The sequence below is a fragment of the Suncus etruscus genome, chromosome 5 (assembly GCF_024139225.1).
Source record: "Suncus etruscus isolate mSunEtr1 chromosome 5, mSunEtr1.pri.cur, whole genome shotgun sequence".
NCBI lineage: Eukaryota > Metazoa > Chordata > Mammalia > Eulipotyphla > Soricidae > Suncus > Suncus etruscus.
Genome location: NC_064852.1, coordinates 91,465,744 through 91,609,922, shown reverse-complemented (window position 1 = coordinate 91,609,922; position 144,179 = coordinate 91,465,744). Strand labels below are relative to the sequence as shown.

The window sequence follows — 144,179 nt, the reverse complement described above, 5'->3', positions numbered from 1 at the left end:
TCTCCAGCTCTCTAGCTTGGCAGTCTCAGGCTCTCTAGCAAGAGGATTGGGGTGGGGGGAGGGGAGTTTGCAAAGTTGGGGGGAAGGGCAGTCAAGCCCATGTCTCAATAACTGCTTAAGGAATCTTTCCCCAATGCTCTACTTAAATGGCACCAAGTCTCAGCTCTGCTGTTGGTTAATGATATAGTAATGCTTGCAGGCTTATAGAATAGTCATATTTTAAAAACTATTATTAAAGGGCTGGTGTGAATCCTACGTTCAATTCCTGATACTTAATGTTTCTCCAAGTACCACCAGATAAGTAACCTCCTCAAAAAGAGTTCTGATGGAGAGATATGTGCTATATTTAGATATTTTTCTTTTCTTTTCTTTTTTCTGGATCATACCTGGCAGTGCTCAGGGGTTACTCCTGGTTCTGCACTCAGAAATCACTCCTGACAGGCTGGTGAGGACCATATGCAATGCTGGGATTCAAACCACCGTCCATCCTGGGTCAGCTGTGTACAAGGCAAATGCCCTACTGCTATGCTATCTCTCCATTTCCTAGACATTTTTCTGATGAGAGAAAGATAAAATACTTGAAAGAAATGACAGAAAAATGTTCCTTGAGTGAAGTCTGTTTAAAATGATAAGCATTTAAAATTTATACAATCTAATGAAGTCAGAGAGATAGCACAGGAGGGAGGGTGCTTGCCTTGCAAACAATCCATCCAAATTCAATCCCCAGCATCCCATATGGGCCCCCCCAGCTAACACCAGAAATAATTCTGAGAATCAGGGGTAAAACCCTGAACATTGCCAGGTGTGGCCCCAAAACCAAAAAGAAAAAAATTTGTTTTAAATATACAACCTCCCTCATTTGTTTTAATAAAACATCTCAGAGTATACTACTTCACTAGTGTCATCAGTGATATTTTTTCTTATTGGAGAGTTTTGTAAGCAATTAGTTACAAAATAAGTACCATCACTATTTAGTTGTCTTGTGACAATATGACAGATCATTTCTATAGCAGTTCTCTTAAGACATGCGAATCTCTTTACAGTAAGACACTGAAAAATAAATTGTGAAGTCGCTGAAAAGCTTCTTGGCATTAACAATGGATTCTCGGATGCATGTAATTTAGAAAATAAGCCTGAAACATATAGATCATAAGCATTTAAACATAGATGTCACTTCAATGTATATTACCATTCTGTCCACTTTAAAATCTTAACATAATTTTGGAAGTACTTGATGGTATTTACTATTAAAATTTGTTGCATTTTAATTTTCTAAAAAGATGAAATGCAGCTACAATAAATCTTGCTATCTCAGAGAGAGAAGGAAAAATGACTAAACACAAGTGGGCAGGGGAGAGGTGGGTGGGAGGGCAAGGGGGGAGTGTGGGAGAGAAACTGGAGACACTGGTGTGGGAAATGTACAGTGGTGAAGGGTAGTGTACACTGAAAATCATAAACAACTTTGTAACTGTGAATGTCATGGTGATTCAATTAAAGAATTTACTTATAGGGCTAGAGTAATAGCACAGTGGGTAGGGTGTTTGCCTGGCATGTGGCTGACCCGGGTTCAATCCCCAGCAACCCATATGGTACTTTGAGGCTGCCAGGAGTGGTTTCTTGAGCACAGAGCAAGGAGTAATCTCTGAGCAACACAGGTGTGACCCAAAAACAAAAACAAAACAAAAAGCAGTTTATTTATAAAAAATAAAATAAAGTTTAAAACATAAAAAAGGAAATATTCTTGTTCTCTCAACCTAGGACTTATTTGTTAAATGCATTTTAATATATTTATTTTAAAAACTATAAATTTGAAAATAAAAGATAAATACACATGACAAGTTTTCAAAGTTGACAGAAAAAAAGGGGAATTGTTTTTAAATGTATATTTATGATAACCAAGTAGTAGAGAAAAATAATATTGTTTACAATAAAAAATACTCTTTTGATCTATTTTACTGCAGCTGAAATACATAATGAACAACATACTTGAATTACATATTTCTTCTAAATGCAACCTGACTAAAATTACCTTGGGACAGATCTCTAGCAAATTACCTAATATTAAGAACATTTAACATGCTACATTTTTTCTTTCTCCTACTAACAAAAAACATTCCATGACCTAAAAATGTGGATATTCTCTGTTGATAGTTTTATCAGCTTTCAATTAAATAAAAATTATTTCCAAAACAGCAACATTTTTTTTTTGGTTTTTGCGTCACACCCAGTGGCGCTCAGGGGCTACTCCGGGCTCTATGCTCAGAAATCGCCCTGGCAGGCTTGGGGAACCATAATGGATGCCAGGATTTGAACCACCATTCTTCTGCATGCAAGGTGAACACCTTACCTCCATGTTATCTCTCCAGCCTTCTTTTTTCATTTTTAAATGTCTCTGTATTCCCTGAAATCAGCTGTGATACTTGACAAACAAGATAAAGGGCCAGAAGGATGGTACAAGGTTTAAGGCAATTGCCTTGTATGGCCATCTAAGATCTATCTCTGGCTCCTGGGGCATATGTAAGAAGTCCTTACTCCTTCCCCAGCAGAAAAGGAGGGAAAGTAAATGAGAGAGGGAGGGGAGGAGAAAGGTAGGAGAGGACAGAAGAGAGAAGGAGGTGGGGTGGGGTATAGGAAGATGGAAGATGGAGAGGAGATAGATGGGGTGCAAGGAGATTGCATGTGTACAAATGAGATTCTCAGTTTGGAGAGACCTAAGAGCAAAGGACTGGAAGGTTTTGGAGGTACAAGAAAGAGGTCTGTGCCTGCCTCTCTCCAGAGATAGGCAGAGCCATCTGTCTGAAAAGCTCAGCAAAGCAAGCTTCTAAGCCCTCCGCATTCTCCTTCTGGGATAGTGTCCTCTTTTTTTTTTTTAATGCTGCATTATTAATCCATCTTGTTTCTTGTTCTTTTGAAATTTTTGTTCTTTTTAACTTAAATTAAAAGAATAAAATGACAAGCCTGGGATCCTTTTTATTCAAGGACTGTAAAATCTATTATTAAAGCAGTCCAAAGAAATTTAGAGTTGAATTCAGTACTAAGAAACCTGTTTGGCTTGAGAATGTCACCCTTACCTTTTCCTGAAGGTTATGAGGAGGGAAATCTTTGTCAGAAACCCTTATTCACAGATATACTGGAAGTGTATCTCAGGGAACTCAGGCCACGAGGGAACTTGCTGATCACTCCAGCCCACCAATCTGGAGCACATCTTCCTATAAAGGTGTTTCCTGGTTCTCTTTTCCTACAAAATTGATTTTTGTGACCGTGTAGGCAGGAAGGCTGCTTTGAGGACACAAGTCTATGATCTTCCAATCTGCCAATTTGATGTCAATAAGGCTCTTTCTCAACTCATCAACCTGCCCCGCCCCCCACTCCCCTTTGATCAGCTTTCTAGTGCTGCTGAACTGAATGAAACTTTCTCAGTTTGAATTGAGGAGATGGTGTAAGTCATCTCGGCATGCAGAAGACATAGTCAGTCATGGGGGCTCACCCTACTTGTTGAGGTGCTGCACATCTTTAATGCAAAGTGGCACACACTTCTGCTGCAGTGTTCGCTCAGACTTGTCTGTGGTGTACCAGAGACTTGTCTGTGGTGTACCAAACAGTCTGTTGCAGGGGTCCCAAACAGCATATCCACTGGGACCATACTCAGTGTATATGGGTGTCATGAGGGACCCAATTCATAACTTCAAGCACTGTGGTGTAAGAATCATTGTATTCGGACCAGAGAGATAGCACAGTGGCGTTTGCATTGCAAGCAGCCGTCCCAGGACCAAAGGTGGTTGGTTCAAATCCCCGTGTCCCATATGGTCCCCCGTGCCTGCCAGGAGCTATTTCTGAGCACATGGCCAGGAGTAATCCCTGAGCACTGTCGGGTGTGGCCCAAAAACCAAAAAAAAAAAAGAATCATTGTATTCACTTAGCAAATATTTTTGAGCACCTATGGCACTTGGTGCTAAACACTGACTATAAGGAATATGGTAATGATAATAAAAGAATCTTATGGAAGTTAACAGCCTTGAAAAAAACATTACAAAGGGGCCTGAGAGACAGCACAGTGGTAGGGCCTTTGCCTTGCATGCTGATGACCCGGGATGGACCCAGGTTCTATTCCTGGCATCCCATGTGGTCCCCCGAGCATGCCAGGAGCGATTTCTGAGTGCAGAGCCTGGAGTAACCCCTGTGTGGCCCAACCCCCCCAACAGAAAGGAAGGAAGGAAGGAAGGAAGGAAGGAAGGAAGGAAGGAAGGAAGGAAGGAAGGAAGGAAGGAAGGAAGGAAGGAAGGAAGGAAGGAAGGAAGGAAGGAAGGAAGGAAGAAAGATTACAAAGATACACAACTGCTAAGAAAGGTACACACACTGATCAATGTCACAGGGGACATATGAAGCTACAGAATAGAGAAAATACAAAGATTTCTTTTGCGTTACAGAGCAGGGAAGGAGCATAGCACTGAAAGCAGGGAAGGTAGAGTAGGAGTTGGAATGGTTCGCTATTCCAACAGATATCTATTTTGGAGGATGAAATAGATATGACTACAAAGATTGATCTGTAAGAGTGTGCAAGAAATAAAGGAAGAGAAAATGGAAGGATAGCTGATGACTTGGGGCTGGAGACCTGTAGAGTCTGATGTGCCTGTAGGAAATTCCAAGGCAGATTTTGAAAGAATGAGAAGGGCATGAAAACCCATGTTCTCAGCTGAAGCCTACAGTCTACCCAGAGGGAAAGCCTTATCTGCCAGCCTTACTTCATCAACAAGGCACTTCCAGTCCAACTGCAGCAGTATGGGAGGAAATGGCTCTGACAACAGGTGCTCCTTGGTCAAATGTTACCCCAGCTCCTTGAAATTTCTTTTCCTCTCTCTATTCAGCCTTGCCCCATTCCACACCACCTCCAGCCTGGCTGAGCTGGCTTCACAGTTTTCACAAGAGTCCTCTACATCAGTTCATGAAGAACATGCCCATAAATACACATATGATCCCTCTCAATAGCTAACTCATAATTCCTTCTGCTTGATACTGTATTTCTCCAGCTGGTCCTCACAAGAATCTGGATTTGAAAATTGACACCACATGTCTTTGGAACAATAGTACAGCAGGTGGGGGCAAATGCCATATAGGCAGCCAAACTAAACTTGATCCCTGGCATCCCATCCCTTATGGTCCTCTGAGCACCACCAGGAGTGATTTCCAAGTGCTGAGTCAAAAGGAAGCCCTGAGCACCACCAAGTGTGGCCCACCAAGAGAGAGAGAGAGAGAGAGAGAGAGAGACAGAGACAGAGACAGAGACAGAGACAGAGACAGAGAGACAGAGACAGAGACAGACAGAGACAGAGAAAGAGACAGAGGCAGAGAGATAGAGACAGAGACAGAGAGACACAGAGAGACAGAGACAGGCAGACAGACAGAGAAACTGAGACCCAAAATGGAGTCACTGGTGCTAAATTCATGTTACCACACTGAGGCATAACCTGATTACAGCCTCAGCCTCTTCCAGGAATAAGAATATTAAACTAGATCTAGTAGTACCTGGTCAATACTAGATTCCTACCAACCCCCGAAGGAAAGAGATCATACCTGAAACAATCCATTCTTACTAGTAAGTTTTTCCTTCCCTTTTTTCCTCCCCCTCTGCCTACAAAAGTCTTTAAGCAACACAACTCTTCAGAGACACAATCAGCTGGGAACAAGAATATGCTGCCTGATTAACAAAGAACTTTGTATTTTAATACCTTTTAGATCAGTTTAACAAAGCCCTTAATGTCTCCTAATAATGTTCTACCCACTGAAACCCACTATGACCTTCTCTCAGGATCTAACCTTCCACTTGTTATCTGGCAACTCTGGCAAAGAGTCTTTTCTGTTGTAATAGTGTTGACATCTGGTACCAGTCACATCAGGGAACTTCTGAAACACTGTGCATTTATTTCACTAGAGATCAAGGCATTTCTCAACACCTCATAAGCCCAGTTGACCAGAAGAGAAGATTGTACACAGACTAGTGTTTTTCAAGGTGGATAATAATACCAGTTTCCACTCCAGTAGTGCTGAAGTGACCCAGATGGGTCAGTCAGTAGTAGACCTACAGAGATACTAAATGATTTTTTTCATGAAAAGAAAATTTTGGCAGGCAAAATCAGTTTAGACCCTCTGGTGTGGGTACTCAGAAGAGGGGATGAGAAGAATGCTGATAATGCAGGGAGGGGCAGGAGAAAACTCCAACTGATGAGAACTTCCTCATAGGGGCTGGGAAAGCATGGCCTCGACCCCTGGCAAACGACCTCCTTCCACCCTACAGGAAGGACCCCTATTCTTTTTTTTTTTTTTTTTTTTTTTTTTTGGTTTTTGGGTCACATCCGGCAGTGCTCAGGGGTTACTCCTGGCGGTCTGCTCAGAAATAGCTCCTGGCAGGCATGGGGGACCATATGGGACACCGGGATTCGAACCAACTACCTTTGGTCCTGCTTGCAAGGCAAATGCCGCTGTGCTATCTCTCTGGGCCCAGGACCCCTATTCTAATTCTATGACTAGGGACCCAGAACATCCTACTTTATCTCTGGGGCTGGTCTGGGGGTGGCTGAATGAAGATGGACTGAGTATGACTTCGTTGGCTACCCAGGTAGATGAAGACCTAACCGACATCCAGAAGTCAGTGGACACAATATAGAATCAAAATGATTCCTTGGCTGAGGTTGCAATTCAAGGCCTATTGATCTGGACCTACTAAATGCACTACAGAGAGGAACCTGTGTCTTCTCAATTGAGGGATGCTGATATCAAGCCAACACTCAGACATACTGAATGCCACTTTGAACTAAAGGGATTAGAGACTGGCTGTGAACTGTGAAGCTAGCCAGGCCTAGCTCTGGAGCCAGATCCTGTCATGGTCCCCATGGTTTATCCCACTCCTGAGACCTTTCACTGGAGTGCTAGGGCTCCTCACAGTAGGGCCATACTTAATTACTGATGCATAAAAGTTCATCATTGCCTGTCTCCAACAGATTAAGCTGCAGCTCCTAGTTCCTCAATACTATTCACAACAAGATAGGCTGACTTAGGCTTGCAAATGTTTCATATGAAAAATCTAAAGAGGGGGGAATATAGTGGGAAAATGAGAAGCAGAAATGGGTAACCAGAGATAGACCTTCTGAGGGACACATTCTAGGAGCTGGACAAAGATTAATTGATTATAAATTATAAAATTATGACAAGAACAAAGAAGAAACAGATCAATCTAGTTGTTTGAGTAGGAACAGATCAAGGCCACAAAAATCTATGTCTCACCATGGAATTGCAAAGCAGTCAGCTTCCAGTTACTTGCTTCTGCTCCTAATTTCCCCCACTACAGAGGCAAAGAAGACATAGGACAGAGAGATCATCAGATAAGACAGAGGAAAATCAATTCCCTGGCAATTGCTTCAGTCCTCTTATACTGAATCTTTTTTATAAGCTATCTAAAATTCTTTCCTGAACAATGATAGGTACTGGTAAATGGCATCTTTCTTTTAGCCACTTAAAAATATCAATGTCTAAACTGTTATTTATATCTGTTCTTCAAATAAACCCATAAAGACTAACAGAAATGTTTGTGCAGCAAACAATTTATTATTATACAAAATAATAATAATGTTTTTGTTTTTAGACCTCTACAAGGTTAATCTAGTCATTTTCAAACTAAATTTCTATTCACTTCTATTATATCTTACTGTGAGGGAAAAACAGGAATAAACCAGCTAATTCCTATGTATTGTTGAAATGAAAATGAACAATAGTTAATGAAGTTAAATTTGTTATCTAATTATGCCAAATAATTTAGAAACATCTGCTGTTGGTTAGTAATACGATGGCTAAGCCTCAAAGAGATTTCCATTTTATTCAAATCTTTGTGGATTTCTGCTGACAAATCCATTTAGAGTATGCAATCCACTGGATACAAAGGCATACTTACAAAAAAAGATAAAATATAGAAATAAATGAACAGAAATAATATAAAATACTGCAAACTAGAGGACATTCTATGGATTGGAGCCTTAAAGTTAACTGACAAATTTGTGATCTGCAGTAAATTACTGGCTGTCCAATATTCATTCATTGATCTGCACTAAGCAGCTGGGATCAAACAGAGGCTGTAGCAGCTGAGAACACAGGGAAGAAAGTCATCGTTCCTTCAAGGGGAGAACAGAGGTGTGCAGGTCATTATGGATGCTGAACAGAACCTCCCCACGGCTTCCCACCTCACCTTTGATGAGCGCTTGACTTCACTAGGCTCCAACATCGTGGTGCTTTTTTATTTCTTGCCCTTGCCCAGCACCTCTCTGCCTCAAACCACTTCCAGGAAGAGATTCCTAAATCTATGATGACTCATTCCCTCACATCCTTCTGGTCTACTTAAGTTCCCCTTGCCCTCTATACCTTTTTGGGTCAATGGATCACAGAGCTAGCCCCAACCCATTTCCCTTTCCCTCATAGCATTGGCAATGCCACACTGTTACTGCCAGTCTCCTGCAAACTAAATACCCTAAGGTCAAAAACAAATATGGCCAATACTCACCTAACCGAGAAGTAAATACACTATAAATAACATCCCAACTCCACAGAAAAGTGATGAAATAGTAGATTTCTGAATTCTGCTGCCCACTCTCTTTAGCCAGCATCCACCCACCCCTTCCACCTAAGCTGAGTATAACTATACTTTTTTTCCTCTTCCACCATCTCAGGTCCTAATAACCCAAGTCATGGTCTCCGAACTTCCTCAAAAAATAAGGTCTTCAGTCCAAAATTTCAAAAATCATACTTGCCTGCTACTTGAAGGTAAGCATCGACAGTTAGCATGCTATTCCTCACAGGTAACCATGATAAAGGTCATGCTTTAATTTTTATTCAAAGGCCTAACCAAGCACCAGGAATGCATGCAGAGATTTATTTTGGTCAGGCAGATATCTATAGATTCCTCAAAAGAATATCCACCCATGTACCTGTCATCTGTCTTACCTAGCATAAGCTACTTCAAATCCTAAAATCTATTCAAACAACATAATTTTACAGTCATTGTGGGGCTAAAAAAAAAAAAAAAAAAAAAAACAGAGGTTCTATATAAAATATAAATAGTGCAAGATACAATATGCTGTAAGAGCTAAAAATATATGCTAATGGCAGAGATATATGCTAATGGAGTTTAAAGAAAGGCACTCATAGAGTTTCTAAAATGACAATTTTACAGTCATCAAAATCTATTCAAGCAGAAATGTGTTTCTTGTATTACATCCTTTTTCTCCTTGCTTCACACTACAAAATACAAAACATGGTCCAATGAAATGCAAAGGTAAAAGGAGTGGGAAGGGAAAGGAACAACTGTCTATGCAGCTGGGCAAAACACAATGAAGTGGCTGCATGCCACGCCACCAAGCAGCTGTGTGACAAGAGGCCTAACCTGACTCATCTTCCGTCTCCCATGAATCACCAGACTGTCAGCATTAACTCTTTCCGGGAAGCACCTATTTGTCTAAGTGACACGGGAGCATTTTTAACTCATCAATTTCTGGTTTGTTTTTTTCTTCTAAGGCAGGAAAAGAAAATCATTTCAAAATGTAGAAATCTAGAAGATTTCTAGATAGAAAAGTTTTTTTAATATTATTTTCTTTAGAGTGCAAGTAAACCTCCTTTTAGTCAATCTGTTTCCTGCATTCCAAAGATATTTTTTATTAATAACAGCTTTATTAAAAAAATAATTCACATACTAGAAAATTCACCCTTTTTTTTTTTTTTGGTTTTTGGGCCACACCCGGCGTTGCTCAGGGTTACTCCTGGCTCAGAAATAGCTCCTGGCAGGCACAGGGGACCATATGGAACACCGGGATTCGAACCAACCACCTTAGGTCCTGGATCGGCTGCTTGCAAGGCAAACACCGCTATGCTATCTTTCCGGGCCCGAAAATTCACCCTTTTAAAGTATGTTTGCAGTGGCTTTTAATATAGTCACAAAGCATTCACTGTTTATTAATAAGAAGCCAAAGTAGAAATATGACTTTTTTTCTTTTCTTTAAATTTTGGGCCACACCCGGTAATGCTCAGGAGCCACTCCAGGCTATGCGCTCAGAAATTGTTCCTGGCTTGGGGGGGAACATAGGGGATGCCAGGGAATGGAACAGAGGTCCGTCCCAGATCAGCCACGTGCAAGGCAAATGCCCTACCACTGCACCATCGCTCTGGACCCCAATGTGACTTTTCAATGTAAAATATGTTCATATACAGCTTGTTTTCTCAATTTATTTCTGAAAAAGTTTCTTTTGTTTATTTTTTAAAGAGAGTAGAATTATCTTAGATAACAAATATGAATATGAATGACCAATATACTTACAAATGTAATTTGTGTAAAAGCTAGACTCAAGAAATTGTCTTGAGTTTCAGTAATTTCCACTTGTTTTATACAGTACAGATAATTAATAAAAATTATTTCCATGTGCTTTTACTGATATCTCATACAATTTAGAAAATATCAATTACCCATCTCAAATAATAACTTTACTAGACAAATTTTGAGAAAAGCTATACTCATTCCACCCTGCAAAAAACGTCGTTGTGGCTGCTCTCAGAACAGTGCAAATTGTTATTTCTTAGGTTAAATCTGATGAAAAATGTAGTTTTGACATTTTTCTATTACATTTTCTATTGATGATGCATCTTCAGAACTCATTCAGAACCTTTATATGATATACAAAGGTATGAATAAATTGTATTTTTCTGTCTTACTAATTAGATTAAGCTTTAGAGTCATTTAAACATCATTTAAACATCTCAAAGGAATAATACCATGAACAAAAGAGACAAAATTGGCTTTTTTTTTTTTTTTTTGGTTTTTGGGCCACACCCAGTAACGCTCAGGGGTTACTCCTGGCTATGTGCTCAGAAGTTGCTCCTGGCTTGGGGGACCATATGGGACACCGGGGGATCGAACCGCGGTCCGTCCAAGGCTAGCGCAGGCAAGGCAGGCACCTTACCTTTAGCGCCACCGCCTGGCCCCAAAATTGGCTTTTGAGGGTCAAAAACATGTTGTCTTTTTATACATGAAACCTATCGGTTAAATATACAATGCATTTCTCAAAGCAAAGGTCTATGGAGAGAACGATTAAAAACAATGTCTACACAGTCTTATAAAGAATAATAATTTTTTGTTTTGTTTTGGGGCCACACCCGGTGCTGCTCAGGGATTACTCCTGACTATGCTTCAGAAATCGCTCCTGGCTTGGGATTCCATATAGGACGCCAGGGGATCGAACTTCGGTCTGTCCTAGGATAGCGTGGGCAAGGCAGACGCCTTACTGCTTGCACCACCACTCTGGCCCCAATAATGATAATTTTTTAAAAGAAAAATCGAGATATTCTGATCTAAAGAATAAGCTAAAATTTGTGACAAATTGCTAATAATTACATATAATGAATTTTCTGTCCCCAAAGATCACATTAATTATAGCAACAGATGTGACTCAAAAGTCTATATTAGCAATATTCTTTTTATGCTAGCAACTCCACACCTTTTATGTCTTACAGTATCAAATAATCTTCACACTAAAAAAAAAGAAAGCCTTGAAACTGAAATACTAAGTTTTTACAATAGGAAAGAAGAGAATGTAATAAATCTTTTAGTAAAGATGGTGGGTTTAAGCAGGGATCTCAAACTCAATTTACCTGGGGCCGCAGGAGGCAAAGTCGGAGGCAAAGTCGGGGTGATCCTTGAATGCAAAGTCAGTAGTAAGCCTTGAACATTGGGGGGTGTGACCCAAACAACTAAAACAAAACAAAACAAAAAAGATTCCTCTAGGGCAGGGCCATAAAATGTTGTATGGAGGCCGCAAACAGCCAGCAGGCCGGGAGTTTGAGACCCCTGGTTTAATGACACCTGAGAAGGCAAATCTCTGAGAAGCACTGGCTTCCCATGTGATTTAGTTAATTCCCTCTTACATGAACCCATTTCTTTTGTTTAGTTTTTGCACCACACCTGGCAGTGCTCAGAACTTACTCCTGGCTCTGTGATCAGGAATCACTCCTAGGGGGGCTCAGGGATCAAATCCAAGTTGTCCACATGCAAGGCAAGCATCCTGCCTACTGTATTATCTCTCCAGACCCATTAATGAAAAACATCTAACAAAATTAAAATCTGAGGGGGCATCTCCTGTAAAATTAGCTTTTAGACAGATAAATCAAATTGGAAACATGTAGTTTGTCTGTCTGAAGCAAATTATAATGTCTAGCCTGTCATGGGCAGTCAGAAAATTGCCTAACTCCACCTCAAAAGAATACATCACTACCATGTAACTGCTCTGAAAGATCGCTACAAAGATACCCATAAAAAAAGTGTGTTGGGGTATAAGAGATACAAAATACAAAAGAGAAATGAAATGGTAGCAAAAGAGGCTGTGAAAGAAGGGAAGACACTGCTGTGTAGTACTATGCATTAGGAGATGAATGGGGGACAGAAGGATATATAACACCAGGCAGAATACTTGTCTAGCACATGATGGACCTGGGTTCAATACCCAGCAACCTATATGGTCCCTTGAGCTCCACCAGGCATGATCTCTGTGTAGAGAGCCAGAAGTAATCCCTGAGCTACAAATGTGGCCTGACAACAAAAGAAACATGGTATGTGGCAGTGATGGCAGCAACTCAGTAGTAATGAAAGGAAAGAAAAAAAAAAAAAGAGGGGGTAGTGCCAGGGCTAACACTGGCCAGTCCTACCCAGAACGAGGAGAGTTGCTCAAAGGTCAACCCACCTGACTGGACTCCCCCCAGGACTTCTGTCTCCTGAACTTCTCTCATCTCTAAACCAAGCCTATCAGCTATAGAAGATGGAGATTCCAAAGAGCTAGCTTGGTTGAAAGTTTTTAGTAAAAACCAATCAGAACACTGTCAGGTAGACAGGCCACTAAAGAGTTCTAAGTCAGATGGTCTGAAACTTTTCTTCTAACCCAGCCAATAGAAGCACACATTCCTATTGGGGCATTTCCAAGTTGCCTCTCTGGTGTTAGGTAGGCAGGTTCAGACTATGGGTCAGGAGGGGAAGCTCTAAGAAGACAGGGTAATACTGACAGCCTGAGGATGTTGGTGGGACAGACAAGGAAGCAAAGGATCTGCATAGTCAGATGATATTTAGGTCATTGTCAGAATTAAGGTATTATTTGTATCAATGTCTGGTTAACCGAATAATCTAAAAGGTGAAAAAATTGCTTACAGAATTCCCTAACTTTCTTTTTCTTTCTTTTTTTTTTTTTTTGGTTTTTGGTTTTTGGTTTTTGGATCACACCCGGCAGCACTCAGGGGTTACTCCTGGCTCTATAATCAGAAATCGCCCCTGGCAGGCACAGGGGACCATATGGGATGCTGGGATTCGAACCACCATCCTTCTGCATGCAAGGCAAATGCCCTACACCTCCATGCTATCTCTCCGGCCCCAGAATTCCTAAACTTTCAAAAATGCACATCTCAAAGCTCCCAAGAGACTGGTAAATCAGGAAGGATTGGGTTGTGGCTCTTCCATATAGATTACAACAGAAATCAGAATCAGACACTCACTCAAGAAGTCACTAAATTTACTTACACATGGGTGGAAATGGAGAGTATTATGTTGAGCAAAATGTGTCAGAGAGAGGGACAGACAAAGAATGATTGTACTCACTTGTGGGATATGAAAAAAAAAAGGCATGATAATAATATCCAGCGACAACAGAGACAAGGACCAGAAGGACCAGTCCACAGAAGGAAGCTTGCCACAAATAGTGGGAGAATGCAGTTGGGGCAGAGAAGGGACCACCAGGACAATGATAGTTGGAAATTATCACTCTGGACAAGAACTGGTTGCTGAAAAGAGATAAAGTGATATGCATGATTCACCTTCAGTGACAATATTGCAAATCACAGTGTCTAAAGAGGGTGAGGAAGGAAAAGAGAGAAAGAAAAATGTCTGCCACAGAATTAGGGAGAGTGCCAGAGGGAAACTGGTGACATTGGTGGCAAAAATGTGCACTGATGAAGTTTGTTGTACAGCTGAAACTCAATCATAAACAACTTTGTAACTGTGGAAAAGAAAAAGAAATGTGATCTCACACACATAAAAATAAAAAATGTTTTGGAAGCAAAAAAGGAAATTTAACATTTGCAAGTTACCATTGTTGTGTTATATTTGTTGTTGCCTATACTTTAATGAATATAGCCTTGGAATATGTTCTGAACATATTCTTGGAATAAATGGCAGAACTTCCAGGAAATATAAAGTAAAATAAAAGTTGGACATGTTTAAAATAAAACACCTATTCAAGGAGCAAGAGTGAAAACAGATATTTGAGTTTATACTCTTCAGTTTAATTTGACAAGTATTTTACTGATTTCCTAAAATATAAATAAGTTTTTGTTGTTGTTGTTTTTGGGTCATACCCGGCGGCACTCGGGTTACTCCTGACTCTGAGTTCAGAAATCACACCGGGTTGGCTCGGGGGACCATATGGAATGCTGGGGTTTGAACCACCTTCCATCCTGGATTGACTGCATGTGCCCTACCGCTGTGCTATCTCTCTGGCCCCTGTAAATAAGTGCCTTTTTTTAATTACATATACATAAAGGGAAAAATGTGTTAGGTATATAGGAACTCCTTTTTAAAACTGAAGCTAGTATTCACTGACTTTATAAGAAAGAACATTCTCTGATCAAGGACACAGCTCAATGGACTGGAGCACATACTATGATTGCAGTGGGTCCAGCACAATATGATGTCCTAAGCACCCCCACAGTGACCTCAACACACATATACATACATACAACAACACCAAGGTGGAGTAGCCTCTGAGTACCACTGGGTGTAACCAAAAGACTAATGACAAAATAACATTCCTTAGTACTAAAAGAAAACACATGTAAAATACAAAGTAAACCAACTTTCTTGCTGGCTACCTAATGGGAAAGTATCCCTCACAAATTTCTGGGTTAAAATCCCAACTGGATGATGCTAGGAGATGAGGCCTGTGGGGAAAATGATTTGCATGACAACATATATCATGAAGATGGAGTCCTCAAAATTGATGGTGCCCTGTGAGACCAGACCATCTATCTCCCTCTCTCTCCACCTCATGGAGACAGCAGCAAAGAGACAGAAGACTAAAGTGGACCAGTAAAGATCTACCCAACCTCAAAAACTGGTATGTTGGGGTTTTTGTTTATTTGTTTGTTTGGTTGGTTGGTTTTGGGGTCACACCCAAGGATGCTCAGGGCTTATCCCTGACTCTGCTCCCAAGAAATCACTTCTGACGAGCTTGGGGACCTTATGGGATGATGGGGATCAAAGCCGGATGGGCCACCCTACCTGCCCCCAGTCTCCAAAACAGTGAAAGACAAATACCTACTGTGTAAAATAGGTCAAAAGGAAAAAAATAAGGGCAGGAACAATAGCACAGCCGTAGGGCATTTGCCTTGCACACGCCAATCCTGGACAAATCCCAGTTTGATTCCCAGCAAACCGTATAGTCCCCGAGCCTGCAAGGAACGACTTCGGAGAGCAGAGTCAGGAGAAAACCTCTGAGCACCACTGGGTGTGACCCAAAAACAAAAAAAAGAAGAAAGAAAAAAGAAAAAGAAAATAAACATCGTAGGCTCTCGCCTATAAAGGCAATAAATATAAAAGAATAAGTATATAAAGAAATAAATATAAAGGAATAAAGCAAGGACCAAACAAACAAAAACAACCAAAAGAACACTGAGATTCTGGCAACAGAGAGATGGCTGGGGGGGGGGGGGGGTGGTGCCAAAAAATAAAAAGAAGGATGGTTGGTTATATGGGGAAAAGGAAGGAGGATGGAGAAACATGCTAGAAGGGCATTACTGGATATTGGTGGGAGGTTGTCAGAACTTCCATGGTGGTTAGCATAGTATCATCTTTAAAGAGGTGTGAAGTTACACAAAGAAATAAATGTGTATGAGTCATGCTATTTAAGGTATTTCATGATAGCAGATCAAGCTGACTTAAGACACTACCAGGCAGAAGAGGAGAAACATGTCAAGATAGCACAAAGGGCTGGAACACATGTTCTGAATACCGCAGTTCTGGTTCAATTCCTAGTACCCAAAGTCCTTCAAGGAGTATCCCCCAAACACTGATCCAAGAATGTCCCCCAAATATTGCTAGGCGTAACCAAAGAAGCATGAGAAAGAATAAAAGGGCCAGAGAAATAGCTCAAAGGGGTAGAGCACATGCCTGGAATGCTCATGTCTACATCCTCATCCTCCCCCCACACCCATGGATCCCTGGAAACAAGTATGGCACTAGAGGCCCCACTCTGGCAGGCCAAGCAGAACCATAGCATCAGGCCAGAGCCCCAAATTGTGAGGCCATCACATCACCAGGGAAGCCCCCATCTTTCTACATATACAGGATAGCACTAGCTCTCCAACTAACAGACATAAATTGGGGAAGCTAAGGAAAAAGCTTGTTGGGCTTTGCCTCTGATGAATGAAAAGCTTCTAAGACACAGAAGTAACATGTAAAGCAAAAATCCACTTGTGAGAATCTTGGGTGACTGCTGTTCACAGAAAAACAGCACAAAGCTATCATGTATTTAACCAAGTGTAAGCCGAAAGCTTAGTTATGACATTAATACAGGCGTCTCAAACTTCACTGTGCATAAAAGTCCATTTTGAAGGTACCTCATCCCCAAAATGCAGATTCCATAAGTCTCTGGGCAAAAGCACCAATCTTTGATAGCTGACTAGATATCTGAGGACAATGGTCTGTCTGCACATGCAGGTGGTGAGCAGCTGCTACTGTTACTGCTGGAGGAACAGCTCTGTACAGAGACGATTTTCATTTTATAACTGAGAACTGTTCCTAAAAACTATAACCAAATTGGATTTTCTAAGCTATGTTCTATTTTCCCACAAGTTGACTCTATATTTTAAAGAGTCCTAAGAGGTGACTCAAATGACACAGAATAAGCATGAGACCCCAGATTCATGTGTGGCCTCCAAACACCACCTGACTAAAGATCATAACTAGTGAGTCTGGGGGCAAGAGTGATAGTACAGTAGATAGGGTGCTTGCCTCGCATGCAGCTGACCTGGATTCCTACCACCCATAGCACCCCATATGACCAACTCAAACTCCATCAGAAGTGATTCCTGAGTGGAGAGCCCACCAGACGTGATCCCTGAGTCAGCTGTATGCACTAACACACTAGATGTGGCCCAAAAAACAAAAAACAAAAGAAATAAAAAGAAAAATATTTAGAAGTGCAATACTAAAAAATGTACTCCAGGAAGTCTTACTTTATATATATCTAACTACCACATAAAAATACTATGTATTAGGAACAGTGTAAGTCAATTCTTTCTTCAAAAGAAAATATTAATTACAAATACGTAAATCCGACATTTTCAACTTTTGTACCAAAAATAACCACACTTAGAGAAAATTGCTTCTACTATACAAGTATTGCCTACTTTTTGAAGATTGTGTTATGGTAGGTAGCTTTTATAAAAGACATTTGGTATGTATCTGTCTTCACTAATGGAAAAAATCCAAAGATGATTTACTTTTCCTTGGAAAAGCAAAAACAGCTTTGGCTTTAGGCCATTCCTTTTTGAAAGCTTCATAGTGAAAGCTCCCCTTTCCAGGGCCAGGGATACCCTCAATGCAGATGAGATACAAAGAACTGGAAAACAGAACTGTAGTTGATTATTTCTTTCAAAGAATGAAAACATTTTTAAGCGCTTCTATGAACCTATATCAAACAGAAAACACCATGCATGCTTCATGTACGTGGTTATTTGGACAGAGTAAATATCTCCCCAGGCTGCTGACAGACAAAGTAGGTTCTGGTCAACAGTGTTTCCACACATACACAAGGAAAAAAGACCTGGAGAAAAAAGACCTCTGGAGTCTAAATTTAATCTAATTTTCTATATGGAGATCATTAAAAAAAAAGAAGTCGGGCCCAGAGAGATAGCACAGCGGTGTTTGCCTTGCAAGCAGCCGATCCAGGACCAAAGGTGGTTGGTTCAAATCCCGGTGTCCCATATGGTCCCCCGTGCCTGCCAGGAGCTATTTCTGAGCAGACAGCCAGGAGTAAACCCTGAGCACCGCTGGGTGTGGCCCAAAAACCAAAAAAAAAAAAAAAAGAAGTCACTCATTACTTGTAGCAAATTCACTTTCAAGTATTTCCATCAAAAAAACATTTGTGTGTGTTATGGCTATTAGAAGCCCGATAAATGCCATGATTAAAAGTATGTGGAAACTTGATGCAGTGAATAACTGACTGTCCCTGCAGAAATCAGTTCCCTATTGCCCTTTGCTTCTTGGATAAACTGAATTCTTTGAACATTTCAGTTGTAAAAGTGAGATAACCATGTACTATATATAGATTTGGGGGGCTTGGGCTCTGTTTTAGTTTTGATACAGTTTGGAGGTTACTTGTTGTTTTTTTTTATTATTTTGTTTTTGGTAAATGGAAAAGAATCATCTTTTCGATCTTTTCGATCTTTCCCACCCTTTCTCACTGCAGAACAGGAAAAACAAAACAAAACAAAAACAATCTTTAAGTCCCAGCCACTGAAACAATAGTGCTGAAGAAATCACATCACAGAAATAACATTTTCTTTCCTAAAACACCCAAGGAAGATTCTCCTGAGCTTACTCGCAGTATTCAACTTTCTTCTGTTTCCTCTCATACTCCTGGCTTAAAACATTTTCAATGGAAACAAATACTGAGCCCATCCGTGAGTCCTAGACACCCCACCCCACCCCACCCTTAACCCAACACGCATCAATACACAGATGCATTTGGCAATTCCAAGGGACTGCCCAGACAGACACATGGTTAAGTCTCAAATAAATAAACTTTTGCAGCTTCTTTCTATACCGAGTGGAGAAACGTGGGTTTGCAAACCAGCAGCTAACTTCGCTCTCAAGTTAGCATCTTTGAGAACCCCCACATTGGACATTGGGAACCCCCCAGATCGGAGACTCCCACCCAGCTCGGGGAGAACTGGCCCGGGGAGCACACGCCCATCTAATCTGGCCTGGCCTGGAGAGAGAGGAAACAATGGGAGAGCCTGGAGGGAGGGAGCGAGCCCGGCACCCCCGGGCACCCCAACTCTGAGCTGCCGCCGGCCTGCGCGCCGCATCTCTCCCGGGGTTCGAGACCCCGCACCCCGACTCCTGAGCCTTGGGGTGGGGGGAATGGGGCCTCACCTGCGGCTGCACTTACCGAACAGGGTCAGGGCCATGGTGGAGGCGCTCGCCGGCCACTCGCCGCTGCTTAATTGAACACGCAGGATCGCCGCCCCGGCCGCGCGCGCTCACACTTGGGGGTGAGGAGCTGGGGGAGCCCGGAGGGGCGTGGTGCTGCTGGTGCTCCCCGCGGGAGGCTGCAGTAAAGCCGGGCCCGCCGCTGGGGGGCGCTGCAAGGAGGAAAAAAACACAAAGTTATTCCCGCGTGCTAACGTTATTGTCAAGGCGCATCCCGGGACCGGCGAGCCGACACTTGTCGCAGCCAGCCGGGTGTGCACGCCGCGGAGCGCGCGCTCGCCGGCGCCGGCCGTACGCTACCTGCGCTCACTCCGCAGCCCGCGGCCCCGCCGACGCCATCTTGCCCACTGGCTGGGCCCCAGTCCCCCCCCCTCCACCCATCCCCGGGCGGCCGAGCGGAGCGGAGCGCGTTGCCGTGGCAACGGGCGCGCGCGGGGAGGGGGTCGCGGAAGGGAGACGCGGGGACGCGCGCGCGGGCGTGTGGACCCGAGAGCGCGCGCCCTGCCGACCCGGCGGCGACACGGCCCTGAGCATCCCTGGAGGCGGCGGCGGCGGTGGCGGTGGCTGCGGCGGCGGCGGGGTTGGGGACCGACGTGCATCTCTCTCCGCGGAAATTCCCGGTTTTTTCCTTCAGTGGGAGTCGGGGGCACACCGGGGAGGGAGACTCCAAGCTGTTCCTCCAAAGACGGAGACGATGCCGAGCGATGCAATCCCCCAGCCTAAGCCACCTACCTGGCTCCCTCCTGAGCCCTCGGGGGTTAAAGACAGGCACGAATCTGTGGCCTGAAGCTGCAGGACTGGGAAACTGGATTCGAACCCGGGTCCCCAACGATGTGCCAGCCTAGCACGACGCTTGCTCTTGGCTTCTGTTATCACACTAGCTGATTCCCTCCTTCAGTGAGAGATCTATTCCGCTAGACTGAAGCACTTGGGCTCGCTCTCTCCTAAAAGAATCTGACTTCAAGGGGCCCTGCGTACACTGATTTTTTTCTTCTTTTATTTGACGCCTCTTGGATTCTGTCTCAGGGGAGGGGGGGAAATCAGCGTTTCTCACTCCTTGGCATTTCTTTCCCACAAAAGATTGCTCCCCTGAGCTTCTTGTCTGTATCTGATCATTTCCGCCAACATCCTTCTCTTCTTTTCCCTGGTCCCCTCTTGTTTTTGCCTTAATTAAACAGCAGCTAGATAGCGCCTTGGGATAATTGGCCCAAACATGTTCTTGAAAAGCCAGGCTATGATTATTTTTTTTCTTGGTCTTTTTCTTTTAATTTAATTATTCTGGTTTCCCTCGTTGTTATATTTGTTCCCTGTTTTTAAGTCCCCCGTTCTCCCCCCTCCCCCTTTACCATGTTTCTTTGCTTAAGCTTTTAATGTATTTTCGTTATCTAATCACATTGATTTTTTTCTCTTTGGTGCTCAGTTTTCCTCACATTTTATCTCTCCCCTTTTGAGTCTCCTCGGATTCCCAAGTGTCATTTTCATCTTCTCTTTAATTTTCGATTCATTTTTCAAAATATGATATGCACATATATCTTCTATTGAAGATATCTTGAAGATCAAAAATGAAAATGACAGCTTCAGATAAAGCCACAGTTAATTTATCATCATTTCACAGCGCACCCAAGCGTGGAAAAGAAAAGAGAAGAAAAGCAGGTTGGGAGGAGGAGCTAAGCCTTTTGTTTCATGTCAGTTAACACAATAAAAAAAAATGTTAAAATAATTTACAAGGAATGACCACAGTTTAGATGCCATTTTCTGATGAACTATAACAGTTCTTTACCTGCAGGTATCAGATAAATCTATAAACTCACCGCTTTTTAAATCTTTATATTTTTTATTTCATCCTTTCCTTCCCCTTCCTTCATTGCTGTTAATGTACTGTATGCACTCCTATCTGTGATGCTCATACTTCCTGAGCTGTGGTGCTCCCAGAAATGGCACAACAGGTTTCAGTGCTCACACACAGCAGTGGTGCTCACTGAGGTTTTCAAAACCCTTGTTTGTGCTTGCACACGCACACGCCAGAGATTGCACTCTTAGCTGAGGTTGTGCTACTCACACACTCATTCTTTGAAGAAACTGATTTAAAGCCATGGAGGGAGCTCAGAGGCCTGAAGCATGTGGTTCGCATCTAGAAGCCTTGGATTCATCCCCAGAACTGCCTGGTTTCCTGAGCACTGAGCAGAGAATAATCCCTGAGCACAGTTGAGTATAGCCCAAAAATAGAAAGAAGGAAAAAGGGTGAGGAATTGAGGGTTGCCAATGTGTTACAGTGGTAGGGTACCTGCCCTTTGTGGCTAAGGATCTGGATTAGATTCTCTGTGGTGTAGTAAAAATAAAAACAAGCAAAAAAAACCTCTATACCAGATCAGTGGGTAGAGCTCTTGCTATGCACGTGATAAACTCTTGTTTAATCCCCTATGGTTCCCTGAGCCCTACTAGAAGTGATCCCTGAGCTCAGAAACAGTAGTGAGCACAGCAAAGAGGAGGACTTCGATTTAGGTGACTCTTTGCTTTTGTTATTTCTTTTGACTAGCCATACCTGTTTGTGCCAGGGCCTTATTCCAAGCTCTACACTCAGTGATCAGTGCTGGAGGGGCTCAGGGAACCATATGCAGTGTCGGGGATTAAACCTGTGTGCAAACACATAACTCATAGAGGTAAACAGATTCAAGAAAGCTTTTTCATAACCATGTAAAGATGGCTGATGATCTGCTCAATCAGAAATCAAAGACATGATTTGCTGACTCAACTTCTCATCTCCAGTCTTTAAGGTCCTAATTTCTCTTTGAGAAACTAATGAAAATTTTGGGCCCTACTGGGGTGGGGAGGGGAAATGCTTATATGCATACATCACTCATCCGAAACTTTTGGAAGCTTCAGTTAGGTTATAAACAACAGGACCCTATGTATTCCTTTTTTGTTTGTTTTGTTTTTGTTTGGGGATTCCTTCTGTTTCTACACACAGAAATTACTCCTGGCAGATTTGGGGGATCATATAGAATGCCAGCAATCGAACCCCCTTATGTGTTCTTTAGAACCTCACAACATTTTTGCTTATATGTGTGTTTGTGTGTGTGCACAGGGATCCAACCTAGAGCTTCACATGTGCAAGACACTGTTTAGACCAATCTCATGGACTTTTGAATAGGATGTAACCAAACTTTCCCAATTTACAAATAAGGAAACTGAAGACCCAGTGGTCCAAAGATTTTTCCTAAATGAATGCACCTACTAAGTGGCAGAATTAACAGGAAAATAGACTTCTCTCTCTCTCTCTCTCTCTCTCTCTCTCTCTCTCTCTCTGTCTCTCTCTGTCTCTCTCTCTCTCTCTCTCTCTCTCTCTTCCTAAATACTCCCAACTCCCCCACTAATTTGAAGGAAAATATATATATTTGTGTATAGTTGGGGTTTTTTTGTTTGTTTGTTTTTGGGTCACATCTGGCAGCACTCAGGGATTACTCCTGGCTCTATGCTCAGAAATCGCTCCTGGCAGGCTCAGGAGACAATATGCAATGCCAGGATTCGAACCACCGACCTTCTGCATGCAAGGCAAACCTCCATGCTATCTCTCCGGTCCTAGTTGGGATTTTTTTTTGGGGGGGCCACACCCGGCAGTGCTCAGGGGTTACTCCTGGCTCTATGATCAGAAATAGATCCTGGCAGGCACCGGGGACCATATGGGACACTGGGATTCGAACCAACCACCTTTGATCCTGGATCGGCTGCTTGCAAGGCAAATGCCACTGTGCTATCTCTCCGGGCCCCCTAGTTGGGATTTTTAAAGAGAAATATGTTCAGTGCTAGAAATCAAGAGGAAAGAGGCATATTTGAGGTTAGGTCTGTTGGCTTGTTTGAAGTTTGGGATGTTGACTTTTTGTCCCTAGGAGTATTTCTTTACATTCTTCTACTCAGAACCATGTACTAAATCAGACAATTAAAAGTACTTTTTACTACAGTATCTTTTGGGGGGAGTCACATCCCACGGTGCTCAGGGGTTACTTTGGGCTCTGCACTCAGAAGTCGCCCCTGGCAGGCACAAGGGACCATATGGGATGCCAGGATTCGAACCACCATCTGTCCTGAATTGGCTGCCTGCATGACAAACGCCCTACCACTGTGCTATCTCTCCAGCCCCTGTAACAGTATCTCAAAGTCTGCCAAAGAGGTATCAAAGCAGCAAGGTATTGATACTGCAGCTCATTTTACTGGTGCATCTGACTGTTCTTTGAGGAACTGTCAGGGGGAAGCTAACAGCTATGTGATCAGATACTCTTCCAACATTATGCTCAGCTTTGGTTACTAGGCGAGTTTCTCATAAACTAGTTGTGGTCCAACATTAACTATTATTTGTTAAATCCTAGTGATAAACCAGTTTAGACACAACCTGGGATCCCATCACAAATAAGAATTGACACAATGTGGGACCCCATCACAATAATAATTGCTTTTAGGGTGATTGGAAACAATCATCCCTGAGCATTTCTGTGTTTCTCTAAGGATCTTGAACTCTATAAGTGATTCCATAAGCTTCCTAATGGTTCAATAGTAGGGCAAAGGCTTTCTAGTATTGATCAAATTGCTCTGTCTGGGGGAGAAATGAAATTCATTTAGAAAGAATGTACCATTTAGTGAAAAGTAGTGTGTTTCTTATCTCACTTAACTGGAAATAAAGTAATAGCCTTCCGGTTAGAGATTCAATGCAAGGAAGGGTGTTAACCACTTGAGGGGTGATTATTATGGGTGGTGCCTTTGATTGTTCATTTAAAGGAGGGGGAAAGAATAAACGAACTGGCTTTTCAAAACATTTGGGTTTTTTTATTCATAGATTTAAGTTTTTACTTAACACCTAAATGGCCAGATATTTGTTTGCTCTGTTTCTAACTTTGTTAGACCATTAGACATATTTATAAAATGAAGGGGTTGAAATTATGTTAAACATTTTAGAGGCAGTAGTCAGTCTATGGCTTTTCTTTTCTTTTTCTTTTTTTTTTATTTTTGGGCCACACCTGCAGTATAGCTCAGGTGACTCTGCACTCAGAAATCACTCTTCTCGGGGCCGAAGAGATAGCACAGCGTTTGTTTGCCTTGCAAGCAGCTGACCCAGGACCAAGGTTGGTTCGAATTCTGGCATCCTATATGGTCCCCTGTGCCTGCCAGGAGCGATTTTTGAGCGCATAGCCAGGAGTAATCCCTGAGCACTGCCAGGTGTGGCCCCCCAAAAAAAAGAAAAGAAAAGAATAAAGGGAAGGGAAGGGAAGGGAAGGGAAGGGAAGGGAAGGGAAGGGAAGGGAAGGAAAAGAGAAAAAAGAAATCACTCCTCTCAGGCTCTGGAAACCATATGGACCTAGAGATTAAACCCAGCTCCACTGTGTACAAGGCAAATGCCCTACCAGCTGTGCTATAGCTCTGGTTTGGTCTATAACATTTTTTCTTTTATTTTTTTTAATTTTTATTGAAACCAATAGGAATTACAAGTCTTTCACAGTTGGTTTATAACATTTTTAAACAAATATTTACCTGAATTATGGATAAAACTGAGACTTTTTATTTTAATATTCAATATGTTTAAAGTGATTGTATATCCAGTGAGCCTGAGTCAACCTTAGAGTAAAATCATATTTTATTTTTGTGGATATCATATTTATTGTGGATACTGTGATTCCCACATAATATGTTATATTAGTGTTTTATATATATAGTATATATATATATAGTATATTTACTGCCTAGAGTCAGTCATCCTAGGGGATGTAAGAAGATTAAAGTTAGCAGTGTTATATTGAGCAGAGAACACAAAGGCTTGGAATATGTGTATTTGCATGCTAGATCCTAGATTCCATCTTGCATACTGGCAACACCAACAGGTGTGGGTCCCCAAACAAAAAATTAAAGTGTGCACTGAACAACCTATTACAATCCATTTCAAACTTATTGAAATGGTTTTTCATTCTTGTCTTGTATTTTAATTTACTTAACCATGTAAAACTTAGATCTTTAAAAAAAAAAAAAACCTTTGTCTACACATCTTTAAGGCCTTTTTGGAATCAAAGCAGAATTTCCCTCCCTTTCTGCTAAGTCCCAACAGCCATCATGCCTGACCTTCACCATATCAACAGCCCAGCTTCACATCAGCAGAATGACATGGCCACCTGATAGTGCTATTCATCAAATCTCACACTGCCCACAATTATATTTCCTCTTACTAGGTGAGGATAAACAGAGGTGAAAGAGCAACTAATTCTCAGCTTACTCCCTTAGAGACTCCAGAAGGACTACTACAAAGATTCACTATCAGCACAATAGGAACACTGAAAACCCAAGTGGGGTAGATGCATAGAACCCCACCAAGTGGGGAGTGAAACAGTAACACAAAAGTAACCAGCTAGTAACAGTACCCAACCAGCTCTGTAGAGTTTTAGAGAATGATCATAATGACACCATGGTGAGAATATTTAATGTACTCAAAGGAACAATAGTCATCAAGCACAAGAAATTATGAAAGTCAAAATGAGAAAACTACAATCAGAAATGACAGACATGAAGAGAATGGTAGGTGATTTTAAAAAATTTCAAAAGAAATTCTGAGCAGCAGAATAATAGCAGCTGAGAAAAAGATCAAGAAATTCCAAGATTAAAAAATAAAAATAAAATAGAAAAAAAATAAACAGAAGATAGAAAAAAGTTTGAAAACAAATTTGGGTCCATGTACATGCAAAGCATGTATAAATAACAGGAGCTTTCTTTGCAGTCCCTCAAGACACTTCTTTAAGAATGTAAAAGCATGACATATTGTATATTCATTATATTTTACATAATACTATCGAATAAATCACTCTTATAATCTTAATAAAAAATTAAAACTTTTGTTTATAGTCTAAACTGATGACTTATTGCTATGTTTGGGGCTTTCTTTCTGTTACTCATTTAGCTTCATTCTCATTGGTAAACACTGATTTGTTCCTCCAGTTTGAATGAAGCAGAAATAATGAGGTGATTTCTGACTTACACTAACAAGTTAAAATTATAGCACTTTATCATGTCAACACAGCTTTAAACACTAAGAATACCAATGCTATTAACACAGTTCTGAAATAGTGCAGTTTACTCTTGAAGAAAAAGGATTACAAAGCATAGTTCTGCTAAAGTGAGTGAGAAAAACCCTTTATATTCTTAAGCTATACTGGTTAAGCTTTTAAGTTATTTATATAGAACATCTATAAAATGTGACATTCTTTACTCTTTTATTATATTAACAATCAAAGAACTTTTTCCCGTAGTGTTAACTTATTTAAAGTGGATTTGGTCTTTTTTGTGATGTTTTCCTTGTACATTTATTTAATCCTGATGGGTTTCCACAACCCTCTCTTTCATCTAAGATTTTCTTAAAATTATCTCATCTCTTATTTTCATGAAATATATGTAACAAAGACATCATTTTCCTTGAACATAAAAATTTAGGTCACGAAACTTTAGGAAAATATATATGTCATAGAGACTGTAAAATTCATCTTTAAATTTATGTAATTTAGTGTTCAGGAGCATTCATTGTGTTGTATTGACCACCAGAGGGTGCCTAAATTATAGAATGAAAAGTTTTCTTGGCTTAGAAATGAAGTAAATTTTGAAAAACACACAAGAATCATGAAGAACTGAAAACTCAAGCTCCCTTACATTGTATGGTAGCAGAAGATAACTCCACCAAAAATTATGTGAAAGGGAGAAAGGGAGAGATATCTATATCTGATTAGGCACAGATTTGGAATTACATACAATTGAGCAGTGTTTACTTATTATGTCACTTTAAATATAATGTAACTGTAAAAGTGTGTGTGTCTTGTATATATGTATTGGAGAGGGAGATGAAGGAAAGAAAAATTGGAATTCTGAAACAGAATTTAAAGGTTTTCTATCTTTGACCCAGAAAAATCTTTTTTGTTGTTGTTGTTGCTCAGCTTGAAGGAGAAATGGTATTGGAACCTCAGGCATTACTTCATGAGCTTGAAGATAGACTCTTCTAAATAAAAAATAATCTATTTTTTAAAGGTTGTGATAGAATTGATTTTGATGGGTGAAAATGACCACAGGCTTGGAGTAGCAAGAAAAATAGAAAGAATAACAAAGGTTTGTTTCAAAATATGTATTTCTGTTTTGAACACTGTTTTAAAGAATATTTATTTCTAGAAAATACTATAACAGATCTTTCAGAGGATTTTAATAGGGCTAAAGTTAAAAAGATTTCCAAATAAGCAGTAAAGTACAGAGATTGTGGCTTCTTTCAAGTACAGGTTTTTGTCCTGAGCAACAATTATTATAGTGCTTTAAGCCAGCATTTCCATTTGTATGTATTTTTGTGAGGTCAATAGGCATATCTAATCAGAGTGTGGCTAAATGTCTAGTTGAGTTGAGCAGTTGGAATTTTGCCAGATTTTTTTTCAAACGAGTAAAAGGAAAATTGGCTGCAAATCAAATCTCCCTAAACATGACCATGGTTTTTCTGGTTAATGTGGGTGTCCACAATAAGATGACTTATTCAAGCTGATTACATTGTGAGCTATATAAATCAATAAAATGCCAGGAATTCTGGATGAGGACAATACCATCCCTGATTAGTTTACAGGTCAGAAAAAGAAAGAAGTATATTTTCATGATTATAATCAAAATTGTGGGCCAGTGAAATAACTCAGGGCTAGAATGCCTGCCTTACATGTATAAAGCACTTGGTACTATAGAAAAAGGTCTTCCAAACTTATAATTTTACTTTAGATATTCCCCTCAACCACTACATTAAAAATATTAAGTTAGGGGTCAGAGACTTAGTATAACAGATTAGGGATTTGCCTTGCACACAGCCAATCTGGATTTCATCTCCATCATCCCAGTGGCCCCCCGTAACACCACCAGGAGTAACTTTTTGTTTTATTTTTGGGGGCCAACTAGTGGTATTCAGGGGTTGTTCCTGGATATGAAGTCAGGAATCACTCCTGGTGGGCTCAGAGGACCATATAGGATGCTTGGGAGCCATTCCAGGTCAGCCTATGCAAGGCAAGTGCTCTACTCATTATCCTATTGCTCCAGAACCAAGGAGTAATTTTTGAGTGCAGAGCCAGGGGTAATCCCTGAGCATTTCTGGGTGTAGCCCAAAACCATATATATATATATATATGTGTGTGTGTATATATATATATATGTATGTGTGTATATATATATGTATGTATGTGTATATATATGTATACACATACATACACATATTGTATATATACACATACATACACATATTGTATGTATGTATATAAATCAGGGTAATCAATTTGTATTTTTAATTAAATATTTTTATATTATTTAGAGTTTTCTTTAAATAATAAAAGTTTAACATATAAAATAAGTAGGGCCTAACTGATAGTAAATAGGTTGGAAATTTGTCTTTCACAAAGCCAACTTGGTTTGATCTCTTGCACCCTATATAATCCTTATGCCCCACCAGGAGTGAAACCTGAGTGCAGAACCATGGAGGTAAGCACTGAGCACCACTGGGTGTGGCCTCCAAGACATAAATTAATTAATTAATTAATAATAAAATCAGTGGTCAAGATTTGTCTGAAGTAGAAGAGCATATGTCTTGCATATACACAGCCATGAGTTTAATTCTAAGCACCACACAGTCCTCTGAGCTATGTGAGCACTACTAGGTATAAACTGACCCTTGAGCACCACTGGACCCAAGAATTATTGGGATTAGCAAAAAAGGGAGTGAAGGAAGAACAGGAAGAGAGGGAGAGGTTAGGAAATTAAGAGGGAGGGAGGAGAGAGGAAGGAAGGAAGAAAGGAGAAAAGGAGAGAGGAAGGGAAAAAAGAAGGGGAGGAAGAAAGGAGGGAAGGAAAGAAGGAAGGAGGCAGGGAGGGAAGGAGGGAAGAAGGAAGGAAGAGGGAGGGATGGAAAGAAGGAAGGAGGGAAGGAGAGAGGGAAGGAGGAAAGGAAGGAGAAGGAGGGAGGAAAGGAGGGAGGGAAAGAGGAAGGAAGGAAAGAGGGAAGCAGGAGGGAGGGAGGGAAGGAAGAAAAGAGGGGAGGGAGGGAAGGAAGGAAAGGAGGGGGGAAGGAAGGAGGGAGGAAAGGAAGGAAGGAAGGAAGGAAAGGAAGGAAGGAAGGAAGGAAGGAAGGAAGGAAGGAAGGAAGGAAGGAAGGAAGGAAGGAAGGAAGGAAGGAAGGAAGGAAGGAAGGAAGAGTACATACAATCTGGTTTCAAAAAATTGAATATTCCTGTGATGGGTTTTTCTTTTTCTTTTTTTTTTTTTTTTTTTTTTTTTGGTTTTTGGGCCACACCCAGTAACGCTCAGGGGTTACTCCTGGCTATGTGCTCAGAAGTTGCTCCTGGCTTGGGGGACCATATGGGACACCGGGGGATCGAACTGCGGTCCGTCCAAGCTAGCGCAGGCAAGGCAGGCACCTTACCTTTAGCACCACCGCCCGGCCCCTGTGATGGGTTTTTCATAAATCTCCTTTGTTGTGGAAAAGGACTTGATTGGTCATTTAGGACAGCATCAACAAAGTGAAGTGGGAATTTATAAGTTATAATATCATATTTTAGCAAAAGAAGAAATGATGAATCAAACATGTATCCAGATCTTTAATAAATTCTGTCTTCTCTGCTACTGAGCTCCCAAAGAAAATGATGGCCAGTGACTCTTCCCAGGTAGATTAGACTGGTTTCATAACTCTGTGGCTTTCTTAGAATGGGGTCGAGCAAATTCCTCTCTTTACATGAAGGCACAGCACCCTGCAGTCACATCTGACAACTTCCAACAGAAATGAACCAGCTCTGCAACTTTACCTTATCAAACTGCCAAGCCACCAATTTTGATCCATGGCTGCATTTGATCCAGGATCTATAGATCACAAAGTTTCATAGCAGTTTCACCCCACTAGGATGGCAGCAAATCTGATAGGAATGTTACCTACAAGACCACCCAGCTCAATGAGCCTAAATTGTAATACAGAAGGCTCAGCTCTCTCCAAATAGATCCAGGAAATCCTTAAACAAAGACTTTAGTACACCATTCAGAAATATAACAACTATTAAAAACTGACCCTTATGGGGCCAGAGCTATAGCACAGCGGGTACGGTGTTTGCCTTGCATGTGGCCAATCCAGGTTTGATTCCAGCATCTCTTTTTTTTTTTAATTTTTTTATTTTGAATTATGAGAACAAAGATGCAAAGAAAGAGGACAAGGTAAAGTTACAGTGGAAGGACAATCACCCATAACATAATTCTCAGAAGAAGTCCCCTTGCTGATATCTTAACTTTGAACTTTCAGCCAAAGAACGTTAAGATAAATAAAACAGAATCCATGTACAATTACTTTGTCCCTCAAGTTCCCAGATTGTAACACATTATAATATTTCTTAATAGCACACAAGGCAATCTAAAGCCATAAAACTTACATAGCTCCTTAAACATTAGAGGCATAGTATTTTTTACATTTCCATGTACATACATATTAACTTAAGTTAACCTCAAATTTTAAGTGGGTGCATTTTAAGGATTAGAGTCAAAGGAGCACAGTAAAAATGGTGTTAGAGTGGCAATTGTTGTTTGCATAGGCCCACCAAAATATGAGAGGCATGGAAGGAATAACCTTGGCCTATATACAAAGAGATCCTACCCCTGAAGTTTCCTGGCATAAGACCAACTCTAGGCTCCAGGCAAGCTAGTTTGTCCAATCCAAGACATTGTCTGTAGTGCCAACACAGTCTCTGTTGTTGGTATCATGTTTCTGTATTAAAGATCCTGGAATCTGCATATCCTAAATTGAAGTCATGATGTGGAGCGTCTTCTCGTTTCACCTCACCTTTAAAGGGCAATGCAGGAAGCCCTGTCCTGTAAGCAGGTCGTTGTTGTTAAGTCTTCTCAGTGTTAAGGGAAGTCTCTTTTGAGCAGGTCGATGTCTGAGCAGTGGTAGGGTCTTCGGTGGTAGAGGATTGCTTCCAGGTGATGTTATAGTCAAACCTGGATGTTTCATGGATGGCTTCCCTGGTTCAGGGGTGAATGGAAAATGCCCTTTCTTCTGAGGCCTGTGCCAGGTCATTATGTCAATGTTCAGGCTGTAAGGTCCCTTTGCACTACAAGATTTGTGTATTCCAATCTCTATTAGATAGGATCTTATTTGTATGTATAGTATTTTCTCATTTTAATGTGCCTATGCAAAAAAGGAGCAATGCCACGTGGCGTAATTGGTGCATATGGGGGACATAAGAACAAGTCCAATAATCCCCATGACATGGTTCAATCATAAGCATTAAACTGGGGGACACTTTCACCAAAATTCCTTGTTGAACAGCTCATAAAGAGAAGATAAAAAGTGGTTAGAATCGTCATTGTATAAGAGAATATTTAGTAAGACTTATAGTTGTCAGGGAAAAACAAAATATTCTAAAGACTACATGTCCATTTTATGTCTTTTGAAACAGTTCAGGGTTGTTACACACAATGCACGGCTTAGGTCTGTGATTAGGATTGTGCAGTATTGCTTCAGTATTGAAGTTAAAAACAGTAATGTGGGTCAGTGATGTTTGGGTGAGAGAGTTAAGGAATAAAAATGAGCTTTGAAGGGGTGTGGAAAAGGGCAGAATACAAAATGGACATTCTGGATACTCAAAACATAACATAAAGATAAGGAATACTCTTAATACAAGCAGAGCACGCGGGGGCCCCCCCGTGCGGTTTTTCCATATGCAGAGTGGTCAGAAATTGGCAGTGACAGACGTAGCACAACCGAGCAAATCTCAGCACACCCCAAGATAGGACCAACCATTTCTGGCTGCCTGGGCTGCCACCCCAGAAGGCCTAGAGGCCGGGGGCAGAAGAGGGAAAGGCTGGGAGCCTATCAAGGCTCCCAGCACACCCAAGTTAGGGAGAAGGCCTTCCACATGGGGTCTCCCCCAACCCCAAGCCGGCTAGAGCTAGCTTCCAGCTCAAGAGAGGATGAGAGAGAGCCGGAAGCCAGGATCTGCCCGCCCTACACCCTGTGCCCTTCCCTTCCTAGAGCTGAGGGAAGGGCGGGGAAAGCTTGGGACCCCATCCAGGAGAAACCCCCGACACCCACCTTGTCTGGCCGCCTGGGCTGCCACCGCAGAAGGCCTGGAGGCTGGGGGCAGAAGAGGGGAAGGCTGGGAGCCTATCAAGGTTCCCAGCGCACCCAAATTAGGGAGAAGGCCTTCCACATGGGGTCTCCCCCAGCCCCATGCCAGCTAGAGCTAGCCTCCAGCTCAAGAGAGATTCCAGCATCTCTTATGGTTCTATTGAGCCTGCCAGGAGTGACCCCTGAGCACCGCTGGGTGTGGTCAAAAAACCAAAAACAAAACAAATTGATCCTTATGAATCTAAGTTTTCACTTGTCTTTATGCTGTAACAGACAATCTGAAGTAAATTTGTTTATGCCTGCAAGGACGCAGGTTGAGGTGGGAGAGAAAATAGGGACAATGGCGGAGGTCACATTAGTAGTGGGATTGGTGTTGAAACATTTTGGGTTTTTTTGTATTTGGGGCCACTTCAGTGATACACAGGGGTTACTCCTAGTTCTGCACTCAGGAGTCACTCCTGTCTGTGATCATGTATTTTAGGGCCATAAAGGATGCCAGGGTTCAAACCTGTACTATGAAGATGTTAGTAAATTATGGTATTATAATAAAAATTTTAATTCATAGTCTTTGGACACATGACTTATAAGTGGAACAATGACAAGTGTCACAAGAAACATTAAATATTATGAGATAGTTTAGTCAGAAATATCTGACTCAAATCTTGGCTTGATTTGGAATAAGTTTAAATTTTTTTGGACTTTCATCTTCTCTTCTGTAAAATAGAGATACTCTAGATCTGTTGGTATGCAACATTTAGTTGCAAATAACACAAAACTCAAAAATGTCATAAACAAACGAAGACATTTACTGGCTCTGACATGGAAAAATCTGGAGTCAGAAAAGCTGATCCTGGAGCTGGAGAGATAGGTAGGCCATTTGCCTTACAAGCAGCTGGTCCAGGATGGACAGTGGTTCGAATCCTGACATCCCATATGGTTCCCCAAGCCTGCCAAGAGCGATTTCTGAGCGAAGAGCCAGGAGTAACTCTTGAGCACCGCTGGGTGTGATCCAAAAACAAAATAAAAAGAAAGGAAGGAGTGAAGGAAGGAAGGAAGGAAGGAAGGAAGGAAGGAAGGAAGGAAGGAAGGAAGGAAGGAAGGGAAGGAGGGAGGGAGGGAGGGAGGGAGGGAGAGAACGAGAGAAAGAAAGAAAGAAAGAAAGAAAGAAAGAAAGAAAGAAAGAAAGAAAGAAAGAAAGAAAGAAAGAAAGAAAGAAAGAAAGAAAGAAAGAAAGAAAGAAAGAAAGAAAGAAAGAAAGAAAGAAAGAAAGAAAGAAAGAAGGAAGGATGGAAAAAAGGAAAGGAAGGAAGGAAAGAAAGGAAGGGAGGGAGGGAGGGAGAGAGAGAGAAAGAAAGGAAAGAAGGAAGGAAGGAAGGAAGGAAGGAAGGAAGGAAGGAAAGAAAAGGAAGGAAGGAAAGAAAGGAAAGGAAGGAAGGAAAGGAAGGAAGGAAGAAAGAAAGAGAGAGAGAGAGAAAGAAAGGAAGGAAGGAAGGAAGGAAGGAAGGAAGGAAGGAAGGAAGGAAGGAAGGAAGGAAGGAAGGAAGGAAGGAAGGAAGGAAGGAAGAAAGGAAAGAAAGAAGAAAGGAAGAAAGAAAGAGAAAGAAAGAAAGAAAGAAAGAAAGAAAGAAAGGGGAGAAAGAAAGAAAGAAAGAAAGAAAGAAAGAAAGAAAGAAAGAAAGAAAGAAAGAAAGAAAGAAGAAAGGAAGGAAGGAAGGAAGGAAGGAAGAAAGAAGAAAGGAAGGAAGGAAGAGAGAAAGAAAGAAAGAAAGAAAAAGAAAGAAAGAAAGAAAGAAAGAAAGAAAGAAAAAGAAAGAAAGAAAGAAAGAAAGAAAGAAAGAAAGAAAGAAAGAAAGAAAGAAAGAAAGAAAGAGGAAGAGGAAGGAAGGAAGGAAGGAAGGAAGGAAGGAAGGAAAGAAAGGAAAGAAAGAAAGAAAGAAAGGACAGAAAGAAAGAAAGAAAGAAAGAAAGAAAGAAAGAAAGAAAGAAAGAAAGAAAGAAAGAAAGAAAGAAAGAAAGAAAGAAAGAAAGAAAGAAAGAAAGAAAGAAAGAAAGAAAGAAAGAAAGAAAGAAAGAAAGAAAGAAAGAAAGAAAGAAAAGGAAAGCTGATCTAGCAGTACAGAAGAAAGTCTTCTGGGCATGTTTCCATTTCTCCAGTCATTGCCTTCCTCACGCCCCTCTCCCCTCCCAGCATCTGTGGATGTGAAATCACCCCTTGAGGTTGCAAACTGGCTTCAGAGGTTGAAAATGTCACAAGACATAACTCTCCATTAAAAGATAGAGCATCCTGTATAGTCCTGACTTCACTCTTCTGAATTGGCTGAATTAGAAGCTGTCCCATCTATGAATCATGCCAATGACCCAGGAAAGGGGATCGGAGCAGACTAATCACAGGCTACCATGCCCACATGAATTCATCTTTTCAAATCTAGTAATTGAGGTGAAGTTCCCCAAGGGGAATAAAAACTACAATATGGAAAAGAGCAAAATGACTTGGCAGAAAAATCCCACAAAATGTGGACATTATGAGCATTGAATAAAGCACAGAATATGCGTATTCAACAGATTTCATACTTTTTTCCTCTTGCCATAAGAGTTATCTTTCTTGGTTTTCAATAAATCATGGTTTCTTCTAAATAACTCAAGTTTCGTGTCAACAAGTCTCTCCTTACTAAATAATCTCCTCTTCAATGAAACAGCAATGTCCTCCTCTTTTAATTTCATACATAGTTGCTTCCCAGACTATATACAGATATTGTGGCATTACCAACCCAACCTGTAGGCACCAAAAGTGTATTGTCTACTGTGCAATGCCAACCAAAGAGGTAGGTTCCCCCCATTAAGTTTGTAATTTGTCTTATCCTATCTTTGAGTTTTAAAATAAATCATATCTTCTTCCAAAAATAGAATTATTTATGTTTTAGAATTTTCCATTGACATTCAATGGAATTTAAGCACTGGTCATAGATACTATAGGAGCATTCTTATATTATTAATATTGAGGAGGTGGTTAGGACACTGATTAACTAATAAAAATGGGTCTCAGAGAACCTTGAACAAGCCTGTCTTTGTGTCATCAATAATACCAGAATAACTCCAAATTACAGATAATAGGTTTTTCAATATCCAGAAACATGAATGAATTTAATTTTACTGGGACATGAATGAAATGAATTCTACTAGAAAGTGAAAAAAATTTTTTTGTTTGTTTTTGGGCCACACCCGGTGACTCTCAGGAGTTACTCCTGGCTATGCGCTCAGAAATTACTCCTGGCTTGGGGGACCATACGGGACATCCAGGATTGAACCTAGGTCCATCTTGGGTCAGCTGCATGCAAGGCAAACGCCATATGGCTACACTATCACTCTGGCCCCTAGAAAGTGAAATTTTAAAATATTAACCGGAGATAAAACTTCAAACAACTTCTTATTGTTTGTTGTTCCCATAGGGTCACACTAATAATTCTAAGCTTGGGTTGGTCTGATTCCTAAATTTTAAAAGTATTTGAGCTGCTGAGGACCTCTTGAGTTGTGAAGGGAAACTAGCTGTCTTGCAGTACTTAGGGTATTCCTATGTTTCCTGAGCTTCCTCTGAGGAACAATGCAAGTTAAAGAATGATAAGCTCTAGGGACAGGGTGAAGTATAGTACCAGTCTTCTCCAGATGAAGGGAAGCTTCAGAATGAAAAATGGTCCCCACATCTGGTCTTCACCCTGCATAGCGATACTTGTATTCTCCATCTTTTTATAGTTACATTAATTCTGTTATATTTGTCCCTTCAAATCAGAGTTCCATCTACTTTCAGCTCAAACAGTAATTTCTCCTGCCCCCCTTACCAGTCCCAACTACGATGGGAAACTTTGGGTTTTCTCCTATACACTCTGCATTCTTTTTTTTTTTTTTTTTTTTTTTTTTTTTTGGTTTTTGGGCCACACCCGGCGATGCTCAGGGGTTACTCCTGGCTGTCTGCTCAGAAATAGCTCCTGGCAGGCACTGGGGACCATATGGGACACTGGGATTCGAACCAACCACCTTTGGTCCTGGATCGGCTGCTTGCAAGGCAAACGCCGCTGTGCTATCTCTCCGGGCCCGCATTCTTATTTCTTTCATGAGATGATTAATTCATTTTTCAGTCCCTTCTGTTCCCTCTTCTTCATCCTCTTCCTGTACAATGTTCAGGAGTAAACTGGTTGGTTTGTCTTTTTTTTTTTTTTTTTTTTTTTTTGTTTTGTTTTTTTTTGTTTTTGGGTCACACCTGGCAGTGCTCAGGGATTACTCCTGGCTCTACGCTCAGAAATCGCTCCTGGCAGGCTTAGGGGACCATATGGGATGCCGGGATTCGAACCACTGACCTTCTGCATGAGAGGCAAACGCCTTACCTCCATGCTATATCTCCGACCCCTGGTTGGTTTGTCTTACATCAATCAGCATCAGACCAGTCCTGTCAGCGAGGGAGGTCATTATTATCACTATCCACCTCAGTCCTTCCCACTGTCCCTAAAACTCAGCCCTTCTTTTCTTTTCTTTTTTTGTTTTTGTTTTTGGGCCACACCCGTTGACGCTCAGGAGTTACTTCTGTCTACGTGCTCAGAAATCGCTCCTGGCTTGGAGGGACCATATGACGACAGGGGGTCAAACCATGGTCCGTCCTAGGCTAGCGCTGGCAAGGCAGACACCTGACCTCTAGCGCCACCGCTCAGGCCCCGAGCCCTTCTTTTCTTCTCTGGAAGTTGGGAGGAGTTTTGTTTTTTGGATGTTTGTTCTCTAGCATGTCTAGAGAAATGCTAATATAGATGCTTAGTTAAAGCAAAATAGGTTAGAGTGATAGTACTATGGGTAGTACTACCTGTAAAGTTGAAATTGCAGTTGTTTGTTGTTTTGTTTTCTTTGGGGGTAGACCACACTTGGCAGTGCTCTGGACTTATTCCTGGCTCTGTGCTCAGGGATTATTCCTGGCAGGGTGATCTGCATAGCTCCTGGGATTATCCTAGTATATTAAAATTGAACTAAGGTTGGCTGCTTGCAAGGCAAATATCCTTCCTGCTGCACTATTTCTTTGACCCCCTAAATTGCAGTTTTTCTTTCCCATCTGTGAACTTCCTTACATCTAAAAACTTCTTTTGACTTAAGAAGTACCTTATCTTGGTGTATTATTTTAGTAATGAGAAAGTTCAAAACTAAGCAGGTAGCCAAGGAGGTAACTAGAAGTGAAACCCCTGAGTGACCCATTCTGGGAATTGGGCACAGATGAATAGGTTTTAAATCATTAAGCTGAACAGCACAGGAGAGCCAGACTGACCTGGTTAACTTACACTCAGGGGTCTAAGGGTATGTGTGTAGGGAGTCATGCCACAGAAATAATAATAGATGACTAGACTGCATACAACTTAAACAGAATGTACTATAAACAAAGATTCCTAGGTAATGGGGCTGGCTACTAGTGCCATGATTTGTTTCCCTTCTTGTCATATTGTCATAAAGGAGTTAGCAACAAACTCTAATTTTCTGCTCTTTTCTGTGTTCCACAAGTGTACTATCCTGCAAGGAATCTTCCTTTATAACACTTTCTATACCCCTGGATGGTGGTTCGAATCTTGGCATCCCATATGGTCCTCCGAGCCTGCTGATAGTGATTTTTGAGTGCAGAGCCAGGAGTAACGCCTGAGTGCCACCAGGCGTAACCCAAAAAACAAATGTATATATGTATATATCTACATATATATGGTGATGTGTATATATGTATGTATATATATATATATATATATATATAGTGATTGAGGTAGTCCATCTAGATGCTAGACCAGGAAAAGGTACAACAAGGATCATTGATAATAGTTTGTTTAATGGTTGACATTATCCTTCTCCATACTACATTTTGTCAAAAGTAAAGTGGAAGGTTTTGTTCAAAATTTGTACCTATTGCCTGGGCACATGAGACAGGATGCATTTTTTATGACTTCTTAGCACCAGGCTATTAAACCGTTTCTTATACTGGGAAAGTATTTGGCTTTTCTATGTTTAGTTTGTTTTCCCTTCAGTGGAAAGCTTTTTTCTTTTTTTCTTTTGGTCACACCCAGCAGCACTCAGGGGTTACTCCTGGCTCTACACTCAGAAATTGCTGCTGGCAGACTCAGGGGACCATATGGGATCCCAGATTCAAACCACCATCCTTCAACATGGAAGGCAAATGCCTTACCTCCATACTATCTCTCTGGCCCCTTTAGTTTTATAAAATCAAATAAAATAACTTTTCAATGCTAGATCCCAGAAAAACCTTATTTACATGAATAAGCTTTATTCCCTATATCTAACAAGCAGCAAGTAGTTACTCTTTTGTTTTTTAAAAATTATTTCTAACAACAAAAATATTATTAGTTGGCATATTATATCTGTGCACCACTGTTCATGACACTGTCTCCAAATGGTCATTATTAATATTTTAGTTTATATTGAGTTTCTTTTCTGACCCTATAAAAACCAGCACCTGTAGCATGAATGTGTCCCTTGTCTGCTCTGCCTGTCCTACTAGTTCTGTGTTAGTGCCTTGTGTGGCCTAATCCTCCACCTTTGTGCTTTCATAGGTCCCAGCCAGACACTCACCTGAGCAAACGAGTATTTTAAGTGAGGAGCTGTAGAGACCACCTTTGAGTCCTGTGGAACAAGAAACTGAGAAACCAGTTGAGTGAAAAATGCATGCAGAAAAATAATAAACAAGGGCACAGAGAGCACCCCTACTGGCACCCATGTGTTCCAGTTATTCTAAGGGGTAGCCTGAATGTTAATCTCTGAGGGAAGGAAGTGTCCATTGTACAGGGTGCCACCAGCACCCCTGGATCCATTACCTCATGCAGGGAATGTTTAAGTCACTTCCCAGAACTTCACTTGGACTCGGGAACAGCATGAGTCATGATAACACATTTTCTCCACGGACAGCCTCCATCTAATCACTGAGAACAATATGGGTAGAAAACCCATGTGGGACCACTGCAGAACTCTCCCAGACTGATGATGACTTTTGTGACAATTGTCTGAGCTCCACTGCTTCCTCATTTCTTTCTGGGATGCCCGTTCCACTTTCTCCCAGAAAATCTCCTATTCTCTGGGTCCCAGAAAACCCTGGGGGTAGCAGCAAGGTCTGTCTCATCTGCCTCTTTCTTCCTTCCTTTGTACTTTGCAGTATTATTAATTCGTGAATTCGTGTGTGTGTGTGTGTGTGTGTGTGTGTGTGTGTGTGTGTGTGTGTGTGTGTGTGTGTGTGTGTGTGTGTGTGTGTGTGTGTGTGTGTGTGTGTTTCTGAGCCCTGGGAAGGGAGAGGAAAGTTGCAAGATTACACCAGCAGGTGGCTCCAGAACCCAAACTCTGCTTGACGCTGCAGTGACTGATTCACAAGACAAATCCATCAGTCCATCAGTGCAGGAGATTCATTTAGGTTTCTTTCCCTGTCCAGGCTGCGGTTTCAACTCACAGCCAACCATCTTATTCTATTCTATTCACTAAGAAGGATATTTGCTCCTTATTTTCTTTTTTACTTTTCTTTCTCTTTTCTATTTTGTTTTGGAGGCCACACCAGCAGTGATCAGAAATCACTCCTGGCAAGGCACATATGGGGGTGTAGGGATCAAACCTGGCTCAGCCACATGCAAGGTAAATTCCCTGCTGGCTTTACTGTACTGTCTCTTGGTCCCTTTGTTCCTTTGGTTCCTCTGCTTCTGCACTTTTAAATTCATGTTGCGAGTCTTTTATTAAATGCTTGTGGTGGGGAGGAAAGCCTGCCTTCCTCTACAAAAGAGACATGTAACCCCTGCCTCCAGCCTCAAGCAATTGGTATGGTTGGTTCATACCTAAGTCCAGCCCATGGGATGCTCCATCTATGATGTGAACAAAAGTACAAAGTTTAATGAAAGGACTATTGAATAAATATTCACTGGGACAACAGTTCTGATTATGGTGACAGCATATCAGGAGTGGCAGAACCAGCCACAGCTTGTGGGCCAGTGGCCCACAAGTGTCACCAGTCTGCTGCATTATGTGTGTAGCCTCCTCTGATCACTTTGCCGCTCACTCACTCACTCTGGAAGCCATAGGCTCCATTTTCTCAGGTCCTGGGGGTGTGCCAGACCAGACCAGCCATCCCCATCTGAGCCTGCTCTGCTCCCCAGCATTCTCCTGTGCTGAGATGCTGGTCTGAGTGTTTAGGAGCTGGATTTCTTGAGGTCCTGCCTTCTGTTCTGAAGCTGACTTTGTGGGGTTTTTTTTATCCAGGTATGAGAGTTTTCACAGGAGCTTCTCTCTGTGCAAAGGCATCCCTGGGGGCTCCTGGGGTGTACAGTAGGCTGTCACACAAATGTATTCTGCAATTCTGGAATCAGACACCTGAAATTATGGTGTGAACCATGGGGTTCTTGTGGGAGGCAATGAGGAAAAGCTGGGTCTTGGCCCAGTCCCTTTCTACACTCTTCAACTTTGCAGTGCCCAAGTTAGACAGAAACTAGGAATGCTCTTCCTGAAGCCAGAGACTCTAGCAAGAGGAGTGATGCCTAGATAGTAAGTTAACTGGCAGGCTACAACTTCTGGAAGGATCTCAGACACCATCTCTGTCAGAAAATGCCAGAGGTTATTTTGACCAGAAGTCATTTGTTTAGTTGATGAATACATTCTGTAGTTCTTAGCAGAGTGAAACTTTCCTTAATAACTCTACCTGGCAGGTTTGGAGGATAAGTAACACTTTCCACTCTACAAAGAATTTTTGTTTGCTTTTAAATCATACCTGGTAGTGCTCAGTGCCTGCTCCTGGTTCTGTGCTCAAGGATCATTCCTAGTAGTGCTTGGGGAAATTTATGTGATGTTGTGGACCAAATCAGGGTAAGCCATAAGCAAAGCAAATGCCTTAACCTCTATCCTATCTCTCTCCTTACCTCACAGTTCTAATATTGAAGAACTGGCTTTATTATCTCCATAGGTGGCCTGATTTGGTGAGAGATCGGATGCAATCAAGTCACAGTACAGACATTCAGGGGGCCCATCAATCAATTTGATTCCAATCCTAATCAATATGGGGGACTTGGCAGACAGCCACACCCTGCAAAGGATAGTGTGAAAACACTGTGAAAATGTCATGTAAAGTAGAGTTGGCCATTAGCAAGTCAAGGAGAGGGGCCTGGCATCCAATTTCCTCTCACAGCCCTCAGAAGGAATCATCACTATCATCTTGACTTGGACGCTTCTGAATTCCAGAAATGCTAAATGGGTGGTGGGGAGATTTTGTTAGGTCATCTGTGTTTGGTCATCTGTGACAGCTCACCTGCTAGCAGACAGCTGCCTCTCTCCAGTTCAGCACAGAACTGAATTTTGAACCAGGGAAGGGGTCAGAGTTCTTAGAGCCACCTGCACTAGGATACTGAATATGATCATGGACCAAAAGGGATTGGGGGGGGGGAGAGAGAGAGAGACAGAGAGAGAGACAGAGAGAGACAGAGAGAGACAGTGAGAGACAGAGAGAAACAGAGAGAGAGAGAGAGAGAGAGAGAGAGAGAGAGAGAGAGAGAGAGAGAGAGAGAAGGGAGGGGCTATAGCAGGCACAGTGCCAGGGGCCTATTTCTTAGCATTTGGTCTGTCTGACCACTCAAATTCCTTTGGGTCTGCAATATACACACTGATTAGTATCACTAATTAAAAAAAGAGGGGGTTGTCAATGCAGCTGAAACATGGCAATTTGGGAGGACAAGTGGATCAAATCCTCTGTCCTGCCAAATCTATGTCAGCTTCATTCATGACCCACAATCATGAACCATATTTTGCCAATAACCCTGCTTCACTACTCCTCTACAGCTCTTTGCAGACACCAAACTGAACAAAATTGTGGGTATGCTGGTATCTAACATCATCAGGACATTTTTAGAATGAGTGCAGGCACCCTCCCCGCACCTTCTCTTACTTCTAGAATCTCTAGCAACAGAAAACACAACCCACAAATGTCACAGTATCAGCAATAGTGTTTGGAATTCCTGGATCGTGTGGCTGCATCCACCCTATGCAACAACTCCAATTTTTAAAATACTGTCACCCCCAAAGGAACATACCAATTTAGATGCCAATGTGTATCTGAAGCCACCCAATGTTCAGAAATAAAATAATTAGAATGTCATGTGAAGTAGAATTGACCATTAGCAAGTCAAGAGAGGGGCCTGGCATCCAACTTTCCCTCACAGCTCTCAAAAGGAATCATCACTATCATCTTGACTTGGAGGCTTCTGAATTCCAGAAATGCTAAATGCTAAATGGCTTCTGAATTCCAGAAATGCTAAATTAGAAGAATGATCAACTAGCAACAAAATCTTACTAAACTTTCTGACAATGCCTTTATGACCTCATTGCAAGATACAATAATTTTCTTGTTGCTCTATTCTTTTTTTTTTCTTTCTTTTAATTAACTTTGCTCTTACTTACCTGGAAAGAAATGCATTATGATCAACTATGTGATACATAGTCTTTAAATCAGGGGTCTCAAACTCGAGGCCCGCAGGCCGTTTGCGGCCCTCCGTACAACATTTTGTGGCCCGCGGCCGGCCTTCAAATATCGCAGTATTCGCAATTATTCGCTTACCGAATAATTGCAATAAAAATCGCATTAGTAAGAAAAAAATCGCATTAAACATTCGCATACCCCGAGCAGTTCTGTTCGGGGTATGCAAATGTTTAATGCAATTTTTTGCGATTTTTTTCTTACTAATTCGATTTTTTTATTATGACTATTTGGTAAGCGGAATCCCTTATGCGGCCCTGCCTCACCCCGACTTTGCCTCCTGCGGCCCTGAGGTAAATTGAATTTGAGACCCCTGCTTTAAATAAAGTAGTTTATATTTTAAAATTAGGGGCTGGAGCAATAGTACTGAAGGTAGAGTGCTTGATTGTACACTGAAGACCTAGGTTCAAACGCTAGCATTCCATATGGTTTCCAGAGTTCTTCCAGAAGTGATCCCTAAGCTTAGAGCCAGGAATAAGCCCTGAGCACCACCGGGTGGGGTCCAAGTATAAAAAAAAATTAGTAATTGTCCCTGGAACATAAGCTACAAGAGTTTTTTAGGGAAGAGTTCAATGAGCAGAGAAGTAACCAATCTTTCTACTTTAATCCAAATTGGTGACATCAAGAAATGCTCAGCTATGCTCGCTTCGGCAACACATATACTAAAATTGGAACGATGCAGAGATTTAGCGTGGCCCCTGCGCAAGGATGACACGCAAATTCGTGAAGCGTTCCATATTTTTACTCCAGGAATACGATGTATTTCACCTGCCACCTGAAGGCCATCCCCACTGACCAGGACCCCATACCCAGCACAAGGCCAGTTCCTTCAATAAGGCTTCTGGTAGCTGGTCCCAGTAGAGGGCTTTGAGAATATCTGCGACTGCTGCCCTGTGGGGGACTGTGGGGCCTCAGTGTTCCCCGAAAACATGACAAGACCAATATGGCAGCACGACCCGATTAGCTGCACTTGCAGACACGTGACCCAGGAGGCTAACGTCACCCTGGGCCCGCTCATCTTCTTGGGCAGCGCTGAGGACCACGGCGAGGACTCCTCTCTGCTTGGCTCCCTGGTTCTGGCCCTGGGACTGGCTGCCCTGGCCTCTGTCGTTCTGGCTGGCCTTGTTCTGACCCTTAGCAGGGCACGACCCTTGTCCCCTGCTGTGCCACATCCTGCCTCTGCTCCTAATAAAAGAAGAAAGTGACAAAAAGAAAGAAAGAAAGAAAGAAAGGAAGGAAGGAAGGAAGGAAGGAAGGAAGGAAGGAAGGAAGGAAGGAAGGAAGGAAGGAAGGAAGGAAGGAAGGAAGGAAATACTCAGCTGTTAGGAAAAATAAAGTCATGAAATTTGTTTATATAAGGATAGAGAGGGAGAGTATCATGCTGACTGAAATGAGCCAGAGGGAGAGGAACAAACATAGAATGATGTGGAATTCATTTGTGAAATATAGAAAATATCATATGAGAATAATACCGAAGGACAATATAAATTATGGTGGAAGAGTGTAGACGTGTAGACAGAGAAGGGACCACTTGACAGTAAGTCAGAAATGTTCACTCTGGACAAGAACTGGGTGCTGTAAGGAGGCAAAGTGATATTCATGCTATACTTTCAGTAATAATATTACAAACCACCAATGCCTAAAAGGAAAAAAGGAAGAAAGAGAGAGAAGAAAAGTGTCTGCCATAAAGGCAGACTATAGTAGGGGTTAGAGTGGTACAGGAGAAAATAGGGGAAAATAGTGGTGGGAAATGAACACTGATGAAGGGATGGATGCTGGGGCATTGTATGATTGAAATTCAACCATCAACAACTTTTTAATTCTGTATCTCCTGGTGATTCAAAAATGAGAAATAAAAAAAAAAAAAGAGGGACCAGAGCTGTGGTGCAGCAGTATGGTGTTTGCCTCGCACATGGTTGACCTAGGACAGACTATGGTTCAATCCCCCAGCATCCCATATGGTTCTCTAAGCCAGGAGCAATTTCTGAGCACATAGCCAAAAGTAGCCCCTGAGTGTCACTGGGTGTGACCCAAAAACCAAAAAAGGAAAGGAAGGGAGGAAGGAAGGAAAAAAGGAAAGGTAGAGAAGAAAGAAGGAAGGAAGGAAGGAAGGAAGGAAGGAAGGAAGGAAGGAAGGAAGGAAGGAAGGAAGGAAGGAAGGAAGGAAGGAAGGAAGGAAGGAAGGAATGAATGGAAAGAAAGAAAGAAAGAAAGAAAGAAAGAAAGAAAGAAAGAAAGAAAGAAAGAAAGAAAGAAAGAAAGAAAGAAAGAAAGAAAGAAAGAAAGAAAGAAAGAAAGAAAGAAAGAAAGAAAGAAAGAAAGAAAAAAGAAAAAAAAAAAAAAAAAGAGGAAGAAGAAAGAAAGAAAGAAAGAAGAAAGGAAGGAAGGAAGAAGAAAGAAAGGATGGAAGAAGGAAGGAAGAAGAAAGAAAGAAAGAAAGAAGAAAGAAAGAAAGAAAGGAAGGAAGGAAGAAGAAAGAAGAAAAAAGAAAGAAAGAAAGAAAGAAAAAGAAAGAAAGAAAGAAAGAAAAGAAAGAAAGAAAGAAGAAAAGAAGAAAGAGAGAAAGAAAGAGAAAGAAAAAGAGAAAGAAGGAAGGAAGGAAGGAAGGAAGGAAGGAAGGAAGGAAGGAAGGAAGGAATACTTGGCAAAGACAAACCCTCCAGTCAATGTTTCTAATCCATGGGTTTTGGGATAAAACACTGCACTTAAGAAGCAGATGCAGGGAGTACTGTGCCGGCCCTGATACCCTTCTGCTACCCTTCTGATGATGCTCTGCCTAGGAGTACAGACCTGAGGGTTCAATGCTCAGCCAAGCCTGAATCTCTAAGGACTTTCTGGGACAAGTCCAGCAGTGAGGGGCATGCAGTGCCAGGAATTGAACTCAAGGTTTCACACTTGCCAGGTATATCCCACTAAGCCACCACATGGAACCATATCCCTGAATTAATTAGCCTTTAATTTAATTAGCCTTCTTCCTATTAAAAGTATTCTGGAACCCCAGTCTCCAATTCAATAAAATAAAGAAGAGCAGAAAAGTATGAACAGTAGCAGTGAAAGTTTTACACCATTATCATTTGGGCACCAAAACATGACTCCAAGGGACAAAGAAGAAAAAGATCCAGAGGCCAAGTGACATGGGGACTCTCCTATGGCTTGACTTTCAGATGCCTGGATGGCCTCACATACTCCTGAACTTCTCTGATCCCCATTCTCTGCTAAATTTACTCATTTGCTTGGTCTGAAGTTCTGTCTTTCAGGGGATTCACTTATCTCTAGCTAGAACTCTTCACAGGAGACATCAGACACATTACATAGCAGTATAGAAGTGTGATTCAGCTCCTGAACTTGTATTTGTTGATGTCCCTGAAAACTTCTCAGAGATTACTCTTGGCTCTGCATTCAGAAATCACTCCAGGGGGGTCCAGAAAGCCATATAGAAAACTGGGGATCGAAACCTGGGTCAAATGCATGCAAGGCAGGAACCCTACCTACTATAATATCTCACCAGCGCCCCATTCCTCACTTTTTTGTGTGTTTTTTTTGGGGGGATCACACCCGGCAGTGCTCAGGGGTTACTCCTGGCTCCATGCTCAGAAATTGCTCCTGGCATGCACAGGGGACCATATGGGACACCAGGATTTGAACTGATGACCTTTTGCATGAAAGGCAAATGCCTTACCTCCATGCTATCTCTCCAGCCCTCATCCCTCACTCTTATTCCACCTCTCAGTTCTCATGTTTTTGCTTTATTTCATATACATTGGAATCTCTAGATTTACTGTATTTCACTAAAAAAATTCTCACATTTTGCTTTTTTATTTTACCAGAATAATTGAAAAAAAATACTTTTCACATATTGATTGCACTTCACTTTTTTGTCAAAAAAATTGCGGGGCATAAGATTTGCAGCAATTATACAGTGAACTATGGTACAACTTTCTTTGTCATATACTAAAAAGCAAAATATAAGCCACATCCCTGAATTTTTTTGAACCTTATCTATTGCTCATGATCACTCCTCTAGATCAGAATATTGGCTCTAAATACCAGACTTTAGGATACAAACAGGCACTTCTCTGTGTTGTTCCTGACAAACTGCTCCAGGCTTGGAGTCTGGTGAGAAAGCACAACAGGTAAGGTGCTCACCTTGCTGGCAGTTGACCAAGTTCAATTCCCAGCACCTAACTGTCCCCCCACCTCATTTCTGCCAGGAGTGATCCTTGAATACAGAGACAGGAATAAACCTTGAGCATCAACAGCTGTGGCCACAAAACAAAATAAAACAAAACAAAATAAAACAAAGAACTGCCACAGCCTTGCTTAGCCTTGGAAGCATTCTGCACTTCCTCTGCTCACAAGCTCTTGGTTCGCTCAGTTACCGGTTTCCCCATGTTAACTCTTGGTATTTGGAGGAAAACCAAGACTCACTCCTGTCTCATTCAAGTGCTTATTTTTCATAGTAAAATGCAAGAATTCTCTTTATTATTCCTCCCAATCTTGTCTTTAAAATGAGAATTTGGGGGGCCGGGCGGTGGCGCTAAAGGTAAGGTGCCTGCCTTGCCTGCGCTAGCCTTGGACGGACCGCGGTTCGATCCCCCGGTGTCCCATATGGTCCCCCAAGCCAGGAGCAACTTCTGAGCACATAGCCAGGAGTAACCCCTGAGCGTTGCCGGGTGTGGCCCAAAAACCAAAAAAAAAAAAAAATGAGAATTTGGGGGGGGCACACCAGGTGACACTCAGGTATTACTCCTGGCTATGTGCTCAGAAATCACTTCTGCGTTGGGGGACCATACGGGACGCTGGGGGATAGAACCACAGTCTGTCCTAGGTTAGCACGTACAAGGCAGACACCCTACCGCTTGAGCCATCGCGCCAGCTCCTAAAACGTGTTTTTAAATGCCAAAATTAATTGACTTAGGAATTTCTTAGTTCTAGAGTGTTTTCATTGTTCATCTGCGCATAATCACAGACCTAGGAAAATTAAAAGGGAAACGAGAGTAAGATAAATAAATAGTTTAACTTAACAGAAACATGGACCCATAACAGCATTAGAGCTCTGTTCTCCAGGAAGATGATTTCTCTGCTCAGAGCCTCAGTGCTTTCATTTGCAAAACAGCACAACTAAGCAGATCCTGACTCCTGAGCCTGTTGTAATTAAATAAGAACATTCTTTTAGTGTTTAAAATGATACATGGTACATATTTCTTCTTTTTACAAGAAACTACACCTCAATAATATTTTGAATAACAGTGAGATGGTTATAACAGGGTTTTAACAGGAAGGTGGGGAGAGGGAAAGATCTAGAGAGGGCAGTTAGAAGAACATTCTGAGATGGAGAGGAAGCTCCCACCCTCATAGGAACAATGAGGCTCCCAGAATTGAGTGTTTCAATTTAGTGACTCAAAGTTGAAGAGGTCCCACCTGGTGGCTTCTTTTCTGGGTAGACCAAATGTTTGAATTGAGAGGCATTTTCTGCTGTTAGGTCCACCCTGGTAAGTGCTGGGATTTGTCTCAGGAGTAACTAAGGTGCCAGGGATCTAAACCCAGCGCCTGACATGTACAAGATAGGTCCATCCTATCCCACCCAGAGGGAGGGATGTTCCTGATGGTTTCGCAGCAGATGCTGCATTGATCGCAGTTGCTGTAGTGGCGGTTGAAACAGTCACAGGAGGGAGTTGATGACATTTGGTGTAAGACGATTCTAGCTGCTCAGCTTTTTAGACATTTGGCCCCCAAAAGAAACCCCACTATGTAAGCCCATTCATATTGTTGAAGTAAAATAAGTTGCTTAGTAAAATAAACGGATCGTGACTTGATCATAAAATTATTGCCAGACACTTTACTGTTCTCTTCCCTTTAGAAATATTTCCAGCTACCACCAGGGGGTGTTTCGTTCAATGAATTTAAAAGTATAATTTTCTTTGGCTTCTATTTCAGAAGGAAATGTACTGAAAAGTAAATATGCTCCCAACTACCCCCCAAGTGCTAATAATATTTACTCTCCAACTAATTCCAATTTTCTATACCAGCTATTGGTATGAAGAGGAAGGTTGCTTTTCTCAAGCATTATGCTGTCCCAATTGTCATTGAATAAAATGGAGAGAAATGAGATCTTCTTCCCTTTTAGGAAACCAGGCTGGGGCAAGAGATGGCAATATTGGCAAGAGAAGTAAGTTACTCTGACTGAGAACTCATTTTGTAGTTGCAAATTTTGTACCTCCAAAAATAAAACTTCCATATCTAAAATCAAATTTCCTTCTCTAATAAGGATACTGTCATCTTTTCAAATATGATAAGAATGCTAACCACTCCCTCCTAGCCACACAACCAAATCTACACAAACATTTCTCCAAGCTAATAGTAGAACCATTGAAGTAAAATCACTTTTCCTTCCCACTGGAAATGGTTACATAAGATTGTATGTATTGATCCAAAGCCTTTCTTTACAAATCTTGCCTTTTTAAACCCAGCTTTCTCCTCATTAGTTCTGTGCCCTCTGGCATGTCTTGTGTCTTCTCTAAACCCAGGCTTTTTTCCCTCTCATACCAATAGCTGCTTTACAGGTTGCTAGAGTGGACACAAATTATTATAATTACTATTATTATTATTATTATTATTATTATTATTATTAGTCTTGGGGCCATACCTGGTGGTGCTCAGGGTTTACCCTTGTCTCTGTGCTCAAAGGTCACATCTGGAGGGGCATTGGGAAACATATGAGGTGCTGAGGATCACAGCAAGTAAGTATCTTATTTCACTGTACTCTGTCCAACCACACAAATTATTTTCTAATCTTGTAAAGTATTTGGTACATGGTGCTTCTTAAATGCTTTCTCTTTCATCACACTCATCAGCGCTCAGGATTACTCCTGGCTCTACGCTCAGAAATCGCTCCTGGCAGGCTTGGGGGGCCATATGGGATGCTGAGATTCAAACCACCATCCTTCTACATGCAAGGCATACACCTTACCTCCATGGTATCTCTCCGGCCCCTCCCTCCCTTCCTCCCTTCCTTTCTTCTTTCTTTCTTTTTTTCTTTCTTCTTCTTTCTTTCTTTCTCTTTCTTCTTTCTTCTTTCTCTTCTTTCTTTCTTTCTCTCTTTTCTTTTTCTCTTTCTCTTTCATTTCTTTCTTCTTTCTTTTCTTTCTCTCTTTTCTCTTCTTTCTCTTTTCTCTCCTTTCTCTTTTTCTATTTCTTTCTTTCTCTCTTTCTTTTCTTTCTTTCTTTCTTTCCTTCCTTCCTTTCTTTCTTTCTTCTTTCTTTCTTTCTCTCTCTTTCTTCTTTCTTTCTTTCTTTCTTTTTTTTTCTCTCTCTTTTTTTTTTTTTTTGGTTTTTGGGTCACACCCGGCGGTGCTCAGGGGTTACTCCTGGCTATCTGCTCAGAAATAGCTCCTGGCAGGCACAGGGGACCATATGGGACACCGGGATTCGAACCAACCACCTTTGGTCCTGGATCGGCTGCTTGCAAGGCAAACGCCGCTGTGCTATCTCTCCGGGCCCTCCTTTCTTTCTTTCTTTTCTTCTTTCTTTCTTTCTTTCTTTCTTCCTTCCTTCCTTCTTTCTTTCTTTCTTCTCTTTCTTCTTTCTTTCTTTCTTCTTCTTTCTTCTTTTTCTTTCTTTCTTTCTTTCTTCTTTCTTTCTTTCTTTTCTTTCCCTTTTTTTCTTTCTTTCTTTCTTTCTTTCTTTCTTCTTTCTTTCTTTCTTTCTTTCTTTCTCTTCTTTCTTTCTTTCTTTCTTTTTCTTTCTTTACTTCTTTCTTTGATTCTTTCATTCTATTTCTCTTTCTTTTTCTTTCTTTCTTTCTTTCTTTCTTCTTTTTCTCTTTCTTTCTCTTTCTTTCTTTATTTCTTTTTCTTTCTTTCTTTCTTTTCTTCTTTCTTTCTTTCTTTTTCTTTCTTTTCTTTTCTTTCTTTTTCTTTCTTTCTTCTTTCTTTTCTTTCTTTCTTTCTTTTCTTTCTTTCTTTATTTCTTTCTTTCTTTCTTTTCTTTCTTTCTTTCTTTCTTTATTTCTTTCTTTCTTTCTTCTTCTTCTTCTTCTTTCTTCTTTCTTTTTCTTTCTTTCTTTCTTTCTTTCACTTTCTTTCTTTCTTTCTTTCTTTTTCTTTTCTTTCTTTCTTCTTTCTTTCTTGCTTTCTTTCGTTCTTTCTTTCTTTCTTTCTTCTTTCTTTCTTTCGTCTTTCTTTTCTTTCTTTCTTCTTTTTTCTTTCTTTTTCGTTCTTTCTTTTCTTTCTTTCCTTTCTTTCTTCTTCTTTCTTTCTTTCTTCTTTCTTTTCTTTGCTTTTCTTTCTTTCTTTCTTCTTTCTTCTCTTTCTTTTCTTCTCTTTCTTTCTTTCTCTTCTTCTTTCTTTCTTTCTTTCTTTCTTTCTTTCTTCTTTCTTTCTTCTTCTTCTTTCCTTTCTTCTTTCTTTCTTTCTCTTTCTTCTTTCTTTCTTTCTCCTATTCCTGCTTAGAAAGTTCTATAGGATCACTTATGTTTGCTCTCCCGCCTCTCCACATCCAACACCGGCCCTTCACTGTTCTGTGTGATGCTCTGGAGGCTGACTTGTAGATGAGCAATCTCCCTCTCCTCTGACTTGAGTGTGAGGCCATAGACACAAATCTTCCTATTTTACAATTTATTTAGCCTGGTTATTTTTCTTTCACAAGGGTAATTTTTATTTATGAGAGAGATATAGAGAGAACTTTGAACCACACCCCACTGTTCTCAGGGCTTACTTCTGGTTCTGTACTTGTGCCAATGCTCAGGGGACCATACATGGTGCTTGGGACTGAATTGACTGTTTACTTAACCCCTGTGCTATCTTTCTGATTTCAAAAATACCTTTTTTGATTGTTTGTTTTTGGACCACACCCAGTGACTTTCAGGGGTTACTCCTGGCTATGTGTTCAGAAATCGCTCCTGGCTTGGGGGATGCAGGGGATCGAAGCCAGGTCCGTCCTGGGTCAGCCATGTGCAAGGCAAATGCCCTACTACTGTGCTATCGCTCTGGCCCCAGATCCCTAAAAATGCCATATAGTAGATACATATTATTTGTTCCATGTGATATAGAATAAAATAATTTTATTGGAAACTAAATTTAGTGTCCTTACCTGCTGTTACTCCACAGAGGATGGTCTTGGTGACATCACTGAAGTGTATGTATATGGGGAAGAGAACCCCAAATTGCTTTGGATATCAGTAGGAAACATGGGAGTCAGAAACACATAGTGGATATATTGTGGGGGCTCACAGTGGGTAAATTGGAAGATTCCTAGTTGAGAAAGTTGATAAGACAATGATAAAATCTTTGAAGTGCAGCCTCTGGTAATGACCTTCTCTCTCTTATAACCCTGAGGGATTTGCTGCCTATCAAGCCAGTGATTCCATGCAAGGGCTCAAGCTCAGGTCTTGTGATGTTTGGGATTGGTTACTTAAGCCATCCTGCTCAGAAGTCTTCAGTCCAGCACCTGTTTGGGAACCATGTGGTACTAGGGATCAAAATAGGGTTGGCACATACAAGACCATGTATTATGTCTCTGGCCCCTGCCCTAAGATATAAAAGATTATTTGACCGCAATAGAGTTTTAGGGCCAGAACACTGGAAATGCTGCTCTTGGTAACAACCTGTGTCCTTGAGAACCAAAGGAGTGCTTCAGTGCTCCTCACCTCTATGTACAATCAGAGCACGTGTCAATATTTCTTTATTTTCCTGAGAATGTGTGTGGTGCCAGTGCTCAGGGGTTAGGCTTAAAACTTCGAAGCCAGCATTGCTTGGCAGCCTTGTAGCCTTTGTTCCTTATTGGCTTACTGTCTCTAAAAGGGGAATATGACAAGTCATTTGTGCCAACCAACTCCTCTTCTTCTCCATTTCTGATTCCTTGTTACTGAATCAAGTCAAGTAGTTCATTTTTAATTGTGAGCAGAAAGGATGTTTGTGATCTTTGGAATTGCTGGTTGGGGACCTCCTTGAGGAGTTCTATCCTATTTCTCTCACCACCCACCTTTGGCATGGTGACAAGTGATGATTAAGCTGAGATGAATTGGCTGATTTGCTATGTAAAAATGAAAAGAAATAAAGAGTCTCATGAAGCTTGAGACCTTATAGGTGCATTTTCTATAACAATTCTGAGGTCTGGGACAGAATACAAAAGAGGTATATATCTGTTGTCTGATTTTTTTTTTTTTTTTTTTTAGTTTTGGGGCCACACCCGGCAGTGCTCAGGGGTTCCTCCTGCCTATCTGCTCAGAAGTAGCTCCTGGCAGGCACAGGGACCATATGGGATGCCGGGATTTGAACCAACCACCTTAGGTCCTAGATCGGCTGCTTGCACGGCAAACGCCGCTATGCTATCTCTCCAGCCCTGTTGTCTGATTATTTAAATGTCAAAAACCAAGGTAAAAAGAGGTTAAGTCGGGGCCAGAGATATAGCATGGAGGTAAGGTGTTTGCCTTTCATATAGAAGGACAGTGGCTCGAATCCCAGCATTCCATATGGTCCCCTGTGCCTGCCAGGGGCAATTTCTGAGCATAGGGCCAGGAGTAACCCCTGAGCGCTGCTGGGTGTGGACCCCCCCCAAAAAAAAAGATGTTAAGTCTGTTTTGACAAATCTATTTCCATAACGAAAAATTAGTAATCACACAGAGGTTTTTTTAGGGCTAACAGTGATATATCAGCAAAAATTATACTTAATCATCAATGTACTTAAACTTAAATGTTCTTTAGGTTCAACAATATTGAGAAGAATAAAACATTTAGCAAAAAGATGTTATTTAGTATAACATCACTCCATGTGCCATATTTCCAACCCCAGGTGAAGAAGTCTGAATCAGGGTCATGTAGAAATAATCCAAACCAGGGTAAGGGTGAAACACATGTATTCTGGCAGTCTTCTACCTTGTATGCCTGCTAGAACTGCCATTTTTATTGAATACCTAGAGACCACCCCTGGGTCGGGCAGCAAGAGCAGATAGTTCAGACTATCCTGATCCAGTTCCACCCAGGTTTACAAGTAAGACGATCTATTTTGGGGTCAAGCCAAGTTGTAAACAAACATACAAAGGAAGCAGGAATGATCTTTGTTTTAGGTAAAATAAGGTGTAACCTAACAATTTAGTTTTTGAGCACTTTATGGGGAGATCCAGTTTCAATTCCTATCACTAACAAGATAAATGTTTTTATTTTATTTTATTGAAACTATTGTGATCTACAAAGTCCTTCCTAGTTGGATTTCAGATATACAGTGAATCAGGGGCGTTCCTACCTCAGGGACATTCCCAGAGTGTCAACCTCCCTCCATCAATGTTCCCAGAGTGCATCTATACCACCACCCTTTGCCTCCCGGCCTGCCAGTATAACAGGCCCATTTTAAGTTTAGATTGTTTAGGTAAAATAAATGTGTTTTTGTTTTTGTTTTTGTTTTTGTTTTGGTTTTTGGTTTTTGGTTTTTGGTTTTTGGGCCACACCCGGTGATGCTCAGGGGTTACTCCTGGCTGTCTGCTCAGAAATAGCTCCTGGCAAGCACGGGGGACCATATGGGACACCGGGATTTGAACCAACCACCTTAGGTCCTGGATTGGCTGCTTGCAAGGCAAACACCGCTGTGCTATCTCTCTGGGCCCAAATAAATGTTTTTTAAGACATAAAATATATGACACATTTATTCTTGTCCTCTTTTTAATAAAATTATATGTTCTTTTATCATTAGAGATATAAAGGGCTAAAAAGTATTCAAAGTTATAAAACTATATAGTCATCAAAATGGAAAATTATGTAAATATAAGAATAAAAATGGAAATTATGTAAGTGGAAGCATTAAAAATTAAATTTTTGATTTCAAAAGCATTGCTATCTCCAAATAATTAAATATCGATGAAAACATAAAATTATAATTAATGTACCTCAAACTTAAATCAGTTATTTAAGTAAGCATAATTAATCTTAGTATTTTAAAATTTTAATTAAATCATTAATATTTTATAGTTTTATTGAAATTCTAGTGTTTAATGTTCATCTAGTTGCTAATATAAGGCAATTGGTATCATTTCATGCATACATCTAACCCTTATATTTAAAAATTTAAGAGTACTATGAATTATTAACATTGCAAAATGTTTCTTGGGCACCTTGTACATCTTTTCACAATATTACAAGTGGGATGAGGAAAAGAAATGGACATTTGACATTACTGAAAAATGACACTTTATTGCAAAGGAATCTATTGCACTCAGGAAGAGAGAAGATTTGGACACTTTATTTTGTTTTTTTTTTTTTTGTTTTTTTTTGGTTTTTTGGGCCACACCCGTTTGATGCTCAGGGATTAGTCCTGGCTAAGCGCTCAGAAATCACCCTGGCTTGGGGGGACCATATGGGACGCTGGGGGATCGAACTGCAGCCCTTCCTTGACTAGCGCTTGCAAGGCAGACACCTTACCTCTAGCGCCACCTCTCCGGCCCCAATTTGTATTTTTCTTATCTAAGCTCTTCAACCATATGAGTCCTCCACCCTGAGCTACAAACTACCTCTCATTAGTGACCATGCCAGTGACACAGCCACAAAATGTTATGATATGTCTATGCCCTCTCATTTTCATGATATTTAAGGGAGGGAGTGGTAGACAAAAGACTTGCTGGGGTGGAAATGTGTGCACCCCGAGGATAGGTGTTTCAGATTGTGCTCTGAGACTGAGTGCCAGATGTAGGGTGATAGAGTCGGCACTCTGCACAGCACTCCCACTTGTCCAGGGATAATGGGGCAAGAGAAGCAGAACTGGAGAAGTCACCTGTTTCTAAGCTAAAAAACAAAACAAAACAAACAAAAACAAAAACATGAGACTTTAAGAGAGTTTAAGGGGAGTCAAAGAACGTTCAAAAGTTATAGCATGTTTCTTTTTTTTTTTTTTTTTTTGTGGTTTTTGGGTCACATCCGGCAGTGCTCAGGGGTAATTCCTGGCCCCATGCTTAGAAATTGCTCCTAGCAAGCACGGGGGACCATATGGGATGCCGGGATTTGAACCAATGAGCTTCTGCATGAAAGGCAAAACGCCTTACCTCCATGCTATCTCTCCGGCCCCTATAGCATGTTTCTAACATGGTCAAAGACCTCAGTTTAGCCCCTGGCACCTTATGCAATCCTCCTACCACAGAATCACTAGGTTTCACTCTAGTGGTTCCCAGCACCACCCCTGGTGGTTTACATATTTCCAGACAGGATGCTACTTAGACCCAAACACTATCAGTACTGTTGACGGGACCAACTCAGATCACTACCTAAAGTCCCTCGCCTAGCACTGCTAAGATTAGTCCCTGCTGAATAATGAAAAGGCTTGGATAGCAAAGGTCAGTCAAGATTAAAGTCTGCAGTAAAGAATTGAGTCCTTACCCATAAATCTGATTAGTTCAAGCTGCTTAGATTTAGACAAAGTCTGGGGTTGAGATACAGATGTAGTAAACCAGACAAGGTATTGGGAGAGAGCCCTGTCTAGGAATGAATGTAGGTTGTGCCTCCTGAAATAGTGCAGAAGATAGATCATAACCAATTGGGACTTTGAGCAAGCTATAGTGCAGAACTGAAGCACAAAAGCTTGGAACAGGTGGAAACATAATCCTTGGCCCCCACTCACAGACAAGCTATGAAATCGTGAGGTTCCCTGGGAGAAAGTTTGCTCTCACATTCACCATAGCTGTGGTCAGAAGCATATTCAAATGGAAGAACCACCAGATAGGTCACACAGAATCCCCAGAGGACAGAAATGCCACCTACACATTGAATTCTCCACCCACCCCTGGTTGATCTGATTCAGGGGTGCAGGGTGTTCAAGAGATAGTGGACAGATGCCAGAAGTTCAGTGGAACCACAAAACAGATGTCTGAAGTTATACTGTTCTTAAGCACCAGGTAATCTAGGGAACACGATTGGTTGTTTTAAATCTCAGCTACATAAAGGATGACCTTTTCGGAAAGATCATGAAAATGGTTAAAGGGTAGGAGTAAGAATGCTAAAAAAGAGAGGACATAGAGCAGGTAACTTCCTCTGGAACCCTGTCTTCAACCAGTCTGTTCAGGATCACTGCAGGAAAAGCAGAATGTGTGTGGCTAGAGCACAAAGATCAAAGAGACAAAGAGTAGCAAGTGCCACAAGGAGAGACCTATTGCAAACAAAACATCAGTGAGAGAGCAGTGTGGATTTCCAAGATGAAACTGGCGAGTAACCTGCCTCAGTCCTGGGTATAGGACATCAGTATCCCCAAATTACCTTAGCAAAGCTGTTAAATTAGTAATTATAGCTTCATAAACTTTGGGATTCTATGTGTTAATTTTACAAACCAAAACTAAGGAATTGCTGAGAAGTTTGTTAGTTTCAGGGGAGCAATACAAACACAAGTTAGTTTTCCCCCTTACCCTATCACGCCATACCTCAGGACCGTGGGAGTTACTCCTGGCTTTGTGCTTAAGGGTTGCTCCCGTGGTGTGCTTGGGGAACCATGTGGTTCCAGAAATCAGACCTGGGCTGCCTACTACATGATTTACATGTGTTCAGCCCACTGACTTTGGGATGGTCCCTCCTTCATCTTTAGTGCAATAAAACATTATTTTACTGTATCTATTAACCTATAAAATATTGCTATTCTTGTGGCCAGAGCGGTGGCACTGTGGTAGGGTGTTTACCTTGCATGCAGCTGACCTAGGATGGACCAAAGTTCAATCCCTGGGCATCCCATATGGTCCCTGAAGCCAGGAGTGATTTCTGAGCGCATAGCCAGGAGTAATCCCTGAGCATCAATGGGTGTGGCCCAAAACCAAAAAAATTTTTCTATTCTTCTTGCTTTGATAGTGATCTTTCAGAGTGATTACCCCCCAAACAAACAAACAAACAAAAAAAACAAATATTTGGGGCCGGAGAGATAGCATGGAGGTAAGGTATTTGCCTTGCACCCAGAAGGTTGGTGGTTCAAATCCTGGCATCCCATATGGTCCCCTGAGCCTGCCAGGAGTGATGTGTGAGCATAGAGCCAGGAGTAACCCCTGAGCGCTGCCGGGTGTGACCCTCCCCCCCCAAAAAAACCCAGAGTGATTACCCATAAGAAAAATGTTCTTTTATATTTACCTTCATTTCAACAATTTTTGGAAAAACTTTTGTCAAGAAAAGTTTTTATTAAATTCCTTCTTCCTTTCACATTATTTTTAGTGTAACTATGCCAGAGATGTTGCTCAGAATTACAATGTTTGTTGGCATGCATGAGACTGAGTATGATCTTGAGCACGCACAAAAAATTTTTTAACTAAAAATAAATTCCTTCAGTATTTGTCTAGAAAAATCTTCTGATTTTGAAATATATTTGTATTGACTCCTAAAGTCTAGAAAGGGGTCACTAAGAAGGCTTGCTTCATTTTGAATGTGCTGTAACTTCAATCACTTCCCTCTGCACTTAATTTTATCCTAGTAGCTTTTCAAGAATGATATTTAATTTTTGCGTTTGTGGATTATGCATCTTGGTGGTTTGCTTTGCTTTCCTATTTATTTATTTGAATTTTCCTAAGCTTGACTTTTAGGAGGTTGTTTTTGGCTTGATGTTGTTCATTTATTTTTGGAATATTCTTGGTTCTTATCTCATCAAATAATACTGTCAAGCTCTGAAGGTGATATACTGTTTCACATCTCTTCTGGTGCTTTGTTCTATTTTCCCCCTCTTGTTTTCCCACTTGCACACACACCTAGAATGATGCCAGCCCTCGTGTGAACTCGTGGGACTCACTCCTGATGTGGCAGTAGGACGCTGGCATGTGTACTGCCAGCCCTCAGTGAGTTGGGATGGGGTTGCACAAAACAGCTTATTTTAATTCAGCCTCACATAATTAGACAAACTCTTAAGTGAGGTCAGATGGAGTCAAAGCAAGTAAGATTTTTCATATTGGTATCGTCGGAGCCAAGTAACATCTGGAGGGGGGAAACATGTGGTAGGAACAAGCTGGCTGCCCTGAGCTGCTAAAAACAATCTCCAGCTGATAGTCAGCAACAAAACAGTGACCTCAGTCCTACAGCTGTAAAAAGCTAATTCTGTCAACAACCAGTGAGCTAGGAAGAGGATCTGGAGCTGCAAATGAGATCACAGACCCCGTCAACATGTTGGTTTCAGCCTTGTGAGACTCTCAGCAGAGAAGCCAGCTGTGCCATATCCAGACTTCTGACCTAAAAAAAAATTGTGAGACAGTAGGTATTGTTGCAAGCTGCGAAGTTTGTGGAAATTTGTAATACAAATAGAAAAACTTACAATGTACCTTTTGCTGAGTGATTTTTGGAGGTATAATGGATAAAAATAGTATTAATTTTAAGCATCCAGAATAATCAACAATTCTATATATATTATTACATGATCACCTGGGATTTACTCCTTTGATATCAGAGTGACAGTATAGCAGGTAAAGTGCTTCCTTCATATGCAGCTGACCTGAAACCTGGCACCACATATGGTTCCCTAGTCCTTTAAAGAGTGATCCCTGAATACTGTTGGGGTGTGGTCCCAAAACAAACCAAAAAGTACTTCCCTTACAATGAACCAATCCTGACTCGATCCCGGCATCACATTTGGTCCTCTGAGCATGACAAAATGTGATCCTTGAGCATAGAGCCAGGAATAATCTATAAACATCCTGGGTGTGACCCCAAAACACGAAAAGAAAAATTTCACTGTTCTGGCACCTTTCAGTGTAGTATTGTTTACTATAGTCATGTTATACATGGTTTTTTAGATACTGGAGAAAATTCAGCACTGGTCCTCAGAAGAAAACCCCCAAGATTGTACCTATTTAGTCTGGAGGCAAGCTCCAGGGCACTGCACTGGATACAATGAGCCAACTGGCCTCTCTGGGTTGAGGAAACAGATCAGACAAGCAGGGAAGATAGGTATGCAGAAAAGTGCCCTTCCCCAACAAGATGTTCTCATTCTAAGTCCTGAAATGAGTGTACATATATGTTACATGGCAAAATTAAGATTGCAGATAAAATTAAAGATGCTGATCAGCTATCATTGAGATAGCAAGGTTATTCAAGGTTAACCCATTTGGCTCATCATAAACTGGAGGATCTTCCCTTCTGGAAGGAGAGAGTCGAAGAGATCTTTGCAAGTGCTTGGGGAAAACAGGGCACTGTGGAGAGACACAATCACAAGTCCAGGATTGTAGGCAATCTCTAGGACCTCTAAGATCTCTGGTGGAGCATCGACACCTTATCCAGTAAGTCCCAGCAATAATATATATAATATATATAATAAATAATAATATATATAAGATGCTTTAAAACACTGTGTGGGCCAGAGCGATAGCACAGCGGTAGGGGTTTTGCCTTGCACACAGCCAACCCAGGACGGACCCCGGTTCTATTCCCGGCATCCCATGTGGTTCTCCCAGCCTGCCAGGAGCAATTTCTGAGTGCAGAGTCAGGAGTAACCCCTGAACGCCACCAAGTGTGGCCCCAAAACAAAGCAAAACAAAACAAAAAAACACCCCCCCAAACCAATCTGTGGTGATATTTTTATAGCAGGAAATAAATATAATAATAGGAAATAAATATAAAAAGTGATGGGCCTAATACAAGAAGTGACATCTCCAGTCTCTGGGTATTGATTTGTGCATATGTCTATTAGAATATAAGTGAGGGGGGGTGGGGAGGAGGGAGATCTGGGAAATTGGTGGTGGGAATGTTGCATTGGTGAAGGGGGGTGTTCTTTACATGACTGTAATCATACAACTATAATCATATTTGTAATCACGGTGTTTAAATAAAGATAATTATAAAAAAAAGAATATAAGTGAGAGATGCTATAAAATCTTACCTCTGGCTGGAGGAGAGCCTTTGGAAAGGCTTAGGCTAAACAATTTTCTGAGAGGACTGGGAATGAAGGAAAGAATACATATTCTCAACTCTTTGGAAATAGAAAACATTTTCAATTTGGTTAAATCAACATTACTCTAATACCAAACCTAGACAAAAACCTTGATGAAAACTACAGACCAATAACTCTCATGAACATATATGCAAAAAATCATAAATTAAAATGGTACATTTAATATTTTCATAAATTTTTTTTGTTGTTTATTTTTTGGGTCACACCCGGCAGCGCTCAGGGGTTACTCCTGGCTCTATGCTCAGAAATCGCTCCTGGCAGGCTCAGGGGACCATATGGGATGCTGGGATTTGAACCACCGACCTTCTGCATGCAAGGCAAACGCCTTACCTCCATGCTATCTCTCTGGCCCCAAAAATGTAGAATCTTAATCTTTTTGGTCAATACAGAAACATAAGTTAGGTGCCCTGGAGGTAGGTAAACACTGACCAAATCCTGTCTTTGGTGGTTCTAATTCAAAGTCTGGTTCTTTAGCACAAGACCAAAAATGAGAAAAAAATGTAATTTATGTAATTAATTTTTACAATAGGACTTTTTTAAGAGGGGAAGTTTTTTGTTTTTTGTTTTTTGTTTTTGGTTTTGGGTCTCACCCGGCAGTGCTCAGGGGTTACTCCTGGCTCCATGCTCAGACATTGCTCCTGACAAGCACAAGGACCATATGGGACGCCGGGATTCGAACCGATGACCTTCTGCATGAAAGGCAAATGCCTTACCTCCATGCTCTCTCTCCAGCCCCAAGAGGGTAAGTTTTAGGTTAAAATATTAAAAAATTATAAATCCTTCTCTTTTTCTTATTGGAACTATGGAAAATACAGAAGAGAAAGGAGGTTCCTGATGTGCCAGAACCTTGAAGAAAAAGCAAAAAAAAAAAAATCGCAGAGTTGAAGATCATCTAAGAAAATTTGCCTAAAACATGGTTTGAAAGGTAAGGAAGAAGCTGATCTATAGAAAGCTATCCTATTGCGCTGGAGTGATAGCACAGCGGTAGGGTGTTTGCCTTGCATGTAACCAAAACCGAGACAGACTCAGGTTCGATTCCCGGCATCCCATAGAATTGGTCCCCTGAGCCTGCCGGGGTGATTTCTGAACTCAATGCCAGGAGTAGTCTTTGCGCACTGCTGAATGTGGCTCAAAACAAAACAAACTAAAAAGCTATCCCAAGGTATGTAGGCAGATGGGAGAGAGATTTGAAAGACAAAATGTGAGGAAAAACTGAGATTTTTACATAGCTGCAGAACCCAAATTGGCATTTGACATCAGGATCTGAGGTTTCAACATGGTAAGCTCCAAGGCCCGAAAGATCCAGCAGCTTCTCCACTTTTGCTGAATCATCAATAGCACTTTGTGGAGCTCAACAAAGCTTTCTTTAATGGGCATACCAATGATTGTGGAACCATATTTGAAGGTATATATGCCTAAAGTCAGTAAATGAACTGATCTAAATGTGTGGTTATGGCAAAGCCCACAAGTAAATTGCCATAGCAGAACTCTTGGAGTTGATCACTCCAATTCATGGCAACATGGCACCATCTACAGGAAGAATCAGATTCATGAGATCTGTACTGTTCGAAAATGCTTCAAAGAAGTAAACAACTTGCTCTGGCCCTTCAAATGATCAACTCTTCAAGGTGGAATGAAGGAGAATAGATCAATTTGCTAATTAGAGGATGAATTAACACATCCATTATATTTTTGTAACCTGATCACTTATATATCCAATGGTTTTCAAATAGAAAAATATAATTATAGGAACTGGAGTTATAGTACATTGGGAGGGCACTTACACATGGACTACCTGAGCTCAATTCCTGGCAACCTGTATGGTACCCCACACCCTGCCAGGAGTGACTCCTGAGCTCAGTGCCAGGAGTAAGCCCTGACACCACTGGGTATTATATATATTATAATATTATTACATTATATTAATTATATTATAAATAACTTTAAATCTACACATGCCTTTGTAATATGAATTATAGTAGGCATATGATACTTTCATCAGTTCTTATACTTGGTTCCTGTTAATTTCAATAAAAATTTCACTAACTGAGGCAATATTGTAGTTTTGAGGAATAAACTGACTGGAAATAACAAAGAAGTAAAAATATTTTAAAAATCATTACATAATTACCTTTGTCACAGATACATTGTAATCCAGAATAAAGAACTGCTGTCAGTCTTTTTTGTTTTTGTTTGTTTTTTTGGCCACACTCGGTGACACTCAGGTGTTACTCCTAGCTATGCACTCAGAAATCACTCCTGGCTCAGGGGACCATATGGGATACCGGAAGATCGAACCACAGTCCATCCTAGGCTAGCATGCACAAGGCAGACAACTTACAGGCTTGCGCCACCACTCCGGCCCCATTACTGCCAGTCTTTTTTTTTTTTTTCTGTTTTTGGGCCACACCCAGTGGTGCTCAGGGTTACTCCTGGCTGTCTGCTCAGAAATAGCTCCTGGCAGGCACGGAGGACCATATGGGACACTGGGATTCGAACCAACCACCTTTGGTCCTGGATCGGCTGCTTGCAAGGCAAACGCCGCTGTGCTATCTCTCCGGGCCGTCTTAACTGAATTGGTCTGCAATATCAAAAAGATCTGAGGAGTTTTCTAACATTGTTTGTAATATGTTAGCTAAGTAATTGTCATTCATGATCTGGCAAATTGCTTCATGTTTCTGAAAATCACTTCAAACACAACTAGCTGAGCCAAATTAATACATAATATTAGAAACATTTTCCAAAAAAATCAGCACCTATGGAAGTCAGTAATTACTTAAATAATTTAAATGCAGCAATTAGGCAAAATGTTGATCCAAATTTCAAAATGTTGAAAATATTTTTTCATTGCTATCTATGCTTTCTAATAAGCAACTTCCCCACCCAACCCCTGCATGAACAGATCTACCTGTTCAAATTACAAATTATTTATCAACGGAAAAAAATATACTCAAGGAGATATATTATTAAAGGATAACACAAAAGGGACTTCTGGGAAGATAATGGTGTCAACATATCCTCATTTCCTCATAAGCATCATAAAATTAAAAAATTAAGAGACAGAATCATACATTATCAGGTAACTAAAGCAATGTAAAGCCAGAGCGATTACTCTGTTAGATTCTAGCTTAAAGATGATGACAAACTCTAGTGGCAAAGCAAAGGCAAGGCAAGGGACTGGGATGACAGCCATTGTACTTACTTCACCGATTCAAGAAAGCAACTGAAAAAATTGTATATACCTCTGTATACAGATAGTTGACCCATTATTGAATAGCTATTGACTTCTAGTCAGAGCACTGACTTTATTTAGTAACTTATTTTACAGTTAAGGTTAGAATTGGTGCTTTGGATGGATACTTTAGACAGTAAAACATTTTTTTTTGTTTTGTTTTTGTTTTTTTTTGTTTTTGGGCCACACCCGTTTGATGCTCAGGGGTTACTCCTGGCTATGCACTCAGAAGTTGCTCCTGGCTTGGGGGGACCATATGGGACGCTGGGGGATCGAACCGTGGTCCGTCCTATGCTAGCGCTTGCAAGGCAGACACCTTACCTGTAGCGCCACCTTCCCGGCCCCTAGACAGTAAAACATTTTTGTTGCCAAGAGATTGAACCCAGATCCTCATAAATGTCAGATATACACCATATTACTGGTCAATTTACACCCTTCTTTTTCCTGTTACTGTAGATCCCACTGTCACATGGGTTTTTATTCTGGCCATATCTGGCGATGCTCACAGCTTACTCTGGGATCTGCATTCAGGGATCACTCCTGGAAGATGCAAGGGACTAAAATGTGGTACCGGGTGCCAAGTCTGCGTTAATTGTGTTCAAGGTGAATGTCCTACCTATGCTGTACTATTGCTCCAGCTCATATAGTTGGGTTTTTTTTTTTAATATCAGAACAAATCCTAACTTTGGAAAAGATTTTCATTGATTGTACCTTCTATGACATGTGATTTGCACATCACAGAACATATGTCCTATGACAACATGTGTTATTTGCAACTGTTTACCTAAATGATATATTTATACATGTCTTTGTTCTGTATTAAGGTTTTGTTTTTCCTATCTATGTGGTATTTTAATTCACTAGTGGACATGAATCATCAAGCTTTCACAGAAACATATCAGTTTATTATTTTATTTATCATTGAGCAATCTAAAATAGATGCATTTTAGAATGTTTATTTTAAAACAAAATAACCTCTAGTCTTTGCCTTTTCTAATTGGCTCAGCATATTAGCCCTGAAATATCTCTCCATATAATCTTTAGCAAAACTGATTTCCTCAGTACTTAACACAAACTTTTTTTAACTTGGCAATTTATTTATATCTTTTATAAATTCTTTAATAGAATCCCCATGAGTTTCAAAGTGGTTCATGACTGAGCTTCAGCCAGACTGTCTAATACCCTTCACCACTGTACATTTCCAAACTATCATTATCATAGTGGTCCTATTTGCCCTAATTGCACTCCCCCAGTATTTGTGGCAAGCTTCCTACCATGGACTGGTCCTTCTGGCTCTCATCTCTATTGTCTGGATATTATACTATCATTTTCTTTTACAACACATAAAGGAGTGTGATCATTGTTTATCCCTTGTCCTCTGATACATTTCACACAGTGTAACTCTCCATATCCATCCACATATAAACAAATTTTATGACTTTGCTTTTCCTAACAGCTGTGTAATATTTGTTATACAATTTTCTTATTGTTAACACATGATTGTTTTGTGGATTGTAAGCTCCCCAAAGAGGGGCTTATATTTTTGTTGTATCCCAAGCACCTAAAACAATGACATCTAGTAGACTCAGATATTCACTGCATAAGTCTATGGCAGATGAAGTCAGATGTATAACTAGAAAGGATGGAGGAATAGACCTAAGGTCTCCCAAGGGCACAGTAAGGGTTCCAGCTGTGTGTGAGACAGGAGGAGCCATACTAAGGTCCAGACAAGGATTTCGGATATAAGTATGCTGTAGTATGAATTGTTTTAAAAATATGACTCAGTGGGGCTGAAGTGATAACGTGGTATTGGGCATTTGCCTTGCATGCTGACAACCCAAGATGAATCCGGGTTCTATTTCCAGCATTCCATATGGTCCCCCTGAGTCTGCCAAGAGCAATTTTTGAGCAAAGAGCCAGGAGTAACCCCTAGAGCCACTGGGTGTAGGCCAAAAACAAAAACAAAAATGTATGACTCAAGCTGCCGCAGTGAACACTATTAAGTGGGGGTGTGGAAAAGCGGGGAAACATCAAGAGACAAATAACAGGGCTGGAGTGATGACGCAGCAGTAAGGCATTTGCATTGCAAGCGGCTGACCCAGGATAGGGGGTTTGACCCCCCTCTCCCCGCATCCCATATGGTCCTCCAAGTCAGGGGTGATTTCTGAGCGCATAGCCAGGAATAACCCGAGCATCACTGGTGTGTGTGTGGGGGGGAAGGAGGGAGAGAGGGGGGAGAGAGGCGAGAGGGGAGAGGAGAGAGAGAGAAATAACATAATCTGAGTATGGAATGATGAAAGTACAGATGGATATATTAGTGTAAATGGTAAGAATTTGTTGAAAGTTGGGATTGTTAACTGTTAAAATAGCTCAAAGATCTGAAGCACATTCTTTCCATACAGGAGTTGCAGGTTCGATTCCTAGCACTAAATGGTCTCAGAAGCACTGTTGGGAGTGACCCCTGAGAAACATGATATAGTAAAGAAAAAATAATAGTGTAGGGGTTGGGGCTGGAGAGATAGCACAGCAGTAGGGCGTTTGCCTTACATGCAAATGGACGGTGATTTGAATCTCAGCATTCCACATGGTCCCCCAAGCCTGCCGGGGACGATTTCTGAGCTTAGAGCCAGGAGTAGCCTTTGAGCACTGCCGGGTGTGACCCAAACCTCCCTCTACCCCCAAATACTGTAGGGGTTAGAAAACTTGCCTTGCAGTGTGGCCAACCTAGCATCCCACCACATAGCATTTCTGGGTATGGCCAAAAAGAAACAACCACAAAATATCAATGGGAGCAAATGAGAGAGGGGAAGGGGACAGAGAGAAGCCATCATTACTTCCTGTTGCAGGGATACAGGCTTTGAGAAAGAGAAACCAAGATGGGGCTCTTTAAGATGAAGCAATTAGAGAAAAGTGAAGTTGCCATCGCTTTATCTAAGAACTGAGTAAGGGCACAAAAGAGGAGAGTAAAAGTTCATGTTGGCTATGTTATGTTTAAGGTATTTTATTAGGCAATTGTCAAGAGATGCCCAAAGCTGGATCTGTGTATAGCTGGAGTTAAGGCAAGAGAGTGACATGAAGAAAGTTCATGTATGAAAGGTGTTTAATGTGAATGCAAAAAGTAAACTAAAAGGCCTTTAATTCAAAGGCCTGCTAGAAAGGACAAGTTTTATCACAGAACATACATACCAGCTCAGGCTCTTCTGTGGCAACTAGTAAGTACTCTAAAGGAAAACTTTATAAAAGTTATGAAAGAACAAACAAATTAGGAACATAACTTAAAGATAGAATTTATTCTCTGATGGTTTACTCATGCAAACTGCACATGAAAGAAAATAGTACAGTTTGTGTAACATTGCAAATATAAGGACCCGAAATGCTAGGTACAGAAGTAGTGTGACATCCTGAAAGTCAAAATGTAATCTGAGTTTATACAACTAATAATGATTTTTATTTGCTGAGTACAGACTGATTTACAATGAAAGTTTTGCTAATGGTGGTAAGCTCATTAACTGTTTACATGACTTCTTACATCTATGTAGTTTATTTTACAGTGGTAAGAACTCCTGTTATCAAGAACTTTAACTTGCATAAATAATAGAATGAAATAAAAATGCATTAAAGGATCTAAGAGAGTGAAAAATTGAGGCTTTTCCTAATCCATTCAAAAACTACAATAAAAAATAGTCTTCTTGCAGAATTCATATTTTGTGCCTTTGAGATCAACTCCTTAAGTAGAACTAGGGCCAAAATAATGATTAAACATTGATTTAAAATTATAAAATCAGTTAAAGGTAAAAAAAATTAAGTAATTTAAAATTATTTTCTGAAATATGTTGTTTTTTAAACATGACAAGCAATAAAATTCCTATTCTCTTCATACGTAAAACTCCTGAAATGTCATTTGTATAATTCGAATGTTTCCCAGTTTGAAACTTAGGCAGGTGGGATATTCCTTTTAAGTGTCAAGGATATTCCATACAGTTTTTTTAAAATGTCAGTCTCATTAGGAGATGGCACTGAGACTTTAGCGAAGAGTGTAGTATGGATGCAGAACAAACCACACAACTTATTATAAATGCATTACATATATTTACATATTGGAATCCTGCTTAAATGCCAGAAGTTGCTACTGGGTAAGACTCATAACTATTTTACAAGGTTTTCTTACACACATCTACTACGTTTTTTAATTTTCATTTTTAACAATTTGATCTATTTTAAAATATTGTACTGTATTTTGAACATAACCGCAGAATAAAAATAGAGAAGGGCACGTTAGAAAACTCAGTATCCCACAGATGACTGGATGATGAGAAAGTGTACCTACAGTCATCTCATCAGAAACAAGCTACACCATGGAATGTTAAGTTATCCAAGCCTGAACAGTAAGGACATTTTAACTGCAATCAGCTATTGGCCAGCATCACACTGAAGGCATCGTTAAACATTCAAGCAAAGATTGCTGGCAATAAACTACCGAGACACGCGCACACACATACAGACACTCTCTCACTCACTCTTGCTTCCCACATCATAATTACATTGTTCTAAAGATAGATACTGATTTATTCCCCACGAGAAACATTATCAAAATTTGCTACTAAAAGATGACAGTGCTTTCACAAGAATAAGTACAAGTTAGCTTGCAAGTACAAGACAATGGGGGTAAACAATCTTAATTTTCTAAGTAGTAATTTAGGCTTTTTCTGGCAACCATACCATACTTGATGATGCATAAACTTCTCAGTTTGTAACCTGAAATCTGCAAAAACGAAAAACCCTAATAAAACTCATTAGATATCTGATAACCCTGTTTCGTACATTATATAATTTCATATTTCATTAACTTCAATACATTGGGTTTAAAATATTGAATTTAAGACTTGAAAAATAGTCATTTTTGAAATGATAAAGGACCCCCAGATTCGCATCTAGTTAAAACCTTAACAAAAAGAAACTATACTGATTTTGATTTAGTTTCAGAGTGTGCATAAATGCACTGTAAGTCTTTTTATCATGTTTCATTCACTTACAACATGTTCTTATGCTTTCCCTTTTGCATAATGTGCAAAATAAAAGGCAAAAAGATTAAAAGCAAATTTCTATCTTTCCCTTGCTAGTGCGTTATGACCTTGTCAACATTACAAAGTCAAAAGGGATAATGCAGAACTTTGGTATAAATGATATAACATTACCATCATCACAGTTGAGGGTTAAGAGGTGGTCAAAAAAAAAAAGTTGGAATAGAGATCAGTAACACCCCCATTTATTATAATACCACCGACTAAAAAGAAATAAACCACAATGAATTATAATACAATTTACACATTCAGCACAGAATATTTAATAAATCTAACAATATTTATTTTTTAAAAAAAAGCAAAATCAGTCTTTTTTTTTCCCCAAGAAACTAGAAACTTCAGTCTGATCGTCAACTGGTGCTACACCACCTTTAGAGCCAAATCTAATTTCAAGTAAAAAAAATAAAACAAAATGAATTTCAAAACCACAGATTTCGCATAAATGAAAACTGGTCTTTCCTTGATTTTTCTTTGAAGTCACTAGTAAGTATCTAAAACTGTTGCACTGCAGGTTTTAATCAACTTCCTGAGGGCTGTGACTGGGAGGAAGGGGCCATAACAATCTGTGACAGCGCAGGCTCTATACTCTGGTCTGCCATCTGGGGAAGGACTGAAGTGGCCACAGCTTCTGCCTTGGAGGTCGAACTAACTCCATTGGATGTGCTGACAGAACTGTGCTGAATGGCTTCAGTATGTGGACTACTCGGCACTGACAGGTCTTCCGAACTATCATCTTTATCAGCAGCTACGTGGAAAAAAGAAGACAAGTCAGTTTCTTAAATAAAACATCTATAAAAAATTCAGTAGATTAAAATTAAAAGTATTTTACAAAAATACTTATTGAGATGAGTAGGTATAACTGGAACTGAATAGCTGTAGTGGCGTTATGTCAAGCAGAGGGTAATTTTACCTGCATCAGTTAAACAAAAGCACCACTAGGCACATGGATAAAGCGAAGTACCTAGTGCATCAAATACTGCTGCAGAAATATTTGGTAAAGGTTTTTTTTTTGTTTTGTTTTGTTTTTTTGGTAAAGGGTTTTAAGAAAGAAAAGGGGGGAGCTTTGGGAGATAGGCTCCTAGTGCTGTAAGCACTTATTGAACAAAACATACAACAAAACCAGCCTGTCTGCCTCCATGACAGTCTTACCAAACCAAAAACTATTTTAAAAAAGAATAATCACATGCATAAACAAAATGAATTCTTATATACAAATTGTATTTCAATTACTCCCTTTATATTCTCCAGAACTATATTTATTCTGGCTGATGCTCCATCTACTGCAGCAATGAATGATTATAATACTTGATTCTAATGATGCATACACACGAGATTAAGCAATATTTAGAATCTAAATGCCACCAGCTGCTTATAGCTGTATGAATTAATTGGTATTCATGTAAAAGTAGATATAAAACTCTACATATTGCAATTGAAAGGTATTCAGAAAAGAGCAATCTAAGTATATAAAAGTAATCTACTAATTTTTAAGCTTTAACAAATTATTTTCTTATTTTAACAGACTAGAATCCAATACTTTAATGAAAAATTTCATATGCACAACATATAAAATATATGTTTTGAGATACAAAAACATCAACAACTATGAGCCCAGTCTCCAAATTAAAATGAGAATATCAGCAATAACACATACTTCCTGAAAGCTCCCAAGGCTCCCCACCAACCAAAGACAATTGTGGCTCTGTTACTTAACCAATTCCCTTGTTTTTTTCCTTAGAATTTTATCATGTAAGTATATATGGCTAAAAAAAATTTAGTTTTACTTTTAAACATTCTAAAAACAGTTATCATGCTAGAGGCATTATTTTACACATCGTTTATCTACTTGGCATGAAAATATTTTTATTACGTTTAGATTTTCTATCAAATCTGAGAATATATACTGGACTGCTTACTAATAACCAAATTCTGATAACCAATTATTACAAGACTGCAATACTCGGAAGCTGGGCTTGTTCCATGATTTGTAATGTTGAAGGTATAGTGGGAAGGATCTGGCAAACATCATTTTTAGTTTAAATAAAACCCCTCATTTGAGGTAGTTTTTTTTTTGTTTTGTTTTGTTTTGTTTTGGGGGGGGGTGGCACATCCAATGGCACTTGGGTTACTCCAGGCTCTGCACTCAGAAATCGCTCCTGGCAGGCTCAGGGGACCAGATGAGGTGCTGGATATCAGCAAACACGCTACTCACTGTGCTAACACTTCACCCCATTTTCTAAAATATAGTACCACAGAGAATCTTGATCCATGTATCTTAAACCCATGTAATTTTGAGAGAATTTATAAACTATATTAAAGACATTAAATCCCATTTCTCTTTTAAATACTATAAATGCAAAAAATCATATCACTGAATATAAATTTAACCTCATATAACTAAAATTTTCAATCTGTAATTCCTTGAATTTATATATAACTAGAAAAAGGCTTTTCTGATTAAAAAAATGAACTATCATAAAACTATTTAATATTATTTTCTTTTTCTAATTTTTGGCAGTGCTCAGAAATTACTCTGTGCTAAAGGTTCACTCTGGGCATACATAGAACCAGTGATCAAAACTGCATTGACCCATATGAAAGGCAAATGATGGGGCCCGGAGAGATAGCACAGCGGTGTTTGCCTTGCAAGCAGCTGATCCAGGACCTAAGGTGGTTGGTTCGAATCCTGGTGTCCCATATGGTCCCCTGTGCCTGCCAGGAGCTATTTCTGAGCAGACAGCCAGGAGTAACCCCTGAGCACTGCCGGATGTGGCCAAAAAAAAATTTAAAAAAGGCAAATGATGTACCTAGTGTAACATCTCTCTGAACCAGTCTGTCAGTAATCAGTAAAGAGCCAAAACAATAGCTACAAGTCAAAAGAAAATACCGAGAAAGACCATTTGTTTTACTTACCCCCTACCCTTAGTTTCTGATGTTACTCTAAAATTCTGCTCAAAAGTCACTTCCAGTGGGACCATGTGATGTCAGGGATTAAATCAAGCCTCTACACATGAAGCATGTACTCAACCCATCAAGTGTTCCCTATGGCCTAACAAAGGCAGTCTAAATAGAGGGATCATGAGAATCCTTCTTTGTTCATTTACACTATTTCCAATACAAACTGGCCAGCTTTCAAAGAGGAAGTGACAAGCCTGTGATGAGTAATTTAAGGACAAATAAACAGTGGAGGCAATGGCTCAAAATGAAGGTATTCCAAGAAACCAGTGCTTATCTTAAGACTTTCAGAGTTAGATAAATCAAATCTTCAGGCTGTGACAGAATCAGGTACTCACCTTATACATTTTACACACACACACACACACACACACACACACACACACACACACACACACACACACACACACTTTACTTATAAACCCTTTATAATGTGCTAAGTTTGATAACCAGGTTCTAGAAAATGAGGGAAGAAAATTTACTAGTATAATCATAAGCCTTATTAGAGACAAGAAACCTTACTGCTATCAGAATAATTTTCTCCTCTACTTTAGTTAAAAAAATAAAACAGAAAAATTGAAAAATTTCATCTCTCTGAAGTTCTCTACTTGTATTCATAAATAGGTTTCGTAGGACTTCTGTGTCTAAAACACAGACCCTATAATTATGTGACTATATACTGTCAGGAATAACCACAAGACTTTGTAATATCCTTTAATTTCAACAAGACCTTAGTTATTTTTTGCAGTGTTTTGAAAGACAATTATAACTTATCACCAAAAAATTCCTCTATGCTACAGCATGATGAATGCTAGACATTTGTAATTTCCCCACATTTTCTCAAAATTTAAATATTCATTTAGTCAATCTCTATTAGATATAGGGAGTTTATTATTTCTCCCCAAATAGTTAAAATTTGAAAACAGAACTACTTTAAAATTTCTGTAAAACCTCAATTATCTCCCAAGAGTGAAGAGATCTAATTTTATGCTATGACTATAATTTACTTCAATCTGATTATCTACATGCCATAATGAGGAAAAGAATAATAATGCCCCAAAGCAAAATTGTCTTGCTCATTTCTTGCATCCTCACACACACAAAAACCACAATGTATATTCATTAAAACTTGACAATCTAAATTTTCAATTATTTGAGGATACAGTATAGAACCTGTTCATTTACATGTTAAAAAATCTTAGTAATATATTACTAAAATTGAAAATTTGTTTTGTATATGCTGAGCATGTGCTACTAGGAGAATAGAAATAATGATTATATAATAAATTATCTAAGATTAAAAGATAATCGAATGAAACGTAAGAATTGCATTTCAATTTTATAATCTTTTTTATATTTCCTTTTGAACTATCAAAATTCAAAAGGTCTCCTTTCCAGAAAACTCTGCATGTCCAAGGCTGAACTCAGTAGCTTCTGATAAGAAATAACGTTAAGTCAGATGGGAGCCATAATGGTTTCATCCCTGCAGCAATCATTGTTAATACAAACCCAGAATATATTTCTATACAGCTCCAATTTACTCCTCAATGTTTTCACTGTTCTGTCAAAATGACTAGATACCAGAGGACTGAGATTTATATGTTCAAACTCGACAAAAATCAATGTTCTAAATATATATGGCAATAGAGAGTTTCTAAATCTACTCAATCTTTTAAATTAAAAAATATTGCCCATTCTGATGAAACTGCTTACAATGACTACAAGTAAAGATGGTGGCCATTAAGTTTTATTGTTAGCACCTGAGGAACTGTTTGTATCCAACACAAAATGTTTCTTTCTTTTGAATTACTGACACTGGCAAATTAAAATGAAGTGGATACATATGGTTGAAACAATCTTCACATTTACAAATATCCTGAAATATCACTAAATCATAAAAAAAAAAGCTGTGGGTCATATATTATGAATGTTGCCTAATGCATTCCCAGCTCTGTTATTTGTTACAAATTTGTGTAAGATGGACAAGATTGGCCATTTATTCAGGAGTAACAGCTGGTTCCAACATTGTGCATCTTATCCTAAATAAAAAAGATGTTACGAAAAGAATAAAGCACAATTAACCTCTAAAATGCTGAAAGTAAAATTTTCTTGGTAGTTAAGGGGCAATTAAGAGGAAACTTTTAAGAAGATAATTTGAATATTGTTCTCTGCTGACATTTGTATGTTTCAAAGACATAATACAGTTGTACAATTGAAAAAAATACTATTACTGTGATATCTAAACAAAAGGATGCCTTAGTTTTAGGATAAAACAATTGCTTTTTTTAAACTTCCTTCAAATCTCTTCATTCTTGAAAAGTAAAGCTAGTAAAGTAGTATTTAACCCAGTCAAGCTAAGATTAAGTGTTAATCTAAGATGACGTTACCATTACTGAAAGTACATTTTAAACTATTAATTCATTTCGCCGATCTTTAGCTATCCTTCAAAAGTAAAGCTAGACATAGGAAAAAATGTTTTAAAAAAATCTAGATTCTGATAGATCCCCTTCTAATATAACACTGCACAAGTTCTGCTATTTAATATTAAGTACCACCCAGTGCAGTCTCCATGTTGTTAATGGTGGTGTGGCTCACTCTAGCAGTATTTCATGATGCAGCCTAAGGCTGTAGGTAATGGAACATTACTCACTATGATAGCCAGATTTCTTCTGCATGGCGGTTACAGGGCAATCTTTATGAGCCAGAAGAAGCTGTTTCAGCTGTGCCACTTCATTTCTCAGCAGGGTGACTTCACTCTGAAGAAGAAACAACTTATGTACCTTACCAACATCAGATTAAACACTTTTTACTGTTTGAAACAAAAAGATGAAGCAATGAAAATAGGACATCTCTAATGATATGAAGGAACTGTTTAAATATTGAGTGAGTACACATTAGTTTTTTCTATTTTTGCATTAGTCCAAAACCTTGAACTTTTGGGGGTATGGAGGCTAAGGATCAAATCCAGAGCCTCACACAAGCACAGAACGTGATCTACTACTGAACCACATCTCTTCATTCAGAGACAGTAACGTGGCTCAGAAGTAGCAACTCTGCTTTTGTTGGGTGTTATTTGGGCTCAAACCCAGGGAGGGCATAAACTCTACTGTGCCAGGACACTCTCCAAACACCCTGAGAAACCTCTAGTGGGAGTTTCAAAATCAAGCCGATACGGCAGAGACTAAAAAACTTACAAATACTATATAGTGGATTATTGGTATATATTATTACCAATGATGACATATTATTAATGGCATGATTTGTCACCATTACTGTCAATATAAGAATTATAATTAGCAGTACTGAACAAATTTTTTTTTTTCGGGCCACACCTGTTTGATGCTCAGGGGTTACTCCTGGCTAAGCGCCCAGAAATTGCCCCTGGCTTGGGGGGACCATATGGGACGCCTGGGGATCGAACCGCGGTCGCGATCTTTCCTTGGCTAGCGCTTACGAGGCAGACACCTTACCTCTAGCACCACCTCGCCGGCCCCACAAGTTTATTTTTAATTTTATTTGGGGCCAGAGAGACAGTACAGCTGGTAGGATACACGCAGGCAACCCTAGTTTGATCTGATAGCCCATAGGGTCTCCTGAGATACCAAGAATAACTCCTGAGTGCAGTCAGGAGTAATCCCTGAGCGTCTCCATGTATGCTCCAAAGCCAAAACCAAACATTTTGTAACACTGTTAGTGATATTGTTAATCACTTCAGATTTCATTCAAACATTTTAATATCACACCCTCCCAAGGAGTCAATTTCTTTCCAGCACTGTCTCAGGGTCCCATTTCCCCTTCAAAACCCTCTATGGCTTGGTAGATGTCAATTTTGTAGTGCCTTTAGTCCTTTATTCTCTTACTGTGTTTCTTTATATTCCACATATTAGCAAGATCATCCTATATCTGGCCTTCTCCTTTTCACTAATTTAACTGAGCATACTTTCTAGCTCCATACATATAGAGGAAAACTGCCTAGTTTTGTCTTTTTGTTTTGGGGCTAAAACTGGCTATGTTCAGTTTATTCTTGGCTCTGCATTAAGGGATTACTCCTGGTGGGCTCGGGGTTTGGGGCTCCCGCAATCAAGCCCGAGTTGGCTACATGCAAGGCAAATGCCCTATCTGCTGTGATGTTGCTTTGGCTTTGGCCCTATCTTTTTCAATACCTATGCAATATCCTATTGGGTATAGACACCAGTCTTTATACCACCTGTCCCCCATTCCACCTAGAAGTACTTGGGGCTTATTCCTGGCTTTGTGCTCAGGGATCACTTCTGGTGATGTGTTTAGAGGACCATATGCAGTACCAGGGAACAAACCTGAGTAAGCTGTGTGCAAGGCAGGCACTCTCCCATCCCACTGTACTATTTCTTCAGCCCCATACCACTGTTAGTTTTTTTTAATTTCCTAATTAATTTTTTGGTGCCAAAGACTGAACTCAGGACTCTATAAATCCAAGGTAGGTTCTCTACCAGTGAGCTACATCTCCAGCGTCTAACAGTGTCTTTTCTGGGTCACAACAGGCTATGCTCAGACTTAGCCCAGCAACGCTCAGGCAACCATATATGGTGCCAGAAACAAACCCAGGTTGGCTGTGTATATCACAAGCACCCTACCTGAGTTCACCCAACATTTAACATTTTTAAAGCAAAACTGCTTATATTTTTCCCTTTTGTATTTTGATGACTGTAACTTATTTCAAATACAATATTCTATATAAGATGTAGGGTTTTTGCTAATTTTCAGAAATATAAGTGCCAATTTTTGTGTTACTGTATTAGTAACTATTAATGTCTGTTCTTACTGGGGTATGAGGAGTTATTTGACTCAACAGATTTACACCCTTAATTCATTTTTCTTCTCTTTTTTCCATTTCTGCCACTGATTTTAAGTAAGTCTAGTGAGCCTAAGCTGCTAAATTATCTAAAATTCAGCCTGCCTGGTTAAGAACATAAGGATTAGAAAATGGAAGTATCTGTTTTTTTTTGTTTGTTTGATTGTTTTTTTATTTTTGAGCCATACCCATTTGATGCTCAGGGGTTATCCTGGCTAAGCGCTCAGAAATCGCCCCTGGCTTGGGGGGACCATATGGGACGCTGGGGAATCAAACCACGGTTCTTCCTTGGCTAGCTCTAGCGCCACCTCTTGGGCCCCGTATCTGAATTTTTTAAATACACCTGTTTGCCTTTTTTTTTTTTTTCTCCATTTAAAACATGAATAGTTAGTAAATCCAAGTAAGTAGAGGTGCTCAAAAATAATTTTTTTGAGGCCGGAGGAATAGCATGGAGGCAAAGTGTTTGCCTTTCATGCAGAAGGTCATTGGTTCGAATCCCGGCTCCCCCAAGCCTGCCAGGAACAATTTCTGAGCGTGGAGCCAGGAGTAACCCCTGAGTGCTACTAGGTGTGACCCATAAACCAAAAACAAAAAAGTTTTTTTGAAAATGTTAGCAATAAATTCAAATTATTTAAATGTAAGAATTAGTAATTAAAAATAAAAATAAAAAAAAAAGAATTAGTAATTAGCACTAATTTATGTGTGCACGCATGCTTTAGATTACTATGTGGGTATGTGTGCATAAACATTTTGGTGTATATGTAATAGTACTTATCATATAGAATGTCTGTTTTGGGGCCACACTTGGTGCTCAGAAGCTTCTGTTCTCAAGAGTGACCACTGAGGATGCTCAGGGAACTTATATGTGGTGCCTATGATTTGAACCAGGTTTGGCTACAAGGAAAGTGTCTATCCTCCTGTACTATCTCTGTCCTATCTCAAAATCAAGGACTGTTTTGCTCTTTGTATTCTCAGATACTAGGAGACAGCTTGCCATAAACTGGTAGGTAAAATGTTTAGATAACATCAAGATAATGCTATGTCCAGGATATTGGTGAAAAAAAAAATCAGTTAAGACAAAATGAGATAGCTTAAATAATACTGGTCAGAGGTCCTAGTATTGTTCTTTTCTGATTTTGTTTTAGAGTGTATAGCTGCAGTGTACAGGGCTAGCTTGGAGCATGAGGAACCATGGCACCAGGGATCGTTCCTGGGTATTAACCTTTTGAAATTTCTCCCCAGTTCCTGAATCTTATTTATGTCAACAATCTCACTAACATAATTAATTTTTCTGTTATAAAGCAAAAGTATTTTATAGCATGGTCTCAAATGCATAATTTTAAAAATCACAAAAGCTTTTTCCTCAAAATATTATTATGTTCATTATACTACAAACTGAGTGCTGAGTTAGATAAAATTCCTAAAAGCAGCTATAAGGTGATTTTTAATTGATATAAATAGCTGACTTAAATAATTACTAAAAGTTAGTATTATGGCTATTCACCTAATTAGATTCCCTGGTTCATTATTAACAAATGTGAAAATGTCACTAGTTAACAATGGGTAATGCGGGCCCGGAGAGATAGCACAGCGGTGTTTGCCTTGCAAGCAGCCAATCCAGGACCAAAGGTGGTTGGTTCGAATCCCGGTGTCCCATATGATCCCCCGTGCCTGCCAGGAGCTATTTCTGAGCAGACAGCCAGGAGTAACCCCTGAGCACCGCCGGGTGTGACCCAAAAAAACAAAACAAATAAACAAACAAACAAAAAGCCACAATGGGTAATGCACTCTGAGATCTAAAAAGCTAAGACATGTTACTTTAGCAGGGGTTTATTTTCTGGAGAGGTGTATAATAGGTGATGCTCAGGGATTACTCTTGACTCTGAACTCCAGGAATTATTCCTGGTGGTACTTAGATGACCAACTGGGATGCCAGGGATTGGACCCAGGTCTGCTGTGTGCAATTCAAACACTGTACCCACTATATTACTACTGCAGCCCCCAGCTTATATTTTTGTTGACTAAATTTTAAAATGAAGTCCTAATAAAGGAAAAAAACTGACGAGGAAATTCAAAATTAAAATTGAATGTTTTAATGTAATTTGTATATGCCTAAAAAAGAAAATATACAAGTGTGATGTTACTTGTCAAAACTCAAAAAACCCGATTATTCCTCAGTTGGCACATATATTATACACTTCTCATTTTATACGTGTATAAACATCAATATATAAATTTATATAAATATACATATATCATCACACTTCTCATTTTATACAAGTATATATAGTGTCATGCAGAGATTCCCAAGAATTCTTTACTTATCCAGCACCAAATTCTATATGCATGGGTAGGAGAGACAGCTCAGCACTGGTTTTATAGTAGGAAGCCCAGATTCCATTCCTGGCACTACAAATCCCCCAAGCACAGAGCAGAGGAGTCCCTAGAAACTCCCATGTGTGCACACATAAAAGATTCTTCATAGAGCCCTTACGCTACAAAAAAGATAAAGTGGTAAAATATATTAATATTTTTATTTATTATGATAGAAACCTAGTTTCCTTAAGTCAAAGTATATTTAAAGATGTGAAAAAGTAAATAACAAAACATTCAATATTAAATAAAAAGAAATATTTTTATCCTATTATCTTCTCCAGGGCTATTATAAACTGAACTTGAATTGGATTTAGCCTCCTAAACCACTTCTAGTATTATGTATATTAGATTACTTATAGAACATGCAAAATTATCTTCTAGAGTCATTTTGAAGATCAAATGAAATACAAACATGAATGTTCTGATTATGAGCAGATATTTCTTTTTTGTCAAAACAAAACATATTTATAAAATACAACAGCTGAAAAAATGTTGATTCAAAATTAAATTGCTTTGACATTAAAAGGATTATGTTGGCATTGCTCAGATTATGTTCACTCTACTACCTATTTCACTGCAGTCAGATTTTATGCCCCTTTATTGGGGGTAGAGGCAAAAAAAAAACAGGAGGATGTAGGGGCCAGATAGACAAATACAGGGTTAAGGCATTAGCTCTTGCACACGGCCAATCCTGGTTCTATAACTGGCACAACATAGCACCTAATACTGTCAGGAATGATCCATGAGCACAGCCAGATATGACCCAAAAACTCACGCCCCCCCAACTCCTAAACCAGGTCTAAACATTATGTAAAATTTTTGCTCTTTTGGTTTTTGGGACACAACCCTGGGTGTGCTCAGTGCTCATTCCTCTTTTCAGGAATCACTAATTCTGTATCTTGGGGACTATATCCAGGTTGGTTAATCACAAAGAAAGTATTTTCCCTGCTGTATTATCTCTCTGGCACCATATTACATGAAGCTTTTAAAAAACTTGTAAGACAAATTTTGAACTGAAAAATTGAGTGTGATGTGATGATTATGCAGTGAAATATTAGGTAATGTGGTTACTAAACATTAAAATGAGCAGTTAGTATTTAAATGTATATTTAAATAGACTAAAATGATAAGATCATGGCCAAACTGAGTAATTCACTAATCAAAACTTTTCATTAATATCTGGTCACAGACTGATGACCAAAAAGTCCACATACCTATGATTTTTGACATTCTAGTTCATCCATTACTTCCAAAATTAAATAATATTGAATGGCTTCTTTTGGGGGGCAAGTTTCTGACTACTGTAGATATATTTTATGTTCTGCCCTTACAAAATTAATGATTAAAATATTGAAATTCTGCAGGGTTGGCAATATAGTACAAAAATAAGGTGCATGTTTAGCATGCAGCTGAGGGTATAAAACTGGTTTGAAACTAGTATATGGTCCTTTAAGCACAACTGGGTGTGGGCAAACAGGAAACAAAATTTAAAATAAAATATTAAGATTTCTACCATGGGGCTGAAGAGAGAGCATGGAGGTAAGGCGTTTGCCTTTCATGCAGAAGGTCATTGGTTCGAATCCCGGCATCCCATGTGGTCCCCTGAGCCTGCCAGGAGCAATTTCTGAGCGTGGAGCCAGGAGTAACACCTGAGCGCTGCTGGGTGTGACCCAAAAACCAAACAAACAAACAAAAAAATTTCTACCACACTGTCCTAAGGGTTCATTATGAGTGCATTAAGTCCCACTTATGAACAATATGGTTCCTTATATTATACATATTTATATACATTTATGAAGATGATAGGCTTACATTTTAAAACTACCTTGCAAAATTCATAGGAATAATCCTCTCCTACTGTTATGAGTACCTGTCCCCTTTGCCAGACTACAAATTATTTAAGTACTAGGACTTTGTCTTTTTTACTCCTATCTCCTGTGTCTATGAAGATGCTCTGCACATAATACACGTTAATGACAGAATAATAAATTAGCAATATTTGCATAGTGTAGTTATGACAAAGTTTTCTTTGTCATATGAAAATCCACTTGATTTTCATAAAGTACTAAGCATTTAATTTGGAGAGGTTTCTCAATAAAAGTTAATTGAAAAACAGTAGTAGGTCTCAAACTCAGGACAAAATGAAAGAGGCAACTATTACCCTTCCCCCTTCTTTTTTTGGGGGTATGGGTCACACCCGGCAGTGCTCAGGGGTTACTCCTGGGCTCTAAGCTTAGAAATCGCTCCTGGTAGGCTCAGGGACCATATGGGATGCTGGGATTTGAACCATCATCCTTCTGTAGGCAAGGCGTATGCCCTACCTCCATGCTATCTCTTGGCCCCTACCCTTCCCCCTTCTAGAATTAAAATTTTCTCTAGAAGATTTAAAACTCAGGGGTAAAGAGCAACATCAGAGAATAATATTTTTAGAAACTAAAACAGATACTATGTAGCATTTTCAATTTGTTGTCACTCCTTTTTATTTCAATTAACATTACTTAATAGAAAATAGGGCCCGGAGAGATAGCACAGCGGCGTTTGCCTTGCAAGCAGCCGATCCAGGACCAAAGGTGGTTGGTTCAAATCCCCGTGTCCCGTATGGTCCCCCGTGCCTGCCAGGAGCTATTTCTGAGCAGACAGCCGGGAGTAACCCCTGAGCACCACCGGGTGTGGCCCAAAAACCAAAAAAAAAAAAAAAAAAAAAAAAGTATCAGAAAATAGATTTTTTTATTACATTCTTGTTACTTTAATGAACCAAGAAAGAAAACCATATTGACTTATGAGTGAAAATTCCTTACATATCCAGAGCTCAAAGAAAGCTTTTACTCATTTATTGACAGCTATATACATTCTACAATACCTATGGTTTTAATAACACAAACTTTTTTTGAGCAGGGAGCATATGTGATAGTGTTAGGCAAGTGTCTAAAAAGAATCACTTGAATCAAATTCCTGGTTTAGTACCAGTAATACCTATTGGGTTTCTTTTTTGTTTTGGAGCCACCCACCCACCCCAACGGTGGTTCAGGGATCAGGTGAATGAACCCAGGTCTATCATAAGCATGGTCAGCACTCTACACTGCTGCACTATAACTCTGGCCCCACCCAGTGGCACTCAGGGGTTAATCCTGGCTCTGCGCTCAAAAATCACTCCTGGAAGGCTCGGGGGACCACCACATGGGATACTGGGGATCAAACCAGGTCCATCCTGGGTCGCTGCTTGCAAGGCAAATGCCCTACCACTGTGCTATCGCTCTGGCCCCAATACCTAAATTTTAAGAACAAAATTCCCAAGTTTCATCCACCATGTACAATGACTGACTGTTAATGAGCAATATTACTGTTAGTAAGAAAAGACTTTGCCTTTAATTCATAAAAAATGCATGCTGTAATTGTAATCTAAGTTTAAAGACAAAGTCATAGAGATGAAAATATTTCAAATTAAAGATAACAAAATTATACATTAACTCTAAAACAATAGTAATTTATAATCAACATTTTTACTACCATGAATGCCGCTAATACAACTGATGAAATTGCCCTTTTACAATGGCTTTATAAAGCAGAAATATAATTAAATTCAGTGAATGGGGAAATACTTTTTTGAAGTACAATGTGAACTTGGGAAAATATGAACACTAACACCTCAATGTTCATTAAAAATTTTTATTATGTATTATAAGTAACCATGGGTCATTACTGCCTACCTCAGCTGATCAGCTGAGTCTGTATGTCATGTGAAGGATTATTAAGAAAATGTTGAGTTGATAAATGTTTTCACATAAAAGAGAATTTAATTATTTCTTTGACATTCAATTTCTTTATAAGTCACTCTGTTCTTCACAGTTTAACTGTTTTGCTGTCGGCAGATTGAGTGTTTTCTCCTTAAATATACGATAAATATTTTAGCTCTTCATACTGCAAAAACTAAAATGATAGTTTCTAAATTCAATTTAAAATAACATTTCCTCACTCAAAAATATTTATTTTACATTAAAGTGCTGTTCTTACATATTTAGCAATACATTATAATTAGGGACTAAAATAACCCACAGGTGCTGTTTTAAATAAGAGCTAAATTACAAACAGACAGCCATGCAAGGGTACAAAATAAAAGGATGAATTAAAATTACTAGAAGTATTAATTCAAAGAGTGAAGAAAGCAGAAATTTCAAATTCATTTGCCAGTTTCATGTAAAAATAGCTTTGTCTCCCTGACTCATTCATAAAGTTTTATAACTTTTCTTTCATTGATTTATAATTATTCTTTTTAAAATGTTTTTGAGAACTTTTCCAAATTTATTTATTTATTTATTTATTTTGGTTTTTGGGCCACACCCATTTGACGCTCAGGGGTTACTCCTGGCTATGCACTCAGAAATCGCCCCTGGCTTGGGGGGACCATATAGGACGCCGGGGAGATCGAACTGCTGTCCATCCTATGCTAGCGCTTGCAAGGCAGACACCTTACCTCTAGTGCCACCTTCCCGGCCCCTCCAAATTTATTTTAAATAAAGAAAATAAATTAAAAAGTCATATATCCATTCAACTTCGTAAAACTAACTTGAAGACTTTCTTTCCCAAACAGCCAGGCTTCTTAATCCCCTCTTCATTACTATTATCATAATACACTGTCATTCCTAAAATTATAACTCAGCTTAGGGATTTGTTTTCACAACTCTACAATTATCCACCAAATTAATAATTCATTAAAGTTAAGTACATATGCTTTAATATTTGACTTTTTAGTAATTTCTTGGTGGAATTCCCACAGTAATTTAAAAAGTTTCATTTTTAAGTGAACAGTTCATTTATTACTTAGTTTATTTACAATGTATAGAATCTCCCTCTAGTTATAATACACTTTGATAATTTCAAGAAAAATATTCATTACCTGTTAACCTATTTTATCCCCATTCCTTTCTCCAAGCATCTACCAATCAATCCTCCACCAATCATCAATTCACATTTTGTTTATATGGAGTTGCCAATGCTTTCTCTTGGCTGTGCTCAGCTATCACTACTGGCAGGCTCAGGAAATCAAATGGGGTGCTGGAAATCAAACCTGAGTCAACCACATGCAAGGCAAACACTACCCACAATAATCTCTCCAGCCCCTTCACTCCTTTCTTTTTGTTAAGTCACACCTAGTGGACCATATGGGATACTGATGATCAAAACCAGGTCGATCAAATGCAAGGCAAACAAATGCCCTATCCACAGTATTATCTCTCTGGCCCCTTAACTACTTTCTAAGGCTCAATAATACTCAATTTTGACTGCAAAACTCACCACAAATTTCTTGCCCAAAACTTTTTTTAATAAAAAAGTGAGGTGCAACTCTTATGTAAAACATAAAGAAAAAAAAATATATTGTGTGGGGCCCGGAGAGATAGCACAGTGGCGTTTGCCTTGCAAGCAGCCGATCCAGGACCAAAGGTGGTTGGTTCGAATCCCGGTGTCCCATATGGTCCCCTGTGTCTGCCAGGAGCTATTTCTGAGCAGACAGCCAGGAGTAACCCCTGAGCATCGCCGGGTGTGGCCCAAAAACCAAAAAAAAAAAGAAAAGAAAAATATTGTGTCAATATTATTTTAAGGGGCTGGAGTGATAGCACAGAGGTAGGGCATTTGCCTTGCATGTGGCTGACCCAGGACAGACCTGGGTTTGATCTCTGGCATCCCATATGTTCCCCAAGCCAGGAGCGATTTCTGTGCACATAGCCAGGAGTAATCCCTGAGCATCACCAGGTGTGGCCCAAAAAACAAATAAAGAAACAAAATACATACATTTAAAAACAGGATGCAATGATTATATGGTGGAATACAGAACACACAATTTTTAAAAATCCATTTACCCATTAATATATATTTAGGTTGTTTCTAGCATCTTGTTTTTTTTTTTTTTTTGTTTTGTTTTGGTTTTTGGTTTTTGGGTCACACCAGCAGCACTCAGTGGTTACTTTTGGCTCTATGCTCAGAAATCACAGCTGGCAGGCTCAGAAGACCATATGGGATATGCCAGGATTTGAACCACCATCCTTCTGCATGCAAGGCAAATGCCTTACCTCATGCTATCTCTCCGGCCTATTTTTTGTTCATTTTATAACATTTCCCAAGATTAATTCACACACATGGATCTTCTTTTTTGTGCAATTTAAAGAAAATTCCTAATAACACACACTTTTCACCTCTTTTTATTCTTTGTTATATATCTTTAAAACTAACACTTTCTTTAGATGGTCAACAGTGCCAGTAGTTTAATGCAGAGGAAGGCAAAGATGCAGAGCTGTTTGGTCCTGCAGTGCCGGGGATTACCGTGGGCCACCCCAACAGTGCTCAGAGGCCTCCAGGGTCATACCTGGCAGTGCTTGGGGAATTCCAGGGCTGTATACCTGGTGATGCTCAGGGACCATGTAGTGTCAGGGATTGAACTGCGATTTTAGGTCAGATTTTTCTGCAGAAAGTGGATGAGATCATTATGTGACACATTTTAAATATTGAGCTGATATTACTGAAAAACAAACAAAAAAATGGTGCAATGATTATGCAGTAAAATATAGTAATCACAGATTTAAAAGAGGGGGCCAGAGAGATAGTAATGGATAAGGCACTGGCCTTGCACATGACTGACTTCTGTTGAATCCCCAGCACTATATGGTGGCCCCAACTACTGACAGGAAAGTTCCCTAAGCATAAAGCCAGGATTAAGCCCTGAGCACCACCGGGTGGGCCCCCTCCCTCCCAAAAAAACCCCCACACCCATTATTTTTAATTTTTAAAAAGAGGAAGAAAAAAAAACTTGATGCCATCTAAATACCATCATTTAATTGTTTAACATTAAAAACTAAATGAGAGGGAGTTTTAAATTCTTCTTACCTGCTAAAAAAATGAAAAAATATATCTGAGGCACATTGACCAAGGAAGCAGTATAAAATGGTTCTACTGCCATGGGCCAAACTGTACCTGTTCTGTGGACAAAAAGAGTTCAGTTTCCAAAGCTATGCATCTGGCACCTCTCATAAGCATTTTAAACTTTGTTCTTTGAACTATGTATATGTGTATATATATTCAATTCTTTGATTTATGTCTACTTTGAATTATAAGCATCTTTTAAAGTGAATATTTAAATAAAAATATATTTGTAATTCAAAGCACAAAGTAAGTTCAAAATAAAAACTACTATTTAAGCAACATACTTGGATATAAACCAGAAAATAAATATTTTAAAATGTCTTTCTTATAAGTCAGGTAACTTAGATATGTTTGTACTACATAGTATAATGTCTTCTTTTTTATCAGCATTGAAAAGTTTTCTATTACTTCATCTCAGCATCCAAGTAAGTTTATAAAACTTTGCTTTAATATGATTCCACACATGCCCAAATATTATGATCTGAAAATAATTGAACAGCTGACTGAGAAAAATGGGTAAGAGTAATAATATCTATTGACACTTTTTGTTTTAAATAAAATTAAACTGACATGTATATGCATCCTACCTGTAGTTGGCCATTTAATGAACTCAAGTCTTCTGCTTTTTTCTCTAAAGACTGAACCCAGACTTTCCTCTTCTGTCGGCATCTTGAAGCTGCTGCTCTGTTTCGCTCCAAAAACTTCCGCCTTTTCTCATCAGGATCCTCATTAGCTGCTCTCCTTCGACGACCACTTGTACTTTGTGTCTGTGGTGTTGTATGAGCTGGAGATGCCTAGAATTACATCAATGTAAATTTGTTCCATTTATATGTAGTAACTGAATTAACAGATAGTACAGAAGGGAAAGAAGAGAAAGCTGCTAACTGTACCTCAAAGTTTCATTGTACATATCATTATTTAGGATATGAGAAAAATTCCCTGGGTTTAAATTTCTTGAAATAAATGAGCACTACTAGTAAGAGTTTTAGTAATCCACTATCGTAGAGTTTGCATATTTTTACTCTCATGAAAATATAAAGAAATTAAAATACAATAGAAACTACTGTGCACAGAGTTTATTGCTATAATATATTGAGATTATTTAATCTTTTGAAACTCACCATAAAAACAAGAGTTAAAACACAACTTCCTATTAAAATCACTATGGTATAAAACCCATGTTCTATGCTCTTTAAAGTTTTCATGGTGCCAGGAATGAATGCAGGGTTTCACACATGCTTGGCAAATAGCTCTACTTCAGAGTCACAACCTGGCCCTTCTATGCTATTTTTTATATTAAAAATATCAAAATTATTTTGATAGTTTCCTGAGCACAGCTGGGGATGACCCTGACCAAGGAGCCTGAAGTAACTCAAGCACTACGGTAGAGTATGCCCTCACCCTAAAAGTCGTTGGATCTATAAAATTTTTTTAAAACATGGTTTCTCTAAATTAAGGAATTGGGGAAAAAAATACATTTTTGTGCACTTGGATCTTTTTTGTTTTGTTTTGGTTTTTGGGTCACACCCTGCAGCACTCAGGGGTTACTCCTGACTCTATGCTCAGAAATCGCTCCTGGCAGGCTCGGGGACAATATGGGATGCCAGGATTTGAACCACCGTCCTTCTGCATGCAAGGCAAATGCCTTACCTTCATGCTATCTCTCGGCCCGTGCACTTTGATCTTAACCAGTTTCTAAATTTTAGGGTCGGTCTTTATCTAAGGGGTAGGCTCATATCTTCTTGGTAGATGCTTTGGGTGGAATTCCATAGAATTTCCAGTTTTCATTTTAACTTGTTCTCCTGCTAATGGATAGAATAGCCTAGCTACCTTGAATCAGTCTGAGACAGAAATCTTCAGTAACTAGTGGTGACTGTCTAATGTCCAGGATTAAGAACAATAAAGACTCTCTGAGCCTCTTACAACCCCCACAACTCTGCCACAAAATACGTGCAGGAAATAAATGCCTTGAAATAGTGCAAAAACAAAACAAAACCCAGGACTTTGTAGCATAGACACAAAGTCCAAAGAAGCATAAAAATAATCTTTATTGGGACTGGAGTGTTAGTACAGCAGTAGGGCATTTGCCTTGTATATGGCTCACCCAGGATGGACCCGGGTTTGATCCCAGCATTCCAGATGGACCCCAAGCCTACCAGGAGTGATTTCTGAGTGCAGTCAGGAGTAACCCCTGAGCACTGCCGAGTGTGGCCCAACCTCCCACAATAATATTTTATCAAATTATACTGTAAAATATTACATATAAAATGTCTAATAAATATAATAGCAAAAGTTAACATAAGCTTATCATAAATTATTTAGGGAAATCACTGCACTAGTTTTCAATCTAGATATTACAAAAATATGGTCATTTCTTTTCTAAATAACTAGCATTTAAAATTATGAGTGTTAAGTCATTTATATTATATATAATATTTTAACTTTAATAAAGATCAGGTATTAGATTATTTCTTTTACCTACATAATTGCAAGTTAATCTTTTAGAAAAATATTTTTATGTCTGGCTTCAACAATGGCAACCTTGAAATATTTTCTTTTCTTCATCCTTTCAACTTTCTTAGTGATAATAGCAGGTTTTCTCTTTTACTCATTTGGCTGAATAGAAGAAAACAGTTTTTTTAAAAAATAGTTTTAATTCATTACAGCAAAGATAATCACAAAAATCAGAAACAGAAATGATTAGAGTTACAAGTGCATTATTCTTATGCCTAATAAAGATTTGGGTCTGCTTAGTTTATATTCCTCTCCTTCTTTATATTCATTACCATTCATTTAAGAAGTATCTGAGTATGTGACCTCCCCCTACTGGAGCACAAGTTTGTGAGCCCCAGATACAACATCAACAAAGGGAGGTTAATTTTATAAACATAGAAAGTTAGGTCCAAGAAAACTATAGTTTGTAGAACAAATAAGTTACATCAATTTTTCAGTACCTTCTAAAGATGAAAAAGTCACACTCAGCTTACAGCCAACATGAAATGGCCATGGGGCTACAGTTAGCCCAAGAGGCTATTTGTTAGATCCTGAATTACACCATTAAGACATAGTCACTTACTTACTTTTCCTCTATTGGTCCCCAAGTAAAAGTTGTTTGGTGGATAACAACCGTAGCTACATTCTACTTTATTTTAAGTAAAATGAAATTCTGTTACCTAGATAATTATGCTTAGGAGACAATCTAAAACTTACTGTTTATTCATTCATGTCATTTTAATTGGTATTTTGCCTTTTAACACCAATATTATACTTAATTAGAGAAGATAGGAGTGATTCCTGAGTACACAGCCTAGTGTGTAACTACCACCACCACCACCAACACACACACACACACACACACACACACACACACGTCCCTGTAAAGGGGCTACGCCCAACAGAACTGAGTTGTGGGACAAACAGGGTGACCCTATAGTGTGGCACCTAAGGATGCAGGGGAGGTAGATAGCGCAATGGCTGCCATTTTGATCTATTTCCCTGGGGTCTGTATTTAAGTGTTTAAAAATGAGAAATGCAGAATGATGACAACTACACACATACCGGAGTTTCTGTGGTGGATGTGGCTGGCTGCTGCAATGACTGTGGTCGAGATTCTTCTGATTGATTTCGAACCAGTCCACTCCCATGACCTTTGACAGTATCACCATTAGTAACTGGGGGATGTTGCTGGGTCAAAGCAGCTTTCAATCTCTGAAATATAAACGCCAATTAAAAACCAAGCCCTCTGCTTTCCACACAACATAGTCTTTGGTTATTTGTTAAGGAATGCACATAATACATAGCTAAAATTTAGCTGTGGTTTATAATATCACACTATATTCCTAAAGTCATAATAATCACTAAGAACAATAATAACTTTGGAAAGCTTCTGAGTCTTCATTTAGAATATTCTACACATCCCTATTTCAATTCAGTTTTAAGAATGAAAAGTATCTGTTTTGACTGAAAAGAAAGACTTTTGTTCAAATTTAAATAAGCAACATAATTAGGTACACTTTCACCTTTTTCCTTCCTCCTCATTCCTTTATTTTGTATCCCACTCTTCTCAGGTTTTACCTAGATTTTTAGACCTGAAGCTTCTCCTTTCCAGATTTTGTTTCCTTTGGATCTTTGCTTATAAGGACCAGATGCTGTTGCTCCCCTTATTTAATTTGGGGGCCACATCCAGTGGTGCTTGTGGGTTGCTCTTTAGATTCATAGGAGACTATAAAGTGCTGGGGATTGAAGCTGAGGGACTATGGCCCATTAAGCTATCTCCTTACCTCAATATTGCAGTTGCCTGCTGACTCCTAGCTGACCAGATCAGTTTAATGTCAGTTTTATCCATTGTACTACCTCTCCAGCTCTCTCCTCTTGAAATTCTTTTCTTTGAGGGAAGATGACATTCTTTAAATGCCTGTGCTGAAGTTAGGACTGACTTTCCTTTCTTTTCCTGCCAAAAGGTTTGAACTTTATTTTTCCTGAAAAGAACAATTCCTCCCTCTAGTCTGAGTCCACAGCTCTGAGAATACAGAAGGGACCAGTTCCTAGGCTGTGCAGAACAAGTGGACTTCAGGTACACTTGCTGCCTGCGTCTTGTGGCTGACAGAAATGAACACCTGTGTCATAGAGGAGCTCATAAAAGACTTTTTATCAGCCCCGAATCTCTCAAGTGACAAGTGGAGAGAGAGGAGAGCAAATTTCCTTCTCAAAGCTGCTGTCTCTTTCCTACCATCACAAAAGCTACCCAGGGAACTTCCACCAGCAACAATATAATCAAGTGCATAACTGGGGAGAGGGAGGCTACAAATGCCAGGACTGTGAATTTTTTATTTTTGGTAAAAAACAAACAAACAAACAAAAAACTCCAAAACTCTAAGACCCACTCCTATTAGTATTTATTACTTTTTCTATGAGTTTTGAAACAGAGACCATCTGTATTTTTCAAAGTAATAAGTGAGAGAAATTTTCCTTAAGTTAATTTAAATCCTGGAGTTAAACCTGAACCTCTTTCATTTCAAACTATTGCTTTTTCCACAGCACAATACTTCATGTACTATTCTTAGTAGAATAAAATAACCAAAATCAACAAAGATAATATAAGGCTGATAGCTTCATGATCACCAAGTCTTAAGAATGCCAAGTGTGATACTGCAGCTATAAATTCATCAATATGCTCACTCCCAGATCAAGTATGCTTACCTGCTCCCTTTTTTTTCCCATTTTAAAACTTTTTTAAATTAAAATATTTATTTAAGCACCATGATTACAAACATGTTTGTATTTGAGTTTCAGTCATAAAAAAGTGCAGCCCCCCTTCACCAGTACATCCTTCCCACCACCAATGCCCTCCATCTCCATCTTCCCCCTCCTGCTGCCTGTATTAGAGACAGGCATTCTATTCCTCTCATTCACTACCATTATGATGATAATTGTGGCTCATCAATCTTTGTGGTAAGCTTCATATCATGGGCTGGTCCTTTCAAACCGTATCTCTATTGTCTCTAGAATTTATTACCAAACTATCTTTAATTTTTCTTAAATCCCATAGATAAGTGAGACTATTCTGGATCTTTCTCCCTCTGACTCATTTCACTCAACATAATAGTTTCCATGTCCATCCATGTATAGGAAAATTTCATGACTTCATTTTTTTTCTGACAGCTTCATAGTATTCCATTGTGTACATGTACCACAGTTTCTTTAGGCACTCATCTATTGTGGGCATCTGGGTTGTGACTATTGTAAATAGCACTGTAATGAATATAGGCACACAGAGGGCATTCCTATATTGTATTTTTGTGTTTCTAGGATATATCACTAGGCGTGGTATAACTGGATCATATGGGATCAAATTCCAGTTTTTTTGAGGAATGTCCATATTATTTTCCATAAAGGCTGGACTAGCATCCTCACCAGCAATAATGAGTTCCTTTCTCCTCACATCCCCTCCAACATATTGTTCTTGTTGTTTGTGATGTGTGCCAGTCTGTGTACCTGCTGCTCCCTCTGTATTGACAGACTATGCTATGAACTGTAAAAAGCACCATATTGTCCTGGTATGACTTACATACCTATACTTATATGACTTACATGCCTATACTGTAAAAATATTGGCAGACATAAAGTACTGCATTTCACACTTGGGAGTGTTCAGGAATAACTCCTGGCTCTGTACTCAGGAATCCCCACTCTTGGTAATGCTCAGGAGCTATATGGGATGGCAGAGATCGAACCCCAGCCAACTGTGTGCAAGGCAAGTATCCTACCTGCTAAAATATTGTTCTAACTCCTTGAAATAAGTATTATTATGTAAAATATTTTCTGGATACCTTTAAGAATTTAGATAAAAATCCTGGTTCTTACCTGTATTTTTATTAAACACACAGAAAAGAATACTCACATTTACAGCTAATGACACAGTATACTTTCAACTGATAAAGTGTAAGAAAGTGGTTTAAAACCAAAATAAGTGACTTCTGAATCAACTTACTAAGAGGGTAGGAATCCTTAGTATAAAGAGGTAAGATGTAAGTGGAAAGAAGCTGGAAAGCGTTAACAGAACAAAGGAGGAAAACCTGCTAACTATATCTTTTAAAAACAGTGTTAAGACACCAAAATGACAATGATCAATATCCAGTGCAGTGTCATGTTAGGGCTTTCATGTCTGGAAATAAAATGTGCACAAATATAAAACAACAGATGAGATGCAAAGCTTGATACATTATGTTGATAAAACATTTTCAAGTATTTAGGTAGAAAACATCATAGAACTGAAGAGCATTTAAAGTTTTATAGTGAAGGGTTTAACTCTTAGAATTAATGAAATACAGTAACTGCACATAGGGGAGTCTGAAGTACATAAACATCACTCTCTTGAATAATCTTTAGTAGGGCAAGTTACTACCTTATAGAGCACTTAAAAGGATCATCAGTATTCACTCATTATCCTCTCCTGACTGCCCTAGGGTACACAATATTCATCCAGTGAGGAGACTCTAATGTGTGCTCCATGCTGTTACATTGATTACAATGGGCCTGACTCGGGAGATACGCCACTGGGTATATAAGGAAAGGATTTTCAAGGGTTAATCAACGTTTCTCTCAACCACAGATTTTAAAAGCAAAGGTAAAAAACCGTATGCTAAAAAATTGGAATATGATAGAAAAAGCTCATCAAATATTAATTCACAAATTCTGTAACAAATATAAAGATGTTATTCAAAATCATACAGATGTTACGTTACTTTAAGGAAATGTGTTTTGGTTCAAAAGTTTAATAAAAACTATTACAATTTTATAATAAAATTTTGAAGCTAACAGATACTGGAAAACACAAATAGTACAAACACTTGTACAGATAAAGAAACTCAGATCTAAACAGCAAAATTATCTTACCAGAACCATAGTGGGTTAGCAACAGCGATGACTAGAAATTTTGTTGGATGACTCCTGATATACTAAAATTATCTTAAGTAAAAGTTTTCCATCTAAAGGTTTTGTCTAGTATTAAATATTCTAAGTATATTAGTATTCATTAAAAACATCAAACATCAGTCATTACTAATATCAAATTTCTCAAGATAGAGAAATTTAATATAAAGTTTGAATAAGAGAAAATAAAACTTAAATGCTTATTTTCTCCAACATAAACAATAAAACCTAAGCATACTTTTGTTTGCAGCATTAGGGATCAAATCCAGGTTCTCATAATGCAATTCCCCTACCATTGAACATCACTTTAATTTTAAGCCAAATGAATATACATTGTTTAAAAGAAAACTAAATATCTTTATCATTATATTTTAAAACAAACTGCTTTAGAATTTAGTTGTTTTTCTTTTATTTTTTACCGTTTGTCTATGTATCTATGTATCTATCTATGTATGTATGTATCTATCTATCTATCCATCCATCCATCCATCCATCCATCCATCCTATTCTAGTCCATCCATCCATCCATCCATCCATCCATCCATCCATCCATCCATCCATCCTATTCTAGTCTAGTCCATCCATCCATCCATCCATCCATCCATCTATCCATCCATCCATCCATCCATCCATCCATCCATCCATCCATCCATCCATCCATCCTATTCTAGTCTAGTCTATTCTAGTCTATTCTAGTCACATCCAGCAGCACTCAGGGGTTACTCCTGGTTATACGCTCAGAAATCACTTCTGGCTGGCTCCGAAGACGATATGGGACGCCGGGATTCAAACTGCTGTCCTTCTGCATGCGAGGCCAGTGCCCAACCTCCATGCTATCCCTCCAGCCCCTATAGTTTATTTTTAATGACATAAAAACAATTACTCCAGCAAAAACTTTTTCTTTAATGGTGTAGCCTGTGTCAGTTACCTTAAGGATAGTTTGTTGTGCTGACATATTTTATAAGGTAATCTACTAAAAGTAATTTGCTATTCAAACTCTATTATATATGTTGAACTCTTCAAAAGAATTTTGACCACATCTGTCAAAACTTAGTGGGAACAAACTACTCCATCATGGTTCAAAGAAAAAACATAATGTTCTCTAGAAACAATTTATGAAAAAGTCAGATCCATATTTCATACGTGCCACAAAAGCTCATCAGAGTAATAACCCTCCTTCTCCTGGGTGTTATTCTACCATCTGCTGCTCTATTACTTATCTTTATTTTGCAACTAATTAACAGCATAATCTTCTAAATTCAGCAAGTTAATTATCATTATTGTGGTCTTTGCAGCATCATCAGTCCTCATGAAGTCTTGTCTCCCCACCCCCAGAGAACATATGAAAATGAAGAAGGTTGGAAGAGAGTCTGTTTCTTTGGAGCGGGCTCATTAGGTGTTTGCTGATTAGCTTGGCATGCAGAGGCAGGTCAAAAGAATTCTGCTGAACATGAGGTTCCATGCAGGGCCCAACTAAGTTAATGTAGGTTTCTGAACATTTGCCAAGATGCCCTCTGTCAGCTCTCAGTAGAAACCTCCTGTAGAAAACCTATGGGCTACCCACTGTGTGTAAAGATCATATCTCAGTTTTGTCACACAAGACTCAAAGGACTCTGAAGGACAGTACTCAAATATTACTAAATCTTCTAAAAACTGCACAAATATTAACATTTCCTTATTTTTGATTTCAATAGAATATAAAAAATGTTTTATTAGAAGAGTAATAAGGTTTATATGCTTAAGAAAACTTAAATTTAAATTAAATAAAACATAAATTTGGTGAGACCCAGTGAAATTTTGTAGAAAATGGTTGAACACAGTAATTTTTCTGTAGTGCTTAAGGCAATGCAAAACTTCCATAGATACTCCCTCCATTATTATTTTTGAACTGCATATCTTAAAAATATTCTCCCAAATCACCTTTTCCTGATACAATATTAACATGCTGACACCAGCACAAATGAGTGGTAGCTCAAACTTGAATGTGGTTTCATTAATACAAATTATAGAGCTGGCATCAATGTGTTAAAACAAAATCAGTAAAGGCCTTCCTTCCCTAAAGACTTGACTCCCCTGAGGACCACCAAAAATACTTGACCCTCTCACTTGGCAGGAAATGTTAAAAAAATTAAGATGACAACTACTGAATTTTTTAATACCAATGAATACTTGTTAACTAAAATTAGAAATAGTCTTTAAATGAAGTTGAGACAAAATATATGAATACTATTAAAAAACAAAACCCCAAAATATTCTGATTTGTTCCCTATAATTAATAGATTTATCCCTTACACATAGCTACTATAGTTGTTGATGATAATGACATTCAAGATTGAAAATTTGTAAATCTGATACTAAATGTTCACTCCTTGGGTTAGTGAAAACAGAGTATAATATTTGATTAAAACAGGAAACTAGGGGCTGGAGAGATAGCATGGAGGTAGGGCTTTTGCCTTGCATGCAGAAGGACGGAGGTCGAATCCCGGCATCCCATATAGTCTCTGGAGCCTGCCAGGAGCGATTTCTGAGCATAGAACCAGGAGTGACCCCTGAGCGCTGCCAGGTGTGATCCCAAAACAAAAAACAAAAAAAAAAACAGAAAACTAATGTTGATATATAAATTAATTTCTGTTAAAGAAAAATGCCAACAATTAGAATTCCCGAAACATTCCAGGTAACTGACATTTTTAATTACCAATGTAGGTAGGTTAGCTGAATAGCAGGGCAGTGTCTAATCTATTATTTTTTTTAGGGCCACACTCAGCAGTGCTCAGGATTTACTTCCTAGCTCTGTGCTCAGGAATTACTCCTGCTGGACTTGAGGGACCATATGGGATGCCAGGGATTGAACCTAGGTTGGCTGTGTCCTAATGTATTATTTTGGTAAGTGAGCTAAACATCTATGATATAGTAAAAATAGAAATACATTATAAACATACCAAAGGTGGCACATTCCCAAACCTATAATTAAAATTAGAATAAGAAAATAATAGACATAAGAAAAGGCATGCAATGATAATGTTCAATGGCAGGGCCTTGTGCCTGCTCCGCTTGTGCATTGTGTGAGCCATCTCTCCCATCGGCAATGCATATATATGTGGAAGTTCCTTGCAATCCCAGAGAGCACAAGGATCAACAACCTGGAGTACTTGTCCCAGTAGTGTCAGGCCTGAGCTGGGTGTTTGGACCAGCAGGGTCAACCTTGTAGGGCTTGGGAACAAATCCTAAGTCTCAAGATTTCTAGTCATGTTCTCTAGCCCTGGAGTTTTCTTCCAACCCTACGAAGTACTGTGCTACATAACACAAAACTCTAAGAGTCATTGTCATCAGGGAAAGAAGTAAATAACTATAAAAGTAGGCTGTCAAAATTTGTGCATTAAGCAAGTTCTATCCTTTTATGTCTATATGAAATAAGTAGAATAGGCGCTTCAATACAATGTTTCCACTGCAAGAAGCTAAACAAGGGCCCGGAGAGCACAGCGGCATTTGCCTTGCAAGCAGCCGATCCATGACCAAAGGTGGTTGGTTCAAATCCCGGTGTCCCATATGGTCCCCCGTGCCTGCCAGGAGCTATTTCTGAGCAGACAGCCAGGAGTAAGCCCTGAGCACCGCTGGGTGTGACCCAAAAACTAAAAAAAAAAAAAAAAAAAAAAAAGAAGAATAGTGATGCACATTTACAGCCCAGGATCTGACCTTGTTGTCATACTCCCTTCCTATTCCTAGCATCAACTGAAAACAAAAGGATAAATTACACCCAATTATGTCAAAAAAGGATATATCAACAGGAAAATGGATAAAAAAATTTATGGTGTATTCAAACAATAAAACTGTACTAAGCAATAAAAAGTAGCAAACTTTATAAAAATGTATAAAAATTCAGAGTGTAGAAACAGCATAGTGAGTAAGGAGCTTTTCTTGCACATAGTTGACCTAGGTTCAATCCCCAGCATCCCAAACTCTGTACTCAGAAATCACTCCCTGTAGTGCTTAGTATCATATGTGGTACTGGGGGATTAATCCCATTTCATCTGCAGGCAAGGCAAGCACCCTACCCACTTTACTATCTCTCTGGCCCCAATAACAGACTTATCATAGCTCTACATGTAAATAATATGTACAATTTACATATGAAAGGCTTATTAAATAATAACTGAAGGAGGCTGGAAAGACAGTACAGTGTGAGTAAAGCATTTGCCTTGCATGTGTCTGACCTGAGTTCAATCCCTGACATACCTACCATATGCTCCTCTGAGCACCTTTAGGAGATCATGATTCCTAAGTACAGATCTAGGGATAAGCTCAGAGTTTGTTGCTGGGTATGCCCTGTCCCCCCAAAAGTAAATTAAAGTAAACAAGAAACAGAAACACAGACAAGGCAAAAATCCAAATTTGATCCCCAGCATCACATGGTCCCAAGCACCACTAGGATCCTTGAGCACAGAGCCAGGCGTAAACCCTAAACAGAGCCAGATAAAACCAAACAGATAGAAACACTTTTATTTTATTTTATTGATTTCCCAGTGACCAAAAAGCTATAAACAGAAGTGGTAATTTTAATGGATTTTACAAATACAGCTTATTCTTGTAAGCATTCTAAATCTCATATTTCCTTTTAAATGATAGGGGAAAAATTCCACTGACTTTGTAAAAACATTTTCAAATGCAAATTACAATGATAGGAACAATTTCTTTTACCCCTACTTCTACTCAAATCTGTTACTAATTGATATTTTCTTTCTTAAGTGGTTTTGGTTTTCTGAGCCAGACTTGGCAGTGGTTGGCAGGACCATGTGATACCAAGAACTGAATCCCGGTTCTTGATAGAAAGCTTGTATGCCAGTCCTCTAAGCTATTTCTTCAGTCCTGAAATTTTCATTAGTACAGTAAGTTTAAAGTAGTAAGTATAAGAAAAAGTTTAAAGTAGCAAGTATAAGAAACTTACAAGTGAAGTTCTTTTGCTATCAAATAAAGTTTCAGAGAATACTAAAACTTTCATCTGACCATTCTTTTGTTTTTGGGTCACACCTGGCGAAGCTGAGGGGCTCTGTGTCCAGAAATCACTCCTGGCAGGCATGGGGGATCATATGGGATGCCGGGATTTGAACCACAGACCTTTTGCATGCAGTATTAATCAAAAAGAAGCCATAAAAACAGCTTCTAATCTTCTATCAAGATCAGAAAGCTTAAAAAATTTGGGACTCAGAGAACCCAGAGTAAGTATAATTTCTCTTACCGATGAGAAAATTAAAACAGCTAAAAGTAACAATATTATAGTAGCAAACAACAATAGTATTAAAAATACCTTTTCTGATTCTTAATATAGCTTATCTTTAAATAGAAATACTAAGTTTTGGGGCCGGAGAGATAGCATGGAGGTAAGGCGTTTGCCTTTCATGCAGGAGGTCATCGGTTCAAATCCCGGTGCCCCATATGGTCCCCTGTGCCTGCCAGGAGCGATTTCTGAGCCTGGAGCCAGGAATAACCCCTGAACACTGCCGGGTGTGACCCAAAAAACACACACACACACACACACAAAAAAGAAATACTAAGTTTTAATGCCTGAAGCAATGCAAAAATAGGGGCTTCATTACAAATGAAAAGAAATGTTTATTATATACTTTATTAGAACTGTTGCTTATACTGTTCTACTAATATGTACTATTTAAAAACACTCAGCACTAGTTTCAGTTGTAATATTCCTATCCTTCACTAGGAGGAGGGTTTATTTTAAAAAGTCAGTCAGTGGACCTGACAGCACAGCGGTAGGTGTTTGCCTTGCATGTGGCAGACCCAGGAAGCGACTGGGTTTGGTTTTCCGCATTCCATGTGGTCCCCCCCACCCCCCGCTCCCCCGCCTGCCAGGAGTGATTTCCTGAGCCAGGAGTAACACCTGAGCGGTGCCATTTGTGACAAAACAAATGTTAGTCAGAAATCAATAAATTAATGTTAAGAATAAAGTATTAGTGGTGCCAGAGCGATAGCACAGCGGTAAGGCATTTATATGCCTTGCACTCGGCCAACATAGGACAAACGATGGTTTGAATCCCGGCATACCATATGCACCCCGGAGCCTGCCAGGAGCAACTTCTGAGCAGAGCCAGAAGTAATTCCTGAATGCTGCCAGGTGTGACCCCAAAACAAAACAAAACAAAACAAAAAGAATAAGGTATCAGTAACTAGGGTCAGTATGATAATAGAAACATTTCTTTTCATAATTTCATTTCCCAAAATTTTTCTATAGTATTATACAATCTAAAATTTTATGAAGCATGATCTAAATTATACATTTAAAAACTATTTTTTGTTTACTTTTGTTTTTTGGGTCACAACCAGCAACGCTCGGGGATTATTCCTGGCTCTGTGCTCAGATATTGCTCCTGGCAGGCAGTGGGGAACCATATGGAATGCTGGGTATCAAATCGGGATCTATCCTGTGTTGGCCGCATGCAAGGCAAACACCCTACCGCTAGCTATCGTTCCAGCCCCCATTTTTTGTTCGCTTTTTTGGGTTTTTTTGACATTTAAATTTTTTTGTTTTTGTTTTTTGGTTTTGGGTCACACCCATCAGCGCTCAGGAGGTATTCCTGGCTCTATGCTGAGAAATCACTCCTGGCAGGCTCAGGAGACTATATAGGATGCCAGGATTTGAACCACCGACCTTTTGCATGAGAGGCAAATGCCTTACCTCCATGCTATCTCTCCAGCCCCGACATTTAAATTTTAACTGAAAAAAAATTTAAATAAGCTAGAGACATTCAGAGAGTAAAACCTTACCATTTTTGCTTCTGACTGGACTGGTTGAGGGGAAGAAGGACCTGGAATTCCTGGAACACTAGGCACCATGGTGACTGGTCGAACAAGCTACGAGAGAGAGATTAAGAAATAACTGCTAGGCATTCCATTAATATTTAGTTGTATCAAGCAATATTAAACAAATTATTCATACCTACTAAAGGGCAGGCTTTGAGTATATTGGGAGACTGATAACCAGGGTAGAGGGAATTGGTGGAATTGATTTTGGAATATTGAATGGCAAGAATAACTGTCTTATGGGCCCGGAGAGATAGCACAGCGGCGTTTGCCTTGCAAGCAGCCGATCCAGGACCAAAGGTGGTTGGTTCAAATCCCGGTGTCCCATATGGTCCCCTGTGCCTGCCAGGAGCTATTTCTGAGCAGACAGCCAGGAGTAACTTCTGAGCACCGCCGGGTGTGGCCCAAAAACCAAAAAAAAAAAAAAAAAAAAGAATAATTGTATTATGAACAACTCTGTAAACCAGTGTCTAAAAAAAGAAATTTAATTAAAAAATAAAGAGGGGCTGGCGCAGTGGCACTAGAGGTAAGGTGTCTTGCAAGCGCTAGCCAAGGAAGGACCGCGGTTCGATCCCCCGGCGTCCCATATGGTCCCCCAAGCCAGGAGCAACTTCTGAGCGCATAGCCAGGAGTAACCCCTGAGCGTCACTGGGTGTGGCCCAAAAACCAAAATATAAATAAATAAATAAATAAATACATAAATAGAGGGGTCAGAGATATAGCATGGAGATAGGGCGTTTGCCTTGCATGCAAAAGGACAGTGGTTCAAATCCCGGCATCCCATATGGTCCCCCAAGCCTGCCAGGAAAGATTTCTGAGGTAGAGCCAGGAGTAATCCCTGAGTGCTACTAGGTGTGACCCATAAACCAAAAACAAAAACAAACAAAAACAACAATAACAACAAAAAACCTGCTAGAGAATGTATTTTAAAATATTGGCACTTTGCATAACGGCCATAAAATGACTTGAGACTGATGAAGCAGAAAACACTATTATAACTAATTCAATTGGTCTTGGGGCTGAATAGATAGTAATAGTGGGTAAGACGCTTGCCCTGCACACAGTCAATCTGCATTTGATTACCAGCATCCACAGAGTTCCCTGACCAAAGAGCCAGGAGAAAGCTCTAAGCACCACTAGGTAATAGAATTAAAATCAAACAATAAAAAAAGAGAAGGAAAAGGCTTAAAAAATCCTATTATTCTTAAATTATTCTTCAAAGTTAATCTGTCTTCAAAAATGTCAAGTTCCTTAGAAACATCAGCCTACCCTCAATTTTTGTTTTTATTTTATTTTTGGTTTGGGGGTTATACCGGGCAGTACTCAGTACTTACTCCTGGCTCTGTGTTCAGAGGACCATATGGAAGCACTAAGATTGAACCTAGGTCAGTCACATGCAAGACAAACATTATTTCTGCTGCTCTACCTCTCTGGCACTACAAGTTCATTCTTCAAAGGATTTCTCCTATAAAGATAGTCTCGCAAAATTTCTAAGATGTGTTATAATTCCATTTAATTTTTGAAAGAATGTCAAAACCTGTGACAATCAGTAATAAGAAAAATGTCAACAATGTATTTTGCTTTTCTAAAATATCTAAATTCTTTGTAGTGAACACATCTGAAAGCTCTACAACTAAAGAACATAAAGTAACCTCTGCCAAGTACCACAGCCCAGATTTGTGACTCTTAGAACCACAACCAAAAGAGCAAGCACCTCAAACAAGCATGTGTAACCCCTATTCAGGCAGTAACAGCAGTAACAAAACAAAGTGAAATGAGTGAAAAGCAAAACTTAGGTTTAAAGTCAGAATATGGCTCAGTGATGGAGCAACCATCTGAGCTGAGTTTGATCCCAGGCACTCACACACAAAAAGGTAGTGTTAGCATTTGAATTATACAAATTATAATCAAATCTAAAGGAACTGAATGAGTAAAATAATTTTCTGGAGGAAAGAAATATATTTTCCATCAATTTATATAGTAATGTGAAAACTACAAATGATTAACTATTACTCACTACAAATACAGTTCCATAAGCCAATCAGAGTCCTAAGGTTCCTCTGCTTACAACATCAGTTTGGCTATGAAGAATTTTTTGTTTGTTTGTTTTTGTGTTCCTTGGGTCACAACTGGTGATGCTCAGGGCTTATACCTGGCCTTTGCTAAGAAATCATGAAGACTCCACCCACCCCAGGGTTTTGGGGCCATATGTAATGGTAATTAGGACAATCCAGGTCGGCTTGATACAAGGCAAATGCCCTACCTGCTATACTACTTATCTGGCCCCTCTGGAGACTTTACATATGAAATTTGGGGTGAGAGAGATAGCTCAACACGCTGAAGTTCATGTTTTGCAAGCCTGGCAGGCATGACCCGGTATAGTCCCTGAGCACCAGCAGTGGCACTCCCGCCCTATCACCACCCCTCCCCCCAATGTCTACATTTCAAACTTACTGGAACTGCAGTTGGAACGTGCACATTAGAACTTGTGATTGATGCAGGAATAGCAACAGGCATGGTTTGTCCATTAGGAAGATGTAACAGAAGGGGGAATGGGCCTGGTACAGGACTAAGGGAAAAAAACAAAATTAAAGAAATGGAATAATTATCTGAAAAATATGAAAGTATTTTTATTCCTATTATTATATAGTTAAGAGTATCTTATCACTGCAAAGCAATAGCGAACTTTATTTTAAACTGCATTTTAAATGCATAATATATAAAGTGAAAAAAGGAAAAAAAATGCAAGTTAAAGATTTACATAGGATATTCTCCAAAATGTTAAATGAGAAAAATCTTTACAGAAAGCTCAAGAATTAACCTGTAAGAACTAAAAAGTGTCTCTAAAAGAAAAATGTGTTTTATGTAAAACATCACCAAAAAAAAACCACTCTAAATTCATTTTGTTTTTAATTCATTTTTAAATTAATTTTTGACTATTTTTAATTTATTGGATTTTTTTTCAGAAATAAAGTAATTAATGTACAAGAAGGTAGGGCTCTTGCCTTGCATGCAGCTAACGTGGGTTCAATACCCAAGAACTGCCAGGAGTAATTCCTGAGAACAGAGGCAGGAGTACCCGGATCATCATTGTCTTTGGCCCAAAACAAAACAAAACAAAAAAGTAAGAAAATGTAACAGCTCTAAATAGTTAAAATGACAGGCCCAAACCACTTACACAATAGGCCTATTAGAGGATGGTGCCTGGGTGATTACAGTACTTGAGGTTGGTGAAGGTACGGCCTGTTGAATAATCACACTTGAGTCTGAACTTGTAAGCAGAACATTAGGAACCTGTAATGATGCTGGACGAACGATAGCTGATGTGGGCTGTGCAGTTTGTGCCAATGGTACTTCCTATTTAATAATGAAATAAGACAACGAAATTAAAAAATACTAGTCAATTGTGTGGTGCTGCTGCCACTTCTCCCCTTCCATCTTCCCCTTCCCTGTGCTGCTTTAATGACTGGAGCTACACACACTTTTGGTTGTGCAATTCACACAGTTCGATGTGAAAGTCACACACTAAGGTGTGGTACTCACCATGTGCCCCATAACTTTCGCTTGTGATGCCCAAGTACACTTTGCTTAAAATGTCTGTCAAGAGGTTATGGTGGTATTCACACATTTTTTAACTGTGTAACTCACTGAGGGTTGTGCACTCCTGGCTGCATTGTGCTAGGAATCCTACATTTAATGGTAGTGCTGGGGATCCCAACAGTAAGAGCTTCCGGGACAGCACTCAATGCATGCAATCAACACTGGGTTTTCTAACTCAACTTACAGGTCAGGAAATTTCTGCCAGTTACCCCTGGGCCCTTTCCTATTTTAGTTCTAATAATATTTATTGGCTTCTCTTTCCTTTTTCTTAGCTTAGAAATAAGGGACAGGTCATTTTGCATATTCCTGCAAAGAATCGAATCTTACTTTAATTGATCACTCGAAGTGTCTGAGTTCTGACTCATTTCTAATCTAATTTTTATGACTTCCTTCTTTCTACTGACTAGTTTTTGGGTTTCCTTTTTTTTGGGGGGGGGGCTTCTTCCAACTGAGGTAAGATTAAGATTTTTTTCCTGGTTTCCCTCATATAAATGATGCTGCTGTGGACCCCTTATTAGTTTGATTGCTGAACTATATTTTGATTGCTATGTCTTGGAAACATTTCCTCTTTAACTTCACTAATAATTATTCAGTAACATGTTATTTTTTGGGGGGGGGCAACCCGGGGACGTTCAGGAGTTACTCCTGACTATGTGCTCAGAAATTGCTCCTGGCTTGGAGACCATATGGAACGCTGGGGGAATGGAACTGCATCCTAGGTCAGCTGCGTGCAAGGCAAACAAACTGTGCCACCGCTCCAGCCCCTCAGTAGCATATTGCTTATAGTCTAGACGCACATTAACATTTTCTAGTCTTCTCTTTACGGTTGATTTTTAGTTCTGAATATCAAAATCTGAAAAGGTAGCAGATGTGATTTCAATCTTTATGAATTTGTTGAAACTTGTTTTGTATCTCACAATGTTACTGGTATGTCTCTGATATACCAAAAGTGCAATGAAAAATGTGCATTGGGCCTCAATCAAGCTGGAGAGCCCAGAAGGCTCACTTGGTACACCCTTTCATTCATGGCTTGTTTCCTGGTTGATTGTTCCTGCTTGACTTGAGTATTAGTGAGAGTGGGATATAAAATTATATAGTTTCATACTATAATGATGGTATTTTCAGTGTCTTCAGGTCTTTTAATAAATGTTAATGTTACGACTGATACAAATTCAAGAGAATTTTTTTTTTAAGTAAAATCAAGGACTAGGAGTCGATCGCTCAAAGGACTAGTGCACATGCTTTTTTGCATGCTGAAGGTCTAAGTTCAATCACATGATCCTAAGCACTACTGGGAGTAACCTCAAGCACTATGCAAGGAGTAGCCACTGTACACTCCTAGTGTAGTCCCCCGCACACACACACCCCAAAAAAGACAAATTAATGTGTTCTTAGCTTCGAAGGTAGTATTACTAATGTCTTGAATGTAAAATAACTAACTTTGGGGGAGATGGCTAAATTACAAGAAAAGAGATTTGGTGAATCAACCAAGACTTATACTTTCACAAAACAGAATTAGAAGATTAAGGGCCAGAGCGATAACATAGCAGCTAGGGCATTTGCCTAGCATAGGGCCCACCCAGGTTCAATCTCCAGCATCCCATATGGTCCCCCAGACTGCCAGGAATAATTTCTGAGTGCAGAGCCAGGAATAACCCAACTGTTGCTGGGAGTGATCCAAAACCAAAAATAAAAAAAATGAAAGAAAACAGAGATGAAGTGCCTTAATCAGCATTCTTTAACGTTTTACTTTAAAAGCAGTGTCTACTTTTTCATCTTATTGAACTTGTGCTACTGTTCACTATCAGACTCCTATAGTCACGGAATATAAACTAATACCAATCAATACTAGAACTTCATTTATTCAATAAAATTTATAATTTAACTTAGAATGTATAATACTTATAATATGCTCTCAAGAATGAAAGGGAAATGAGAGCAAGTAAAATAATATTAGATTGTAATAAGTCAGATTACTAACAGTCAACATAATAAATCATTACAGATTAACTGGGGTAGTTTAAAGTTAGTATCTCTAAATGAATGAGTTTTCTGGCAAAAAAGAAAAAGAAAAAAGCATCAGCCAGAGTGGTGGTGCAAGCAGCAGGGTGTTTGCCTTGCACGCGCTAACCTAGGACTAACATTGGTTTGATTACCTGGTGTCCCATATGATTCCCTAAACTAGGAGTGATTTCTGAGCACATAGCCAGGAGTAACCCGAGCATCACTGAGTGTGGCCCAAAAGCCAAAAAAAAAAAAAAAAGCATCTGAACTGATTATAAAAGAATAAGGGGGGGGGGGGGCCGCGGTGGCTCTAGAGGTAAGGTGTCTGCCTTGCCAGCACTAGCCTAGGACAGACTGCAGTTCGATCCCCTGGTGTCCCATACGGTCCCCCAAGCCAGGAGCGACTTCTGAGCGCATAGCCAGGAGTAACCCCTGAGCATTATCGGGTGTGGCACGCACACAAAAAAAAGAATAGAGAGGGGCCAGAAAGATAGCACAATGGTAGGGTGCTTGCCTTGCATGCAGCCAACCTAGGACAGATGGTGGTTCGAATCCTGACATCCCATATGGTCCCTCTGAGCCTACTAGGAGTGATTCTGAGTACAAAGACAGAAGTAATGCCAGGTATGATCCAAAAACCAAAAAAAAAAAAAAAAAAAAAGAATAAAGAAACCAGTATAGGATAATTTAAGTAATATCTGGAGTAATGTCTTTGAGAAAAGAAAAGGCTTGACTATCTTATAAATACAGCAGAAATAAGATTGGTTGGATAGACAAATCCAGATCAGACATGAAAAGAAGTTTAAATTACTTTAAGTATAACATTAAACTACTGATGTATATATATTTGTGGTTTTTGGGTCACATTCGGCAGTGCTCAGGGGAAACTCCTGGCTCCATGCTCAGAATTGCTCCTGGAAGGCACGGGGAACCATATGGGAAGCGGGATTCGAACTGATGACCTTCTGCATGAAAGGCAAACGCCTTACCACCATGCTATCTCTCCGGCCCCAGTACTGATATATTTTAAGTAGAAAAGTGAAATACTTTAAAAACTGAGGCATATTTTACTTATAACATTCCTTTCAGTGTTCAATATTTGTATACTCTATACAATGGTTGTCAATCTAGTTAACATCTGTCACTTTACACAATTACAAAACTTCTTGTAAAAAGAAGTTTCAAGATTTAGTCCCTAAGCAATATGATGTATTACAAAATATAACAATCTATTGAGATGAAAACAGAAAGTTGAATTAGAGGTGCTGGAGAGATATAACACTGTTGATTGGATGCTTGCCTTTTATGTGAATTAATCGCTGGCATTCCATATGATCACCCAAGGGTTAATTCCTGAGTGCAGAGCCAGAAGTAACCCCTAAGTATCTCTAGGTGGGAACCCAACTCACCCCACCCATCTGAATTAAAAATTACTGGTACATTAAAAAATATTAACAATAAAAGGAAAGGTGATATGAGTTGAACAAAAGTAGTGATATTGAAAACAGAAGACAGATAAAGGATAGATTCAGTAAATGGGTATGATGAGACTTACCCTATTTTCAGAGTTAAGAAAATAAATAATTTGAAATTTTGACTTAAACAATCTGATGGAGAGAAAATTTACTATGATAGGAAAAACTGTAGAAAGACCATATAAAATGTAAGAAACCTCTTAGATGGCTTTACACATCATAGAAGTATAAAGCCATTTAAAAATTTAGAATATTACAAGCCAGTCAAAATTTGATTTAAAAAAAACCAAGAGTTCAGCCAGAGAGAGTAGAGAGGTAAGGTGCTTACCTTGCATTCTACAGACCCCAGATGGAGTCCCCAATACAACATATGGCCTCATGAGGAATATCTGGTGTCTTTTCTAAGCTAAGAGCCAGGGATAACCACTGAGCATTGCTAGGTGCTAGGTGAGTCCCCCCACAAAAACAAATAAACAAGTAAACAAGAATCAGAGAATGGCTCAATTAGTTGAACACATACTTTTCACAAGGGAGGCTCAGATTTGATTGTAGGGACGTGACCCTCCAAATCTCCGGCATCTCTGGGAACTCTAGAATAACCACAAAGCCAGGAGTAGTGCCAACACTGGCAGGTGTGACTCAGGCAATTATAGCACTGATGGGTATAGTTCAAAATCAAAATTAAAATAAAAAGGGTTAGAGATGGGCCAGAGCAATAGTATAGTCAATAAGATGCTAGCCTTGCACTTTGATGACCCAGGTTCAATTTCCAGCATTCCATATGATCTTCCTGAGTTAGAGCTAGGGGTAACCAATCCCTGAGCACTGCCAAGTGTGCGCGCACACACACACACACACAAAATCCATAAGGGGACGGGGATAGGTGAAAGAGCTAGCATGCATGCAAAAGCCCATTTAGACCTCCAAACACCACCACAAAGAACAAGAAATATGGTGCTATAGCTAGAGACTAATTCTGAGATTCATCTATATGTAGAGAGCTTTTGGTTATAGGTCTAGATGAGGAAAATCAAGGAAAAAAAAATGCTTAGAACTATCCCATGGCAACAATGTTGAGGAATACAGGAAAAAGGAATACCCTAAGAGTTTGTTTTGTTTTTGTTTTTTTTTTTTTTGGTTTTTGGACCACACCCGGCGGTGCTCAGAAGTTACTCCTGGCTGTCTGCTCAGAAATAGCTCCTGGCAGGCACAGGGGACCATATGGGACACCGGGATTCAAACCAACCACCTTTGTTCCTGCCTGGATCGGCTGCTTGCAAGGCAAACGCTGCTGTGCTATCTCTCCGGGCCCACCCTAAGAGTTTTAAAGCAACAATGAAAAGACAAAAATGGTTAAGTATAAAGAGATACAAATGTTCACAAAACCAGGGTGTGGGGGCCAGAGAAATATCGCAGCATTAGGGCATTTGCCTTGCACGTAGCCTATTCAGGACAGATGTGTGGTTCGATTTCCAGCATCCCATATGGTCCCTGAGCTAGCCAGGAGAGATTTCTGAGCACAGAGCCCAGGAGCAACCCCTGAGCCAGTGTGACCCAAAAACAAAACAAATGAACCAAAAAAAAAAAAAAAAAACAACTGGGGAATAGAAATTACAGCATATTTAGCAGTATTTCCTATAACTGTGATATAGTGGAAACAATCTTTAAGGCTAACAAGAATAGGAAAGGTTATAATACATAAATAATAAAGTACAACCATCAGAAGTGTGATGATTCTGAAAATACCTAATGATACCTTCATTTATGATAAATATCTAAAGCGTGATATAAAGTGGACTAGTATATTTGTTTCTATCTAGCTTATGTATTTCAGAAAAATGTTTGAAATAATTAGTAATTCTTATTACCCCATTATAAGCTAATAGGTGACTTTTGGTTTTATTTTTCTGTATTTAATTTTTATGTCAAAAATGAACCTTTGAGGTGGGCTCTTAAGTAGCGCTCAGATAGCCCAAGGACTCTTCCTGGGTAATGGGTTAGTGGTTCAATGTAAGTGCCTGAGGATGCTATGCTGCTTGCTCTCTGCAATGTCAGGGATCACCTGGACCATGTACCTGATGATGCTTAGGAGAACATGTGTCAGGGATCAAACCAAGGATGGGCTTGCTATAAGCTGTGTGACATAACTCCTAAAAATCTTCCGGACTCCGAACATGCACTTTGAAGAACCAGAAAACTTGCATGGCTAAACACTAAAAATGATCAGGCACTACCCTGACTACATTCCAGTAAAGCATGTGCCACAGGGATCAAACTCAGGGCTTGAACATTCAAGGGTGTGCCCTACCAGTTTAGTTACACTCTGGCCCAAGTGTACTTTTTCATAGTGGCCATATCCCAGTGCTAATGAGGGAACCAAGGGCCAATGCTAGGAATACTTGCTTGGTCCAGAGATGCAAGCTGGGCCACAAGGGTTAACTCTTGAGGGGAGGTAGGGTGGAGAACATGTGATGCTAGGTACAAACTTATGACTTCCACACAGGCTGGCTTCCTGGCCTCTGAAATATACTTTTATAATCAGGAAACAAACAAACAAACAAAAAAACACAAAATAAATAGAACATTATTTATCCCCAGGTAAAAAGTTAATCTACTTCTCAGACAGTTCCTCTGCCAACACAGAAACTCATTAATTGGGGAATGGTTTTAAAATATCATGGACAAAAACATATGTCTTTTCCTCTAAAGTAACTTCCTACCTCTTAAATGTGCCCTACAGGACATTTCCCCAAAACAAACATTCACTATGTGCTATGAAGTAATCAAGACAATAAAACAGTTACCTAATATACACTATAGCCCTGGTATATATTTCCAAAATGTATAATTGTTGTATATGAAAATATTTCCATAAGATTATTCTTTGCCCGTTGTCCCACCTTGACCTTCCAGGTGGGGGTGCTGTTGAGAGTGAATAAATAGTTTCAGAGGGAGGTGTTCAGCGTCTTTTGCCGGAGTTGGCTGGCTGGCTGGCTCTAGGTGTGTTTTGGAGCTAGCAGCAGGCTGACAAAGGACTCTCTTCGCCCAACCTTTTACCCCTTAACACTCCTGGATTATTTGCTGCAGATAAATATTACCAAGATCTCCCCACAAAAGTGGACAAGGAGATGGATGGGAATCAATTTCTCATTCTGGGAGCTCTTTGCAGATACACAAACAACCAACAAAGGAGTAAACGGGACCCAACAAATGGGGCAACACATATCTGGGAATGAAGCCTTAAAAGTCATCACAAAAGGTCCTCACTAAAGTCATGAACATCTTTATCTTAGTTACTATTAGTTACTATTATATTGCTAAGAATGAGTATATACTGGCCTAACTCTTTAAAAGCCCAAACATCCTATATTCAAACACTTTGTTTTTTTTTTTTTTTGGAGGTCCACTCTATGATCAGGGGCCACAACTTGTGGGATTGGGGACCATGCATGGAGTTAGGGTTTTAACCATTGTCACAGTTGCAGTAGCAAGCAAGGCAAATGCCTTAACCTCTGTACTATCTCTCAGACCCACATTTTTAGTTGTAAGAATTCTTTTGTTTGTTTTGTTTCTGTGTTTTGGGTCACAACCAGTGGCACTCAGGGGTTAGTCCTGGCTCTGCACTCAAAAATTACTTCCAGCAGGCTCAGGGGACCATATGGGATGCCAGGGTTTGAACCTGGGTTGGCTGCGTGCAAAGCAAACACTTTACTCGCTGTACTACCGCTATGGTCCCAGATTTTAAGAATTCTTAAGATATCAGTATATATAAGAAGCTACAAATAAAATAGCAACCCCCAGAAAAATTTAAACTTATATTCTTTAAAAATAAGTTGTACTTAAAATTGTTTTTTCCTGTAAATTTTCTTCATGTAATGAAAGATGGAGCACTAGCACATAAATTAAGGCACTTGGCCTACATGTGGCTGACCCCAGTTCAATTCCTAGTACCACATACGGTCCCCTGAGCACAGCCAGATTGTCCCGAGCACAGCCAAGTATGGTCCCAAGTCCCATTCTATACCTTTCCCCCCAAGCCCCTCCCCAGCTCTTTCTCTGTCCTTCTCTGTCTCTGTCTCTCTTACACACACACATAGTTAACAATCTAAAAAAAGAAGTCTTTTTTCCCTGAAATTTTTCTATACATGTAAGGCTTTACATGTAAGACAAACTGACACTGAATTACTTGTTGTTTATCACATTAACATAAATTTTGGTAAGTTATTAAATTTTACTTGGGATACTGAACTTCTCTCCTACTTTATTTTCCTTACTATAAATATAAATGTCTAACCTTTTCATCACTCGTAGTAGACTCTGGGTGAGGTAAAGGACTATCTTGGTGAGTTGTTTCTACAACAGAAGGCTCCTCAATTTTGCTTCTTATGATCGGCGTTGCAAGAGGGGATAAATCTAGAGGCATCTAAAATGCAAATATTTAAGAAAATGATCAATAAAAAATATGCAGTATAACAAGTATACAGTGCATCTTTAATAATAAACCAGGAGGCATAAATTGCTTTTATACTGTCAGAAGTATTTTTCTTTCCCATGGTTTACATACTTTTTTAATGTCGTCTTCTGAGGCTTTCTTGAATTCATTCTCAAATGGACTTGCCAACTCATTAAACAAACCCACTTCTTCACAGTTTTTCAGAAATCTTGTTGGTGTTGGGGTCTGATCTGAAATAAATGTCAAGAAGTAATCATATTATTAAATATGCATGAATGTAAAATATATTTACGAAATCAATAAATTAGCAGGACTGGTTCAGTAAACTGTTAATTTTCTCTTTGGAAAAATTCCTTTAAAGCAAACAAAATTTGGTTAAGTTTTTATTTCCTCCAACTTTATGAACCATAAAAGTAAGAAGTCCTTCTGATTCCTTATTCTACTGAGTTGAATGACAAACACATCTTCTGCTCAGATCAGATCAGTTATATACATCTAACAATGGTACATTTTTAAATCTGTAATCTATGATTGTTTAAAATACATGCAGTTTGGGGGATAGTAGGACAAGAGCATGTATATTCATGTAAGTAGGCCCTTCTACTAGGGTTTATAATTTCTATAAATAAAAAAAAAAGCTTAGGCTAAAACAGAACCTTTAATAAGTTGACCAAAATAATGCAAAGAAAAAGGTTACAGAGCCCTAAAACAAAACAATGGCCTTCTGAGTACTAGCTACTGAAGTCACTTTTCTATAGTAATGTATTTTTCAATTTCAATATGAGAAGCTACCTACAAGTTACTCATCTACAGAATGTTCTAGCTTAAATTCAAAACAACAGAGAATAGTTTACTGAATTTCTCTCCAATTTGGGATATTATTTCTATACCTGAATGTGTGCGTGCTGTGCACTTGTGGATGGGTACTGATTACAGATCGTATGCCAGTTGTTTTTGTTGACATAATGAGTGTACGGATTTTACACACTGACTTTTACTATTTTCAAGATCAAACATATTGATCAGAATAGGTAATTATATTCACATTTTATATATTTTAGAGCATCAATTTTAAGTCTCTTGTAAAGAGGATTTTAGGTATAAATAATTTGTGAAATAAAACACATATATGTAAATTTCTGCTTCCTCAAGTTTATATGTTGAGTACTTATATGTTTATTATATAGAAATATACTAAACACTAAAAGCCATCAACCATGATTGTAGGCCAATTTTTTTGTTTAGTTTTGTTTTGTTTTGGAGACACATCCAGCAATGCTCAGGATTTATTTTTGGCTCTGCATTCAGGAATATCTCTTGTTTGTGCTCAGGGGCCCATATGGAATGCTAGGGATCAAGCCCAAGTCAACTGCGTACAAGGTAAGTGTCCTCCTACCTGCTGATCATCACTCCAGCCCTAGTTATTATTTCAATTATCAGAATCACACTTGTTCTATCATTTTACTTACTAGTCTACAATGTACCTGTCCTTTCTTTTTACCTGCAAAAGATTTTCAATACCAGATTATTAGGGCTAGTGTACAAATATATAAAATCGTTTGTCCCTCATGACTAAATTGTAAACCAAATACCAATCTTTGACTCTTCTGTTCACAGCCAAAGATCTGTCTATCTAAGCTTAATAGAAGGCTCCAAATTTGTATTATAGGGAAAGACATCTTAAAAATCAGATACATACTCATAAAATAACTTTGATGGTTACTGAAATAATAAAGATTGGAAAGTTAACAGAGGCATAATCACTTAAAACATGCACATGGCTTATGGCTTTTGATCACCAAATATATACCACACACATCATATGCTATATTTAAACAGGTATTACTAAACTCAACTTATGTAATTTAAAAAGTGGCTGAGTGCAAATTTTACATTTTTCAATTGTTCTAAACATAAATAGAAAATAATTGCTAGAAACCAATCTCAACCTATTTTGAATTTGGTAGGACATAACAGAGATTATTACTAAGGCAGTATTTCCTAAAATGGGAAAAAGCATCGCCTGGAGGCTACTGAAAAGATGGGAAAGAGGCAGAAGACTCAGGTGGATTTGATATTGGTTTAATTTCAGGGTCACACCCAGCAATGCTCAGGGCTCACTCTTGGCAGGATTTGGTGGACCATAAGTGGTGTCTGAGATTGAACCTGGGATGGCTGCATGCAAAGTATGAGCCCTGCTGTTACTATCTTTCCTGCCTAACTCAGGTAGGGTTGGAAGGTATTTTGTTTGCTTAGTGAAGGGGATTCATTTTTATTGTTCTTTCTGAAAAGTGGTTAATAAAATAAATTTGGGGACCTCATCTCTGAAATTTTAGAGAAGGACCACCCATGCCTAAGAACAAACTCTTCAGGTCGGTGCTGTTTTACTTGACTATTTTTATGGTTCCACCTCAAAAGAACTGATGTACAGTAGACTAAGAAAAGGCATTTTTCTCTACTTTTTATTGTGGAACTATGAAGGTGGGCCAAAAGTTCCCCTATTTTCTCAAACTAGTTTTTCATAAATTATCAACTTTCATTTCCAATTTCTTCATTTCAAAACACTGCAAGCCAACTAATATCTGCCTTAAAGATTAAATTGTTACCATCTAATCTCTATGTTGAATAATAATTTAAAAGTATTAATTATATTCGGAATGCAGGCATAGTTCAACATTTACAAATACTATAAGTTTGACAGAAGAGATGATTTTTTATTTTATATGAATCTTTAATTATGGCAGAAAAATCTGAAGTTTATTGACAATTTCATAATTTTTCTTATAATCTTATGTATAAAATAAAACGTGAAATATCTAGTATATAAGATGTGTGTGTATATATTTAAGTACATAAATAGCGTGGAAAGACAGTAAAACAATGCATGAATAGGCTTTTCTTTCACACAATCTGCTTACTTGATACTGTAAGTTCACAGGATCAACATACCAAAAAAAAACCAAAAAACTGACTGAATTTATGGTCCACTCCTAAGTTGGATTATTTACTAACACTGATGTTCAGTTCTGAAAGAAATAATAATAAACAAATCTAATTGTTCTTCTCCAATAGGAGTTTGATTACTTTCTATCTTCACACAGCATTGTAAACCAGATGTAAACTGCTAAAAGAAACATTAACTAAAATCACATTAGTTGAATCACTCATTAAATGTAAACTGTGGAGATGGTATGAATGCTCCCAGTGTTATAATTAATTTCTACAAAATCGACATTGAAATTTAAACTAAAATGAGTGGTCAGAGGTAGACATGGAAATGTAATGGGTAAAATACATGTTGCCAACAATTACTGAAAATGAAGTCATTGGAATATCACCAGACTATATAATTTACAGAGAATACACAAAAATTGTGCACATTCCAGGTGAAATATGTATATAAGCTATTAATAAAAGCATATACTAACCAGCCACAATGACACTGTCATTACGTGCTGGACCAAATTTCAGTGTCATCTCATGTTTATGTTTATGGACAGCCAAATGATCCTCGTTGGTAAAACGCTGTGGCAGAAAGTTTTAAAATACAGTTAAGATTTTTAATTTGATCAAGTAAAATGATAAGGAAATTCATTTCCACAACATGTAAAACCACCACTAACAATGAAACAGCAGTTTAACTACAAAAGAATATATTGTTAGTACAGATAACATATTAGATTTTAAATAATGATAGAAAAATATATTACCCAAGAATAAGCATTATGATGTTATTAGTAGGCCACTAAAGACCAAACCTGATACAAAGAAATAAATTTCATTTGGAACACTGAAACTAGAACACTACTGATTTTTTGCTGTGGTAGATCATAATATCCAGTAGAAACATATGCTCTACTGAACAATGATTTCAGGAGAAAGAACTGAATTTATTAAAATTTTAGGTTACTTACCACTTTTAAATAAGAATTTTCTTACAAAAATACTACACAGGATAAATTAAGCTTTTCTGTTATAATCCGATCAATCAGTTATTTTAAAATAAAATTAACTGAAGGGGCAGTGTTTGGGTCACATGCATCATTGCTAAACCATAACTCCCAGCCTGGTGCTTAGAGAAGGACAGAGCCTGGGACAGATTCCAGGTCTCCAGCTTACAATGTATGTGGTCTATCTAACTCTTTGAACCATTTACTCACTCTAAAAAGTTTATTTTTGGGGGGTGGGGTAGGCTATGTCATACCTGGTAGTGTTCAGGGTACTCCTGGCTCTGTGCTCAAGCACTGGCAGAGGACCATATGCTTGGAAAAACAGGACTGACCAATGGTTAGCTATTTGCAAGGCAAGCACTTTACCTGCTGTGATTTCTGGCCCCCCAAATTATGTTTATCTTAAGATAACTAATGTTATTTTTAAAAATCACTTTAGTTCACTGCAGTTCTTATACAGAAAAAAGAAAGTTATTTAAGGTATGCATATCTAAGATAGTGGCTAGGTGATATGACTTCAATGTAATAAATGCATTCCAACATTTCCTGATTATGTGGTAGCTTCAAGATTTATGAACATAGACCCTACTGAGTGACACTTGTAGAATTATGATAGGGATTTTTGGGACTGGCGAGGTGGCGCTAGAGGTAAGGTGTCTGCCTTGCAAGCGCTAGCCAAGGAAGGACCGCGGTTCGATCCCCCGGCGTCCCATATGGTCCCCCCAAGCCAGGGGCAATTTCTGAGCACTTAGCCAAGAGTAACCCCTGAGCATCAAACGGGTATGGCCCGAAAAATCAAAAAAAAAAAAAAAAAAGATAGGGATTATTTATTTGTTATTTCCTAACAATGAGAAGCTGCTATATTAAGAGATATAATTCACACTCCAGTCTATATCCTTTTTTTTTTTTTTTGGCCACACCCGGTGGTGCTCAGGGGTTACTCCTGGCTGTCTGCTCAGAAATAGCTCCTGGCAGGCACGGGGGACCATATGAGACACCAGGATTCAAACCAACCACCTTTGGTCCTGGATCGGTTGCTTGCAAGGCAAACACCGCTGTGCTATCTCCCCGGGCCTCAATAAATACAACTCTTATGAGGTGAATTAAGCTTCAATTTGGTTTGTCACTGTAGATTACTGCACAGACCAATGGAAAGTTATCTATTATTATAGACAATAGATAACTTACCCAACTTGTCTGTACATAGAGTTTGCTAAACCAAAGGTAAGGGATCAGATACAACAGTATACCTGCTCCTTTATTTACTGGCTCTTCACTTCACTGAGAACCTACTCAGAACTCTAAAGACCATAATTGCTCCCCCATTTAGGTGTTATCATTTTATTGACTTTATCATTAATACAAGACCTTTCCAAATTTAAAGAAATGAGAAATAATTGGCCTTTGGTAGAATCTTAAATAATAAAGCTCTTGGTGAATAAACATATCTCAGAATAGACTAGCTTTATTTCAATGCTTTTTCCTAGGCACTACAATTTTAAACAAATTTATATGTGCCTGTTTTTGCCAACTGAAAATGGGGGTGGGAGAGGTGCCAGAGCTTCATGCATACAAGGCAAGTCCTCTACTGCTTAGCTGCATCTTCAGCAACATTTATAGTACCCAAAGTACCAAAGAACTCAAAATATGGCTTCTCCATGGAAGGTTATCTGTTAAACACTGAATGAACATACTTTGGTAGAGTTCCAAATTAAAATAACTTCCAAGTCAGTATATTGAATATGATTCTGTATCATATTCTCTGTTTGAGTTGTTTTGATCACAAATAACTAAATCCAAAAAAAAAAAAACTAAATATAAAATATCATGTTTTGTAGGAAACATGAAAAAAAATACAAAGACTGATCTTGGTTTGGTTGTTTTTAATTCTGAATGGCATTGGGGGTTGTTGGTTTCGTTGCTGTTGCTGATTTGGGGGGGAGGTCATATCTAGTGAGAGGTGCTCAGGCTCTACACTCAGGAATCACCCTGGCAGTGCTCAAGAGATCATTAAGGGATGGCTAGACACATGCTAGGCAAGCACCCTACCTGTTATACTCCCGCTCCAGCCCCAGTTGTTGGGAGTTTTGGAACACCCTCAGCAGTGCTCGGAATTTACACATGGCTCTGAGCTGTTCAACAATCACTTCTGGCTATACTTGCAGGTTGTATGCACTACTGGGGATTTGAACAAGGGAGGTCAGGTGCATGCAAGGCAAGTGCCTTGCCCTCTGTACTACCTTTCTGGCCACACACAGACTGACTTTAAGTGAAAAGGAATAAGCTTAAATGTTTTTTAAAATATATATGATCATATGAACATTAGAAGGAAGTGCAAGGAACTCATAGGATATATATATATCCAATCAAATAACATTTTTAAACACTATTTATGATGGCAATTAACCTACACAGTATTTGATTTATACACAAAGATGAAATATACTAGAATTGGCGCTTAAAACCAGAGAAATTAAACTTTGACTAATGGGGCCGGAGAGATAGCATGGAGGTAAGGCGTTTGCCTTTCATGCAGAAGGATGATGGTTCGAATCCCAGCATCCCATATGGTCCCATGTGCCTGCCAGGGGCGATTTCTGAGCATAGAGCCAGGAGTAACCCCTGAACCCTGCCGGGTGTGACCCAAAAACCAAAAAAAAAAAAAAAAAAAAAAAAAAAACTTTGACTAACAAAACTGGGAAATTTTATTTCTAAAAGAAACTTAAAGGATAGTATCAAAAAGCAATCTTGATAATAGCTGCTGCAAAGGGGGGTATAAATAATACAGACAGATACAAAGATATAGATAAATGGAAATGGATTTTTTAGCAAATAGTTACTACATGCTAAGATAATACTTTGGCAAAAGATATTTAAAACTGTTATCCAAACAAATTAAGTTTTATGGAAAAAAAACTCTTACTAATAATGCCAAAATATTAAATTTGAGAATTTCTTCAGGGAATCCAATGTTCAACCCCAATACAAAATGTTGCTTTTGGACAAGAAATTTAATAAACAAGACTTTGAACATACAGCAGAATAGATAATAGGAAAGGCAAAATCAACAAAGAATTTTTTTTTTTGGACAGCAGTATAACTGTAGTAAAACCAATTTAAGTAGTATAACCATCTCACTAAAATGTTGGATGTGGACCGAGTGATAGCACAGTGGATAGGGCGTTTGCCTTGCACATGACTGACCCAGCTTCTATTCTGAGTATCCCATATGGTCCTAGAGCCTGCCAGGAGTGATTCCTGAGTTCATAGTTAGGAAATAACCCCTAATCACCATTGGGAGTGACCCACCCACCCCCCAAAGTTAAAAAGATGGAAACTGGAGAAATATTTCCCAGTTTGAATTTCAAATTCCCAATTTGAATATTCCCCTTCCAAGTCTGGCCATGAGTTCAATCCTTTCTGCTGCCACATATGAAAAACTTAATCCTGAAACTCTATGATCCCCAGCACCCCAAGTTTCTATATGGACTGCAACCAGATAAATACAAGTATCACAACAAATCCCAGTGAGCATTGTAGTTAATGTGGGCATTGTGGCCAGGAACCTAAACTCCACATGGTACGATGTGAGTATCAAAGCAATTCTAGAGAATACTAAAATCATACATTGTGCCAGAATAAACTTTTCTAGAAATCAGTCACTTATCATTTAATTCAGGTACTCTTATCTATGATATAGATTAATGCTATTTAATAGAGTAAACAAGTACAATAAATTATAAAACCATCAGGTCATTTTACTATTTGCTATTTACCATTTGTTTTTTTTTCAGTAAAGGATTCTAGTAAAGATCAATAAATTGCTGAAATAAATATACCACTAAATCTTTGGATTAAACACAAAGAGCAACTTTTTCTCCTTTGTAAATAGCTTATAAACATTCTAACAAAGAGATAACCTTCAATGAGATACTGAAAGCAAAGATTTATAAATAAGAGTTTCAATGTCAATCTGATATGGGTCAAAATATTCTAATTAGGTTTCAAAGATTCATAATAAAAATAGTGCTAAGAGATAATATTAGAATTTTAAAAATAGCTGTCGCTTTTAAAAATAAGTTGGAAAATACAAAAACCTTATTTTTAACTTTGAAATATATATATATACATTTTTATCTGGTGATTAATTCTATCTCTAAAAACATTCAGATATGCACACAAAGAATTATATAGAATGACAATCATCACAATATTATACATACTTTAAAAGTCCACAATAAAGGAAGAACAAATATAATTATGAGATATGCTTTAGATAACAGAACAGTAATACAAATTAAATTAACCCATGTTTTCAATTAATGTACAAAATACTCATGAACTATGTCATCTGCATACAAATAAGAATATAGGGGCTGGAGAGATAGCATGGAGGTAAGGCGTTTGCCTTTCATGCAGAAGGTCATCGGTTCAAATCCCGGCACCCCATATGGTCCCCTGTGCCTGCCAGGAGCAATTTCTGAGCCTGGAGCCAGAAATAACCCCTGAGCACTGCCGGGTGTGACCCAAAAAAAAAAAAAAAAAAAAAAGAATATAAAATTAGGGGCCGACGAGGTGGCACTAGAGGTAAGGTGTCTGCCTTGCAAGCGCTAGCCAAGGAAGGACCGTGGTTTGATCCCCTGGCATCCCATATGAGTGCTTAGCCAGGAGTAACCCCTGAGCATCAAATGGGTGTGGCCCGAAAAAACAAAAACAAAACAAAAAAAAATAAATATAAAGTTAGTATGCATAGCATAATTTTTGTTTTAAAAACAAAGATAGAAATTTAGGAACTTCACCAAATGTTAGCAAAAGTCTTTGGATTTTTTTAATTTATTAAAAGAAAATGTGACATATAGTTGACATAATGAATCATAATACATTTGTTTCAGGATGACAGAAAGTGAAGTTATTAAAAAGAGAAAGAAAATAGAGAATAAAAAGATGAAAAACGAACGGGAGAGAGTTCATCAGCAGTTAAATTTGTGAAAATTACTGTATCACCAAAAAAGTCATCATCAATATATTTTTTTTTATTTAAACACCTTGACTACGTATATGATTGTGTTTGGGTTTCAGTCATGTTTTTTGTTTTTTGGGCCACACCCAGTAACACTCAGGGGTTACTCCTGGCTATGCGCTCAGAAATCGCTCCAGACTTGGGGACCATATGGGATGCCAGGGAAGCGAACCTCAGTCTGTCCTAGGTCAGCGTGTGCAAAACAGATGCCTTACTGCTTGTGCAACCATTCCAGCCCCAGGTTTAATCTTTTTTAGATTTACTGAACTTTGTCCTTTATTGGGTTAAGTTTGGGGGCCATGCTAGGTAAATGCCCTATGCAATGTACAATCTCTTCAGCCCAAACACCCATTTTAATTGGTCATTGTTTTCTCCGTTATTATTTTAAGCCATGCTTGCAGAGCTAGGGGTTGTTTCTAGAGCTGCTTGTGGGACTGTGTTGAAGATGTTGAAGATTAAATGACTTAGTAACACATAAAAATTAGCACAGTGACTGGCCTAAGCCAAAAAATGTCACAAACAGAATTTTTTTAATTGGCTCCTTCAGGCAAGCCTGAACTCCACTCTTTTGAGTTATTTCTACAGCTACAAAATATAATTTTCATTCTTATAACTATTATTAAACTTTTTATCTCAAATACAAACAAGTTGGGATAGATAAGTAACAAATATGTTAACAAAAACAAACAAAAACATGATAATACAGACCAGGGAGACAGCTTAAAGGGGTGAAGCACTTGCAGGATATGTATAAAGCCTCCTGAATCTAATTCTAGGTACAACCTAACTCTCACACAACACTGCTGGGTGTGATTCTGTGATCCTCAAGCACCACCTGGCATAGGCAGCACTCAGCAGTCCAAGCACTGACTTATAAAGGCTGCTCAACAAAACTGAGCATCACCCAGAGTGAACCCCAGGCAATGCTTGGGGAGGTTCTTTCCCTTAAAAATCATAAATATTTGGAAGCTCTACTGTATAGTTAGTAACATGTGTATATATGCTTTTATTTGAATAATTTTCTTTTTCTTTTTTACCATACCTGGTGACACTAAGGGGTTACTCCTGGCTATGTGCTCAGAAATCGCTCCTGGCTTGGGGGACCATATGGAACATCAGGAATCGAACTCAGGTCCATCCTGAGTCAGGCGTGTGCAAGGCAAATGCCTTACTGCTGTGCTATTGCTCCAGTCTCTGTTTTAATATTTTTTATTTAAAAATAAAACCTTTAAATTATGGTAAAATTACAATTACAATATAAAGAGTTTCTATAAATTCCTTACCCAGCATGAGGTGCTCTTAATGTTCTCACATTAAATTACTGGGGTATAATTCAAAACTGAATAACAGATAAAATTCAAGCTCCGGCTTCAGCAATTTTGTTACAGAATTTGCAGTACTCAAACACTGAAGTCTGCAAAGTCCTACATGATCCATACTGATTTCTCCTTTCCTTTTTGCCCCTACCTTATTATCCACATTATCCCCACACCTCAGGACCTCAGGATTTGCTTGCTGCCCCTTCAAGTCTGGAAAACACCTCTCAAGTATGGTGCAGGATTTGCTCCCACATGTCCATGTGTCTATTTTCCTTTGTTTAAATGTTACTTTATCAGGAAACAAAGAACATAAAAACTGGTATTCAGGAGGAAACATGCCACTTGAGGGAGCTTGGGGATAGATAGGACAGGGAGGGGCCAACATCTAGGGTGGAGGGAAGTGTTCACCAGGAAAGAGGAGGTGCTGAAAGGTGGTGAAGAGTTACGTACTAAGCCCTATCAGCAACAGTACCGTAAATCACAGTGTGATATTTATACGTATTTTTAAAAAGGTACCTCTCATAAAAGTAGAATACTAAGTGGGAGGCAAATGGGAATAGAGGGGAATTAGTGGAGGGAAGCAGACATGGGAAGGTATTGGTGTGAAAACATTGTATGCCTGAAACTCAATTATAAATAACTATATAATTTCACAGTGACTAAACAATAAATTTTAAAAAGGAGAGAATAAATAAATGTTACTTATCAGAGAAGTATTCTCTGACCAATTTGTTGAACGCATTGTAATACCAACCCCATGAACACAAAACTTATCCTATTCAACATCACTACAAACTATGTATATTAAAATCATTATAAGAAGTCAGCACACATTAACACAATGTAGTAAAATAATTAAGACCACCAAAAAATTCTTGAAAAAGAACTAAATCAGAAAATTACTCTACCCAACTGTAAGGCTTGCTATCGAACTCAAGTGAACAATGAAGTGTAGTACTAACATAAAAGTTGACAGACTGACATAAAGGACAGTACAAAAAACATAGGAACATAAGAGCTGAGACAATGTAATAGAAAAAGTATTTTACATAAATGGTTCTAAAATATCTAAAAACACAGGAAAATATCATTTTCAATTGCAACCTCTTACCATGTACAAAAATTAATTTAAGATGGAATGAGGGCTGGAGCAGTGGTGCAAGCAATAGGGCGTTTGCCTTGCATGTGCTAACCTAGGACAGACCACAGTTAGATCCCCTGGTGTCCCATATGGTTCCCCTGAGCCAGGAACGATTTCTAAGCACACAGCCAGGGGTAACCCCTGAGCATCACTGGGTGTAGCCCAAAAACCAAAAACCAAAAAAAAAAAAAAAAAAAAAAAAAAAAAAAAAAAAAAACACGGATGGAATGAGATGAACCTAAATAAAACTAAGCACTTTGAGGAAAAAAATAAAAACAGCTTTGTAACTTAAGGCTAGGAAAAAAATTTATTAGAAAAGCCATATAAAGCAAAACCATAAGAGAAAAATTAATGCTTTATATTTCATTAAAATTAGAAATATTTTAATCCAACGATATAAAATTTAAGAGGTAAAGCACAAACTACCTAGGATATATAAAGAAGCTATTTTTATCTCAAAAATAAAAAGATGTCAGCCAGAAAAATAGTTCAGAGGGACATGCCTTGTATGTTGCAAGGTCCTGATTTAACAATCACTACTGATTAACCTAGGCATGAACACTACAGGAGGCCGTGGAGACCCAGAAACATACATGGCTGATCCAGTGTGATCTCCAGCATAATTGACACCAAGCAGCATGCAGCACCACATTAGCAGGCCCAAATGTCGAATTATCCAACCTAATATTGTTAAAAGAGGCCCTTGGAGACTTTTCCCAAATAAAAACAATCCAAATTTTGAAAACAAATAAAACATCTGGTATCCAAATGAAAACACCCAAAAAAGGTGAGTCATCTTTTTATTAGCTATTAATGAAAGGCTGAAAAAAACCCTGTAGTATAATAAACCACAATAAAAATATCTAAAATTAAGAGACATCTAATGTTGACAAGAATAAAGTATAACTATTGGTAGAAATATAAAGTGGTATGTCAGTTCTGGAAACAGTTGTTCAATTTATTTTAATATTTTTGCTTATTTGTCTGTTTTAGGGCCACACCCAGCAATGCTCAGGGCTTATTCCTCATTCTGCACGAAGGCACTCCTGACAGGCTCAGAAGACCAGTATGAAATGCCTGAAATCTAACCTGGTCGGCCACGTGCAAAGCAAGAAGAAAAAGCCCTATTCATTGGACTATTACTTGGCCCAATTTCAAAAATAAAGTAGAAAGTTAGTGGGAATATATATACAATGACATTACCTACCATAAAATCCCATGGGGATATTCCTAAATATTTATTCACAAAGAAAAAAGCTTGACTAAAAAAACCTGAATATGAATATTGTTTGTTAGAACTGAAATCTAGAAATAAGTCAAATGTCCCCCAAGTAGGTAAAAAGATGAACTGCAAAAGAGAAATTAAAATATACACACCAAAAAGTAATGATATTATAAAATATGAAGAAATTAAATCATATGGAATGGAAAAAAATAAGATATAAAGATTCTGCCTCATTTTATTTATACAAACTTCTAGAGATTATAAACTAATGAATGATGCAAAGAGTCAGATCAGTGACAACCAAAGACCAGGAGGAGAGGGTGACACCAGGAACATGAGGACAAGAAACTTTGGAAGTGATATCTATGTTTAATATTTTAATTGTGGTCTTTATTTTACATTGAACCATGACTACTAATAAGGTATAAATAGGAATAAACATGTCCAAACAAATTAAAACCAAAAATTAATACATATTTATTTAGCATTTAGCTTATGCATTTAAACTCATATTAATGCCAATCCACATGAAATTATATAACTCCTGGGTGTTCATAGTTTTGGTTTATTTTGGGGAGGGGGGTTTGGGCCACACCCGGTGACGCTCAGGGGTTACTCCTGGATATGCACTTAGAAATTGCTCCTGGCTTGGGGACCATATAGGACGCCAGAGGATCAAACCTCGGTCCGTCCTAGACTAGCATGGGCAAGGCAGATGCCTTACCACTTGCACCACCACTCCAGCCCCTGTTCATAGTTATTTTAAGATTAGGTTAGTATAGGGGGCTAGGGCAATAGCACAGTAGGCAGGGTGTTTGCCTTGCCTGCAGCCAATCTGGGTTCGAGCCCAGCATACCATATGGTCCCTAAGCCTGAGTGCAGAGCCAGGAGTAACCCCTGAGCACTGTTGGGTGTAGCCCAAACCCTCCTCCAAAAGAATTAGATTAGTATAAGAGCAAAAGAAGATTAATAATAATCTGAAAATTTTATTAATTTTATAAATTTTATTAAAATGCTGAATATTTTTTGAAGTAACACTAGATTATTATTTTCTGAAAATGTTTTCATATATTCTCTGTATTAAAGATGTTAGAACTTAGGAACATTAATACAGTAATACTACTCTGAAGGTTACCATTTCATTTAAGACCATAACAGGTAAAATTATTTTCATATAATTTCCAATTATATAGTTTATCAATGATATTCAGTCAAAATTAATAAAAGAAAATCTTTGTAAACTCTGGAGCTATATATATATAACACACACACACACGTAGCATTTATGTCAAGACAACAGCTCAAATCTAACACACACGTAGCCCTTTAGCCCACTGAACCAGCTCATTCACCTCTACTGCCTGAACATTATTCCAGGTTTTCTACTTTCCCATTACAAACTCAACCATGTTCACCCAATATTCCCTGTTATTTCTTTTTCTGGCAGTGATGGGGCTAAGATCCAGGATCTTATATATGCTACATTCAACAGCATCCCAAACCCAACCTTGTACTTTGGATTTTTCTTTTTATTATCGTGGGGATCACATTTAGCATTCACTGACCCAAGGGTGAATGGGAGCCTATAAAATACTATGAACCCAAGATCTTTTTGTTCTACCACTTGAATCATATACCCCAACAATGAATTTTTGTAAACTTAGATATGCTATGAAAAAGCAGTATTTCTGTCCCAATATTATATGGACTGCTTTTATGCTATCTCTAAAAGAAACCTTTAATGACAATATATACTGTCATCAGTGTTTTAATAAATGATAATATACAAAATGACATTAATTAGCATATATATTACCTGGCCACATCCAGGCGCAGTGCATAGAAAGGGTTTGTCATCACTCATATTCCACAGGTCCTTGTATTGCCTATTTAAAAAAAATCAGGAGGTGACTAAAGGTTCCATATTACATATTTTTAAGTAACTGAGTTAAAATATTATTTGAATTTTATTGAATTCTTCATCTGAACAAGAAATCATTTTTAATTTATCTTGGGATCACAGGCATAATATATCAGGTTGGTTGCTTGCTTCGCATGCGGTTAACTCAGATTCGGTTCAATGTGCTCAGAGAACCATGTGGTGATGAGAAACTAATCTTGGTCAGCTTGCAGGCAAAGTAGGTGCCCTAAGGATGTTATCTTTCAGGCCCCAAATACGATATTTTTTTTTTTTTGTTTTTTGTTTTGTTTTGTTTTTTTTGAGGCCACATCCATTTGATGCTCAGGGGTTACTCCTGGCTAAGCGCTCAGAAATTGCCCCTGGCTTCGGGGGACCATATGGGATGCCGGGGGAATCGAACCGCGGTCCTTCCTTGGCTAGTGCTTGCAAGGCAAGACACCTTACCTCTAGCGCCACCTCACCGGCCCCCCAAATACGATATTTTTAACAGCTATTTTAACCCTAAATTCTTTGCATATAAAAATTCATAGTATAAAAACATATAATTTCACACTAAAGATAATAAGTACTTCATATTTACGAAGTAACATGAATATTATAAAAATAAGAAATATCTCATATGTGGAATATAAAGAAACATAGAAGGGGAATAACAAATTACCAAAGCAACAAAAATTGAGAAATGATCCTTAATAGCATACTTACTGGAAGTAGGAGGGGAAAATGGATAGAAGTTATAGTAGAAGGAAAATGGTAGATAAAATGCATGGCACTGGAATGCTTTATGCATGGAACTCTATCATTAACCATTATATAAACCACAGTGACTAAAACATAATAATAAAGTTTTAAAAGAATACAAAAATTTCACACTCTACTAAAGGTTAGAGTATGGTGTTTCAGCCTATATTATTCATTTTAACAACAGAAGCGCAGAAAAAGGATTTAGATGAAGATAGTCAAAGGTACATGCTTCCATTTATAAATATGTGGGATAAAATGTTACAAAATGATGAGCTATATAGTTAGCACTGCTATATGGTATACTTGAGAGTTTTCTAAGAGAGTAATAATCTACATATTCTCATGAGAGATAAACTATGTAAAAGCTGTATCTACATAGTATGTACTAATATGTATCATGTATCTACCTCATATAAGAAGACAAATGCTATCTACTGTGGTAATCATTTTGCTAGATATTAATCATCTGATACATACCATAAAATACCTATATCACTACATCTCAATAAAAATGAGGGAAAGAAAGAAAAAATAACCATCATAGTTCCCAATGAAACATGGAGCTAATTAACTATCACTAGCATATTTGATTAAACTATCTAGAAAAAAAGTGATAGAGGGCTGGAAAAATTCCCTACCAGGGTTCGATCCCCAGCATTCCCTGCGGTACCCTGAACACCATCAGAATTAATTTCTGAGCACAGAGGATTAACCCCTGAGCACTGCCAGCTGTGGGCCCCCTCAAAAAAAACAAAACAAAGCCAAATAAAAAACTGTAATATCTGGATTAGACTGACTGTACCTGAAACTAACTCACAGGTTAGTTTTAAATCATCACTAAAAATGAAACAGAAAGATACTACATGTACCTTGATGTGATTCAACAGCAAACACATCACATATTGAAAGGAAAAAAATATTAAATCTAAATCTAATCAAACTTTTCTATAACTATCCCTTATAAAAAAGACAAAAGCATATATCAAATAACACTACCAGAACACAATCAAATTCAACAGGAAAAAAAGCCCACTAGATTCCATGGTAGACCAGCAGTACAGTGAATAAGTCCTTTTCTTTGCCTTGGAGGTGAACAGAAAAGATTTATAGCCTGACATCCCATATGTTACCCCTAAGTACTGACAAAAGTGATCCCTGAGCAAAGAGCCAGAAATATGTCCCAAGTTTTGCTGGCATATTCGTGGCCACAAAACAAAAATAAACAAAAAGTTGTATATTTCATGCCTTATATTTAAAAATACTATAGGAATATTAGTTTAAGTACGTGCTGGTTATTTTTAATTTGTGGCAAAAAAAAATAAAACCCTCTGAGCTATTTATCCAGACACAACTAATAAAAACATTTTATAATCTAAATGTTAAAAATGAATAAATATGGCTGGAGTGATAGTGCAGAAAGCCTTGCATGCAGCTGGCGCAAGTCCAAATCCTGATACCTATATGGTTCCCTAAAAGTGATCCCTGAGCAAAGAACCAAGAATAAATCCTAAGCACTAACAAGTATGGCATCCTCCCCTTAAGAAAAATGTTTAAAAACACATACATTCTGTATACACACCTGGCAGAATTCACATATAACTTGAATTTCATAAGTTGAACAACTTATCACGTCCTCTTTTTCATGGCAAAGTTACTGAAAAACAAAATGGTTTGAGAATGTTAAAAACAGATGGGGAGGTGGAGCAATAATATAGCATGTGGGGGGAGTTTGTCCTACATGTGGCCGACCCAGGTTCAATACCTGGCAACATATATGGTAGCCAGAGTACCATCAGGATGACCACTGAGCACAGAGCCAAAAGTAAGCCCTAAGCAGCACCGTGTGTGACCTCCAAAACAAATAAAAGTAAAAACATTCAGAGCCGGAGAGATAGCACAGTGGTAGGGAGTTTGCCTTAGATGCAAAAGGACGATGGTTTGAGTCCCGGCATCCCATGTGATTCCTGGAGCCTGCCAGGAGTGACTTCTGAGCACAAGCCAGGAGAATTCCCTGATCACTGCCGGGTGTGACCCAAAAACCAAAAACCAAAAAAACAAAACAAAACAAAACATTGGTCCTGGAGCAATAGTACACAGGATAAGGTACTTGCTTTACATGTTGCCAATATAGGTTTGATCCCCAGCATCCCATATGATCCCCAAGCACCACCAGAAGTAATTACTTAGTGAGGTGGAGTGGAATTAACCTTGAGTATTGCTAGGTGTTGGCCACACCCTCAAAAAAAGGGTGAAGGGCTTGGAAGAAAACAAGTGACACATGCACTGCAGGCCTGAGCTCCCCAGTTCAAACTTAACATGGCTGAGAACTACTGGGGTCTTTACAGTACTATATCCTCAGGCCCTTGCTTTGAACCATCTGGCCTGTTAAGTATTATTGGGAGTGGTACTAAGCTTCCTATCACTGTCTGGGAAAGCTACCACCCCACCTCCTGACAACTTTGAGGTCCCAAAAAAACTCAGAGCTACAGTGCCTGCCTTGCAAGCATAAGGTTGGTGAAGTCATGGTTGTAAACCAGCTTAGGCTGGTTAGGGGACCACATGTAGTGTCAAGGATCAAACTGGATTCAGCCACAGACAAGGCAAGTGCCTCAATTCCTGTACTACCTCCCTACCTCTTAAGCATCAAATACTTTATCTTTTTATATGAACTTACAGATTTAAGATACAATAGCATAGGCCAATTTGCCTGTGTATTTCGTTTGACAGATACAACAAAGTCTATTATCAGACCACCATATTTTCAAAGAGCTTGCTTGCCAGACTGCATTAAATCAATTACTGCCCTTCATTTTCTGAAGTTACACACCCACAGATCAGAAACCAGTGCACTTTATATCTTCAACACCAGCAAACTACACTAGATACTCTGTAAGTGACTAATATTTTAGAGTTGCATGAAATAAACATGATACTAAAGTGAACTGATAAAAATAAATTTAACATTTTCGTTGTCTTACACAACCTAAGATATTTACCTAAAATGTTTAAATGTTTTTGGTTTTTTTTTTTGTTTTTGGGCCACACCCGGCGATGCTCAGGGGTTACTCCTGGCTGTCTGCTCAGAAATAGCTCCTGGCAGGCATGGGGGACCATATGGGACACCGGGATTCGAACCAACCACCTTTGGTCCTGGATCAGCTGCTTGCAAGGCAAACGCCGCTGTGCTATCTCTCCGGGCCCTAAATGTTTTTTTTTTAAATATAAAAAAATAACCTCATTGATTTATATAGGAAACTATTCCCTATTTTTTTTTAGTTTTGGGGTCACACCTGATGACGGTCAGGGGTTACTCCTGGCTATGTGCTCAGAAATTGCTCCTGGCGGGCCCAGAGAGATAGCACAGCGGCATTTGCCTTGCAAGCAGCCAATCCAGGACCAAAGGTGGTTGGTTCGAATCCTGGTGTCCCCTGTGCCTGCCAGGAGCTATTTCTGAGCAGAGAGCCAGGAGTAACCCCTGAGCATTGCCAGGTGTGGCCCAAAAACCAAAAAAAAAAGAAAAAAAAAAGAAAAAAAAAAGAAAAAGAAATCGCTCCTGGCTTGGGGGACCATATGGGATGCCGAGGGATCGAACTGTAGTTTGTCCTAGGTCAGCCACTTGCAAAGTAAATGCCCTACTGCTGCACCACTGCTCCGGCCCCTCCTGGTCATATTTTTAACAAAAGAATTGGAACTTTTGGGGACCAGAATGATAGCACAGCCGTAGGCATTTGCCTTGCACAAGGCCAACCTAGGATGGAGCTGGGTTCGATTCCTGGCATTCCATATGGTCCCGAGACTGCTAAGAGTGATTTCTAAGTGCAGAGCCAGGAGTAACCCCTGAGTGCTGCTCAGCATGGCCCAAAACCAAAAAAAAAAAAAAAAAAAACAATACGCTGGGACCTTTTATTATAAAAAGTTCCAGGGGCCAGAGAAATAGCAAGGTGGTAGGGCCTTGCATGCAGCCAATCCAGGACAGACTTTGGTTTGAACCCCGGTGTCTCATATGTTCCCCTATGCCAGGAACAATTTCTGAGCGTATAGCCAGGAGTAATCCCTGAGCATCAGCGGGTGTGGCCCAAAAACCAAAAAAGAAAATAAGTTTAAAAGTATCTAGGTTAAAAAAAAAAAAGTATTTAGGTTAGGGGCCGGAGAGATAGCATGGAGGTATGCATGCAGAAGGACGGTGGTTCGAATCCCTGCATCCCATATGGTCCCCCGAGCCTGCCAGGAGCGATTTCTGAGTGTAGAGCCAGGTGTAACCCCTGAGTGCTGCTGGGTGTGACCCAAAAACCAAAACAAAAAAAAAAAAGTATCTAGGCTAAATAAAATTCTTATCATATCTCCAAAGGACTTTTCTAAGTCTGCTGCATTTCAAAATATTTTACTTTATTAAATACTATCAAGTCAGTAGGTCACTAGTATTCTATGGACTAAAACATGTGGAAATATCTACTGAAATCAGTAAAATTTGAGATACAATCAAGTTCTACACACTTCCGTGTTAAAAGCTTAAAATCGCTTACCTCTGGGCCAGTACCTAGTATAGAGGAGAGAGCCTTTGTCTTCCACACAACTTACAGGAATTCAATCCCCAGCATCCCATATGGTTCCCAAGCTCATCAGCAGTAGCTACTGAGCACAGAACCAAAAGTAGCCCCTGAGTACTACCAGGTGTGGCCCAAAATCCAGAATAAATAAAAATAAAATAAAACCATTTACCTTTCTAGGTGGTGGGCCATGAGCTTTATTTACTCTGCTGCAAGGAACTCCTTCAGCTTTAATCAACTAAGCAGTATTCCTCAAGTTTCCAAGAATCCCTACAGTAAAGCATAGGCCAAAAAAGAAAAGCTCATTACTCTGAAATCGAAATAGTTTCACACAGTTAAAGCCAACATTTTTTCTTTTTTTTTTTTTTTTTTTTTTTGGTTTTTGGGCCACACCCGGTAACGCTCAGGGGTTACTCCTGGCTATGTGCTCAGAAGTTGCTCCTGGCTTGGGGGACCATATGGGACACCGGAGGATCGAACCGCAGTCTGTCCAAGGCTAGCGCAGGCAAGGCAGGCACTTTACCTTTAGCGCCACCGCCTGGCCCCAACATTTTTTCAATATTTATATAATATATACTTATATTTTAAAAATGCAAATTATGTTTAAAAGAAATATGAAATTTTGCTCTAAAATACATATAGCCATGTAAACCATTGTTAACTCAATTAAAATTAATTTTTTGAGGGACTGGAGAGTAGAGTTTAAAGTGTGAGCCTTAAAATTCAACCTCCATCATTATGCATGTCTAAATCACAGAAGTAACAAGCAGAGAGCGAGAGAGGTAGCCCCTGAGAACCAACAGAGTGTATCATCTATGGTGAGGAAAGTGAGTTAGATCCACATAAACCCCAGCAATCACCACAACCGTAACTTGTGGACCTCACCTTATAGTTACATGACAAAGTATCACAAGGAAAGGAGTGAAAATCTCAGTGAGTACTGTGGTCAAATGTTCGAACATCATCACCTGATGTGTCATCCCAAGCAAACACCACAGGTAGGCATCTGTGCAACCTTGCTCACAGGAACACCATTATCAACAATGAAGGGAAGGAGATGGGAAGAGGAGATAGTAAAAAAGAAAAAGCCCCATGTATATCAATAAACATAAAGACAAAAATATTTTTTGAGTAACAACCGGCAGCGCTCAGGGGTTACTCCTGGCTCTATGCTCAGAAATCGCTCCTGGCAGGCTCGGGGAACATATGGGATGCCAGGATTCGAACCACGTCCTTCTGCATGCAAGACAAACACCCAACCTCCATGCTGTCTCTCTGGCCCAGACAAAAATATTCTTAAAAATAGAGAAACAAGAGTTAAATGTGCTTTCCAATCTATTATTTATTTAGGGGCTGGAGAGAGAACACAGCAATAAAGCATCTGCCTTGCATGTGCCCGACCTGAGACAGACCCAGATTCGATTCCCAGCATCCCATATGGTCCTAAGCCTGCCAGCAGCTATTTCTGAGTGCAGAGCCAGGAGTAACCCCTTAGCATGGCTGGGTGTAGCCCAAAAACAAACAAACAAATAAATCTATTATTTATTTAGAAATTAAAATTCCCTGTTAAAATCTTCAGTGTGAGAAAGTGCTATGCCCTGCCATGATTTCAGGGACACAGTCAAATATCGAAAGTTGATATAAGAGTTGATACTTCAATGATAGAAGGCAATGGAACACTAGAAAAGAAAGAAAACTAAGATTTTTACCTGAAGAGAATGGGGAGGTTGTCAGATCATAGCTGACATTGCTGGCATTTGAGTACTTGAGGTTTATTTATGAGTTTGCATTACACCACTGTTTTCCTAAGTGGGCAAGACCACTGCTTTTCCTCCATCCATCTCAGCACCAGGGGTTACTTGGATGGAGGTAGCCTTTCTGTTTCTTTAAAAAAAGGTAGATTTTCAGGGACCAGAGCAATTGCACAGTGGATGAGAATTGCATGTAGCAGTCCTGGGTTTGATCCTTGGCACCATATGGCCCCCCCCCAAGCCCACCTGGAGTGACCCTGAGCACACAGCAAGAAATAAATCCTGTGTGTGGCCCCCAAATTAATAATAACAAAAATAATAATGGTAAATTTTCAAGGAGGATCCCAAAAGAAACTTTTTTTTCTTCCTGATGACCTACTACCAGGGGATGGTAGGCAATTAAGTTTGGAACCTCTATCTTCACCACAGTATCTCATCCACAGGTTCTGTCCCAGTTTATGTGCCACTAATTTACAAAAAATAGTTGACTTCATTTATACCCACATCAGTTAGAATTTGCTAAAACTATGACAAAAAATTTATAGGAGCAGTTTCTTAATAATTCAGAAGTTTCTTTCTCTTATAAATAAATAATGAAAATAAATCATGGAAATCCAGAAACGTGATCATTAGGAATTCAGGCTTTTTGTTTTCTTATTTTACCATCATGAAGACATGGTCCCCTAACCTTTATCACCATTCATGATTTAAAATAACTATTCAGGAGGCTGAAGAGATAGTACAGGAGATAAGGCTCTTGCCTTGCATGTGGCAGCAACTGGCTCAATCCTTGGTACCATATATTGTCCCTGAGCACCGGCAGTACTCAGTCCTGGATATGGAGCCAGAAATAGCCCCTGAGCATTGCCAGATGTGTCCCCAAATAACTCCTTTAGATCAGAGAGCTCAATGAGTTGGAGTACACACTTTGCATGCAGAAATCCCAGGTTCAATTCCAGTACTAATGAGACCCTCAAATACTACCAGAAAACACTTAGGAGCACTGGATCTAAAGAAGTCCCCAATCAATATGTGTGAGTCCTAAAATAAAAAATAAATACCTGATTATCACATTCAGAGCTATGTTTCTTTTATTCTCATGAATTAGAAGTGTGAATTTAATTTGAATTAAATCTGGAGTAGGTTTAGAAAATAAAGTATCGGGGCCGGGTAGGTGGCGCTGGAGGTAAGGTGTCTGCCTTGCAAGCGCTAGCCAAGGAAGGACCGCGGTTCGATCCCCCGGCGTCCCATATGGTCCCCCCAAGCCAGGGGCAATTTCTGAGCACATAGCCAGGAGTAACCCCTGAGCGCCAAACGGGTGTGGCCCAAAAACCAAAAAAACAACAACAAAAAAAAAACCAAAAAAAAAAAAGAAAATAAAGTATCCTGCTAAGAGGTTTAGTCACCTTTATAAATCTACTTGTTCATTAAATACTATTTGGGGCCAAAGAAAATGAGTTTTCTTTAGTCATAAAAAAAAAAAAATGAAGCAGACACAGTACAACAGATAAGGTGTTTGCCTTGCATGAAGCTGACCTTAGTTTGATTCCATATGATCCTGAGCACCACTAGGAATAATTCCCAAGTGCAGTAGTGTCAGAAGTAAGCCTAAGCCTCTCTAGGTGTGGCCAAAAAAAAAAACAAAAAACAACAAATATTAAATTAAATAATGGTTCAAGAGATACCATATCTGAGTAGATGCAGGAACGAGAATGCAAAAAAGCAATAGCTTTCCTTTTAAGGAAACCTCAGAAATTTCTCGGGAAACCTTTTTTTTCTTTTTTCTTTTTTTGTTTTTTGGGTCACACCTGACAACGCTCAGGGGTTACTCCTGGCTCTACGCTCAGAAATCGCTCCTGGCAGGCTCAGGGGACCACATGGGATGTCGGGATTTGAACCACCGTCCTTCTGCATACAAGGGAAACGCCCTACCTCTATGCTATGTCTCCGGCCCCAGGAAACTTCTATTTGTAGTCTATAGAATTTGAGTCACATGGATACTATACGTAGCAGGGAAATGGGGGAAATACAGTCTTTGTTTTACCATGTGTTCAACTAAAACTTGGAGCATTTACAAAAAATAATGAATGTTGGTGAGTAAAGAAGTTGTTTCTGTCTTCACATTCACTCTTTGTTCTATAATGTGGCATTTGTATGTCTTCTTTGGAAATGTATCTATTCAGGTCCTTTTGTACTTTTTTTTCTTTTAAATAAGTTGCATGAGTTCTTTTTATCAGCCTCTTCTCAGGTATATGATGTATAAATATATATTCCAGGTAGCTGCAAGGTTATATTTTTCTTTCTGTGGCATTTTCTCTTGTTGAGAAAGATTTTAACTTGATGTTCCATTTGTTTGTTCTTGCTTCTATTTACTTTGCCATTGAAGGGGAGTGTCCAAATTCAGCTCTGACATGAAGGTCTTGGAGTGTATCACTTATGTTTTCTTTAATGTATTTCATTGTTTGGGGGTCTAATATCTCAAATACTTGAGCAATTTTTTTGGTTTATAATGCTTCTTTAAAAAGAAGCCTTAGCAGTCTGAGAAGAGCTTTTAAAAGCAGGTCCTACCTATGGTTAAGTCTAGTCCTACAGTTAAGCACCAACCAGCCATAACAAGATCCTTTAAATAAGATCTTAATTGTGATTGGCTGGCTGAATCAATAAGTCCCCACCCTACACCCTCCTGAGGAAGACTGTGGGTGAAGAGTTGGTTGGCAGTTTGAAGAGACAGTTAAAGGAGCAAGTGGATTGAACTGTTTCTACCCCTGACTACGGGTTTTCTCCCTGATTAGGACAGACTTTTAGCTACTTTTGGCTGTATCCTTTTACTTTACCTGGCCCTCACTCAGACCTTACCCTGTCCCAAACTCATCTTTCCCTCTTTATCTCTCTAGAGGCTTAGATGTTTGTCATAGGCCCCTGGGCTTCTCTAATAAATAAGACTGAGATATTTGTCAGTCTTGCCTGCAAGGCCCTGTGGACACCAGCAGCATGGGCTCATCTCCAGCGGCTTAGCTCTGACAAAGAGTAAGAAAAATGTTCATAACAACTTCTGTAAACATGCAAAGTCAATCTATCTGTATGTAACAAAGAAAGGGAGCATTTGAAGACAATAAAGTAGTTGTAGCAGTCTAAAAAAACTTAGCAACAGCACACAGAACAACTACCTAAGTAATGGAGAACAATAGGTGAGAGGGTCAATTACCAATCACATTAGGAAAAGGAGTGGACCCATAGAGCAAGACATAAGGGAAAGGAGAGCCAGCTTTATCACTAATTTGAGGGCTGAGCTACCATTAGACTACTTATGAACTTGCAGATTGTTAGGAAAAACAGAATTGCACATTACAGTGAATAAGGTTGGCTGAAACAGCCATAATTTGACATGAATACCAGAGATATTCATTTTAAAGTTGGCCATAAAATTTTATTTATGTAGCTTTTTTTTTTAAAGATATTAGATCAGGGGGCCAGAGAGATATCATGGAGGTAGGGCATTTGCCTTGCATGCAAGGATGGTAGTTCAAATCCTGGCATCCCATACGGTTCCCCAAGCCTGCCAGGAGTGATTTCTGAGCGTAGAGCCAGGAGTAACCCTGAGCGCTGCTGGGTATAACCCAAACACCAAAAAAAAAAAAGAAGATCCATATCTATATAAATGTAAGTGAAGCAGCATAAATTCACAGCAAGAACCCCATAAAAAAGGTTCACTCCTTTTTGGCGGTTACTTTACCTCTTGCAAATTACTTCTTTCAGGGAAATGCTTATATGTTTTGTAAATAGAAATGAACATATGATAAACAGCACCTCTGTAGATTTGAAAAATGTATGCATATATTTATACATTTATCTCTAGATTTGTGAGCAAGAGGGATAATCTGAAAGGGGAAAACACAGTTAATAACAAGTATTTTACAAGAGGCAGTTGCTAGGCCAAGCAATGGAGTCCAAAAGATAGACAAACGTGAGAAAGATTGAGTTTCCTCATGAGCATAAATGCTCACAAGCAAAATCTGATTCTCGAGGGAAAGCCTGGTTAGCAGATAGAAGTTGACAAGTGACCTTATGAAGGTAAGATAGGGGCTAAGCAAGGGACTCAAATTTACTAAGGTAGCAGTGTTCAAGATGATGTATGTATTTCTGAAGAAACACCAAGACTTTCCAAGGGATACTGGAGCAAGCTAAATTAAAAAAATCCATTTCTGGGGCCAGAGAAATAGCATAGAGGTAAAGCGTTTGCATACAGAAAGATGGTGGTTTGAATCCCGGCATCCCATATAGTCCCCCGAGCCTGCTGGGGGCGATTCCAGAGCATAGAGCCAGGAATAATAACCCCTGAGCACTGCAGGGTGTAATCCAAAAACAAAAACAAAAAATAAAATCAAATCCATTTCTGGGGTTAGGGCAATAGCACAGCAGGTAGGGCATTTGCCTTGTACATGGCCAACCCAGGCTCAATCCCCAGCATCCCATTTGGTCCCTCAAGCCTGCCAGGTATAATAACTGAGTGCAGAGCCAAGAGAACCCCAGAATGTGGCTGGGGGGAGGGAGGATGAGAGGGAGGGAAAGAGGGAGGGAGTGAAGGAGGGATGGAGGGAGGGACTGATTTCTGAAAGGAGGACCAATTTCTGTATCTAAAACTTCAATGTTGGGGGCTGGAGAGATAGCACAGCGGTAGGGCATTTGCCTTGCATGCGGCCAACCTGGGATCCCAGTTCAATTCTTGGCATCACATGTAGTCCCCAGCCTGCCAGGGGCAATTTCTGAGTGCAGAAGAGATCCCAGAGTGCCGCTGGGTGTGGCCCCAAATCCAATCAATCAATAAAGTAAGTTTAAAAAAAATAAAACTTCAATGTTTGCTTTCCTAAAACAATATGGCTACATTCTTCATTCTTCCAAATTTAGAAAGAAACCTGTACTTCCTCATCCACAACAAATCACATTCAATGCATTATACTATTCCAAGGAGTCTCCATGCCTTTGTTTTGTACACAATTGACCCCAGTTCAATCCCTAGCTACATATGGTCTCCAGAGTACAGATAGCACAGGAGAGATCCCTGAACACAAAACAGGGAGTAAGCGCTGAGCACAGCCAGGTGTGGCCCACCCCCTCTATTCCCACCCTTGCAGAATATACCTTTGTCTAGAGTAGATTCAGCACAGGTGAGAGATTAGATATATCTCTAGGTCAAATCTAGTTTAGATATGACCTACTTTTATAAATGAAGGAGGCAATCTTAAAAACATTTCAGTTTCTAGGAGCAAAGACCAGCCCTGAGTGACAGCAAGGAAGATAGGTCCAGCCTAGAACTGTAAAGAACCAAACTCACCAAATAATGTGAACAAATTTGGAACACTGGTGCTGGACTAGAGAGGTAAAATAGGGGATGAGTTTGTATTTTATGCACCCCACCTCTATTCCATCTCAAATGATACCATGAGCACCAACAGAGGCAACCCCAGAGCACAAAGCTGGGAGTAACTCCTGAACACTGCTAGATATGGCGCAAAATCCTACTCCAAATGATGCACCTCACCTCTGTTAATATATTATGGCTTTTAAGACCCTAAGCAGAAAATCCATTTGAGCTTTTGCTGAACTACAATTGACATAACTTTGTATTTCCTTAGAACGCTAAACATCTGGTACTTTTTGATGCAGGAGAAGCAAGTAATTAAAGGGCAAAATTGCCAAAAGTGCCTTGGAAAGACAAGGCTATACCGTGAGCTTCAAGGACAGAAGTACTTTACACACTGAGTTTTCTCTATGCTTTAATTCCACCCTTATCGTTCAGTCAAGCACCACAAAATACAAAAAAATAATCCTGAGCTCACTACTATTGTAACAACAAAAAATGTGTACCAATTAGTTGATAGGTCATTACCTTCCAAGGTTAAAAGTACCTTTGAGTTTCTGTATCAGGAAAATATTAAGAGGTATGACTTAATTTATTATATTACAAGCCCCAGCAGTTAAAAAACAAGCAAACGGGCTGCAGCGATGCACAGCAGTAGAGTGTTTGCCTTGCACACGGCCAGCACATGACGGACCGTGGTTCGAATCCCAGCATCCCATGTGATCCCCAGATCTGCCAGGAGTGACTTCTGAGCACAGGGCCAGTAGTGACACCTGAGTGCCGCTGGGTGTGACCCAAATCAAAAATAAAAAACAAAAACAAGCAAACAGGGCTGGAGTGATAGTAGATGGGGAGGGAGACTGCCTTTTAGACAGATGATCCAGGTTTGATCCCAGTACCATAAGGTTCCCGAGCCTGCTAGAAGTGATCACTGAGCACAGTACTAGGAGTAAGCCTGCTGGTGTGGACCCAAAACATTAGGTACAGGGGTGCTGAAACAAGTAAGTAAAGAAGCCCATAACATAGTAACAGTGTGCCTTGCCAGTTTGAGGCCAAGTGAGGCTTCAGATTCAATCAAGGGCACTACCTCCAACCCACACATGCCAAGTGTGAGTCCGGAGGCTCTGTTGTTTTGGATCTCCAGGACACTGTAACCAAGCATGTGAAAGCACCACAACCAAGTATGTAACCCAGGGAATACCAATTAAAGTATATTAAGGACCACACTAAAAATGTGCACACCTCCATTCAGAGCAGAAATTATGAGAGGAATGAAAGGGCGGGGGGATAAGTAAAATATATATAGTACAGTGCATGGCACCTCAGTTACAAATGCATCTTAAATCTGACTATTTTTCTTGGTTTTCATTTTTGGTTTTTGGGCCACACTCGGCAGCACTCAGGGGTTACTCCTGGCTCTGCACTAAGAAATCGCTCCTGACAGGCTTGGGGGACCATATGGGATGCTGGGGATTGAACCTGGGTGCATCCAGGGTTGGCTGCATGCAAGGCAAAGTCCCTATCGTTCTGGCCCCTGAAAATTACTTTGACTGTAAATGTTTGTTTTCTTAATACTTACTCCCAATCTTACTGTTTTATTTTTAAAGCCAGAATCTAAAAACTACATATTTAATTTCTGGATAGATTTTTTATCTATTTGGATAGATTTATTCCATTTTATTCATTTAATTTTTTTTTAGTCACTTTAGTTACAAAGTTATTCATGGTTGGATTTCAGACATAAAATTTCTTAACACCAGGGGCCGGAGAGATAGCATAGCAGTATGGCATTTGCCTTGCATGCAGCTGAACAGGAAGGACAGTGGTTCGAATCCCATATGGTCCCCCGAGCCTGCCAGAAGCGATTTTGAGTGCAGAGCCAGGAGTAACCCGAGTGCCGCCAGGTGTGACCCAAAAACCAAAAAAAAAAGTTTTAACACCAATCTCTTCACCAGTGTCCACTTCCCTCCACCACTTGCCCCCACTTGCCTCCCACCCACCAGTCTGCTTCTATGTGAGGCACCTTTTGGGGGGGGGGGCATGGGGCCACAACCAGCAGTGTTCAAGGATCATTCCTGAGCAGGAATGATCAGGGAACTAACTATATAAGATGCTGGGATTGAACCCAGGTTGGCCACATGCAAAGCAAACGCCCTACCCACTGTGCTACCGCTCTTGCCCAGAGGTGCCTTTTTTGTGTGTGTGTGTGGGGGAGGGGTTTGGGTCACACCCGGCAGTGCTCAGGGGTTATTCCTGGCTCCATGCTCAGAAATTGCTCCTGGCAGGCACGGGGACCATATGGGACACAGGGATTTGAACTGATGACCTTCTGCATGAAAGGCAAATGCCTTACCTCCATGCTATCTCTCCGGCCCCAGAGGCGCCTTTTTTTAAGTTAACTTTCAAATTGTGGTTCACTGTACTGTTGCCCATAGGGTCTCATCCATAACTCTACTAACTTTCACTATCACCTCCTCCATCATAGGTGCTACCCCTTCCTTTCCTATCCCCAAGTGTCCTCATGTGACATGTTTCCTAATGAATACCAGTTCTCTTATTTGTTTCCACTGTCTTTGGGTATTCACTATTCCAAATAAAATGAGTATTCATTTTATTCATGTATTCATCAACAAATAGATGCCAACACTGCAATCTGTGTTTCTTGCCATCTTGCGGCTTCATTAAATAAATTCTACTTTCAATAAGTAAATTAACGTTTTAAAACTGCCAATAAGCAAATTAATTTTCAACTTTATAGCAACTTTTCTCTTTTTTTCTTTTTGTTTGTTTTTGTTTTTGGGCCACACCCAGCGGTGCTCAGGGGTTACTCCTGGCTGTCTGCTCAGAAATAGCTCCTGGCAGGCACGGGGGACCATATGGGACGCCGGGATTCGAACCAATCACCTTTGGTCCTGGATCGGCTGCTTGCAAGGCAAACGCCGCTGTGCTATCTCTCCAGGCAACTTTTCTCTTAACCAAACCAATTTAGCAATCTACTGTACATATTTGGTGGTACAGTCATCTAACAATGTGGAAAAGTGGCACTATCAGTGGTTCTTCAATATATCAATCTTATTTTTCTTTCTTTTGGTTTTTGAGCCACACCCGGTGACACTCAGGGGCTACTCCTGGCTTGGAGGACCATACAGGATGCCGGGTGATCGAACTGTGGTCCGCCCTAGGTGAGTACAAGGCCAACGCTCTACTGCCTGTGCCACCGCTCCAACCCCTTAAACCTTTTTTAAAATATCTTTATTTAAGTACTTTGATTACAGACATGATCGTAGTTGAGTTTCAGTCATATTAAAAAACAACCCCTTTCACCAGTGCAACATTCTCATCACCAATGCCCCAAATCTCCCTCCTCTCCACCCCACCCTCTTCTGCATTTGAGACAGGCTTTCTACTTCCCTCATTTATTCACATGGTTATGATAGCTGTCAGTGCAGTTATTTCTCTAACTCCACTCACCACTCTTAGTGATGAACTTCATATCAGAAGTTGGACCTTCCAGCCCTCATCTTCTATTGTTTCATTGTTACAATAATGGGGCCGGCGTGGTGTCGCTAGAGGTAAGGTGTCTGCCTGCCAACGCTAGCCTAGGACTGACCAAGGTTCGATCCCGAAGCCAGGAGCGACTTCTGAGCGCATAGCCAGGAGTAATCCCTGAGTGTCATCGGATGTGGCCAAAAAAACCATAAAAAAAAAACTCAGTTACAATAATGTCTTTTTTTTATAAACCCATAAATGAGGGACACTATTCTGCACCTATCTCTCTCCCTCTGACTTATTTCACTCAGCATAATAGATTCCATGTACATCCATGTATAGGAAAATTTAATGACCATCCTTCTGGCAGCTGCGTAATATTCCATTGTGTAGTAGTATATGTACCACAGTTTCTTTAGCCATTCATCTGCTGAAGGGCATTTTGGTTATTTCAAGAGCCTGGCAATTGTAAATAGTGCTGCAATAAATATAGGTGTGAGGAAGGGATTTGTGTGTGTGTGTGTGTGTTCCTAGGATATATTCTTAGTATGTATTAATCTTTAACTTATAAACTTGTTATCATCACATAAGATCATCTGATGTATATTCACTTCATCAATGTAAGGAAATAAAATTTCTCAGAAAAAAGTTTAAGCCCAGTTTTAATGTGGAAAGTAGCAAGTTTTTCCCTATTCAAAAGTGACATGATGGGCGGTGGCGCTAGAGGTAAGGCATCTATCTGCCTTGCAAGTGCTAGCCTAGGATGGACTGTGGTTCGATCCCCCGGTGTCCCAATGGTCCCCCAAGCCAGGAACAATTTCTGAGCGCATAGCCAGGAGTAACCCCTGAGCGTCATTGGGTGTGGCCCAAAAACCAAAAAAAAAAAACAAAAGTGACATGACACATTCTTCACACCTATTACTAAACCAAGGGTATATTAAATGATGAAATTTCTCAAACTTGATGGGACACATAGAAAGTGACACTAAGGGGCCAGAGTGATAGCACAATGTAGGGCATTTGCTTTGCACATCTAGGACAGACCCAGGTTCCATCCCTTAGCATCCCATATGGTCCCCGAGGGACAGGGGGCAGAAATTGCCAGGAGCAATTTCTGAGCACAGAGTCAAGAATTAACCCCTGAGCACCACCCAGTGTGGACCAAAACCAACCCCCCCCCCAAAAAAAAGAGAAAGTGACACTCATTTTTGGGTTTTGTTTGTCTGTTTTTTGTGGCATTCAGGGTTCCCACCTCTGTGCTTGGTGATCACTTACCTCAGCGTTTTTCAACCACTGTGCCGTGGCACACTCGTGTGCCGTGAGATACTGTCTGGTGTGCTTTGGGAAAATTTCCAATTTCATCCGTAACATGCGGCTTCGGCTCACAAATAGACCAATCATTAGATTATTTCATAATAAAGTAATTATAAAATAATTTATTGGGGGCTGGAGAGAGAGCATGGAGGCAGGGCATTTTGCCTTGCGTGCAGAAGGACGGTGGTTCGAATCCCAGAATCCCATATGGTCCCCCAAGCCTGCCGGGGGCGATTTCTGAGTGTACAGCCAGGAGTAGCCCCTGAGCATAGCCGGGTGTGACCCAAAATCAAAAAAAAAATTTATTTGTGTTTGATTCCTATTCAAAAGAATTACTTTATATATAGTCAATAAAGGCACAGTTAATTATTTTTTTAACATTTTCTAATGGTGGTGTGCCTCGTAATTTTTTTTTTTTCATGA

The 144,179-nt window shown here is 39.3% G+C and overlaps 2 protein-coding genes and 1 non-coding gene across 5 annotated transcripts in view; 1 reads left to right on the top strand and 2 right to left on the bottom strand.

Annotated features, from left to right (window-relative positions):
* Positions 1–19,261, bottom strand: part of CHN1 (chimerin 1) — a 191,336-nt gene extending 172,075 nt beyond the window's left edge. For both annotated transcript variants that reach the window (XM_049773443.1, XM_049773444.1), the window contains exon 1: positions 19,239–19,261. In XM_049773443.1, coding sequence (XP_049629400.1) covers positions 19,239–19,257 — 19 coding nt within the window. In that variant the 5' untranslated portion in view covers positions 19,258–19,261. The remainder of the gene's footprint in view (positions 1–19,238) is intronic.
* Positions 19,262–43,574: 24,313 nt separating this feature from the next.
* On the top strand, positions 43,575–43,679 carry LOC126009761 (U6 spliceosomal RNA). Its single transcript, XR_007495972.1, has one exon. It is a non-coding gene; the product is annotated as a U6 spliceosomal RNA (small nuclear RNA).
* A 23,640-nt stretch (positions 43,680–67,319) lies between these two features.
* On the bottom strand, positions 67,320–132,118 carry ATF2 (activating transcription factor 2). 2 transcript variants are annotated; one of them, XM_049773435.1, is made up of 13 exons: positions 132,016–132,118; positions 128,876–128,950; positions 126,448–126,517; positions 115,405–115,501; positions 112,088–112,206; positions 111,818–111,946; positions 103,623–103,801; positions 102,899–103,013; positions 100,409–100,495; positions 89,762–89,911; positions 86,791–86,997; positions 74,735–74,840; positions 67,320–69,874 (listed from the first exon to the last, which is right to left on the bottom strand). In XM_049773435.1, the coding sequence occupies exons 2-13, from the start codon at positions 128,905–128,907 to the stop codon at positions 69,648–69,650; spliced, it is 1,518 nt and encodes a 505-aa protein (XP_049629392.1). In that variant the 5' UTR covers positions 128,908–128,950; positions 132,016–132,118; the 3' UTR covers positions 67,320–69,647. The 2 variants fall into 2 exon arrangements, with proteins under 2 accessions (XP_049629392.1, XP_049629393.1); XM_049773436.1 differs by lacking the exons at positions 102,899–103,013; positions 103,623–103,801.
* Between the last annotated feature and the right edge of the window lie 12,061 nt (positions 132,119–144,179).

Excerpts from the sequence above, each read along its gene's own strand:
- ATF2 (XM_049773435.1), bottom strand. The coding sequence starts at position 128,907 with ATGAAATTCAAGTTATATGTGAATTCTGCCAG. Across the intron at positions 103,014-103,622 it reads TCCTCTAATAGGCCTATTGT|TCCTGTACCAGGCCCATTCC; the intron begins GTAAGTGGTTTG and ends TTTTTCCCTTAG. Across the intron at positions 69,875-74,734 it reads GAAGAAATCTGGCTATCATA|CTGCTGATAAAGATGATAGT; the intron begins GTGAGTAATGTT and ends TTTTCCACGTAG.